Raw genomic sequence first — 121,896 nt, 5'->3', positions numbered from 1 at the left:
TTCCCCCAGACCTCCTAGCTTTCAATGTTTCTGAGCTCTGGAATATGCCCTCTTGAGTCTGCTACTGCTGTCACTTCAGTCGTGTCTGACTCTGTGCGACTCCATAAACAGCAGCCCACCAGGCTCCCCCGTTTCTGAGATTCTCCAGGCAAGAACACTGGAGTGGGTTGCCATTTCCTTCTCCAATGTGTGAAAGTGAAAAGTGAAAGGGAAGTCGCTCAGTCATATCCGACTCTTAGCGACCCCATGGACCGCAGCCTACCAGGCTCCTTCGTTCATAGGATTTTCCAGGCAAGAGTACTGGCGTGGGCTGCCATTGCCTTCTCCGCCTCTTGAGTCTACCTGACCCTATCACAAATCATTCCATGAATGAAACTGCTCTAGTCCCTGAGGTCTCGTGACCACACGGTGTAGTGGAAGGAGCACAGGCCTTGCAGACACACTGAGAAAGGTCCAAATCAAGGCTCTGGTACTTCATTTCTTGAGCCTCAGTTTCTTTATCCTTTAAATAGGAATAATACCATTTCCTTTTTAAGAGTGTTATGAGGATTAAGTATCTAAATACAGTAACTAGAACAGAGTAGATATCCAGTAGATATTCAATGAATTACAGTATTTTATTTTCAATTTGGTTTAGGCAAAAGCAATCAGAAGGAAAATACAGGATTTAAAGTTCAACTACGTTCAAGTTCCTAATCTGTATGACCCTTGGCTAATCACTAGATCTCTTTGAGTCTTACTAGCAGTCTTTTTTTTTCTTTTTTTGGTTGCGCTGGCACAGTATCCAGGATCTCATTTCCCCAACCAGGGAACAAACCCATGCCCCCTTGCAGCAGAAGTGCAGAGTCTTAACCACTGGACTGCCAAGGAAATCTACACTTTTTATTAAAAAGAATGAGGAAAGTCCAACTGTATTGAGATGGAAAGAACTCAGAGACACTAAGTGAAAATAAACCATGGAATATATATAATTATGATTCCATTTTTATTTTTATGTTTAGGGAAAAAAAGAAGTGACCATGTTGTACCCTTGCTTAAAAAAGTGTTCTGTGGTTCCCCAATGCTAACCGAGTGAAGCTCAAGCTCCTTACCCGGCATTTAAGCCCCTTCACTATTTGGACCCTGTCAACCTCTTCAGCCTCATCCATGAGCACTGAGTTCCATCTATGACTAAACTGCCCTTCACCATCTCTTTTTGTCTCTCATATTTTATCAGGAATTAGAATCACCTGGAAATCGTTAAAATATTGACTGTGGGCCCCATACATAGGATTTCTGATTTAAGTTTGAAAAGGGGAGGCAGTTCCCAGAATTTCTAACAAGTTCCTGGGTGATCTGATACAGCTATTCTAAGAACCACACTTTGACAGCTGTCACCTTTACAAAGATATGACTCAACTTCATCACCTGTATAAAGGCTGACCAATCATATCAGTTTGCCCAGGACAGAAAGTCCCATGTAGCAGAAAACCCCTTAATCAAAGGAAAACTGGGATGGTGGTTACTACTCTTCCTGTATAAGAATCTTTCCCAGGTTACACATGGGATACTTACTGCTACTGTCAAGTAGCCCTTCCCTATAGCCAGGCTGATAGGAAGTGCCTGAGAAAGGAATCCCATCACTGTGACTGACTTTTTGCTAGAGCAAGAATATTTAACAAAGTTTCTCAAATTCAGACTCCTCCATATTCTCTTTATTTCCTGCAGAGAACAGGTTGTAGTCCTCCAGTCCTTGTAAACCCTGAACACAATCGGTGTGGAATCACACTATAAGCATCCATTTCCTTGCCCTATGTTGCCGGGCTGAGTTTAAGGGAGAAGTTGGGACAAATGCAGCGAGCACATGTGAGCTTCTTACTCAGTTCAAAGTGTGTCTTGTCATGGAATGACAGCTCCACATGGGCCAAAGCAGCTGACTTTCTATTGTTTCCAAAGGGTACCCAATACAACAAAGGTCACTCATGGTCCTTCCATGGTCCCTGATGATGTTCCTGCTCACTGTTGATCAGAGTCGATCTTTTTCATTGACTGATGGGGTCAGAGGTCTGAGAGCTGATAGCGTCGCACAAGACCATCTCGACAACATGTGTAGATCTGCTTCTCCCATGTGGCTACCTGGAACACAAAGAGTTCACAGCTCAAAGGAAGCCTGGGATTCTTCCACTTCAAAAACATAAGAGTCTTGTCATTGACCCCTACTAGTACAAGGGAGTCTGAGAAGATTTACTGACTCCAAAGACAAGAATTATATCCATACTATATATTTTAAAAATAGCTGACCAGAATCACGGGAGCTCATGGGTACAGAACAGAGAAACTAAGTGGCCAACTGGAGAGAAAACGCACTAGTGCTGTGCATGGTTTAGAGCAGAGGGGTCTGCACAGGGGAGCATATGGCCTATAGAAAAGCCTGGGTAGAAGCGGGTGGGAGAGGATGAGCTGGTTAGATAGCATCACTGATTCTATGGACTTGAGTTTGAGCAAACTCCGGGAGATAGTGGAGAACAGGGGAGCCTGGTATGCTACAATCCATGGGTCCTACAGTCAACGGGGTCAAAAAGAGTCAGACTCGACTTAGGAACTGACAACAACACTGCCTCCTCCAGAAGAGGGCGGTGTCACATTAAACCCTAAAATCGCCTTTGACAGAGCTGAGGAATAGAGAGTTTAGGAATAAAGAAGGGGTGCAGCTAAAATTAAGTTGGTCCCTTACATCTGTTATTAAATTATACTTGGAAGCCTTCAGGGGAGGAGAGAAAAAAAAGGAAGGCCTGGGTATCCACGAACCTCATAAAATTATATGCAAAGAAGTTCTCAATATGTGCCTTTTTTTACTGAGAAGGATTTCATCAAATTCTCAAAGCAGTCTGAGACAAAGGAGATTAAGAACCATTAATTTAATGCAAACAGCATGAATTCTGGAGTTAGCTTTAATCACAGGTGTGCCAATATGTAGCTGCATGACCTAGGGCAGCCTTCTCAACCCCTTTGGTCCCGTTTCTTCATTTATAAAATGAAAATGATGTGTTAATTCACAATATAGAACACTATGCAGGAATTTTATAAAATGAAGTATATCTATAAGCATTTGTCTGGAAAGAGCTCTAAAATGTTAAGTAAAATAACCCAAGTCATGCAGCAATACATAACAGAATGATCCCAATTATGTATAAAGATAAAACTATATTATTTACATAACTACATAAACAAAGGTCTAAGTACAAATTCTCCAAAAACAGTCTTAAAAGATACACAACTATTAATGCTAGTTACTTTAGGAAACAGTGGAACCAAAAGTCTTAAAGCAGACTTTTAAGTCTGCACAGTTATGCACTGTTTGAATTTTTATACATGTGCATAAATTATAAATTTTTTTTAAATATAAGAAAATAATAGGAATAATAATATCTATACCTCAAGCTATGATAACTATTAAATCTGATACGTAAAACAGCTAGAACAATGACTGGTCAACAAACATTATTTCCCCTTTCATTTTTCTTTTTCTTCAGTTCAGTTCAGTTCAGTAGCTCAGTCGTGTCCAACTCTTTGTGACCCCATAGACTGCAGCACACCAGACCTCCCTGTCCATCACCAACTCCCAGAGTTTACTCAAACTCATGTCCATTGAGTTGGTGATGCCATCCAACAATCTCATCCTCTGTCGTCCCCTTCTCCTCCTGCCCTCAATCTTTCCCAGCATCAGGGTCTTTTCAAATGAGTCAGCTCTTCACACCAGGTGGCCAAAGTATTGGAGTTTCAGCTTCAACATCAGTCCTTCCAATGAATATTCAGGACTGATTTCCTTTAGGATGCACTGGTTGGATCTCCTTGCAGTTCAAGGGACTCTCAAGAGTCTTCTCCAACAACACACTCTAATCAAATCAGTCTTGAACTTAAATAATAACAACAACAATAAAAGTAATATTTACAGATTAGAGTTTTCATATGTATTATTTCACTGTTATACTCATTTTACAGATAAACTGACAGACTGAGGAAGTAAAGTGACCTTTTCAGTTTCTAGAGCCAGTAAATGATGAAGACACTCTGACTCAATTATTTCTTTCTGTCCCACTCCTAAGTATGGTATTACCCCTAGTAATCACAAAGTTTCTGGATTCAGTTCCCTCCAAAGCCCTGAGTCCCAGGTGAAAATCACCCAGGCCTGGTTTTTCTCAGGTCTGTACCTTGTACACAGGATCACAGTCAGCCCCAGTGAGCTCAATCACATAGTCTAAGTCTTGCTGGACAATGAAACAGCTTCCATCACCTAAAACACAGGAAGAAAACTTAGATAACTAAACAGGAAGTTGCATGCAAAGTTACCCTCACTATTTTATTTCTGTACATCACTAGCCTAAAGAAAATTGTCTTAAGATCCAGAGTGGCAGACAGGAGTCATGGTGAGCCAGATATGAGGTCCTATAGCGACTCCCTAAAATGCTGGGCTCAAGAGGATTTGAAGGCCATATGCACGCTCAATGGGAAGAGTTGTCTTTGATTAGCAATAACTGCCAAGAACACAGAGCAAGCAACTACAGACTTTTACAAGTATTTGCAAACTTATCCTAGACAATGATTTTTAACAGGGAATTTCGCTATATAAATGTTTTCTTTAAGACAACTATGCTCCCAGGGACTTCCTTGGTGATCCAGTGGTTAAGAATCTGCCTTCCAACGCAAGGGATGTGGGTTCAATCGCTGGTCAGGGAACTAAGCTCCTGAGTGCTGAATGGCATGGTATCCAGAAAAATTAAAAAGAAAAATAAAGAAATAGAAGTTTAAAAACTTATTCATATCTACCACTCAAAGATAAATACTATTCACAGTTTAATGTATTTTTCTAACCTTTTCTGTATAAATTTTTATTTTATACGGTTGAGAGCACATTACATAGAAGAATATCTTTATGCATAAAGTTTTTTCTATATTAATATTATGACTTTGTATAGAACTCTGGAGAAGAATCAAAAGATATTAACCATTTCAAACATTTAAAATTTGAAAAACCACTTTCCAAAATTATATATTTAATCAATTTTATCTGTTAATCAATCTATACTGGAAAATTCTGAAAGAGATGGCAATACCAGACCACCTGACCTGCCTCTTGAGAAACATGTATGCAGGTCAGGAAGCAACAGTTAGAACTGGACATGGAACAACAGACTGGTTCCAAATAGGAAAAGGAGTATGTCAAGGCTGTATATTGTCACCCTGCTTATTTAACTTCTATGCAGAGTACATCATGAGAAACATTGGGCTGGAGGTAGCATAAACCTGAATCAAGATTGCCGGGAGAAATATCAATAACCTCAGATATGCAGATGACACCACCCTTATGGCAGAAAGTGAAGAACTAAAGAGGCTCTCGAAAGTGAAAGAGGAGAGTGAAAAAGTTGGCTTAAAGCTCAACATTCAGAAAACGAAGATCATGGCATCCAGTCCCATCACTTCATGGCAGATAATGGGGAAATAGTGGCTGACTTTATTTTTCTGGGCTCGAAAATCACTGCAGATGGTGATTGCAGCCACGAAATTAAAAGACGCTTACTCCTTGGAAGGAAAGTTATGACCAACCTAGACAGCATATTAAAAAGCAGAGACATTACTTTGCCAACTCCAGTGGTCATGTATGGACGTGAGAGTTGGACTATAAAGAAAGCTGAGCGCCAAAGAATTGATGCTTTTGAACTGTGGTGTTAGAGAAGACTCTTGAGAGTCCCTTGGACTGCAAGGAGATCCAACCAGTCCATCCTAACGGAGATCAGTCCTGGGTGTTCATTGGAAGGACTGATGTTGAAGCTGAAACTCCAATACTTTGGCCACCTGATGTGGAGAGCTGACTCATTTGAAAAGACCCTGATGCTGGGAAAGACAGGGCAGAAGGAGAGAGGGATGACAGAGGATGAGATGGTTGGATGGCATCATCGACTTGATGGACATGGGTCTGGGTGGACTCCGGGAGTTGGTGATGGACAGGGAAACCTGGTGTGCTGTGGTTCATGGGGTTGCAAAGAGTCGGACACGACTGAGTGACTGAACTGAAATGAACTGACTGTACCCAGCAGTATACAGAGGATCTTCTTCTTTCCTACTTTCTCATTATTAAAAATAATCTTTTCCAAAAAAGAATCCTTATATTTTAGAGGTACAGGGAGGTAAGAAAGTGCAATTACTATAGCTCTTCCTCTGCATTCAAGTTTCCACACACAAACCTACTTGATAAGCCCAAGCTTCATTCCCATTCTGTCTAGGAAGCCATCTCTAACCACCCCATATAGTAAACCCTTTCTCCCATCGACCTCTTGTAACACTTACTATTGCTCTGACACTTCCACATACATATTTTTCCCTACACCATAATTCTAATTTTGGTGAGTGTGTGCTCCGCCACTGGATGATGATGATCAGAAACACTTTTTTAGGAGGGCACAGGGCAAGGGTTATGAGCAGGGCTTCCCTGATAGCTCAGTTGGTAAAGAATCTGCCTGCAATGCAGATCTGGATTCCATCCCTGGGTTGGGAAGATCCCCTGTAGAAGGGAATGGTTACCCACTCCAGTATTCTAGCCTAAAGAATTCCATGGGGTGGCAGAGTCAGACACAACTGAGCAACTTTCACTTCACAAGGGCAAGGGTTAGTTACAAGAGTAAGAAGAAACTATCACTTACAGAATATCTACTTTATGTCGAGTACCTATCTCTAAGTAGAGACTTAGAAAAGTGAACTGGTTCACCAAAGATCATAGGATGATTAGATTAAACCATACACAACTGCCATTTTTATATAAACATTAATTAACAAATAAATAAACGAAGACCTATTCACTAGGTCTTCATTGCTGCATGCAGGCTTTCTTGAATTGCAGTGAGTGGGGGCTACTCTTCATTGCAGTGCTCAGGCTTCTCATTGTGGTGGTTTTTCTTGTCATGGAGCACAAGTTCTAGGCATAGGGGCTTCAGTATTTGCAGCATGCAGGCTCAGTAGTTGCGGCGCATGGGCTCAAGAGCACAGGCTCAGAAGCTGGGGTGTACAGGCTTAGCTGCTCTGGAGCATGTGGAATCTTCCCAGATCAGAGATCAAACCTGTGTTTTCCTATCCACTGGGCCACCAAAGACGTCCAACACGACATCTTCTTAAGCAAGTCACCTGCTGATGGACACGGGTTGTTTTTACATCTTGGCTATTACAAATATTGCTGTTATGAACATGGGGGCACTAGAGTGCCCTAGACAAAAAATAGAGTTTTTGTCTTTTCTATATATATACCCAGGAGTGAGTAGGATTGCTGGATCATATGGCAACTCTATTTGCAGTTTTTTTAAGGAACCATCATACTGTTTTCCATGGTGGCTGTACCAATTTAGATTCCCACTAACAGTGTAGGAGGGTTCCATTTTCTAAACACCCTCTTCAGCATTTATTCTTTGTAGACTTTCTGACTGGTGTGAAATGATACTTCATTGTGGGTTTGATTTGCATTTCTCTAATACTGGCATTGCTGAGCATCTTTTCATGTGCCTATGGGCCATCTGTATATCTTCTTTGGAGAAATGTCTATTTAGGTCTTCTGGGCACGGCATATATTACATAATTCTGATCAATGACGTAAGAGATTAGCAAATCTGCTGGGTTGCTCCTGAGGAAATGTTTCTCATTCTTAAAAAGGATAACAATATTCATGTTATGTGAAGATAAGATTTGCTGCAGCTATCCTGCACTGTAACCTTGAGGGAATAAGCCTGAGGACAAAAGCCAGTATGCTAAGGAGGAGAGTGCCAAAAAAACAGAGAAAAGCTGCATTCTTGATTTTATTTCTTCTCTTCTTCTTAAAGCTTTATTTTTTTTAACTCAATACTTTTTTGGATTTTACCAGTCTTTAAACATCCTGGATACAATCCAGGATACCACACTGAGTTAGCTGTCAATTTTTCTTATTTTCTCCACTGAATTTGTTTTCAAATCACTAAATTAATATAATCTGGAGCCACCACCATAAATCTGGATTTCTTGTAAATGAAGTAATACATTTTCTGAGTTATTGAAGCCATTTTCAGTTGAGTCTTCTGCTACTAACAGCCAAAAACATCCTAACTGATACACTGAAGTATTAAGGTAAGATGGTCCCTCCAGGCCTATAGGCCAGTCCTCCTCACTTAAATCATTCCTATGAGGATTCAGTGTCCCTTAATGGACACCTTCTTCTATGCATTTCTCCCAACCCCACTCCCAAACTCCATTCCAAATATTTTGTACTGCTTACACCAAGGTACTCACTCACTTTACCCAGACTGTCTTTGTAAAGCATCAAACACAGTACCTACTGCATGGTAGGTAGGCACCTAATAAAGGACAGATCCCTTCTTTCTGCTCCCTTTCACTCATCTATGACTCTGAACACACTACAGCTTTAGCCATCAATGTGCATTTTTACATTTCCAGTTGGTAAAATAGTCACTGGATTACATGTCGCTTAGTCCATGAAGGAGCTTCCCAGGTCGCTCAGTGGTAAAGAACCTGCTTGCCAATGTAGGAGATGTGGTTCAATCCCTGGATGAGGAAGATCCCCTGGGGAAGGAAATGGCAACTCATTCCAGTATTCTTGCCTGGAAAATCCCAGGACAGAGGAGCCTGGCGGACTACAGTACATGGAGTCGCAAAGAGTTAGACACAACTTAGAGACTAAAACAAGCCAACAAGTCCACAAAGACATGCCTGCAGTACTCCTACCACTCAAGTTAGCTGTTCCCCACATTTCCATACAGTATTCTGCTGCAGTACTTATCAAACTGTATTCAAGCACATGTCCACGTGTCTGTCTGCCTTACTGACTATGAGTTCCTTTAGAGCAGAGACTGTAACTGATTTGTTAACTGAATTCTCAATAATTTGTAATAAGAGCCAGTATATTTATTCTGACAATGTTTATTGAGCACCAGTTACATGGTGGACACTGAACTAAAATGCTGGGGTAACGTGATAAGGCACAGCGCACTCAAGGAGCTTAGATTGGAAGGGGCACAGATAATTACAATTAGGGTGTTAAACGTTATGTGAAAAAGCACAATATGCCAAAGAATCATGGAGGATGATGCCCCTAGCCCTGCCACAGACCAGGAATTAAATCTATGTTTCACTGAATGATATAGAGCCACCTCCCTCAATTGGCCCCTGGACCCACCTTGGCTAGCAATGAATCCGTCTCTGAAACTCAGCAGAGACATAACTGGTGCTCCTGATCTGTGGATGACTTGTACTGGAGTCCTAGGATACAGAATAAATGGAGCGATTTTACTCTTTCCCTTAAATAGCAATACTTGACTATATTCAACCTACAGTACTAACTGCATAACAGCACACTGGACAAATGTGGACAGAGATTAAACATTCATATGGTTTCTTTCCTGGCAGGATCCTTAGATAGTAGATCAAAGTAGTCCATTCAAAACCACCTTGGAGGGAATCTAAACATGTCTCTAAATATCTTAATGAGCTGAATAAACTAAGTAACCACTGATATTTCCAATTTTTAGGGGAAGTCTGACAAGGGTTTAAGATAACGTTAACAATATGTTAATCTCTTTATAGACAGAATTAAGTCATCTGTGATATATTAAAATTGTTAGGACTCTGTAAAATCAAACAGAAAGATAAGAATCAATTTTTATAATTGATGATTTTATAATTTTTATAATTATGAGACTTTATAACAGTGATCAGATTCCCTATCTCTATGGAAGCAAAAACAAGTACAAAAATAAAGTAAACTATGGAAGAAAAGGTATACACTAGTCACTCTTTAACTGAAATTTTTTCACTGCTCTTGGAATAAAGTCCAAACTCCTTGGGATGGTATATAAGTCCTTTCTAAGCAAATTCCAGTTTTCCTGTCTGGCATCACTTCTCATCCCTACTCCACTGGCAGGGTATATACTTGTCCTGTCAAACTCCTCAGAGATACCTTACAGTGCCATACTTCCACATGCCTTCATGCTTGTCTATATGCTATTCTACCTAAGCCAGGTCCTTCTTTTCCTTACTTGGTAACTTTCTGCTAGACAAGATCGATTAAAGCTGCATTTCCTCAGAGCAGTCTCACTTTCTTTTCTCTCCTTCTCGGTGCTTCCTCAAATTCTTGAGATCACTGATCACACTGTGTCTTAATAGTCTTTTACTTGTCCATCTTTATTATTAGACTCCAAATGCCTCAAAGGCAGAGTCTTTATCTTTTATTTCTGTTGTTTGGTGCCCTGAACAAAGCCTAATGCCTACAGGAGCCATTCAATAAGTATCAGTTGAACAGAGGAAGGAAGCAGAAAGTGACAGTAGAAAATGTTAAGTCCTGGGACAAACAGGTTATAGATTCTTTTTGGATATCTGTAAGACCAGGACAAAGCCTATATAAGATAGGTTATGATCACAGCCAAATAAAGAATCAGAGCTGGCTTTCTTGAACTATAAATGATCAATCTCAGCCCAACCCAGATGTAACACCATGAAGAAAATTATTAAGGTCCTTACAATTAAAGGTTTTATATAATTATTGTGAGATGTTAGTTCATTATTTAAGCTTAATTTACAAAGGAATCATGACAGTATGAATCAAATTACCTTTCAATGTGATTCCAGGAATAATAAGAACAATCAGACAATTCACACTGGAAAGCCTTTATAAATGGAAAAATATACCCTTGATTCAACAGCCATCTATATGCCAGATTCAATCACTGTGAAAGCCAATAAAAATTTCCACCCTGCAGAAGACCTGCATCATGCAAATGAATGGTGACTCACCTTGGACTCCTTACATCCAACTGATAAATGTTTCCATCCTGAGTCCCAGCCAATAGCAAGAAGCCAGAGAGAAAAGTGCAGCAGTTGAAGGCATCTGAGCCAATAAAGAGGAAGAGCTGGGAACAAGTAGGAGACAAAGATGCTGTTTAAAGATTCATTTGTTTCCAGGAATAAACAGGCACCAAGAAAAGAAGAATTTCACTATTTTTAGTATAGAATTTATTTCTTCTTCTTTTAAGAACTCCTGATCTAAACTAAGTATTCATCAACAACTGAGGGGAAAGCATTCCCAGGATTTCAGAAACCTGAGGCTGGCTGATAACTTAAGCAGGTTACATAGTATCATAATATCATAGTCTAAGGCAGCAGTTTTCACACTATTTCCCCTCAACACATTGTCTCATGGGATCCTAAACACCAAAAATGTTTTTTTCCCTGTTTTCAGCACAACCTTCCATTGCTAAACACTTGCAATTCACACATTTAAGTTTTGCTTCAAGACACTGGTGACAATCTTTTGAAAACACACTTAATGTGGCAATGTAAGAAATCACAATTTACCCATGTACTTAAGAAAATAAAAAACGATTATATTTTTATTTCTTACTATTAGTTCAAAGAGTAAAGTTTGAATGTTCTAAAAAAAGAAAAAAAGAAACAAAACAAACAAAACCCTCTGACTTCCCTTTAGAAATGAAAGCCAGCATGGAAATTCAGAGTGCAAAGGCAGTATGAGCAAAAACAGTGATGCTCCCAGAATAAACTTTGAAAATGGAAACATCACCAGCACAATAAAGTAATGAGATAAAATGAAAATACAAAGTCTGTAGCCAAAGCAAATCATTAATGTTGTCTGGGTGATGATGACAGCAACTGGAAAGAAATTTAATCAATCTAATCTCAAGGAACTCCAAGTTTAATTAAAAGCATAGCCTGCTTGGCAAAATCCCAGGAAATGAAGGAAGAAAACCCCATTCTTCTATAAGAGACATTCTGGTCTAATTAACTGAGAGCCCTGAATGCATAAGACCTTTACTCAAAAAATCTCCACATTACCTTAGAGGAGGAAGAAAATAGAACCTCATCATTTTACATGTAGCACACTAAGGGCCAGTGGGAAAGTGATTTAATAACGGTCACAAAGCAGTAGGTCATTTAATATTATCACATAACCCCACATATAAGTCCTACTATGACAAGTTTAGTGATGAGGAATCAGGCTCACAGAGGTTAAGTAATGAGTCCAATGTCATAGCCATTAGGAAGAGCTGGGATTTAAATGTTGCCCTTATTCCATACCACATGCTCTCAATTACTATACTGTACTGCCTTTCACACATGCAGCTTCCGCAAAAGGTGAACATACAGAGAAATTAGAAATGTTTTTAAAACAGCTTTCCAAGAATCAGTGTGACCCAGGTTGCCCCAGTGTTCAAAGGTCTTAGAGGAACCACTTGCCGGCTGCCTGCTCTGCAGTCCCAAGCACTGAAGTTTCTTATCTTCTCGGGCCAACAGCAGCATTTTCGACTCTGTTCCAACCTCTCGTTCACCTGCATGACAGATGAGCTATGTCAATAATGGACTAGGATGATTAGCTGGCAGTACTGAGAAAGCATAGCTATTGACAGCTGTTTACTGAATTATTCTGCTAGTCACTCACTTAATAGTTTTAAAAAACATTTATTATGCTCTATATCTTGACATTGGTATTGTTTATATGACTGTACATATTTGTCAAAACTCACAGAACGGTGTGATTTTTAAAAAATGACTTTTACTATATGTAAAATATACCTCAATAAACCCAATTTTAAAATATTATGATTATCAAGTCCTTTGTAATATGGAAAGATACCATACTTGAAACAACGTACAGAGTACAATGCTAAACAAAGCAGGGCCAAACGTATGTAACAATATAAACGGAGGCTGCTGGAGGAGAGGAGGGACACAGGAGAGTAATACAGCTCAGTTTACATTTTTTAAAAAGTAATTTCATTTATTTTTGGCTGTGCTGGTCTTTGTTGCTGCGTGGGCTTCTTCTCTAGTTCTGGCAAGCAGGGCCATCATCTCGTTGCGGTACGCGGGCGTCTCTGTGGTGGCTTGTCTTGCTGTGGAGCACAGGCTCAGTAGCTGTGCATGGGCTTAGTTCCATGGCACATGGGATCTTCCCGGACCAGGGATCAAACCTGTGTCTCCTGCATTGGCAGGTGGATTCTTCACCAGTGAGCCACCTGGGAAGCCCTGGACTTATGCTTTTTTTTTTGGACTTATGCTTTTTAAATGAGCGTGATGATTCCTATGAGAATGGATTACAAAACAGAGCAGGCAACAGGTACCGGCAGACTGAATCAGGATGCTGGCAGGAAGAAGAGAGACCTGGAGGGAGAGGATGAGGTGGAAAAATAAGAAACATTCTGAAGATAGAGATGACAGACTTTGCTGATGCAGGACAAGAGGAAAGGTGGCAGTGGATCTTCAATGAATCTTAGGCTTTGGGCTTTAGCAAGGAGATGGTGGTGTCATTAACTGAGATGGGAAAAAACAGATTTGGGGTTGGAAAGAATCAAATGCTCCATACAATAAGTTCAAGCTGTCTACTAGACATTTAAATAGAGTCTAAAATGTAAGTAAAAGATCTATGCTTTAGATATTTTTTGGAAATCACCAGCTTAAATACAATATTGAAAGTCATGGAAATGATAAGATCACCTAAGAGAGTAACTGCAGGGCTGAGGGCCCTCCAGTATTTAAAGGTCAAAGGAAACATACAAAAGGAGACTAAGAAGCAGTAGCCAATGAGCTCTAAAGAAAAGCAGTGTCGTGCTGTATTACAGAAGCCAAGAAAGAGCAGGGTCCTGAAAAGAAGAGTGTCCTGTGCTGCAATCTACTGAGAATTTGGAAAGATAGCCACAGAGAGGTAACACTGGATTACACAACATGGAGTTGCCGGTGACCTTGACAAGAGTTGCTGCCAGTTAAGTAGCTGGGGCACAAACCCAACTAGGACAGGCTGAAGAATAACTAGGAAGTGAGGAAATAAACAAAACAAGAATACCTTCATTTAAATTACTTTAAACCAACTGATTTTAAAAAACTCAACCTTATTTTAAGTAATATCTGTGAAATCTTAGGTTTGAAGTAAGATGTGTATGTATTAATATATAACTTAAAAATGAGTACTGCCTGAAATGATCTTGTTTACCACTAGCTGCACATGCATCACACTTTGGGGAACAGACTTTTCCTATTAATCCATTATGGCGCTAGTGGTAAAGAACCTGCCTGCCAATGCACGAGACACAGAGACACAGGTTTGATCCCTGGGTCAGGAATCTCCCCTGGAGAAGGAAATGGCAACCCATTCCAGTATTCTTGCCTGGAAAATCCCTTGGCCAGAGGAGCCTGGTGGGCTACAGTTTACAGAGTGGCAAAGAGTTGGACACGACTGAAGCAACTTAGCACACGCACATTCCATGGCTACTCAGTTCCTGTCTCTTGGATTTCCTTTCACAATCCATTAATTCCCAAAGAGGGGCCAGGCTGGTAGTCATAACAGTTTTAGTTCTTGGACCATAGTGCATCTATATGGGAAGTTTAAGAGAATGAGAATACTGTCTATAATGATGGGCAAAATTAACCCAAACATACAGAGGAATACTTAGAGCAGTTTTATTCATAATTGTCCAAACTTGGAAACAACTAAGATATCCTTCAGTATATGAATGGATGAATAAACTGAGGTACATTCAGACAATGGAATACTGTTCAATGCTTAAAATACTGTTCAATGCTTAAAAGAAATGAGCTATCAAGGTACAAAAAGACCCAGAGGAACCTTAAATGCATATTACTAAGTGAAAGAAGCCAATCTGAAAAGGCTACATAGTATATAATTTGAAAATTCTGGAAAAGGCAACACTGTGAAGACAAAAAAAAATATCAGTGGTTGCCAAGGGTTATAGGAGAGAAAGGAACAAACTGGTGGAGCAAAGACAATTTTTCAGATAGTGGAATTTCTGCATGACACTATAATGACAGATACATGACATTGTACATTTGTCCAAACCCACAGAATATACAACATCAAGAGTGAATCCCAATGTCAACCTTGAACTTTGAGTGTTAATGATGTATCAGTATAGGTCTATCAACATGACAAATTTACCACTCCGTGGGGGATGCCAATAATAAGGAAGGGTGTGCCTTTGTGGGGGCAGAGGGTATACTAGAACTCTGTACTTTCTGCTCAATTTTATGTGGACCTAACTGCTCTAGAGAAAGCAATGGCACCCCACTCCAGTACTTTTGCCTGGAGAATCCCATGGACGGAGGAGCCTGGTAGGCTGCAGTCCATGGGGTCGCTGAGAGTCGGACACAACTGAGCGACTTCACTTTCACGTTTCACTTTCATGCATTGGAGAAGGCAATGGCAATCCACTCCAGTGTTCTTGCCTGGAGAATCCCAGGGACGGGGGAGCCTGGTGCGCTACCCTCTATGGGGTCGCACAGTCGGCCACGACTGAAGCGACTTAGCAGCAGCAGCAGCAACTGCTCTAGAGGCAGAGGTACTGGGAGGAAAAACAGTCCTGTTTCCATCAGAAAAGCAAATATGTTATAATCATAGGAAAATAAGAAAAGAACACAAGTTGCCTTATTAGGATCTTTATCATTCTGACTCACCAAAACTATCATTCTACTCACCTATTTCCCCTTATGAAGCTTACACCAACTTTTGGCCCAGCCAAGCATACCTTTAACCAATGGATAATTTTACCTCCGTACTGTTTTTTAATGTGAACTGACTACCTCTACCCCTGCCCTAGGTCTCATTCTCCCATCTTTCCCAGTTCAACTTGAATCCATCCTGCAAGGTTCAAGTCAACTTCTTTTGTGACTCCTTTCTCATCTATACTAACCTAAAATACTCTCTCCTTAAAAAAAACCAAACAAAAACTATTATATTTGCATTCAGTGAATCATTATTTTAGCTAAAACTGCACTGATCTCTGTTTTACAGGCATTAGCCTCAACCGCTAAATTAAACTGTATTTACTCAAATGTAGTAACTATGACATATACTTCCTTCGTAAATTCAAAGCAACACAAACGTAGTAGATATGCAATAAATATTAGTCTTACGATGAAAACAGAAATACCTACAGAGCAGGAGAGGAGGAGGAAGAAAAGGAGAAACTAAGGCAAACACTGAAGGAACCTAAAGAAACAAATTCATATACTGTCATCAACTCACTGGGCATCTGCTCAGGGGAGCCGAGGTTTATCGAGTTGTCAGCAGCACCCACAGCCACTCCATTGATGGAAGAACCACAGTCTGCAAGGACTCCCAGGCAGGCTGAGCGCCCACAATCCCAAAGTCGTGCTGTCCCATCGCGAGAACCAGATACCACATTCTTTCCCCGATCAACAATGGCTGTATCCAGGATACCTGGCGAGAGAAAAAAGAAAAGACCGTAAGAAGGAGTAGACAGTAAAGGAACTAAAGGGCAGAGTACATGCGTGGATCTGCATAAATGACTATTTCTTTACAAATGAGTACTGGATATGTACTACATGCTGGGTACTTTCAACAGAGTCCCTGTTTCCCAGTAGTTCAAAGACTAGCTATGAGAAACAGACATGGAAAAAGGAGCTTTGGATTTAATTTTCAGTGGCATGTTCTAGAACCGTGGTTTTCCAGGGTTTTTTTTGGTTTTGGCTTCAAAACATGTTTTTTAAAAACAAAAGTTAAGATGTCATTTTAGGCAGTTCAGTATGAAAATTACTGTCTTAAAAGCTCCTGCTGCTTCCATTGAGAAGTAACTGAAAGGGTTAGTCTCTCTTCAAAAAAAAAGAATGTGACTTCTCATCTGGCCAGGATCAAATAGCTCCATTCCTCCCAGGTCCTTCCCTTAAAACTGAAAAAACCTGGACATAAGACAACAAGCAAGCTCAGTTGAAAGATGTAAGAAGGCAGTTCACCTAGGGACCCCAGGACTTGAAGAAGAACAGGGAAATGAGTTTCCCTGCATTTCCTTACTGCCTCCCATATATCCTAGACAGGACACTGCTGAAGCCTCTAACATAGAACTGATTTTTTTTTTTAAGGCACAAATTAAAAATAATAGCAAAAAAACAAAAACCAAACAACTCCAAGGAAAGTCTGTTGCTTCTAGGCAGAAGACTGAGAAAAGGGTGGCCTAACAGAATATAAAACATTTTGGCAATATCCATCTTCCTCAAACAGCAAAAGAAAAACTGCTACCTCCCCCGCTTAGAGTTTCACTGGGGCTGAACAGGGAGTGATCTTCTATCCCACCCCTGCAAAGAAGCAGGAGACAGAACTCCAATTTTCCCCACCCAGCGATGCTGAGCAGGTCCAACAGGGTACTGTCAGTGCGGAACTGAGCCTCTACTCTCACCCATGGGGGAAAGAGGTCATCTTTCCTGAGGGAGCAGGAAGTAACACTCCACTATCCCCACCCCTCCCTTGGTGTCAGTCCGCAGGGAACAGATCTTACAGGCCCAAGGGGAGGCAAGGAAGTGGTGTAAAGTTGAGGTGATGCAAGTTGGTGCCCCACTTTCACCAGGAAGGCATCAGCACAGTTAAAGGGAAGCTGAGCTTCTACCTCACCTGTTTGCAAAGAGATAGTGTGAGCCAATGCTCCACTTTTGCCAGAGTAGTGTTATTAGAGGAACCCAGCAGGAAGCTGCGTATATACACCTCCTGGGCCTTGCATCATACCATGACAGGGGACTGCCTGCTAAAAGAGATCAAACAAGATCCAGAGTGTTATAAGATTCAAAATGTCCACAGATTTTATAATTTTCAAAGCCGTTGTTACCTGTTATCTATTTGCTATGATCCCTGGCCTCAGGAGCACATAGCATAAAAAGGTAGAGACAGTCATGGACATAAAGAGCTACAATTCAGGGACACGTGTGGTAACACAGGACTGCGGAGTAGAAAGGGAATCTGACCCTATGGTGATATAGGCAGGGCTGATACTTGCTTTATTAAAACCCATGTAATTATCCTATTATAGGTGCCCAATAAACACTTGCAGGTTGAGTGATTAAGTACCTGACCAAAGGTTACTGAAGTAAACACATGCTCTTTGGCTTGTTCCTATTTTTCTCAAGATGAGACAACTTCAGATATACAAACCTTGACAAAAACTCAACATACGGCACAAGAGATGGATGACCCATGCGGTTAACAAAAGGCCTCAAGTCCTACTGGAAATTTTACTCTGAAAGCCTTTTCCAGAAAAAGATGCATTAAAAAAAAATGCCACAAATTGAAAAAGTAGCCAGTCTGGGGGCTGTTTGAGAAAATATGATTAGAGACAACTCAGGTAGGACCTAAGTCACAGGGTAAGTTTCCAAATATATCCAATTTAAAATAAAAATTAAATACAACCTATGTAGCTGGTTATAGTTGTTGAAAAAATAAAATCCAATCCTCATAATTATATATCAATTGGATAAGGGCCAAATAGATAAGCTTTTAAAAGTAGCCTTTCCCTCAGAAGTAGATTGAAGGAGGCAACATGTCTTATTGCTATTTTACAGTTATTTATAACATATTTTGTCATTGTAAAGTACCTTAACTTTAGAAAATTCACCTTTCCACTCTTTTTCCATAACACAGCATTCTAGCTAGAAAAGGATTTTAAACTTTTTAACAATCATGAAGAATCACCAATAGGAACAAAAGGAAGGGCCTTCAGCTCTTCCCAAGAAATCAAAGATTTATATCCTTATTGGAAAGTTCCAACCATTATTTAAAAATATTGAGTTCCATGGAAGTGATACAAACTTTAAAGAAAAAATAGTTATGAAAAATATGTACCCAAGGAGGATGCTACTGTGGCTAGGGAGCTGTGAATGGTATAACTGTGTACAAATTTCAACTAATACTCAGTAAAGAGGTTGGAGGTTTTCCCTTTTTATGAAAAGTAGAGTGGAAAACTATCACCCCCTCTCTAATAAAATGTCACAACATAGGGGCATCTAGTGTGGGTTTCTTCACTCTTACGTGGGAGGAATAAAAGAAAGAGAAGCCTTATAGGAGCAGGAATCTGTGAGGAATGACTTTAAGAAAAAGCTATAAAAGGAGTAGGAATGCCTTTGTAAGAGGAGTAGCCACACTTAACGACGTAACAGAGCTACCAAGGCTTTAGTTATCAAACCAGTCTTCAACATATAAACCAAGAAGAAAAAAAACTGCATTCAAGAAAAGATTTAGCTGATTGACATATAAACATCCTAGCCAAAGTCTGGGAAATAAGATTAAACTATGCCTGAATAAATAAATAAATGAATAAATAAATAAGAAGAGGTGGCAAGAATACACAGAACTGTACAAAAAAGATCTTCATGACCAAGATAATCACAATGGCATGATCATTCACCTAGAGCCAGACATCCTGGAATGTGAAGTCAAGTGGGTCTTAGAGAGTATCACTACGAACAAAACTAGTGGAGGTAATGGAATTCCAGTTGACCTATTTCAAATTCTGAAAGACGATGCTGTGAAAGTGCTGCACTCAATATGCCCGCAAGTTTGGAAAACTCAGCAGTGGCCACAGGACTGGAAAAGGTCAGTTTTCATTCCAATCTCAAAGAAGGGCAATGCCAAAGAATGCTCAAACTACCGCACAATTGCACTCATCTCACACGCTAGTAAAGTAATGCTCAAAATTCTCCAAGCCAGGCTTCAGCAATATGTGAACCATGAACTTCCAGATGTTCAAGCTGGTTTTAGCAAAGGCAGAGGAACCAGAGATCACATTGCCAACATCCTGTGGATCACTGAAAAAGCAAGAGAGTTCCAGAGAAACATCTATTTCTGCTTTATTGACTCGGCCAAAGCCTTTGACTGTGTGGATCACAACAAACTGTGGAAAATTCTGAAAGAGATGGGAATACCAGACCACCTGACCTGCCTCTTGAGAAACCTATATGCAGGTCAGGAAGCAACAGTTGGAACTGGACATGGAACAACAGACTGGTTCCAAATAGGAAAAGGAGTACGTCAAGGCTGTATATTGTCACCCTGCTTACTTAACTTCTATGCAGAGTACATCATGAGAAACGCCACAAGCAGCACAAGCTGGAATCAAGATTGCCAGGAGAAACATCAATAACTTCAGATATGCAGATGATACCACCCATATGGCAGAAAATGAAGAGGAACTAAAGAGCCTCTTGATGAAAGTGAAAGAGGAGAGCGAAAAAATTGGCTTAAAGCTCAACATTCAGAAAACGAAGATCACGGCATTTGGTCCCATCACCTCATGGGAAATATATGGGGAAACAGTAGAAACAGTGGCTGACTTTATTTTTCTGGGCTTCAAAATCACTGTAGATGGTGATTGCAGTCATGAAATTAAAAGATGCTTATTCCTTGGAAGGAAAGTAATGACCAACCTAGATAGCATATTCAAAAGCAGAGACATTACTTTGCCAGCAAAGGTCCATCTAGTCAAGGCTATGGTTTTTCCAGTGGTCATGTATGGATGTGAGAATTGGACTATAAAGAAAGCTGAGCACCGAAGAATTGGTGCTTTTGAACTATGATGTTGGAGAAGACTCTTGAGAGTCCCTTGGATTGCAAGGAGATCCAACCAGTCCATTCTAAAGGAGATCAGACCTGGGTGTTCTTTGGAAGGACTGATGCTGAAGCTGAAACTCCAATTCTTTGGCCAACTGATGCGAAGAGTTAACTCACTGGAAAAGACTCTGATGCTGGGAGGGATTGGGGGCAGGAGGCGAAGGGAACGACAGAGGATGAGATGGTTGGATGGCACCACTGACTCGATGGACATGAGTCTGAGCGAACTCCGGGAGTTGGTGATGGACAGAGAGGCCTGGCGTTCTGCGATTCATGGGGTCGCACTGAGCAACTGAACTAACTGATCTGAACTGAATAAATATTAGTAAAAAACAGGGCAAATTTCATATTTCTATACAGGTTTCTAACAAGTTTAATCAATTGAGTTCTCAGAAAATGATGAGTCTTCAAGCATCTTCTATTACTTGGAGGCAGCATATCCTATTTCAAAGAAAGTATATTAGAGTTTGAAAAGAATGGCCCAAGTGCTGAAAATGTAACTTGATTTCTGAAATGTAAGTATCTTTCCTACATTTGTAAGCAAAAAACCTCAAACAATCAACTGAAATGGTGCTTCATTTGTTCTCAATATTTTCAAAGATTATGAAAGATCTGGTGCTTACTACAAAAAATTAAAACTATGAATATATATATATCCAAATTCAGCAACCTTAATTAAATGGCCTGGGCAAGTAAAAAACTTCAAACTGATTAAAGCACACTTTAGAGCTACTTAGGAAATTCATACATTACAAACAGAACACTACTTTTAGTTTATTTTTTCATTAGAAAAATTTAGAAACACACAAAAATCTTACCTCTGCTTGTTAATTAAATAATGAATACACTAATCCTTTAATTACATATAAAATATGTATCTAAAAGTATTAGAAAAGACCAATTACATAACAACTAAGATAAAAAATATCTATTTTTCTGTTAGAAATAACAATTTCTGCTTTTCACAGTTGACAAGCATGTTACAACATCACAAGGTTCAACTTGCCTGGCAGAGTTTAAAGTGCAGTGTTACAATTTTAATGAACAACAATAATAATATTCACTGTGCATTTATTTTATACCAGGGATTATGCTAAATCGCTTATATGCACCATCTCTTTTAATACTACTATCCCCATTTTACACATGAGGAAATAAAGACTCAGAAAAGTTAAGCAACTTTAAAAGGCTTCACAGGCTACGATGTGGAAGAATTAAGATTTAAACCAAGATTTGTATGTCTCCAAATCCTAAGCTTAACCACTCTACTATACTGCCTCCCTTACTATCATGTTTCCATATACTAGAAGTAATACAGAGTCAGACATAACTGAAGTGACTTAGCAGCAGCAGAAGTAATAAACAAGCCAGGGACTTAAGCTAACAAAGATTATCCTTTATAGCAGATCTTTATACAAAGCTGCTCTATTAGTGTCCTAGTGATTCTTTGCAGTAAGCATCAGGCAATGTTCAGTCAAGTCTTCCTTTTATATCTTGCTTGCCAAACTTACCTAGGCAATAAAAGACCATGTTCACTTTTGATACTATCTTCTGCTTTTCTTATTTAGTCACCAGTTGTGAAACTACCAAAGATCACAAATGCAGGTAATAATTCTGTTTTTTACATGGTAATCTCAGAACTAGAAAGACTGTAGAAAAGGAGTCACACAGCAATTTGGAAGTCAACTGGGTAAAGACAATGACCCACACATGCTGCTAAATTACTGGAGATTAATCTTGATTTTGGCTCCATACTTTTTAAGAACTGGTGGTGGTGGTTTGTTTAGTTGCTAAGTTGTGTCTGACTCTTTGCTACTCCCTGGACTATAGACTGCCAAGGTCCTCCGTCCATGGGATTCTCCAGGCAAGAATACTGGGGTGGGTTGCTATTTCCTTCTCCAGGGGATCTTTCCAACTCAGGGATCGAACCCGGGTCTCCTGCATTGCAGGCAGATTCTTTACCAACTGAGCTATGAGGGAAGCACTTTTTAAGAATGGGCAAGCCCAAACCAGTCAGCTAAACAGAACTAACTGGAGAGGAGTATTCAAGACCTGACAGACATTAGCCTGGATCTGACTAACTTATGCAATTTCCCCTAAAAGTTTATTTCTGTTCAATCTAAAAAAAAAAAAAACACAAAAAACCAAAAAAAAAAACCTCTCAAGGAAAAAGAGTCAGGGTTGTTATACTCTAGAGAAGCCTCCACCCCAAAACTTTTCTCTTAAAAGAATGGAACAATTATATGAATAAAAGCTTAATTTATCAGTGAACACTCTATATAGTTCACTTTGAGCGACATGCATGGATTCTTAAGGAGAACTGGGAGGCTTAGGATTCATGTGGAGGGCACAGTCCATAACTGCAGTAATCCAAAGGTATTCTGAAGTTGAGCGTGCACTGATGCTGGACATACATCTTGTTAAGTTCAACACGCAGGGCCATGCCTTGTTTCACTGGAAAGCTGCCCCGTGCCTCACATCATCACGGTGGCCAGATCTGAGGTGAATCCCTTAGTGTTCCTCTAGACTCCCCAACTATGCAGGCCACTTTGATGCTTCAGACCTGTCAGTTCTTTGGCGTGAATGTGAGGAAAGCTCTAAATATCCCTCCTATTCCCTCTCTACACCCATGTAATTGAGGCTAAGAAGAAAATTCATTTATTTGCCAAGGTTAACATATGTGTTTGCTAGATGATCTATATGTAATCTGACAAACCATTATAAAGAAAAATATTAAAACTTAAAAAAATCAACACACAAGTTATTTATAATATAGTCAGATACACAAGGCAAAAACGCTAGATTAAATACCATAAGTATAGGGTGATATGTAACAAATTCTCAAATGGGTGGTGAAGACGATGTGTATTATGGTCCCAAAGGAGGGATCAAGGTAAGAAATTACTTGAGGATGTTTTTACAGTTTCAAAAATATCCAAACCCATAAAAATTAGAATGACATATTTATCACTTTTTTTTAAAACATTCCTAATTAAGGATAAAATGTCTAAATTTCTTTTTTCCCAACAAACCAACCAATCATTTAAAGAGGGAAGATGTTCTCACTGTATCTCTACAATCTGATATCAGCAGGTTAGGACCAAGGTCTGACTCGTGTCTGGTGAGGCAGCCATTTGCAACCCAGCTTTAATCTCAACTCAGTGGGCAGACCTCTTTCTTTTTTCCCAGCACACAGAAGATGATCTCCTGTAGTGGCTCTTTTTATCTTATCAATTGTGGAAAATAACTATCTATGTAGGACAGTTAGTTCTAGATAGCAATAACAAAACTGGGTAAGAAAGGAATTTTTAATCCCTGGGGAAATACCACTTCACTTAAATAGCCAGTTATATAAATTATTTCTGTTTTTGTGGATTACTAGATTCTATCTTTTTGGTGCTTCATTTCTGGGGATCTAATTACAGAAGCCTTTAGGAAAAATCACTCTTCATACCTCCTTTGTGACCTTTGAAGGTCACCACACAGCTAGCATCTTCAGCTGACCATATCTTCAGCTGGGCATCCATTCCCCCACTCAGAACCACAAGGCCTGATGGGAAAAACCTGCAACAATTCACATCAAACACATGTCCTTCCAATACTCTCTGGAAAAACAAAAGAGAATTCCATGCTAGTTCTCTTGTCCATCCCTTGATGTCCTCTTACCTCCCATATCCCTGGTCCCTTAAATGATACATCTACATCCTGGATTTTAAGACAAAAGAGATCCAAAGAATCTGTTTAGTTCATCTGTCTACCAGGTAATGTTCTAGGAGCTGTTGGCTCCCTTTCCTGGACTTTGGCTACAGATGTTGTGAATTTGATCTCCAGAGCTCTCGCAACTATCCATAAATCTATTTCTACACATAAGGAGCTAAGGAGGTTTGAGGGCTCTTTTACTTACAATCCTCTGTACAGGTTGAGAGGCTCAGCCATACAGTCAGTTTAACAGCCTATGTACTCTGTCTTAGAAATGTATCACTGAAGGCAGTTCATATCAAGGTACCATCCAGACATTCACTAGCTGGGCTCTCCCACCGTTTCAGCCCCAATTTGTTCTGGCAAATCATCAAACTTGAGCCTGGTTCTCATATTAACAAGTGGAAGAATAAAGACCAATCAAAGTGTAGTGTTCCTACATTTTCAGAATGGGCCACTCTTCTTTCCATGGCCCAGTCTAAGGTTTCTCAGACCACCCTAAAAGTGTATCCAAAGCCTTTACTCTGAGCTCTCCATTGGAAGCCTGCCAGATCTTCATGCTTCCATCAGTGCTAGAAGACACACCAAGGCCTCCTCCGCTGGAAATGTCCAGGCATGTTATCTGTTCAAAAGACAAAACCAGTGTTGTAACCAGTGTTACAAATAATGAAATGCTCTTCTTTCCTTGAAATGTTATAAACCTCTCTCAGTTAACACTCCTCTAAGACTTCTTCAAGCCTGTGCTTCCCAATCCAAAGAACATGTATTTCATATGAAGGCTGAGTTATCATCGCTGATCTGCCAAAAAGGCTAGAGCCAAAACATTTTATTTCTCAAAACAAAAAGATATTCTTGTAGTCATATATAACCTCCTGCAGCTTATATAACTGTAAAGTCCCTTATTCCCGTATCATTTCCATAGTTTCCACCTTTTGCTATGTTACTTTAAAATTAAGATACCTCTCCTGATTCTTAGGAACCCACTTACACAAAAGACAGACTTCCAAGATGCACCAGAAGGATTCAAGGAAAAGCAAAGATGCTTCCATTCACTACTTCACACTGCCTCTGTAAAACCTTAATTGTGTTTGTGTATTTCAGAACAAGTAACAGAAAATTCAAATTGCCAACACCGAATGGATCATCGAAAAAGCAAGAGTTCCAGAGAAACATTTATTTCTGCTTTATTGACTATGCAAAGCCTTTGACTGTGTGGATCACAGGAAACTGAGGAAAATTCTGAAACAGATGGGAATACCAGACCACCTGACCTGCCTCTTGAGAAATCTGTATGCAGGTCAGGAAGCAACAGTTAGAACTGGACATGGAACAACAGACTGGTTCCAAATAGGAAAAGGAGTACGTCAAGGCTGTATATTGTCACCCTGCTTATTTAACTTCTATGCAGAGTACATCATGAGAAACGCTGGGCTGGAAGAAGCACAAGCTGGAATCAAGACTGCTGGGAGAAATATCAATAACCTCAGATATGCAGATGACATCACCCTTATGGCAAAAAGTGAAGAACTAAAGAGCCTCTTGATGAAAGCAAAAGAGGAGAGTGAAAAAGTAGGCTTAAAGCTCAACATTCAGGAAACGAATATCATGGCATCCGGTCCCATCACTTCATGGCAGATAGATGGGGAAAACAGTGGAAATAGTGGCTGGCTTTATTTTTCTGGGCTCCAAAATCACTGCAGATGGTGACTGCAGCCACGAAATTAAAAGACACTTACTCCTTGGAAGGAAAGTTATGACCAACCTAGACAGCGTATTTAAAAGCAGAGACATTACTTTGCCAGCAAAGGTCCGTCTAGTCAAGGCTATGGTTTTTCCAGTGGTCATGTATGGATGTGAGAGTTGGACGGTGAAGAAAGCTAAGCACCGAAGAATTGATGCTTTTGAACTGTGGTGTTAGAGAAGACTCTTGAGAGTCCCTTGGACTGCAAGGAGATCCAACCAGTTCATCCTAAAGAAGATTGGTCCTGGGTGTTCACTGGAAGGACTGATGTTGAAGATGAAACTCCAATACTTCGGCCACCTGATGCAGACAGGTGACTCATTTGAAAAGACCCTGATGCTGGGAAAGATTGAGGGCAGGAGACGAAGGGAACGACAGAGGATGAGATGGTTGGACGGCATCACTGACACAATGGACATGGGTTTGGGTGGACTCCAGAAGTTAGTGATGGACAGGGAGGCCTGGTGTGCTGAAGTTCATGGGGTCGCAAGGAGTCAGACACGACTGAGAGACTGAACTGAACAGAAAATTCTAAGATTCCCTTATGCAATTTCAGTATTAGGAATCATTTCCTGAATAAGCCATGATTAGAATGCCAAGTCTTTTTCATATACATGCATATGTATTATCCCCTTTATATTAAAAAAAACCCAGCTGCAAATATTCCAGAAATTTAAGACTGAGATATATAATTCCAGCCATATTCCCAGCAACTACGATTCTCACATGACCTAAATTATTTTTTAAAAAGTAGGAATTTTGGCTTTAGTTATTCAACTTTCCAGTTTACATTTCTATGCCAATTAAGCCATAATGAATAGGTGTGGCAAAACTAAAGGGATTATATAGGTCAGCTCTAACACTAAGATTTTCTCTTCTTTATTTTGATTCCTCAATAAAAGGACTGTTAACTTAACTGTAGTTCCAATTTAAGGATTATGACAACAATTAACATTTATATCACGATTCATCACTTATAAAACATTTTCAAATACACTGAATCATTTGATCTTCATAATAATCCCATTCTGCCCCTAGCTTCTCATTGGTGGATTCTGCTTTCACACTCATGTCTAGGAGACATTTCTCAGACCTTTCTTCTCCCACCGCTACCACCCTAATCCTTGGCCTGACAATGACTAGCAGTACTGTCAATTTCAACTCTGTTCTGGCTTCCCAACTACATGATGAGCTTTACAAGTGTCAGAACCATGTCCAGCACCACTTTCTTACACAAATCATAGGCTATGTACATAGTAACTATTCAACAAATACCTAATCCCAGTTTGGGAATAAGGATGAAGCACCTCATCAACAGATAAGAAAGTAAAGCCATCTGACCTATATCAAGGAGACCAACTACTGTCCCCATTCACAGGGTCTCAGAAACAAAACACATTTAACACTTTCCTACTCACCCTGAAATCAATTTAATCCCTAAAGTAACACAGCAAAACATCTTTCCTGACTCATGTGGCACCTATCTTTGGCTTTATAAAAGACACCTGAAATTTAACCTGTCCAAACAGAACCCTTATTTTCCCCTGAAAGTGAAAGTCACTCAGTTGTGTCTGACTCTTTGCGACCCCATGGACTATACAGTCCATGGAATTCTCCAAGCCAGAATACTGGAGTGGGTAGCCTTTCCCTTCTCCAGGGGATCTTCCCAACCCTGGGATCGAACCCAGGTTTCCCGCATTGTGGCCAGATTCTTTACCAGCTGAGCTACAAGGGAAGCCCTCTGCTTCCTACCAATACAACTACTTGTCCCCCACTTAGTAAATGACCCCAGAATTTACACAATTCTCAGGCCAAATCTTTAGGATTATCCCAACTCCTCATTTTCTCTCTCTCATATCCAAGTCATTGACAAATCCTATCTGGTCCCACACCCTAGAATATAGGCTCTACACCACCATTCTATTCATTGCTATAGCTCCAGTGCCCAGAAGAGTATCTGGAATACAGTAGGTGATAAGTAAATGGGTGAACCACCTAATAATGAGTTCAAATAAGAGAAAGAGAATAAGAAATAAAATAAAAGAACAATTAATGTGTGTGTGATTTTAAATGACTTATTCCACAAAAGGTAAGCAGTTCTCCGAACACCTGAAGGAGTTCACCACTTCTTCCCCTCGAGGTCTTCAGTTCTATATTTATATATTACAGTGGGTGTCAACAAGGAGCAATTTGTTTCTAGGGGGACATGCTGCTACTGCTAAGTCACTTCAGTCGTGTCCGACTCTGTGTGACCCCATAGACAGCAGCCCACCAGGCTCCCCCGTCCCTGGGATTCTCCAGGCAAGAACACTGGAGTGGGTTGCCATTTCCTTCTCCAGTGCATGAAAGTGAAAGGTGAAAGGGAAGTCGCTCAGTCGTATCCAACTCTTAGCGACCCCATGGACTGCAGCCTACCAGGCTCCTCCATCCATAGGATTTTCCAGGCAAGAGTACTGGAGTGGGGTGCCATTGCCTTCTCCAGGGGGACATGTGGTGATGCATAAACATTTTTAGTTGTCACAACCGGGGGCGCTATCTAATTGACCACTTGTAGGTAGAGGCCAGGGATGCTGCTAAACATCCTACAGGGCACAGAATAGCCTCCTATGAAAAAGAATTATCTAGCTTAAAATGTCAATACTGCCAAGGTTGAGAAACTCTGACATACTGTTTGGTACCCTCTCAGTTAATAAACTCTCCCTGGAGGGGATGGGGATATTGTGTTATCATCTCAGTTATAGATCTTTGAGGCCCTAGTTCCTCGACCTAAAAGGTAATTAAGTCTGAACCATCCATTTCTCCCAAAGTGATAGTACACTAAAAAGTAGATCATAGATCATACCAGCTGTCTCCTTCCTCCAAATTTTTATTAAAGGAGGAAAGAGAATTAACATTTACTGAACAGCTATTTATGCCAAATATGTAACAGATACTATTTTCATATAATCCACTCAAAAATCTTTTAAGCATTAGTAAGAAATCAGATGAGAAACCTGAGGTTTAAGAGGTAGTTAAGTAACTTCCCTAAAGTGACAAAGCAGAGCCAGGATACAAACCTAAGTCAGAGTCTAAAGTTAAACATCTATTCCTTAGTTACAGGAAAAGAACAGACAGATCAATGGAGCAATTATAAATACTAGATATAGATGACAATTCATGTCCCTGAGATAAAGGATGGATTATTTTGTAGTACTGGAACATGCTAATCATTTCAAAAAGAATTGTTACAAACACTGTAAATCAGATATACTTCAATAAAATAATTTTAAAAAATTAAATTAGACCCCTACTTCAAATCAAGTAACAGAAATAAAGTTTGAAATGTAAAAAATACAACATAAAAATTCAAAAATTATCATATTTATAATTGTATTTAACAAACACTATTGTGTTTGCCAGGTTCCAGGCCCAATTATAATTGCTTCAATCCTCACAACAACCCTAAGAGATAAATACTTTTACTCCCACTTTAGCACAGGAAGGTTAAACAACTGGCCTGAGGTCACACAGTTAAAGTGGCAGAACCGAAATTCAAATCCAGGGGATCAAATCCAATGAGCCTGACTCTAGAGTCCCTGCTCTTACCCATTACACTGTGTAATTTAAAGTATGTGTGTGTGTATATATATATATATATTTATATATATATAAAATCACAGACTACCCTAAGCAGGATCCCAAAGGCAGTCATCATAAATTGATAGGTTTTATTATCTAGAAAATTAAATATTTTATATGTCAAGATACTATAAACAAATAACAATAAATGATAAACTAGAAAAAAGCTATCTGCAAAATACATGGCAAAAGATCAATACTCTAAATATAAGAAGAGTTCTTATCAATAAAGAAAAAATTTCACACTTAGAAAAATGGGCAAATGACATGAAGAATGGTCAATAAATATATGAAAAAGTGGTCAATTCATAATTAATCAAAGGAAATGTAAATTAAAATAGCAATGAAACATCATCCCTCAATGGTAAAACTTTAAAAAATTTGAATAGCCAGCATTAGCAGAGAATGTCAAGTCAGACTGGCACAAAAGCGATAAAAGTAAAAAAAAGTCTTTTTAGGCAATTGATAGGGCCCAGTTGTAGGTCAATCAGTCAGAAAATTCAGTACAAGTAGAAAATAATAAAAAAGGATATAAAAATACCCCTATATTTTATTTTAACTCAAATAGTAATCTTTTCATGAGTCCACTAATTACTATAAAGACTTGACTTTCTTGTAAAAAACTATAACCAAATGGTACACAACTTCTAGTTTCTTGAAAGCAAAGCAAATCTTTAGTCACACTTACAAAGCAATCTAAGAGCAAAAATTTATCCAGGGTTTTTTAAAGAAATCTCTCCCCTAATACTGTACTACATTTATTTTGTCCAAACTACCAAAATAGCAGGTTTAAAAAACTCTTCTTGGGACTTCCTGGCAGTCTAGTGATTAGGACTCTACTCCAGGGGGCACAGGTTCAGTCCCCAGTTGAAGAACTAAGATTTTGCACGCTGTGTGATATAGCCAAAAAAAAATCCTCTTCTGTATCAAGTCTCTATAAAGCAATCAAACTGAGTTTCCAAAGACATAGTCACTCTGCCTTTCACACTTATATTTCACTGGCTTAACATATTTAATTAACATAATTTCAAAAACAGTACAACAGACACTGTAACTGACCCTTGGTAAGCATACAACTTAACTGGTAGTGTCAGCATGCAAACCTCAAAGACCTTACAAGCTGCAAATGTGCTGTGAGCATGAATCAGAATGGTTTACAAAGGAAATGCACAGCGACAGTTGACTCAATAAATCAGTTAAGTGGAAGCCAGGTAGAGCGTACCAAAAGCCTTATGATGTACATTCCCTGTGACTCAACAACTCTACTTTTATAAATGTACTCTAGTTTTTTCTTACCTTTGTGAGTAAAGGGTTAGCTATAAGTATATCATCAAAACTATGAAGACAGAAAATTAGAAATAAATGAATGCCCAGTAATATAAGATGAGAAAAATAAATTATAGTAAAGCCATACAGTGGAATACTATGTGACTCTTAAAATAATACACATAAAATAAACAAAGAATGATGTAAATAATAAGAAATAAAAAATAACTTATAAAATAGCATGTACTATATGGTAAAATATTTAAAGAAAAAAGATTGGATCAAGGAAAATAATGATATGGAAAGTATCGTGCTGGCACATATCAAGCAATCAATAAATGTTAGCTATTACAAATATGATTATTATTAATTTTACTTTTAAAAACTGAGCTATAGTTAATAGACAATATTAGAAAGTTACAGGTATACAAAATAGTGATTCACAATATTTTAAAGGTTATATTACACTTACAGTTATAAAATACTGACTATAGTCCCTGTGCTGTACAATATATTCTTGTAGCTTATGTATTTTATACATAATAGTTTGAACCTCTTAATTCCCTACCCCTATCTTGGCCCTCCTCACTTCCCTCCCCCTATTTATATCCATTAGTTTCTAAATCTGCGAGTTTGTTTCCTTTTTGTTATATTCACTAGTTTGTTTTATTTTTCAGATTCCACATCATATAGTATTTGTCTTTTTCTGTTTAACATATTTCACTTAGCATATCCTCCAAGTCCATCCATGTTGTTGTAAGTGGCAAAATCACTGATTATTATTAGTAAGTGCCATATAACAAAAGCTCACGTTATCTTTATATTACAGAAATGAATGATTTTCACTTTCTTTTGTATTTCCTAAATTTTGATCACTAAATATATAATTGTTTCACAATAGGGTAAAAACAGCTATTTTTGAAAATGTATCACACAATAAGAAACAGTAGGCTTTAATATAATCCTTCATTTCTGCTTCCAAAAAGCCTATGGTACTAGAAAGGGCTTTATCACAAAAATCTCTGAAAATTATCCCTCAATATGCTGTTCTTGGAATTTTGAGAAAATGCCTCTTTCTATAGGCAAAGGGAGAGAAATATGAGCAGTAGCAAATTACTCAAACATCAAGTACTATCATCATTATCCAAAAGTAGGTAAGTAGCACTAAAGCATACATAAGAAAATTTCAAAAAAAAAATTTTTTTTCACACAATTCCTCTCTTTAAGATTACCAGTAATTTGAATGTATCGCTGTGAACTATAGTTTTGCCCAGGTATGCGCCCAGGAGTGGGACTGGTGGATTATATGGTAACTCTACATTTCGTTTTCTAAGGAACCTCCACACTGTTTTCCACAGTGGCTATACTAACTTACATTCCCACCAACAGTGTAGGAGGATTCCCTTTAATAATAATAATAATAATAATAAAAATTATCAGTGAGTGGATTTGTACATTTATTCTAAGGACCCAACTACCAGTTTTGCCAAACATATCGCACTTTATCGGCTGTGTTATAAAACAAAGTAAATGAAAACCACATTAATTATTAATATGTTTACAGCACTAGACAAGCAGATAAAACGAAAAACTAACATGTTATTATGTTTTCTCCTCATTTTATCAAAATACTTACACTCTTCGTATGAATTCTGGAAAAAGTAGTATATGGTGCCAGAAACTTTGAAGATACATTTTCCTTTGGACATGAAACATGAATGCTTTTCTAAACAGAGAAGGAAAGATGAAATCCATCAGTAAAGTTACATCAATAGAACTAAATAAAGCTTCTTTAAGAAAACATTAGGATGAAAGAAACTCTTACCTTTTAAGTGTACCCTCCTTCTCTAATCCTCTTTCCCCAACCCATAAAACTATCACTCCCCTATAGATAAGCAGTCCTTTTACTGCAGAGGGTTGCAATGTAATTTGATATTGCTGAGCCATTATGTATTTATGTTGGTTTCAACCGAAGACAAACCAACAATAAGATACAAATGACAAACATGAGAACATTAATTTCCATAAAGAAAATCCAATACCAGTACTCTCAATCAGCAGTGTGGCAAAAAACAGGACCAACAGCATCAGCCCGCAGGCCTAGGGCACAAAAGACTTATCTAAAAGTAAACCTGCTGCCTACAAGAATTTTCAGAAAGAATGTTAGACTACTGGCATGTATAGTTACCAGAGCAAGAAAGTAGGTAAATTCTGGTATGCTCATACAATGTGTAGGCCCTGGTCAGGCTTACAATCCCACCCAGGCTGAAACTGACTATATATGTTCATAGACTGGTCATTACCAAATAGCTGTCTTATGGTATCCCATGTGTTCTGCCTAATCATTACCACATATATTTCAGCTACTGTAGCAAGAAACCACTAGTGACATAGTATTAAATTATACCTAGGACCAGACATTAGATTCAAGTGACATGACTTGCTAAAGGCAGACTGTAACCATTTAAGCATGTTGGTGTGTTTCAAGGCCAAGATATAACAGGTTTGGTAAACACCTCCTCAAGGATTCTTGCAATACAACAATCCCCTACTCTAATCAGCAGAACACTAACACTGTCCCCTAAGTGTGTATCTCCTACATAGAGCTGAGGAGCTGCTCTCACCAAAGGGACCCTATTCTGTTATCCCTTATGCAATAGTACTTAAAAGTTTCTGAAAATTCTTCTGGACAATGAAAATGTCTTCAACAATCAAGACTTTCTAAACTTCTTTATGTACAACAAGCACAGTCTTCACAGTTCATGAGAAAGAATAGTTTCAAAGTTATAATATTCTCATCACTGAAAATCAATATTCTCTTATTACAGATCTTCTATTCCTTTAAAAAGACAATTAGGTTATCTATATGGACCGTCCTTTCTTAGCCAGCATATCTATGCCTGGCTGCCTGCAGGCCTTTTATTAAATGAGTTTTTGCTCTAACCGCATGACAAAGCCCATACAGCTGCAAGAGAGCTGACCTGGATTTGGAATTGTCTCCTGTACCCGAAACTAAAGTGTCAGCTAAACTTTCCTGGCTAAATATTCATACCAAGAAACGACATGAGGAGCTCTAAAAGCTTAGTGTTCCGGCCTCTGGAAGAACTGGGTTTTCTCTCAGAAGACTTTATTTCTTTGGAGTTAATTATATAAAAGATTTCAAGAAATGAGTGGCTTTCTCCTGCTCATCAATCCTGCAAATCACACTTTAATCCATAAACAGACAATGAAGGAAGATAAATGTTGAATTATCTTCCAGCAGTAGAAAATGTTCATGTTGTTAATGAGAAGATTTAAAAGAAAAGCTGTGGGAAGTATCAAAACAGACAAAATTCAGTGTGAAGGGGAAGAGTGAATACTCCACACTAAGATAAAATTAAAAGTCAAAACTTTTATCTTTTGAGGGGTTAGGTTTTTAAGCATAATGACAGATCTGTTTTAACAGGACAATGCAGCAACATCAAATAACAAAGTAACTCATGGTAGTTAGGAAACATGAATGTTCAACCATAAGCACTTACTGTCTGACCCAGCAGGTATTCAGCAATAATTAGCAATGATGTTGGAAGGGCCTGAGTACAAAGGAAGTCAGCACCCAGGCTGTGAATGGATACTGACAAACCACCTGGGGAAAATGTAGGCTTGCCAGGTGGTGTTATACTTGAAGTTAATAGAAATGGGTTTCAATTCTGACACAGTCTAGCCAGCTTTGATTATCAAGGGTTAATTAACCTGAGTCTGTTTGCTTATCTGTAAAATGGAAATTTAAAATGCTAATCCCACAGGATTGTTACAATAAACAATAACTCACTTTTGAAATACCTTAGTTTCTTTTATATGCATTCTCAATCCCCACTAATCAGCCTATGAAGTAGAATACAGTCTCTGTTTTATAGATGAGGAAACTGAGGCTCAGGTAACCAAGTTATTTGTCTAAAATTATATAGTTAGTAAATGTCACAGTAACTAAGACTTGGACTCAGATCTTCTGGCACTTTCTACAATACTGTTTATGAAAAACAAATATAAAAATATATAAAAACACGTAGCTTATTTCGCACAGACGGTAGTAAATGAACATTTGCTAAAAACCTTATGTAAAAAACAAAGTACTCTATTCTTGTCAGTACACCTGAAACATCTTATAACTAAGAAAGCTTAATTACACCAAAGAAAGAAAAAAAAAAAAGGCTGTTTCACCCTTTGGGAATCATCTCATTAGAGCACAATGACTGCAGCCATCAGAATGAAGAAGGAAAGTCAGATCATGAGTTCTGCAACACTTAGATGGCCATCTACTCACCTCAAAGACTGATGAGAAATACAATATATTAAGTACCATAATACAGGCCTTCACCAAGGTGTGGCCAAACACATAATGCTATATTGTACAATATGGGGTACTAGCTACATAAACCTACTGAGCACTTGAAATGTGGCTAATACAAATGAGTGACTGAATTTTTAATCTTAAAGTTTAATTTAAAAACTGATACTTGATCCAATTCTGGAAAACTTTTTAAATATGTTTGGAACTAGTTAGGTACATGAATCATCTGTTTTCAACTGTAAATTTTTGTAAACCTAAATACATATCAAGTATTTCCAATTAAAAAATTAGAGTTTGAATTGAGATGTTCTCTAAGTTAAAATATACAAAGGAGCTCAAACACTCAATAAGAAAAAAAAAGTAAGAAGAAAGAAGTGTAAACTATTTCTAATAATTTTTTATATTAATTACAGGTAGAAATAACATTTTAGATATATTGGGTTAAATGAAATATATTATTAAAACTAATTTCACCTTTTTTTTTTACCTTTTATATGTGGCTACTAGAAAATTTAAAATTACGCATGTGGATACATACTGCTATATATAAAATAGATAAACAAAAGGACCTATTATATAATACAGGGAACTATACTCAATATCTTATAACAACCTATAACGGAAAAGAATCTGAAAAAGAATACATATATAATATCCATATACATAACTGAGTCACTTTGCTATACACCTTAAACACTGTAAATCAATGAGACTTCAATAAAAAAATTACACATGTGGCTCACTAATGAACAGCACTAGTATAAGAGACGTAAGAGAAAGTTTGCATTTAAAACCATGTCTAAGTATAAAAGAAAAACTGCTGACATTCAAAGGCAATAAAAATTATGATTATTATATGAATGGAATGGAGATGACAGTGATACACAGATGAGTATAAATATTAAAAGTAGATATATAAGATACTACCATAGTTTTCGACATGATGCCATCTAGAAGACATAAAAACTTACCTTATTTATTTCATTCACAATAAATCCTTCAGAAGCTGTAACCTCTGGGATGCCATCAGGGCCAATTCCTTGACAAGTTAGGCTGCCATACAGAGTTGGTTTCCCTATACAGACAAAGATGCATGTTTCAAAAAATAAGAAGAATTAAACATCTTTCTCCTTGAAGGCCCAATTCAGGCATCTGTATATATGGGAGGAAATTGGCTCATGAAAGAAAAGTAGGTACTTGTGTTAGTAGTGAAGTGAGTAGAAAGAAAAATAGCCTAGATGAACCTAATTTGGAAGAAATATACTCAAGGGCTAAAAGCCAGGAACAAAGATTTTGAGATATAATATAGTATTTGTAAAGCTACTAGAGTAATCTCAACCTCAGTTTTACTGCCTGTGAAATGGAATTTCCCCAAGATGAAAGATGAAGATCAACATGAACATATGCATTTATCCACAGTACAGAATATTAACACAGACTAAAGAGTTAAGCTTCAATAACTGGGAAGTCTGCTTAAGCAGGACACTGCTTTTGTAGAAATATAGGCTAAATAAAATTCCTGCACATAAATGTTAAAATGTTCTCTTCTATTCTTCTCCTGTAGTGTGTGTGTGTGTGTTGTTCTGTAACAGCCCACAATGTGTGTGTGTGTTGTTCTGTAACAGCCCACTGTGTGTGTGTGTGTGTGTGTGTGTTTCTGTAACAGCCCACAATACGTTGTTTACATTTCTGGCCTCCCCACCAGACTATGGAGTCCTTGAGTTCAGAAAACTAGCAAAGTGCTCAAATTATTCAGTAAATAACTGGTGCATGAAAATTAAATTCTAGGAGTAAGAGGGAAGTAAAAATCATCATGCCGAAGTCATTCATGCAGAGTAGGAGAGCTTCCTAGAGAGGGTGGGACTTGAGAAGGATCTTAAAAGATACAACTAGGCAGAAAATAAGGGAAAGGAAAGGGGAAGGAAATGGCAACCCACTCCAGTATTCTTGCCTGGAAAATCTCACAGAAAGAGAAGCCTGGTGGGCTATAGTTCATGGGGTCACAAAGAGTCGGACATGACTGAGTGAGCACAAGGGAAAGGAAACTCCATGTCAGGGAAGGGCATGTCGAGAATAAAGAACTGTCACACAGGAACAAGGGGAGAGGAGGCATCAATTAATATACTAGTTTAGTCACTGAAAGATATTAATGGAGTAACTCACAATCTAGGGTAGAAGTCTGGACTAGAGAAGATCTAGTGAAGAAGGTGTGGCAGGGAAGTGGCATGAAATGTTAGTTCAGAAAGATGCCACAAAAACAGGGTTGAGTGAACTCTGCGTTTTGTCCCTCTCCATGATTCCCTCCTGGCTTCAAATTATCCTAGGAAGTCTGGCCCTTTTGGTATATTATTTCTACCAATCTCCTGTCAGCACTGTCAATGACCTCTCTACATTTACAAAGCTACTGAAACGATCTGAGTCTCAGATCTTGTCTTGTAACAAAAGTGAGATTAATCTAACCATTCACCTTTCTACATTTCTACATATAGGCTGCTGAGTGCAGATACAGAACAGGACACAGCTGTGCAAACTGGCACCGCTCCAACTTACCACAGTTTTCAAGCTCTGCGTAGTTTTGGAGTCCTTTTGTTCCTTTTGTTCCCAGAGCAGCCAATTCTCACTATACCTAGCCTATCAGCAAAACCTTCTTCCTGCGTAACAGCCAAAAACTGGAAACAATTCAAATGTTCATCAGCTGATGAATGGACAAAAAATGTGATATGTCCCTACAGACTATTACTTGGCCATGAAAACATACGAATGCCACAAAATGGATGAACCTTGAAAATGTTATGTTAAATGAAAGGTGCAAAAGGCCACATATTATGACTCTATTTATAAGAGATAAATAGAGTCATAATATGGCAAATCCACAGAGAAAGTCAATTAGCGGTTGCTAGGAGCTAGGAGGAGGGGAGAAAGTAGAGAGACTGCTAAACAGCATAAGGTTTCTTTTAGAGGTGATGAAAATGTGTAGAATTACTGACAGACACACTACTCTATGAATATACTAGAACCCACTGAACTGTACACTTTAAAAAGATAAACTTTACTGTATGTGAATTATACCTGAAAACAGTTATTATCTTAAAAAAAAAACCAAAATCCTAATAGTCCTTACATGTTATGGTTGACATCTAGCACATAGATAGCATGCATTTTATTTCAACAAAACTGCCATTTCAGGGGAAAACAACAACAACAAAAATCCTCTTCTTTAAGAGCTGACTCTAACTCAAACATCACAAAGAAAATTTAGGCTATAAGAAAATTTCACATTTCTATATCCAGGTCTATGCATGTATCTATTAATACATCTACACTTACCCTCACCTTCTTTCATCTTACTCTTTTAGACTTAATTCAATCTCTTTCTCATCTAAGATACTGATTTTTCAGCTGGTCGTCTTTTCTACCTATAACCTAAGTATTTTTTTCTTTTTTTAAAATATATTTATTTACTTTTAAAGGGCTTCCCTGGTGGCTCAGACTGTCAAGAATCTGCCTACAACGCGGGAGACCTGAGTTCAGTCCCTGGGTCAGGAAGATCCCCTGGAGGAGGGCATGGCAATCCACTCTAGTATTCTTGCCTAGAGAATCCCCATGAACAGAGGAGCCTGGCAGGCTACAGTCCATGGGGTTTTAAAGAGTTAGACACAACTGAGTGACTAAGCACAGCATTTTTAAATGAAACAAAGATGAATATTTTTAATGTATAACCTGTATTTTAATTGCTCTCCAATTAGTTCCCATCTTTAAAAATAAGACAAAAATCCTTGATTCTGAGACCTCCCAGCTACCACCTTTCTTTGACACAGCACCAATTTCCTCCAAAGAAAACTGTTTAAAACTCTGTTTCTCCTAGAATATCTTATTATGGAGAGACGTCAAAGGTCTCTGAAAATGAAAAATAATCAGCAAAACAAAGCTTTCTTACAAATTTAAAAGCAAAAAATTTTAATGTTACCACACTAACTGAAAACAAATGGATGAGAATAATACAGGAATGTCATTGAAAGGAAAAATTTGGAAGACTTGGGAACTAACTATATATGGTAGGGTGAGGTACCAGGTTTTTCACTCTAATGTCTAGAATAGTGTCTAGAACTGAGAAAATCTAGAAAGAAAACCTGTTTGACAACAGAAGCGCTCAGCTTCAGATTTTGGATCTGATCAGCTCAAAACAGCAGCGAGAGTTTTAACCAGAAATGTTTAGCAGGTAACTATTCAATCTCTGCTTGAAAATGAAGAGAGGTCAGAACTAGAGCTGTAGACCCAGGAATCATTATCAGGAAGATCACAGCTGAAGCTACAGAACTGCTTAGAATACAACAGTATATGGCAAAGACACTGATTAAGATGCAGCAGCAATGTCTCCACAAATGTCTGTGGCTCCCAATGGGACACCACTGGGAAGCCCTTCCCCTAGAACGGAGGAGTTGCAGTGGCATCCATACAGCACAGAATGGTCAAGAACATCTGAAGACTGTTGAAGCACATCTCAAGACTACTTGAAGCACTGTTCAAGTAGTCTAGGCCAGGAGAAAGTAGGAAGCTCTTTCCTAGGGGTTGTAAATCCTTTCTCTAAAGGGAAGGCATAGAGATTTAAGGATATTACCTGGGGGGTGACAGCTCAGCCAGGCCTCCCCTTCGTCCTTCCTATGAAGAGAAACAAAAACCTAATTAGACTCACTCAATGTCAAAATGGATGTTATTAATGAAGGGGAGAAAGAACATATAATTTCCAGTTTAGCCACAGCACTTACACAAATCAGTCTAATATGTTATCCAGGCATAGACAAATTTTATTGAAGAAATACTTATGGATTGTGTTTAATGCATAGACCTGTTAGTTAAGTGAAGCTCAAGTACTTCATCATGAAACACTTATTAGCTACACTATCTTGGGCAACTTACTTCTTGATTCTGGACTTGTGTTCTTGCAAAGGTAGGTGGTCCTCAATAAATGCCAGTGTTCTTCCTATTACACATTTGGTGTTGTAGTAATAAAGGTTTATTTTCAGCCCACCTAGTAAGGCATAAGTTTCTTAAACTCAGGAGACTATGTTCCATTCATCTTCACCATTGTTTCCATTTTTAAAACCTATTAGTATAACAGTTGCCATTCATGGCACTGCTGTTGGAGAAGGAAACGGCAACCCACTCCAGTATTCTTGCCTTGGAAATCCCAAGGACAGAAGAGCCTGGCCGGCTGTAGTCCACGGCAGACACGACTTAGCGGCTGAACATCTCGGTACCGCTGTACTCATTCTGGTGCCTGGCAAAATAACTTGCACAGTATATGATACACAATAAATAAACGAATGGTTTGCTGTTCATTCCAATTAAGCTGTTAGCGTCTCAAAGGCAGGAACCACCCTTAAGTTTAGAGTACACATCTGAACTCCGCCGAGCATCTATTTAGGTCAGAGTCTGGACATGGTTGAAGTGTTACACTGTTCCCTGAAAAGACCTGTGAAGTGAAGTGAAGTTAAAGTCGCTCAGTCGTGTCCGACTCTTTGCGACCCCATGGACTACACACAACATGACTAACACACCACTAGGAGAAGGCAATGGCACCCCACTCCAGTACTCTTGCCTGGAAAATCCTATGGACAGAGGAGCCTGGAAGGCTGCAGTCCATGGGGTCGCTGAGGGTCGGACACGACTGAGCGGCTTCCTTTCACTTTTCACATACATGCATTGGAGAAGGAAATGGCAACCCACTCCAGTGTTCTTGCCTGGAGAATCCCAGGGACGGCGGAACCCGGTGGACTGCCGTCTATGGGGTTGCACAGAGTCGGACACGACTGAAGTGACTTAGCAGCAGGGGTCGAGAAGCATGCCAAGACTCCTGGTAATGCAGATTGCTGGGACTTTTGGAAATAGCTGATAAGTAAGTATTTGCTAAATGACCATGACTATTTGGCCAAGAGTCTTCCTGCCTCTCAGTTTTCCTGTCTTTCTCCAACTCATTGATCCTATTCTGCCTCTGCCATCACACGACACATACGTGTTTCCTGGGATACATAACTCTTCTGAGAATGAAAAACAAAGACCATGTGGCTTTGAGACTTCTTCTACGCCCAGGGTTCCCTCAACAATTGATGAGGCAACCCCTATGGACATCCTGGGTCGGGGATGGCGCTCCTTAACGTAAAGGCAACATCCGCTACTCGCCTCCTATGTCCCAGTTCTGGACCCGGATTCACCTGAGAGCCTGGGCCCAGTCGCTCTGAATCCTCAAAGGTACCGCCATCTTGACCCACCTCCACCAGCCCGCCCCTTCCGCTCTCTCCCGGAAGTGGATGCCCCACAGAGCCTACGTCGAGAACGAAGGGCGGGATCTACCCGAAAAGCCGCTAATAGAAATACGTGATGTATTCTCTTTCTCTCCCCGCCCCTTTGCGCGCGCGCTCCTTGCAGGAAGCTGGTTCCTGACCCGAGGTTTACTGGGTAATTCGGTAGAGTTACAACTGCCTGCGAAACCGACGCCGCTGTGCAGCAGCGCGCGTTCGAGTCCTCCTGTCTGCCTGTTCGGTGAGCTTTGTGTGCCGCGATCTTACGCGGTGAAGCCTAGCGGGCACAGCGCGGGCTCGCGAGTGCGCATGCGTCCTCTCCGGAAGGTGGTCGAGGAGGTTTTAAGTAACTTGGCCGCCTGGGTTTTTCTGCTTACCCATCCTTTCAGTGCCTTCTTAGTCCAGGCTGGCCTTCGCGAACCAACTGCCGACCTTCCATCCTGCCCTGGTCTCTGAGCGAGGGTCTTCCACTTTTTACTCATGAAAGACTGAAGCCAGGTTGAGGTGGGGAATTAAGTCCTTTCGTAGCCCATGCACTTGTCCCTTATTAGCATCTTATTCCTTGCGGTAAAGTGAGTTAAATATTACCTTAAGAAGGAAGGAAACTAAGGGATTTCCTGTGTGGTCCAGTCGTTAAGATTGCCCTTCCACTATAGGGGACACCAGTTCGTTTCCTGGTAGGGGAACTAAGATCCCACATGCCAAAAAACTGGGGGAAAAAAAAAAAAGGAATGCACGCTAAGGCTTGCGCATAGTAAAACGAGGTGCCAGTATTTGAATCCGGATTTCTTGGCTTAGAATCCACGGCACTGTTCTTTCCACCATATTGTTTCAAGAGGCTTGCCCTTGCCTTTAAAGAGCTCAGTATATTTAGAAAGAGGAAACATGTATAGTAATAGGAGTTATCATTTATTGAACTCTGGACGTGCCAGGCTCCTTACGTGCATTATCTCATTTAGTTTTCAGTCCTGTGAGATTTGATGTGTGTTTTTCAAGAGAGATTATAAAGTGTAATTTGCTCAAAGTATCCCAGTGAGTCAGTCAGTGACCAAGCTAATTTTCCAATCCAGGTTTGTTTTCGAAGCCCATTTTCTCCCTCCTCCCTTGCCTTCAAAGCAAATGAATTTTGTGTAGGGCCAGTACTCTTGCCTGGAAAATTCCATGGACAGAGGAGCCTTGTAGGCTACAGACTATGGGGTCACAAAGAGTCGGATATGACTGACTTAACTTCACTTAACTTATAGAGTTCTTGGGCTCTCCCAGTGGCTCAAAATGTAAAGAATCTACCTGTAATGCAGGAGATCTGGGTTCAGTCCCTGGGTCAGGAAGATCCTCTGGAGAAGGAAATGGCAACTTGCTCCAGTATTCTTGCCTGGAGAAATCCATGGACAAAGAAGCCTGGCGGGCTACAGTCCATGGAGTATCAAAGAGTCTGGACAGGACTGAGCAATTAACACTTTCACTTTCATAGAGTTCTTAAAACCTTTTTGTGACTTCCCCATTGCCCTCTTGACACCTTAACATGTGGTCTTCCTATGATCAGATACTTTCTCAACTCATCACTTTCATTAATTTTCCTGTTCTCATACTCTATTCTCCAGTCATGTAAAACTTTCAGTTCATCTCATGTCAAATTCTGTCTCAAATCCCCACCCTGCTCTTCCATTGACTAGAAATATTCTTTACATCTCTGGCTCTTCCCTTTTCATCTTTCAAGTCTCAGTCTAGAAATCACTTTCTGCAAGAAAAGAAGGCTTCCCTGCCTGTTTGTCCCCTTGTCTGGCTTTAGGTAGTCTCCACTGTCTTCCCAATTTTAGCTGTTTATAGACACTGTACACAAGTAAACAGCCTTTTAACTTACCTAAATTATAAACTCTATGAAGGCAGGAAGTGTATTTGTCTTGGTCACTCTTGTTTTCTCAACTCTAGCATAGAGCTTGGTACATGATAGATACTCAATGATAATTTGTTAAATGAATCAGAGACCCAGGAAAGGCATTAAGGAGTCTTAGCTTATTTATAGCCTGTCATGGTTAAATTTGTACAAAGGCTGAGTCATTTATCTTCAAACCTCTCTTAAGTTCCTTCTATATGCTACCTTGTGCTGGGTGCTCTGAAGCAGGTGATCGTGGAAAGGCAATGTGGGCAAGTGCACCTCACATTAAGTATTCTCACACTTCACAAACTTAGTTCTTGCCCTGTACCTTGTATGCTCTTTTCTCCACACAACTCTCCATTCTCCCAAATGTCAAACCCTACCCATATATGGTTATTCTCTCAAGTACTAAACTCTGTTCTTCTCTAGCCATAGAATAAGGCTAATTGAAAAAAAGAAGATTGCTTCTCCAATAGGAGAACAGAGATAGCTTCCCCAGAAATGTGACATTTCACCTAATTCCAATTCTATTAGTAGAATCCATTTGAGCTTATTAGTGCTGTGCTGAGCATTCTCACATACTTTATCTCATTCTGTTCAGTTGAGACCATTTTGCAAGCCTGGTGCTGGGGGTACCAGGATGAATCACGCCCAGTATTTGTCCTCAAATAGCTCACAATCTCCAAGGGGAGACATAGGCATAAATAGGCTATAACAGTGCAGTGGTCAGTGTTGTTTATAACAGAGGAACATATATAATCATGTCCCTACTCTAACCTTGCTCCCATTGATATTCTAGAGACTCCAGAAGATGTCAGCTCAAGGTCATGCCTGGTCCCGACAGGTGAAGAAGGAGGATGAAGAAGAGGACCCACTGGACCAGCTCATCTCCCGCTCCGGCTGTGCTCCTTCCCACTATGCAGTGCAGGAGTGCATGGCCCAGCACCAGGACTGGAGGCAGTGCCAGCCACAGGTGCAGGCCTTCCGGGACTGCATGAGTGAACAGCAGGCAAGGCGACGGGAGGAACTGCAGAGGCTGAAAGAGCAAAGCAGCGCCCACCGCTGAGACCCCAGACCAGCTATCCCCAGAGGATGGCCCTGCAGAAACTAACACCCAGACAGATCATGGGAGAAAGAAATCCTGAACAGTGGAAGTTTGTGCCAAGAACTCTAAGACTTGGGGATAGTATTTGGGGCCGGGGCTGAGAGCCAGGCAGCCATGGGTTTGGACATGAGCTATCATATTGAGATCCCACACATCCTCATCCATATTGTGTCAACAATGTTAAATATTGACCAGTATTTGCCATGTAAAATAGTGGGGTTAAGGGATGCTCTCCTATGCTACATCTTGGGTCAGTGTGCCAAGTACTGTGCTGATTACATGGACATTTAATTTTAAAGTAAATTCACAATCTAAAGGTAAACTGGTTTTATGAGACCTCATGTGCCATGCACTGTGTAGGAAACTGATGTAATGCAAATATATCTCCCTTCATATTGCTTTAGTCTGGTTTGAGAGAGAAACAAAACACTGGAACAACTAATTGCTGATAATGATACAAATGACTTTATCTTTCATCAGTTGTTCTGGATGTTTCAGTCAGTCTAATAGAAGGAAGAAGGCAAATGGGAAAACAAATACTAAGTGCCTCTCATATGTCAGACTCTGTTGTATTAACAGATACAGAGTGATTTCAACATGCTCCCAACCAAAGAAATACATAAAGTTGACTTGATGTTTAAAAAGCAATTTAACATAACATACAGATTTTCAGTTTTTGAAAAGTTTTTAGAATCTGTCAACATGGAGCTTATATTCCTACTTTAATGGCAATTTGCTGGAGCTGAATGAATGATTCTTCTTTTAGGTGGATGTGTACTGCAGCTCACAACAGTTGCCATTGCTTTCCATTTTTCTTCCATAGAAGTGCATTACCCATTCTGTTATTTTGCCTCTGACATTTGAGAGTGGGAAGGGAGTTGAGAGGGTGACCATTGCTATAGAACTGGAATGCAAAAGGACATATGCTGTCATCATCATCAGAAACATTTCTTGAGCATATGTATATATATACACATTAGAAGCACAAATCTGAAATAGAATAGGCCCTAAAACTACTTTGAGCCTTTCTGTTGGTATTTGGGAAGGAGAAAAAGAGAAAAGAGGAGAAGTCAAGAGGAATTCAAGTTCGAAGAACCATAAAATCCCGTTTCAAGCAGAAAGAAAGAACTGTGTGTATGTGTGTAAAAGGATGAATGAATCTGTTGGGCCATGTGTGCTGTGCTGTGGTTCATCAGAGGTAGCAGCATGAACTACATCTGTCAGCAAGAGTCTCAGAGAAGGGAGTTAGTTGACACTGTTAAAGACGAAGTAAACATTACATATTTGTAATATATATAGCAGAAAGGATTACAATCTGCAACAAATAAAAAGTACCTAGAGGGATTTCCCTGGTGGTCCAGTGGTTAAGACACCACGATTCCATTGCAGGGGCATGGATTCGATCCCTGGTCAGGGAACTAAGATGCTACATGCCACTTGGGACAGCCAAAACAAAACAAACAAAAAAATGTACCTAGAAATCAGTAAGAAAAAGCAAATAGCCCAACTGAAAAGTGAACAAAGTTAACTATGCCCCCAAAACATAGGAAAATGTAAGTATATTCTACATCACTCATAATCAGAGAAATACAGATTTTAAAAACAAAAGTACAATTAGGTCATCCTGTTGACAAAAATGAAAAGTATTTATAATGACCAATGTTCTTCAGGATGGAGAGAGACACATTCACACTACTGTAGGGATCATAAATTAATAAAGTTTTTTTCAGGGCAATTTGGTGAGATTTACAAATATTTTAAATATTTAAAAGCAATTCCTCTTTTAGGAATCCTCAAACATAAAATGTGTACACTATTATTTTCATTGCAGCATGTGTTTAATAGTGAATAGATGGTCACGGTATGAAGTTGCATCAGTGAGGACTATTTGCTTATACAAACACTACAAAAGAAACATATCTATTTATTAATTTGTATAATTAAAATAGAAATAATAGGTCATGAGGGGCAGGGAATTCTAACAGAAAGAGTAGGAGAATCTCAGCAGGAGGAATGGCTTTCACACCAACTAAGTGGATGGAACAGGTTTGGAAGGATTCCAGTAACAGAGAGCCAACACTGGGAGGGTCACAGAATGTGTTTGGGCAAAGAGGGCTCTATTGACAACCAAGCCTGTTTCCTTAAGTATAATAAATGGGGATAATTCCTATTTAATAGGCACACAATAATTAAATGAATTAAATATGTAAATACCTGGTAATAAAAGTTGTTAGCTTTTACTAAACTATTATAACTAATATATATGGAGCATTTAACCCTGGCTATCTGATTCCAGAGTCTGTGCTCTCAGTCCCTATGATATGCTGCTTTCAATCCTACTTACTAGATTAGGGGTTAGTATAGTTTGGGGCAAACTGCTTAACATCTCAGGATCTGTTTTTCCTTCTGTAAAAATGCAGTTAGCAATACCTTCCTCAAAGGCATCAAAGCTAGTAAGTGTAGATCTTCTCCATAGGGTTGTTGAAAGAATGAGTTAATATTGATAGAGAGCTTAGGGATAGCATCTGGCACATCGGTGGCACCCGCTCCAGTACTCTTGCCTGGAAAATCCTATGGGCGGAGGAGCCCGGTAGGCTGCAGTCCAAGGGGTCACTAAGAGTCAGATACGACTGAGCGACTTCACTTTCACTTTTCACTTTCATGCACTGGAGAAGGAAATGGCAACCCACTCCAGTGTTCTTGCCTGGAGAATCCCAGGGACGGGGGAGCTTGGTGGGCTGCCTTCTATGGGGTCACACAGAGTTGGACACGACTGAAGTGACTTAGCAGTAGCAGCAAACCTTCACTAAATGCTACCTATTATCATCACTATTGTGTGCTAGTCACTGTCCTGAGTTACGTTACCTCATTAATCTTCATAACACTACTAACTCCCCTTTACAGAGGAGGAAGTAAAAGGCAGACTGCAGATCGGACTCCAAGTATGTCTTAAGCCCATGTAATTCTCCACTCTGTGCTCTCACAAGCATCTCATGCCTAGCACAGTGCTTAACACAATAAGTAACCATACTTATATGGAAATACTACTTTGCTTTTTCTTAGTGCTTCATAAAAAGGAAACTAACCAGTGCAAGTTGCCCACAGTTTTCTAGATTAATACGGTGTTTTTAGTCTCTCAGTTCTGCAACCCACAGCCGTGGAGCTGGAGTTTAGGGTGGTCCATGCCTGTCCCTGTACACTCTATACCTACCTCTGCAGAGAGGCTCAGTGCCACAGATGAGCAGAGAGACCTTTTGGCTGGGTGCCACTGTTGGCTAGGCCTAAGGCAGACATGATTTGGCTCTTCCCTGCAAGGTCCTTGGCTGGGGACGTGGCCAGTGCTCAGTACAAAGGTACACTGCGAAGTGTTCTACTAGATGAGTAATCAGATACTCCTCCCACTTTCCTCCCTTAGGTAAAGTTGCCAGACCAAGTCCTGGGCTGCTGACTTTAGAAATCCAAGGAGAACTGGAGGGAGTCCAGGCTGAAACCCTGTACTTTCCCCACTGTTTGGAAGGGTAGGGCTCCCCGCTCTGCTCCAGCAGGGACTTGAAGCAGGCAGAGGAAGCAGGGGGGATTTCTTCCTTTGCTAGCAGTTATCTTCTGAAGAGTTTTCATTCCTCAGAGCCTGGACGTCTTGCAGAACCTTGCTACTCTGTCTCAACGTGAAGCTGGTTCTGTAAATCTGAAATGTCTGAGAATGCAAGTTACTCCAAGGGGAATATAAGACCTAAATGAATCATTTCAAATTCTTCAGGGAGATCAGACGTTTGAAGACAAAAATGGCACAAAGAGATCAAAGTACAGATTGAACAAGTACAAGACACATTGGCTGCTTCTACCTGTAGTGCCTTGTCAGCAATTCTAGTTCCAGACATGCCCAATTCACGCTCAGAGACCTTTCCTCCCCTGAATATACTTTACATCCTAGAACAGTGAGGACTGGGGTCTGTGAGCATTGTTCCAGTGTCTGAATGCCCCAAATATCCAGATTCCATTTCTTTCTTTGCAACTAAAAAACACTCTTTCAGAATCCACAGCTGGCTTGATGGTGGAGGAGTAAGGCATCCTCAGCCAGAAGAAAAGGAGTAACATGAAGCTGAGGAATCCACCGCCTTCATGAGAAAAACTGCCCATTTAACCTGGGCATTCTGTCCTTGAAAGTTACTGATCCACATAAGAATCCATTTCTAAAAATTTCAGCAATGTGTACTGAACCAGGAATCCAGTGACTTAAAGCTATCCCTGTGAGTGACCTTGGACAAGTCTCTTTCCCTACTGGGTCAGTTAACTCATCTGTAAAATGAAAACCAGAACGGATTATCTCAAAGATTATATACTGATAGAGCCAAAACTAGAACCCAGCTACTCTGATTCCTAATCCATTGACCTTTCGTTTCTTCTCTCCTGCCTTCGGCTGCTGCTAAGTCACTTCAGTCGTGTCCAGCTCTGTGCGACCCCATAGACAGCAGCCCACCAGGCTCTGCCGTCCCTGGGATTCCCCAGGCAAGAACACTGGAGTGGGTTGCCATTTCCTTCTCCAATGCATGAAAGTGAAAAGTGAAAGTGAAGTCGCTCAGTCGTGTCCGACTCTCAGCGACCCCATGGACTGCAGCCTTCCAGGCTCCTCTGTCCATGGGATTTTCCAGGCAAGAGTACTGGAGTGGGGTGCCATTGCCTTCTCTGTCTCTCCTGCCTAGCCCTCATGTTTTTGCAGCAGTACTAGACATATTTTAACCCTAACTGGGTCCAAAACTAAAAGTATGCTAAAGGAATGAACTAGTTACATGCAACAACATGAGTAAAAACAGCAAGGTAAGTGAATGAAGTCAGACACAGAAGGGTATATACTCAAAGCTATTTATATATTGTTAGACAAAACTAACCTATGGCAATAGAAATGAGATTGGTGGTTGTTTCTGGGAAGAATGGCTATCAAAGAATGTAGAGGAACTTTCTGGGGGGGTGGAAATGTCTTTAATAGAAGTGTAGGTTTCATAGGTGACAGCATTTTCAAAACTGATCAGATATACACTTAACATCTTCGTTTCACCATATATAAATTATACTTCAATGAGAAAATAATCTTTAAAAAAAGTATAGGGAAGTTTAGATGGGAAGGTAATCTAACATTTACTGAGCACATGCTTGCCCATTTTATACATTATCTCCATCTCAAGTTCCTAAAAGGGATTACCCCCATTTTACACATCAAAAAACAGGTTTGATGAGATTAAAATAACTCACCTGAGGCCTCAAAACTAATAAATGTAGAAATTAAGAACAGCTCAGTTTTGTCTGCCTCTTTTCTTTATAATAGGTTCTTTCAGGAAGGCAGGAGAAGGAATTAATATTTTCAGCCTAGAGCCCAGAGACTTGTATTCCATTTGATTTCACTGCCATGTGTTCCTAGGGAAGTTCACTTCCCTCTAAAGAGTGAAATGAAGCTCATAATTGTTTTGATAACTCTGAGGTTCTAGCAATCAGAGTATCTGTCCCTTTTACCAGGATAAGGCATGATGAGTAATTTTCATCTGTTTCAGGGCAGACTAATCACGAGCAACAAAAGCCCTTTGGCTCTAGTGAGAGGATAAATCACTAACTAGGTCAGTGACACAAGAGCTCCAAGGTGACAACCCAGAAGCCTCCTGTTTAAGAGGGAAGCCTGACTCATCCCTCATGATGTAATGGAAAGAGATGGACTGGGAATCAAGAGATCTGAATCCTGCTCCCAGCTCTGCCAATGAGGTGCCCTGTCACCTTGACTAAAGCACTGCCCTTCCTGGGCCCTATCCTGCACTTGCAGGATAAAAGAGGTTAGGCTGGCTGGTCTCAAGTCCCTAAGCTCTAGTATCTTGTCGATTTGTGAAACCTTGCGTTTTGCTGTCACAAATTATTAATAAGGAAAGGTGAGCAGCTGGAAAATACCACTGAATTCCATGTTCCTAAATGGGGCCCACATGACATTGCCCATTGCCCATGTGATATGGAGGCACTGTGTGTCTGTGTGTATGCTTGTGTGCTAAGTCGCTTCAGTTGTGTCCAACTCTGCGACCCTATGGACTGTAGCCCCCCAGGCTCTTCTGTCCACGGGGGTTCTCCAGGCAAGAATACTGGAGTGGGTTGCCATGCCCTCCAGGGGATCTTCCCAACCCAGGGATCGAACCCTGTCTCTTATGTCTCCTGCATTGGCACACGGGTTCTTTACCACTGGTGCCACCTGGGAAACCCGTCTGTGTGTATACATGTGTTTAATTCACCTTATTTTCAAGTCACTACACATCCTCCAACTTTATACTCATCCATTAGCTGCTGCTCTCTCAACTTCCCTAAAGGAAACTCAGTAATGATTACTTCTCCAACCAAAATATCAGTCTTCACCTGGCAAATTCTGCCCATACTCCCAGTGGGGTTCCCTTCTAAGTCCTGGCCTGCTGAACCTTCAATTTGAATTCAGAAAAGCATTTTAATTGAGGGCACCTGCTATCTTGACAGCCCTCCCCAGTGTTACACCTTGAGAAGAAATCTGAGTTTCCCCTTGTTGCTTTTGGAAACCAAAGAAACCAAAATAACTTCAGAGCTGAAAATTTCTGAAAAATTTCGGGAAAGTACATGCAATACTAAGAATGCTCCAAGCTCTCCCAGACCTCTGTATAGGTTATCCAAGAGAAGTAGGGGGTAACAGAGGGGAGAGGTGTGCCACTCATTAGCCGTGTGACCCTAGGATGTCGATTCAGCCCTCCAAACCCCAGTTTCTTCACCTGTAAAACTGGAAATAATACCATCAACCCCAAGGATAATCTGTATAAAGCATAGAGCATAATTAGAGTTCAATAAATGTGAGATGCACTCACACATTTTCACACATGGTTACTATCTGCATGCACACACATATGAAGTGAAGTCACTCAGTCGTGTCTGACCCTTTGTGACCTCATGGACTATAGCCTACAAGGCTCCTCTGTCCATGGAGTTTTCCAGACAAGAGTACTGGAGTACTTGAGTGGGTTGCCATTTCCTTCTCCAGGGGATCTTCCCAACTCAGGGATCGAACCCGAGTCTCCCGCATTGCAGGCGGACAGTTTACCGTCTGAGCCACCAGGGAAGTCCTTAAGGCTACTGCTGCTGCTGCTGCTAAGTTGCTTTAGTCATGTCCGACTCTGTGCGACCCCATCGACGGCAGCCCACCAGGCTCCCCCATCCCTGGGATTCTCCTGGCAAGAACACTGGAGTGGGTTGCCATTTCCTTCTCCAATGGGTGAAAGTGAAAAGGGAAAGTGAAGTCACTCAGTCGTGTCCGACTCTTCGCAACCCCAGGGACTGCAGCCTTCCAGGCTCCTCCGTCCATGGGATTCTCTGGGCAAGAACACTGGAGTAGGGTGCCATCGCCTTCTCCAGCCCTTAAGGCTAGTGGTTCTCAAAGAGGACCAGCAACTTTGACCAGCAGCAGCAGCACCCTTGCTCAAGATCTAAATCAGAAAATCTGGGAATGGAGTCCAGTAATTCGTGTTCTTAAAAGCCTTGCAGGTGATCCTGATGCGTGCTTAAGTTTAAAAACCAATGACTCAGATCCATGTTTGACAAACTATTTTTATAAAGGGCCATGTAAAAATGTTTTAGCTTAACCGTCTTTGTCACAGCGACTCAACTCTGCCATGGCAACATAAAAGCAGCCACAGACAATATATAAATGAATGAGCAGGGCTCTGTTCCCATAAACCTTTGTCTATGAGGGTTTAAAATAGGGTTTTGGAACTGGATAGAGGTTGCACAACACTGCAAATGTATTAAATACCGTGCAATTATTCACTTTCAAATGGTTAGTTTTGTGACACGTGAATGTTACCTCAATAAACTATTTTTGAAAAGCAAATAGACAGTGGATGGGATTTGGCTCACAGGCTGCAATTTCCTGACACCTGACCAAGATCAACCTTTAATTCTTTGCTTAAACTTATTCCAGGCAACCCTAATTTGCAGTTATGTAACATCTACCTGGATACTTATGACAGGTCACTCACTACCCCACAAGGTAATTTTTTTTTTCACTTATAAGTAGACCCTAATTCTATCTGGAGGGTTTTTTCATATACAAAATCTCCCTCCCTGTGCCTTTTATCCATGGAGAGTTTACTTATGATTGTCTGCCTCATTAAAGGGACTCCATGCCAGGTTGATTTAAAGGATGAGTTCACTCTTAATTGGAGAAATTCTGAAGGGGAACATACTTGTGCGCTAAAGCACCAGGCAAAGAGAAATCCAATCCCTTAGTTAAAGATACTCCACAGGATGGACTGACTTCTCACATACATACACACATCCATCAGCAGCAGCTTTTTATTAGATGGAGGATACCCAGGGTTGGCTCAAAAAAATGTGGTGACAATTGGTAAGCAAGGAGAGGAGACACTCCTGGCAGTGGAGATGGGTACTTATGATGTAGAGGGTCAGGGTCTCCTGCTCAACTCTGGCCACCCAGGAAGCTCTTCCCCTTGCCACTCAATATCACCAGTGCTGAAAGGCATGAAAGGGTCTGCAATGAGCTAGTTCAACTTGGCTAACAGTTCTTCCAGTTCTGGCCGAGCTTTGAACCTTCCCTTGAAGTCTTCTTCAGTGTGCTATGGAGAAGAAAAAGAAAATAAGAGGGAATTACTACAGAGTCACTCAAATATGCCCAGCATCAGAAAAGGATACATCAGCCAGCTCTGCAGAAAATTATTTGGATTCAACTAACTTTTACTGAGTAGCTACTATGTACCAGGGTTTGATCCCTGGCTTGGGAAGATCCCCTGGAGGAGGGCACAGCAATCCACCTCCAGTATTCTTGCCTGGAGAATCCCCATGGACAGAGGAGCCTGGCAGGCTACAGTAACAGTGTTGCAAAAAGTCGGACAGGACTGAAGCAACTTAGCATGCACGCACATACTATGTACCAGACTTATATAAGGTATCAAGGACTCAAATTTGAATTGGACTTCCTCCATGCCTATTTGTGTTCTGATTACTTACACTGTATGTGACCTTAAGTCATATTCTTTCTGCTATACAGCTGCCTCAAGGGAGGGAATTTGAGGGTATAATGGGCAACCCCTAATATCAGGATGCTCTGACAGAGTTCATCTTTCATGGTCTATGAAGTATGATCCCTGATGCATTGGAACAGTCAGACTAATAATCACGATAAAGCAGCCTGCACACCCTTCCTGATTATTATCTGGGTTAAGTTATCCACATGCCTTTTCTGTTTCTAAAGTCAGCCAGTCCAGATTTTCTTTTCTTTTCTTTTCTTTTTCAGATTTTCTTATCCATATTTTGAGCCCATCAGTGGGCCTCTTCTCAAATTAGCACCTACCTCCCTCACTGACAATTTGACTCCTTCAGGAAGATTGCTTTGGATTATTTCCAAGAAAATCTCTGCAAACGTAGCACTCAAACCGCTGATCTGCAAAAGGAAAGAAGATGCTCGAAGAGAGTCACTAAAAGTTAGGTGGTTGGGCAGAAAGGGCAAGGGCTCAAATGTCAGCACCAGTAGAGCCTGAGGGCCTTTGGGTGAAGGATTAACACCCAGAGCTGGTCTTGGAGCTCAGATTTCACAGGATTTCGATTTTTCTTGCTGATCTGCCAAGTTGTCTGATTACTGAGATGGTCATGGCCAATATCGGCTCTTCCCCTCCCCCCCCATATCTGCTCTTGTAGGCAATGAATGTCATAACTGGATTAAGAGGTTAAGTCCAGGATGACTTTCTGAGTCAACTCAAGTTTACCCACATAGATCACCCACTATCTGATTGTCATCAGACCCTGTGCTGAGAATCCAAAGATATATCAGATGTGTTGGAAGAAAGGCATGCAGGGGGCAGGCAGAACTCAGAAGAGAAACATCTACCTAACTTAATCAGGGAGGTTAAAAAAAAGCTTCCAAAAGAGGTAACATCTGGTTGGAGTCTTGAAAAACAAGGGTAAATTGGGAGAATTCAACTGTAGTGTGGAGTTGAGTTTTTTTTTTTAAGGCAGAGGAAATAATATTCAGTAAAATGTGAAGGAATAGCACAGTACTAGAGAATTAAAACTAGTTCCATGTGTGACTGGAACGAATGAAGGTGTGAAGAGGAAAAGCTGGAGAAGAATCATGAAGCCACTTAGGTGCTAATCAAAAGAGTTCAAACTTTATCCCATGGGCCTTGGTGGCAAGTTAGATCTGTCATAAAATGAAGCTCAAATAATTTATTCCTGATAACACTTAAAGAACCAAGATTGTAAGTACTTTAATCATTTAAAAATTTAACCTAAATAGATTTAGGGTGTTACTATCTTAACATCCTGCTGGTTATCTTCCTAATACATTTCTTGAGTGGATCAAAAAGGGTGAAGTCCATGTGTTGGAATATTACTTGGCAGTAAAAAGGAATGAAGTTTTGATATGTGCTACTACTACAACATGGATGAACCCAGAAAACATTATGCTACATGAAAGAAGCTAGATATAAAAGGCCATATATTATATAATTTCATTTGAAGAAGAGTCTAAAAGAGGTAAAACCACAGAAATGGAAAGTAGATTAGTGGTTGCCAGGAGCTAGGGGAATGGGGAAAAAGGACTGACTACTAATGGATACAGAGTTAAAGGGAAGCCACTGAGGGGGGTCCATGTGGGAAAATGACATGATCACATTGACATGAGTGTAAAGCAAAGTGGATGGATCTGAAAGGTTTTTAGGGGTAGAAACCATAGAATCTGGAGAATGAATGGATACCCGAGGACAAAGAAGGGTCAAGCATTAAGCTCAAAGGTGAGGAGGATTATAGGCAAAAAAAAAAAAAAAATCCTCTACAATTAGTCTTGCATACACTGAGTGCAGGGCACCTGTTGAACATCTTGGCGGAGAAACCCAGTAGACAACTGGATATCAGGTTTGAAACTCAACCAAGAAAGAACCAGGAGAGGCAGAGACATTTCAAGTTTCTTCCAGAGTACCTACCTGAACCACTCGCTCGTGGGTGGTAAGAACTGAGTCCAGTAACATTTTGTTGCCTTGGTCCTGAAGCTGCAACACCTCCATGGTTTTGGTGGGCATCGCATAACTGTGGGAAGGAAAAGTCAGCTATTGGGAGGGTTCCTTTAAGCCAGCCACACCACTTCAGTCAGGGTAGTGCCTGAGTGCAGCCACCACTGCATGCAGTAGCTCCTGCAACCTTGGGCTGTCTATCTGCAGCCAGGGGCAAAGTAACCAGATCCTCTTACACCTTCTCCAGAAGCCTTTACACTCCGTGAGGGGATAGACCACGTCTAACACTTTTATGCATCCCTAGTCATGCTTAATAGAACACTCTGAGTAAAGCCTAGTGATTAATAAGTATTTGCTGCTACTAAATAATAGCTAGTTCTAAAAGAATTAAGCTCACCACTAGGTACACTCTGGAGGCTAACCTTGGGTATTTCATCTCTTCTGAAGAAATGAGGCGTGAATCCCAGTCCTGCTCCCGTTGTATTTTTATTTTACTTATTTATTTTTTTTAAATTTGGCCATGCTGTGAGGCATGTGAAATCTTAGTTCTCTGACCAGAGACTAAACCCATGCACCCTGCAGTGGCAGCACAGAGTCTTAACCACTGGACCACCAAGGGAGTCCCCTGCTTCAGTTCTACAGCGGGATTTCTTAATGTCAGCACTATTGACCCTTTAGAACAGATAATTCTTATGGTAGGGGCTGGCCTATGCATCCCTAACCTCTATATCCAGCAAATGCTAGTAGTACCCGCAAAGTGATAACAATCAGAACTATCTCCAGACATTGTTAAACGTCTCCAGGTTGAGAAACATTGTTGTAATCTATGCTCACTATAATCAGCTTCAGTAGATCTATATACCACAATGAAAAGAGTGCTGGACTTGGGGTCACGTCTTAGCCCTGCCACTTATGAGCAATATTTACTTAGGCACGTCCCTTCCCCTTCTTGGACTCAGTTTCTTCATGTATACTGGGGATTACAATCCAGGCTTTTATCAATAGACAATTATGAGAATCAGATATGGTGATGAGATAGAACTGATGACTACACAGAAATATGATATTAGTATTGTGTTCATCTTATCAAAAAGTTCCTCAAACTGAATACTCAAATGGAATACTAATAACAACAGTAGGATTGCTGAATTTTCATGTTACACAAACTTCATGAATTAAGAGAAAGAAGCATGACCCTCTACAGATGAACTGCTAGAAAAAGAAGTCTGGTGTAATGGAAAGTGTTTTGGAAACATGCAAGTCAGTACTGGATTTAAATGTTGGCTCTGCCACTTATTACCTATTTGACCTTGGACAAACTAATTCAGCTCTCTGGGTCTTTGTTTCTTCAGCTATTAAATGAAGATAATAATACCTAGTTCATAGCGTTTTCAGTTCAGTTCAGTTCAGTCACTCAGTCGTGTCCGACTCTTTGTGACCCCATGAAAGGCAGCATGTCAGGCCTCCCTGTCCATCAGCAACTCCCGGAGTTCACTCAAATTCACGTCCATCAAGTCGGTGATACCATCCAGCTATCTCATCCTCTGTCATCCCCTTCTCCTGCCCACAATCCCTCCCAGCATCAGGGTCTTTTCCAGTGAGTCAACTCTTCGCATGAGATGGCCACAGTATTGGAGTTTCAGCTTCAGCATCAGTCCTTCCAATGAACACCCAGGACTGATCTACTTTAGGATGGACTGGTTGGATCTCCTTGCAGTCCAAGGGACTCTCAAGAGTCTTCTCCAACACCACAGTTCAAAAGCATCAATTCTTCGGCACTCAGCTTTCTTCACAGTCCAACTCTCACATCCATACATGACCACTGGAAAAACCATAGCCTTGACTAGACGGACCTTTGTTGGCAAAATAATGTCTCTGCTTTTCAATAGGCTATCTAGGTTGGTCATAACTTTCCTTCCAAGGAATAACCGTCTTTTAATTTCATGGCTGCAATCACTATTTGCAGTGATTTTGGAGCCCAAAAAAATAAAGTCTGACACTGTTTCCATTGTTTCCCCATCTATTTCCCATGAAGTGATGGGACCACATGCCACGATCTTAGTTTTCTGAATGTTGAGCTTTAAGCCTACTTTTTCACTCTCCTCTTTCACTTGCATCAAGAGGCTCTTTAGTTCTTCTTCACTTTCTGCCAGAAGGGTGGTGTCATCTGCATATCTGAGGTTATTGATATTTCTCCCAGCAATCTTGATTCCAGCTTGTGCTTCTTCCAGCCCAGAGTTTCTCATGATATACTCTGCATAGAAGTTAAATAAGCAGGGTGACAATATACAGCCTTGACGTACTCCTTTTCCTATTTGGAACCAGTCTGTTGTTCCATGTCCAGTTCTAACTGTTGCTTCCTGATCTGCATATAGGTTTCTCAAGAGGCAGATCAGGTGGTCTGGTATTCCCATCTCTTTTAGAATTTTCCACAGTTTATTGTGATGCACACAGTCAAAAGCTTTGGCATAATCAATAAAGCAGAAATAGATGTTTTTCTGGAACTCTCTTGCTTTTTCGATGATCCGCAGGATGTTGGCAATTTGATCTCTGGTTCCTCTGCCTTTTCTAAAACCAGCTTGAACATCTGGAAGTTCATGGTTCATGTACTGCTGAAGCCTTGCTTAGAGAATTTTGAGCATTACTTTACTAGCATGTGAGATGAGTGCAATTGTGCAGTAGTTTTAGCATTCTTCAGCATTGTCTTCTTTGAGATTGGAATGAAAACTGACCTTTTCCAGTCCTGTGGCCACTGCTGAGTTTTCCAAACTTGCGGGCATATTGAGTGCAGCACTTTCACAGCATCATCTTTCAGGATTTGAAACAGCTCAACTGGAATTCCATCATCTCCACTAGCTTTGTTTGTAGTGATGCTTTCTAAGGCCCACTTGACTTCACATTCCAGGATGTCTGGCTCTAGATTAGTGATCACATCATCATGACTGTCTGGGTTGTGAAGACCTTTTTTGTACAGTTCTTCTGTGTATTCTTGCCACCTCTTCTTAATATCTTCTACTTCTGTTAGGTCCATACCATTACTGTCCTTATTCGAGCCCATCTTTGCATGAAATGTTCCCTTGGTATCTCTGATTTTCTTGAAGAGATCTCTAGTCTTTCCCATTCTGTTGTTTTCCTCTATTTCTTTGCATTGATCGCTGAGGAAGGCTTTCTTATCTCTCCTTGCTATTCTTTGGAACTCTGGATTCAGATGATTATATCTTTCCTTTTCTTCTTTGCTTTTCGCTTCTCTTTTTTTCACAGCTATTTGTAAGGCCTCTGCCCCAGTTAAATAAGATTATGTAAGTAATTTGCCTGGCATACTATGCCTACAAATGCCAATTCCCTTGCCTTTACAACAGTAAGTAAATGCTAGGTATTGCAAACTTCCAGGTAAAGTCCCCTAAATAACAACCCCTTCCATTTTATAGCACAATCTCTGATCACTTGAAATTTACACTTGGCAATAACTTGTTTATAAAAACAGGGACTTCCCTGGAGGTCTAGTAGTTAGGACTCCACACTTCCATTGCAGGGGACATGGGTTCAAACCCCGGTCAGAGAACTAAGATCCCGCATACTGCATGGCACAGACAAAAATGGGGAGGGGAACACATTCATAAACTTGTTATGGAAAATCAAATAAAGCAATTATGTAAAAGCTTTCAGAAAAGTAAACAGGCTCTAAAATGTTCTTTTTCTTTTTTGACATTCTACAGATAAGACTGAATAAAGTGGGAGTTGTTCATTCCTACCACTGAGCATGCATTTTATTCTTCAACACTTACTTCAGCAAGATTTCATTGATTTGTTTATTTATTCATTCACTTATTCAACAAACATTTACTGAGATCCTGTTCTGTCCTAGGTGGTCTGATGGGCACAATGCAATTTATGCTTTCAAGGAGCTTGCTAAGAATGTTTTGGAGACAAGTAAGTACACAAACATTTGCACTACAGGAAGACAAAGGCAATATAGGTATATATCAAATATTACAGAGACAAGAGGGAGAAAAGGGGGAGAGCCTGGGGAAGGCTTCATAGGTGAGGCAGTGCTTTATCAAGATGTAAAGAATGAACATAGATGTTTGCCTGGAGGGCATTCCAAAAGAAGGCAGTCCACAAAGGCAAGGAGGCATGAGGCCTTCAAGGAGAATCAATAGAAAAATCAGACATAGTTTGATTAAAAAAAAAATACTGGGAACTCTAGTCATTTTAAAGTAGAATAGACCTTTGAGTCACAAGAGTAAAGGTTATTTTTCTTTACTATCTACATATTTCTGTACTTCCCCAGTTTTCTACAATAAACATTATTTGGATGATCAGACAGTGAAAACAGAAGAGAAGAAATGAAGTAGTTGAATTTCAAGAGTCAGCCTAACATGACAAAATAGTGCTGCTTTGGAGGAGTACTGCTGGGATAGGCAATGGCCCCCCACTCCAGTACTCTTGCCTGGAGAATCCCATGGACAGAGGAGCCTGGTGGGCTGCAGTCCATGGGGTCTCGAAGAGTCCGACACGACTGAGTGACTTCACTTTCACTTTTCATTTTCATGCATTGGAGAAGGAAATGGCAACCCGCTCCAGTGTTCTTGCCAGGAGAATCCCAGGGACGGGGGAGCCTGGTGGGCTGCCGTCTATGGGGTCACACAGAGTCGGACACGACTGAAGCGACTTAGCAGCAGCAGCAGCTGGGATAGGACACAAGGGGGCCTGCTCGGATGCTAGGGAACTTAGAACCTATGGACTCTACTCTATATTTTATAACTCCATTTGAAAAATGTAAGTGGATTTTTTTAAAAAAGAAAAGAACAGCCTTACAGAGAATGAGGCTTTTACTTTCTACAGAGAACAGGAGCTGGTCAGGTTCAGGCTTGGAAGCTGCTCCCAGATAAGTAAGATTTCCATCTCTTCAGACAGCTGCTCGGCAAGGGAGACAGGAAAATTAAAGGACCCACAGGAGAGGCTTCTTCCTCTCCTCCTCTGGGTGAGCTGCAGCTGCAGTGATGCAGACCATTTATAGAACAAAAGCTAGCACACAGCTCCCTTGCTCAATTCCATCTCAAGGTCAGAGCCCTATTCCCAACTCCTAAAGGAAAAATGGATCAAGATAAAATGAAAATCAGAAGAAAAGAAGATCATTTTATCTCTGAAAAGCTGGGCAGCAAGAATACCTGATATAATGGTCTGAAAACCTCAATCATTCCAAAGAAGTGAATTGCTAAAAGTGAACATTTCTTTATGCTCTGCACTATTTGGAGCAAACAACAAGGACAGAGGCAAAAAGCAGCACATTGTTCATTCTGTTATACTAGGAATTTATGTTTATGGCTATTGGAACTAAATCCAAGGCAACAAGTATTCATCCAGTGCCCACAATGTGTCAGATACTATGCGAGGTCTTAGCATGACTGCTGATAAAGACAGAAATAGTCCCTGCCTCACAGATCTTAGAGTCTAGTAATAGTCAAGTAATTATGAGGGTAAGGAATTAGCATTATAAAAGGGAAGTTTTTTACTCTTTACTTCTTCTAAATATATAACGTAAAGACCTAACTTAATGAGGTTCTCTGAAGAAGTGACATTCAAAATAAAGCCTAAGAAAAAAAATAGGTGTTGATTAGCTGAAGGGGAAAAAATATTCCAGGCTTTAGAGAGCATATGCAAAGGTCCTGAGGTGGGAAAAGACAAAAAACAAAGTCAGTGCAACTGGAGATAGAAGCAGGAAAGAGAAGTGTGCGTTAAGGCAAGAGAGACAAGCCTACCCAATGGAGCACCTAGCAAGACATGTGAGGAACTTTTATCTTGATCTTAAAGGAATGGGAGGCCATGGAAGAACTTAAGCATGGGAGTGACACGATCATATTTCCATTCTAGAAAGATCATACAAATAGCAGTGTGGAGAACCAGTTAGAGGGAATTAAGAATTTGAAGGAAAAGAAGTGGGTTCAAATCAAGACCTTGCCACTGGTTAGATGTATGACTATAGGCAAGCTTCTATTATACTGCTACTACTACTAATAGCAGCCAACAGTTTCTAAACTTAACTGTAAGCATTTTAAGTATATTAGCTCCTTAATTTTCACTACAGCTTTATTAGATAGGTCCTTTTATAACCTCATTTTACAGATGAGGAAACTAAGACAGAAACAGGTTAAGAAAACTGCCCAATGTCTGTCACAAAGTAAGAATGTAGCAGAACAAGGGAAAAACTGAAGCAGTCTGGCTCCAAAGTCAATGCTTGTACCCACTATGGCAAGGTGCTTATATGAATTCAGTAAAGTAATATACAGAAAAGTATTTGGCAGAGTGGCTGGCTGATAGTAGGTGCTCAACAAATGCTACTGCTTCCTACCTTTATTCAAATGTAGTCAGAGCTTTTCACAGCCAGTTTTAAAAAACAAAATATCTTTAAAAGTTCTCTGAAAATTTAAAACACTACTTCAAGGAGTTGATTCACTGAAGGTATGATAACATTCTGTAAATGGCATTTAATGCTCCTTTGCCACTACAGCTTCTGAGATGCTATCCCTAAACTGTGCCAGTTGAAAAAAACTCATTAATTATTAATAACAATAATATTATTTACAGAGTGTTTACAATATGCTGGTCTCTCTGTTAAGTGCTATCATATATTTTCCTATTTAATTTTCAGAACTCAAAAAAATAGGAAAATTATCATTGCATTATGGAGTCAAAGAAACCAAGGTCAGAATTTCTCAGGTCATCTTGATGATAATGGGTAGAACTAGGATTTCAATGCAGGCAGTTTGATTCTAGAGTTTTCACTCTTAATCATTTGTTACTCAGTATGATCCAAAGACAAGCTGCTGATAAGCAAACTTGTTATCAATTCAAGACAAGATAAGAAGCATGAAACCAACATTAAACACACTTTTATTCAATTAATATTTTGTTTTCAATAGCTTCCAATAGAAAGTCTTTCAATAGCAAGCCTTTCTTGATGAAGGAAGCGTTAATGTACATTTTGGCACAAGCTCATAATAGCTTCACAGAGTGGTACTTTGAGAAACATAGCCCTAAATTACTATGCTACTCTGTCTTCTTGAATTGACATTAAACTTTATCTTCACTTACCACCTTCCACATTATAATTATTTTTATGTGTGTGTACGTGTGTACACACACGTACACACACACACTCTCCTTGAAATCAGGGGCATTTACCTTTGTATCCTCCAGACAAAAGATACAAAGTGCCTACACTACAGAGCAAGAAGTCCAGTGCCTTTTAGTTCACTGAGCACGTGGACCACAGAGCAAAAAGAGGCTCAGCCAGTAGTTTTTGATTAATTAAAAATTCATTCATTAAACTTTAGGAAATGTATACACAACTGGATTGTGCAATCATATTCAATGACCTGTTGTTCTTTCCAGAATGGCTTAATGTCCCCCATGGAACAGTCTTTATGCTAGGTACTAAAGAAATAAAGAACATAGTCCCTATGTAGTCAGTGGGGAAGGAATCTGACACATGAAAAGATCATTACAGCCCAGAGCACTAAGTGACATGATAGAGCTATGTGTCAAATGCTGAAAGAGCAACCAACTCTCCCAGGCATCAGAAAAAAGATAAAGCACATCTTTAGGCCTAAAATAATTGAAGTATTATCAGCTATGAGTGCTTAAGTCACAGCTGATTATCCAGTCTTCTAATGAGCACATTTAGCACAATTATACTGTAAGTAATAAGGGTTTAAAAGTTCAAATTCGATGAAGGTGAAAGAGGAGAGTGAAAAAGCTGGCTTAAAACTCAACATTCAAAAAACTAAGATCATGGCATCCAGTTTCATCACTTCATGGCAATAGATGGGGAAACAATGGAAACAGTCACAAACATTTTCTTGGGCTCCAAAATCACTAGAGACAGTGACTGCAACCATGAAATTAAAAGACACTTGTTCCTTGGAATAAAAGCTATGACAAACCTAGACTATGTATTAAAAAGCAGAGACATTAGTTTGCTTACAAAGATCCGCATAGTCAGTTCAGTTTAGTCGCTCAGTTGTATCCGACTCTTTGCAACCCCATGAACTGCAGCACGCCAGGCCTCCCTGTCCATCACCAACTTCCAGAGTCCATCCAAACCCTTGCCCATTGTGTTGGTGATGCCATCCAACCACCTCATCCTCTGTTGTCCCCTTCTTCTCCTGCCCTCAATCTTTCCCAGCATCAGAGTCTTTTCTAATGAGTCAGTTCTTCTCATCAGGTGCCCAAAGTATTGGCGTTTCAGCTTCAATATCAGTCCTTCCAATGAACACCCAGGACTGATCTACTTTAGGATGGACTGGTTGGATCTCCTTGCAGTCCAAGGGACTCTCAAGAGTCTTCTCCAATACCACAGTTCAAAAGCATCAACTTTTCGGCGCTCAGCTTTCTTTATAGTCCAACTCTCACATCCATACATGACCACTGGAAAAACCATAGCCTTGACTAGATGGACCTTAGTCGCAAAGTAATGTCTCTGCTTTTGAATATGCTATCTAGGTTGGTCATAACTTTCCTTCCAAGGAGTAAGCGTCTGTTCATGTCACGGCTGCAATCACCATCTGTAGTGATTTTGGAGCCCCAAAAAATAAAGTCTGACACTATTTCCACTCTTTCCCCATCTATTTCCCATGAAGTGATGGGACCACATGCCACGATCTTAGTTTTCTGAATGTTGAGCTTTAAGCCTACTTTTTCACTCTCCTCTTTCACTTGCATCAAGAGGCTCTTTAGTTCTTCTTCACTTTCTGCCAGAAGGGTGGTGTCATCTGCATATCTGAGGTTATTGATATTTCTCCCAGCAATCTTGATTCCAGCTTGTGCTTCTTCCAGCCCAGCATTTCTCATGATATACTCTGCATAGAAGTTAAATAAGCAGGGTGACAATATACAGCCTTGACATACTCCTTTTCCTATTTGGAACCAGTCTGTCGCTCCATGTCCAGTTCTAACTGTTGCTTCCTGACCTGCATACAGATTTCTCAAGAGGCAGATCAGGTGGTCTGGTATTCCCATCTCTTTCAGAATTTTCCACAGTTTCTTGTGATCCACACAGTCAAAGGCTTTGGCCGAGTCAATAAAGCAGAAATAGATGTTTTTCTAGAACTCTCTTGCTTTTTCGATGATCTGCAGGATGTTGGCAATTTGATCTCTGGTTCCTCTGCCTTTTCTAAAACCAGCTTGAACATCTGGAAGTTCACAGTTCATGTACTGCTGAAGCCTCGCTTGGAGAATTTTGAGCATTACTTTACTAGCATGTGAGATGAGTGCAATTGTGCAGTAGTTTGAGCATTCTTCAGCATTGTCTTCTTTGAGATTAGAATGAAAACTGACCTTTTCCAGTCCTGTGGCCACTGCTGAGTTTTCCAAACTTGCGGGCATATTGAGTGCAGCACTTTCACAGCATCATCTTTCAGGATTTGAAACAGCTCAACTGGAACTCCATCATCTCCACTAGCTTTGTTTGTAGTGATCCTTCCTAAGGCCCACTTGACTTCACTTTCCAAGATGTCTGGCTCTAGGTGAGTGATCACACCATCGTGATTATCCGGGAGGTGAAGATCTTTTTTGTACAGTTCTTCTGTGTATTCTTGCCACCTCTTCTTAATATCTTCTGCTTCTGTTAGGTCCCTACCATTACTGTCCTTTATTGAGCCCATCTTTGCATGAAATATTCCCTTGGTATCTCTAATTTTCTTAAAGAGATCTCTAGTCTTTCCCATTCTGTTGTTTTTCTTTATTTCTTTGCATTGATCGCTGAGGAAGGCTTTCTTATCTCTCCTTGCTATTCTTTGGAACTCTGCATTCAAATGGGTATATCTTTCCTTTTCTCCTTTGCTTTTTGCTTTCCTTCTTTTCACAGCTATTTGTAAGGCCTCCTCAGACAGCCATTTTGCTTTTTTGCATTTCTTTTTCTTGGGGATGGTCTTGATCCCTGCCTCCTATACAGTGTCACAAACCTCTGTCCATAGTTCTTCAGGCACTATGTCTATCAGATCTAATCCCTTGAATCTATTTATTTTATTTATTTATTTTTATTGAATCTATTTGCTTTATTCATAATTACCAATAAACTAGAAGAATCCAAATGTATACCAACCAGTGAAGGCATAAACCAACTAAGGTTTACCATTTAATGGAATACTATTCAGAATTCTGAATAGGTATTCAGAATTAATGGAGTACTGAATACATATTCAGTATGGAACTCTGAGTATCTATTCAGAATTAATGGAATACAATTCAGAATTCTGAATAGATATTCAGAATAAAAGAATGTCTGCAGAACCCCAGATAAATCTTAAATCCATTATGCTAAGTGAAAGAGGCCAGAAACAAACAGCTACATACTATATGATTCCATTTATATGATATTCTGAAGAACTTAAAACAAACGGGACAGAAAATCAATCAGTGGTTGCCAGGGACTCTAGAGGCAAGACAGAGGAGATTAACTATACCTCAGGCACCAAGAAACTTTTTAAAACTTAATGGAGCTGTTCTGTATTTTGATTGTGGCAAACTATATACATAAAAAGCGTGAATTTTACTACATGTAAATTATTTCTCAAAACAAAAATTATATCTCATTTAACAACAACAAAGTAGAGCATGCTACCCACACCAAGAACATCCCATGCAAAGGCATCTTTCATACCTTTCCTCGACTTTAATGGAGAGATGATTGCAGAGGTTGTGAACATACTGGGCATAACTCTCTGTCAGGGCCATGTCATATGCAATCATGTGAATGTTTAAAGCCCCATATTCATAATCTGTCCCCAAATTAATGGATCTTACTTCCACTTTTCCCTTCTTCTTTTTGGGCTGAACACAAAACAAAAGAGAAAGAAAAGTCAAAGTATTATACAAGAAATTCTAACAATACCATCATGATATATACATGTATATATATAAATCAATCTTTCAATTAAATTTGTTTACCATGTTTCTCTCTGATTACCCTACCCTACAAACTGAACTTTTCCTGGGTAGGAATGGGCAGCCTCCCTTGCCATTCTGGGCTGTAGTATCAATCAATGAAAGGAGAGGAAATCACTGGTGTTATACTAGATAACAGATTCTTGAGGAGTTTCTCTTTTTTTGACTGCCTGTGCAGCTTGTCAGATTTTAGTTCCCTGGTCAGGGATTGAACCTAGGCCCTCTGCAATGAGAGTAGAGTCTTAACCACTGGACCACCAGGGAATTTCCAACAGATTTTTTTTTTTTTAAGAATTCTTTCTCTTTTTAAAAATTTTATTTTTTTATTTCGGCTTCCCTGATAGCTCAGTTGGTAAAGAATCCACCTGCAATTCAGGAGACCCTGGTTCGATTCCTGGGTTGGGAAGATTTGTTGGAGAAGGGATAGGCTACCCACTCTAGTATTCTGGCCTGGAGAACTCCGGGGTCGCAAAGAGTTGGACATGAACCTAGGCCCTTGGCAGTGAGAGCACAGACTCCTAACCACTGGACCACCAGGGAATTCCCAACAGATTCTTTTTTTTTTTTTAAGAACTGTTTCTCTTTTTTTACATTTATTTCTCCTTGGCTGCACTGGGTTTTCAGTGCTGCATGCAGGCTTTCTTTAGTTGCGGTGAGCTACTCTTTAGTTGTGGTGCATGGGCTTCTCAGCGTGGTAGCTTCTCCTGTTGTAAACAACGAGCTCTAGAGTGCAGGCCCAATAGTTGTGGCACAAGGGCTTAGTTACCCCGTGGGATGTGGAATCTTGCAAGACCAGGGATTAAACCCATGTCCCTACACTGGCAGTGGGATTCTTAAATGGACCACCAGGAAAGTCCCAACAGATTCTTAATCTAGAATCCATTGAGGAATTTTAAGGGGTTTGTCAACCCCGAAACTTATATGCAAAATTTTACATATGTGTGTATTTTTCTAAGGAGAAAATCCTTAACTTTCATCAGAATATTAAGGAAATCAATCACAAGAAAGCACAGAATTAGTTCTCTGCCAGCCTTCCTAGCTTTGAAATTCTGCAGTCCAATTATTTAGACAGCCTCTCTTTTAAAAGTTTAGAGGCAGAAAAATTATTTTATTTCTATCCTTGTATTTCCTATAAAGTACTGCTTTACTACAGATCAACCTGTTCAAACTGCTGTAAAAAGTTAAAATGAGGCCTGGAAAAATAGATATGTAACACAACATAGATCAGGATCAAGACAGCTTCTCAACCAGAAATAATTTAACCTAAATGCCCATCAGGAGGGGAATCTATTAAATAAATCATGGCACATTCTTTCAGTAGTACATTATGCAGCTGTAAGAAGAAATAAGGAACTTCTTTATGTAGTGATATAGAAAGATTTTTTTTTGATATAGAAAGATTTTTAAGATAAATGACAAAAGCAGACTATAGAATAATGTGTTCAGAATACTGGCATACATATAAAAAGGGTAAGCGGGGAAGAATAGATGTGTGTATGTTTAAATACTTACATATGTATTTGCTTGCATATTAAAAAATAACTCTGGAAGGATACACAAAAAGACTAATACTATTGGTAACCTATGAGGAAGGGAACTGGACGGTTGGGCAACAGGGTTGGGAAGCAGACTTTTAAACTATTTCTCTTCTATATTTTTTGAATTTTTAATAATATGAATCTTTTATCCATTCAAAGTTAGAATCTTAAAATCTACCTTGTTTTTTAAAATTTTTAAATCAAAATATTTTTTCAATATAATATTCTTGTGATATTAAAAGATGCTTGCTCTTTGGAAGGAAAGCTATGACAAACCTAGACAGCATATTAAAAAGCAGAGACATCTCTTTGCTGACAAATGTCCATACAGTCAAAGCTACGGTTTTTCCAGTAGACATGTACGGATGTGAGAGTTGAACCATAAAGAAGGCTGAGCACCGAAGAATCAGTACTTTCGAACTGTGGTACTGGAAAAGGCTCTTTAAAGTCCCTTGGACTGCAAGGAAATCAAACCAGTCAATTCTAAAGGAAATAAAAACCTGAATATTCATTGGAAGAACTGATGCTGAAGCTGAAGCCCCAATACTTTGGCCACCTGATGCGAAGAGCTGACTCATTAGAAAAGACCCTGATGGTGGGAAAGATTGAAGGCAGGAAGAGAAGACGGCGGCACACGATGCCATGTTTAGATAGCATTACTGACTCAATGGACATGAATTTGAGCAAACTCTGGGAGATAGAGAAGGACAGGGAAGCCTGGCGTGCTGCAGTCCATAGGGTCACAGAGAGTCTGACACAACTTAGCAACTGAACAACATTCATATGAAAATTGCATAAATAAGTACACAGCTCAATGAATTTTCACAAACTGAAAACACTTGTATAAACAGTATCTTGAATAAGAAACAGATCACTACCAGCACCCCAAAAGTATCCTCTCTCCCAAATTGGCAAACCACTATTCTGACTTCCAAAACCAAAGGGTTATTTTGCCTATTTTTTAAATTTGTGAAAATGGAATAATATACTAGGTTCTCTTTTGTGTACAGCTCCTTAAACTGATTATGTTTGCAAGATTCATCATTTTTAGGTGAAACAGTAATTCTTTACTTCCCATTGCCCTAGTAGTTTATTTATATGAATATGCTATAACTTATTTATACTTTTTACTGGAGGTAGAAATTAGAGTTGTTTCAAATTAGAGTTGTTTCCAGTGTGGACCACTATGAACAGTATTGCTACTAATGTTTCTGCATGTATCTTTCAGTGAACATGTGTATGCATTTGTGTTGGGGATATACTCAGAACCTGAAACTACTGAGGTATAGGCAGTGAAGAGGTTCATCTTTAATAGTTCTCTCAAACAGTTTTTTAAAATCGTTTCCAATTTAGACTCCCACCAGAGTACATAAGAGTTCTAAGTGCTTTACATTCTTGCCAGTACTTACAAAACCTAGTATAGTCAGGTTTTCTGGTTTGTTTCTTTTACCCATTCTGGTTGGTATGAAGTGGTAATGCACTGAGACTTTAACTTGCATTTCCTTTAAGTCTACTGATCCTGAACACATTTCCATCATTGCCACCGGCCATTTGGATATTCTCTTTTGTAACCTGTTTATTCAAGTGTTTTGCCCATTTTTTAGATTGGGTTGTCTTTCTTTCTCTTACTGATTTGTAGAGGTTCCTTCTATATTCTAGATATGATCCTTTGTTAAATGTACATGTTACAAATATCCTCTTCCTCCCTGTATCTTTCTTTTTCACTTTTTAATGGTGCCTTTTGAGCAAAAATTCTTGCTTTTTAATGTAGTCCAATTTACTCATTTTTTTCCTTGTATAGTAGTAATGACTTTTGTGTCCTATTTAAGAACTCTTTGCTTAGTTTAAGATCATGAGTATATTTTTGTATGTTACCTTCCAGAAGTTTGATAATTATAATATTTACATTTAGATCTACAAAAATTTTAAATGCTTTTTGTGTACAGTGTGCAGTAGAAGTCAAGTCAGCTTTTGTCACATGACTGTCCAATCCAGTTGATTGGACACCACTGCAATCAGTGTTGTCATATAACGAACGGTCATATGCTAAATGTTCATAGATACTTAGATCTGTTTCTATATTCTTTATTCTGTTCCAGTGGGCTGTTTGTCTATTCTCCAGCTAATAACACACTGTCCTAATTACTGGAGATTTAATGTAAGCCTTGCTATTTGGTAGAAAAAAAAATTTTTTTTAAGAAATAGTGAGGAGGGGCAATCTATTTACATGTCTTAAGTCACCACTATTATTAGCCAGCAGCCTAGCTGTTGCCACAGCAGAGTTGTTTCTGGCTGAGCACCTAGAATGGGTCTCTCATATCGCTGCTCTCCAGGTCAGTCTAAGAGAGCAGGGGACCAACCTGAAGAGGGCAGGGGGAGGACCAAGAAATGGTCCTTTCACAAGGCCAGTAAAACTGATGATAAACCTAGTCTCATAGAGATATTCTGAGAACTGAACAAAACATTGTATATACTTAATTCAATCTGTGGCACATATTTAAACACTCAGTATGCATTAACTTTTATTTTATTTTTTTTTGTTTTCATATTCCTCATATCTAGCACAGGAGCCAACAGAGACAAAATGTGCAATGAATCACTAGTTTAGAATTTTAGAACAAGATGGCATTTAGAGATAACTTTGTCCCAGTTCTTCATCTTTGCAGGGAAAGAATATGAAGCCCATAGAGATTAAATATGTCCCCCAGAGTCACAGAGCCACACAGGACAGATCTAACTGGTTAGGAACTAACCCAGACCTCCTGACTCCCAATGCAGAAATTTTTCCATTGTAGCCTCTGCATTATTAAAGTTCTTAACAGGGTAGTCACCCCAGGGTCCTAGACTTTGCTATGATTGAGAGGCCAACTTCTATCAACCAACCATCAAGCTGCAGGCGTGGTGGTGCAGAGCCCACCATACCTGAGGCCGAAGGCAGCAATTCAGACTTCTCGTCATGACAGCACTGCAGTAGGAGCTGTGAAGAATGTTAAAGTCAGAATGCAATGCGGCTGAAATTTTCCAGCAAAGAAGGGAGGAGCTTCTTTGAAGCCTGCAGAAGGCTTTTCTTAACCAGGGAAAATGCCAGGGCTCTTCAAAGGTGTTGCTTTAGGAGAACAAAAAGAAGGTTGATTCTAGTATCCCTCTTGGCATCTCACTTGCTTTTCCATGTTAACCTAGATCTGTCTGGACCGATCCACACCATCAGGGGCCCATTGTGATATTATATTTCAGTTCTGAGCCAGGGCACAACATAGTCAGCAAGAGTTTGAGTGCATGAAATTTCAGATACCAGTTCCTATCATTTTACCTTCACAATCTTTCTTATCCTATCCTTTCTATTCTTACTGCCTGAGTTCAGACCTTCATGCCATGGGGAGCTATTAAAGATATCTGTGCTAGGGATGTATATGACTAGAGCTGTGTTTTGGGAAGGTTACCCTGCCTGCCTGTGAAGGAGAATTAGGCAGGAAATGAATGGAGGCTAGGAAAAAGGTGGTAGGGAAGATGGACTGCTATCTATCATCAAACTGTATACTGCTGTGACTGACCTGGATTCACTGTGGGATGGCCCAGGGCAGATATCCTTAGATCCCTGAAGGAGTACACTATGATGCCCCAAATGGGTCATGGGATAAATCACTAAACCATTTTTGTACAAAAATATCCATATTACTCCTATTTTACAGACAGAAAACTGAGGTCCTCTGAAGGGTCCTCTGAAAGGATGTTGTATTTGGCCAGGGTTACTGGGAAACTTTGCTGGCAAAGAACAGATAAAGAAAGGAGTCAGATTAGAATCACCGACTGCTACACCTGGAAGGTATCTTAGAGATAAATTAGTTTCTCCTTCCTTTTCCCCCCTAATTTTATATAAGGAGGAAGTCAAGGTCTAGAATGGGGAAATGACTTGCTTAAAGATTACAACAGTAAGGAAATGGAAAAGGCAACCACTTTATGTCTAGCCATAGTTAGAAGCTGAGTCTGTGGCCCAAACCCAAGCTCTCTCCTCTAGTTTCCCCCAAAATTATAATAATATTATCCACCTATCACTATACGCGGCATTCTCCAGGGTGGGAAAGTTGGGAAGAAATTGTATCTTCTTAATCCTCAAATGAAAAGCTGACACGCCTGCAGCATATATACTTCCAGGAATTCTAGTGATGGAAATTTTAAAAATTATACCTGGGATTTAAATGATTTTGGTGATGGTACTCTGAACAGTCCATAATAAGCTGTAAGGTACATAGATATCAAGTGGTTATGTTTATAACTAACATAAACATGCTAATTTGAGTATAGCACACTCAACAAACATATACCAGACAGAAGGCATGGTCCTGATGGGGCTGGCAGCCTGGTACTGCATAAAGAGCACTTGATTAAGATGGAAGCCCAAGAAAATCTGGGGGGCTTCCCTGGGAGTCCAGTGGTTAAGACACCATACTTCCACTGCAGGAGGCATTGGTTTGATCCCTGGTTGGGGAACTAAGATCCTACATGCTGTGTAGCATGGTCAGAAAGAAAGAAAAGAAAATCTTGGCTCAAATACCATCTGCTTAATCACTACATTACACTGAGTAACCTTTCTAGGTATCAATCTCAACACCTAAGGTTTCTGTGAAGCTCAAAATAGTGAATTTTTGTGAAATGGAAATAGTGTGGACATTAGATGGATTCTGACCATCCTTAGTTCAAATATTGGCTCTGGAAATTATTGTTACTTGGGCAAGTCATTTAATCCGTCTTAGATTCCTCAAACAGGACCCTTAATTACCACAGTATATCTGAGGACTAAATGATATCATTTGTAATACTATAAAATGAAATAATGCTTTTAAAAGCCTGGCACATAGTGATGACATGATCTGGTATATAGTAGTTGCTCAATAAATGATATCTTTAAAGAAAGACTAAACAATGTACACAGATAGGACAATATAGGACATTATTATTATTAGTGGACAGAAGCATGCTCCTATTGGTATGCTTCACAGAATGAGGCACTCATTAAACCCCTGTTGATGCAAAGTAATGATTCAACCACTCTAAGGAAAAACACCAAAGAGAAAACACAGTCCCAACTCTAAAGGAGCTTACAGTTGAGAGAGAGACAGATGTTCATAAAAGAACCAACCCTCTCAATTTAATCATAACGAGAAGGCCACCTCCCATGGCAAGTTCAGCACAAGCTACCTTGCTGCACCATGGCAATTAAAACCCAAAAGCAATGACTTCAGGTGGTTGAGCCTGAAAGGACAATGAGCAAGTCAATACTCCTAGGTTTTTTGTATAACATGTAAGAGTATACAGCAGTTACTCAATATAAATGGTATCTTTTTAAAAAGTTGATCGAGACATGTCTACTTCTCAGGTCTCATGTCCCATCATCTTCTACATGCCTCCTCAAGATTCCAGGATTAACACAAACTGCTTAAAGTTTCTCAACTGCATCTCCAGGATCAGTGACTCCCCACTTTTGCCCAGAATGTTTCCCCTTCCTGCAGAGAGTTTGACTCTTCACCCCACACCCTCAATGTGAGGAACTCCTAGTCATTTTCCCCCCAACCAGGGATGGAACCTGTGCTCCTTACAATGGAAATGTAGAGTCTTAACCACTGGACCACCAAGGAAGTCCCTCCTAGTTTAGTCATTTTTTAAGACTCCATTCATGCTCTTTCAGGAAGCCTTCCCTCATTCCTCATGCTGAGGTAGGTACTATGCTTATATGTTCCCATAGCAACCCTCTTTCCCTTAGACACCACTATCACTTAGCACATGTATCCATTTATTCAACAAATATTTTCTGACCACTAGAAATAAGCCAGGGCTTCCCTGGTGGCTCAGATGGTGAAGAATTAGCCTGCAATGTGGGAGACATGGGTTCAATTCCTAGGTTGAAAAGATCCTCTGGAGGAGGGGATGGCAAGCCACTCCAGTATTCTTGCCTGGAGAATCCCCATAGACAGAGAAGCCTGGCAGGCTACAGTCCAACCCATGGGTTCACAAAGAGTCAGACACCACTGAGTGACTAAGCTCAAGTGATAAGCCAGACCAGGGTTAGCAATGGGGATATAATAGTAAATAACACAGCCACAGTTTCTGCTTGTTGAAACTTGCAATCTATTGGAAAAGGCATATATATAACAAGTAATTATAAGAGGATGCATAATTTGAGGGAGGAAAATAGAGTACTATGGGATTGTAAAAAGAAGGACTAATGCTATCAATCAACATCATCATTATTACCACTACTAACTACTCATGGGCTCCATGTTTCAGACACTGTGCTAAGTACTTTAAACTTTCTTTTTTAACTTAATCCTCACAAAACATTTAAATAACATAGCTATTTAAAGGCAAGAAAATTGCAGCTTGGAAAAGTTAAGTAACTTACCCAAGGATATACACTAGTAAGCAAAGAATTGAATCGTTAACTTGGGTCTGCCTAATTCCAAAACATTTCTCCTAATCTCTGCCTTTCCCTTTAAGGACGGTGTGCAGAGCCTGCCAGTTTTCTCAATATTCTCTCTTTTTCCATTAATCATGGAACTGCTGAATTTTTCCTGGGTACATGACCATTCATAATAAAAATTACATTTCTCAACCAATCCTGCAGCTGGGTATGGTTCCATGACTGAGTTCTGGCCAGTGGGATATTAGCTCATGCACATGCTTTCCCCTTCCCCTGCCTACAGGCTGGAATGTGGACATGCAGGCTGAAGTGGGAGCAGCCATCTCAGACTACAAGATGAAAGCAGTAGGATACGTTTGCAAAACAGAAAGCTGGAATATCTACCTATACTTTATATGACAGAAAAACAAACTCTGTCTTATTTAAGCCCCTTGATTAAGTGAATTGCTATTATGACAGCCAAATCATTATCTCAGCAAGAAGGTATTATGTCTCATTCATTTCTCTATTCCTAGAGTCCAGCAACACCCCACTCCAGTACTCTTGCCTGGAAAATCCCATGGACGGAGGAGCCTGGTAGGCTGTGGTCCATGGGGTCGCTAAGAGTCGGACATGACTGAGCAACTTCACTTTCACTTTTCACTTTCATGCGTTGGAGAAGGAAATGGCAACCCACTCCAGTGTTCTTGCCTGGAGAATCCCAGGGACGGGGGAGCCTGGTGGGCTGCCATCTATGGGGTTGCACAGAGTCGGACATGACTGAAGTGACTTAGCAGCAGCAGCAGAGTCCAGCAACATTAAATGCTGAGTTGAACTTAATTAAATTCTGGTTCTAGTTGGATTATTTATTGGCAGAATATATATATTGTCAGAGAGAAATCACTTATCCTCCTCAGTTTCCTTTTCCATCCTGTCTACCTCACAGGATAGTTGGTGAATCGAAAAGCATGGTTTTCAAATTTGTTGGTTACAAAGGGCCTAAAAAAAACCATGTTTCCCTTTGTGAAGCACATGAAATACGCATCAATGTGCTTTCATCATATAAAACAAGAATGACTTAACTAGCAGAAAATATGGTTATATTATATAAATGGAGTTGTCTGCATTTCAAAAAATATGAAACCATATGAGTTTCTCTGTTAACATTTATTTTCATCAAATAAAACTGATGGGAGAAAAACCTGAAATTTAGAAAACTCTATCCATTAGCTTAATATTTTCTAAAATATGGCAGATTGCCATTATTAAACTTGAAGAAGGGTTCCACTCTAGCATCACCAGTGTTCCAAGGGCCTATGGTTTGACAGGCAATGAGATAATGGACGTGAAAGCACTTTGAAAATGGGAAGAGATCATTACTTTTATTCACATCAAATATGAATCTCTAAAACTCTGACACTGTTGTAATTTAACAGAATAGGCAAGGCAGAATGAGAGCCCAGTGGGCTGGAGACCAGGGCGCTCTAATGGCGCAAGCTAAAAGTCAGGTCTTCACAGAAATCACTCTGTACCTGGAAAAGCTCTGGGAAACTCTAAAACAGTTTTTACAGCCCCAGTGTTTCCTGCTACCCCAAGCAACTGGATACTCCTAAATGAGTGTCAGTTCACTTTATGTACTCAGTGCAAGAATACAGATGGTATTTAATAAATGCTTGTTGAGTAATTAGCTTCCAATTAAAATAAATTAATTAATTTTAAAATAAATAAATAAACAAATAAACGTTTGTTGAGCTGAACTCTGTAAGACCTCCACTGGCCCTTTCAGGGAGAACTGCTCCTTTAGCTTAGCTCCACTGATATTTAGTTCATTCCTCTAGTAAAGCATTCCCCACATGTATTTTAGTTACATTTTTGAGCACTATCCTTCCCAGCCACTTTATAGTTTTTGTAAGAAGAGACTGTGCCCCACTCACCACAGCATCATCTGTGCAAAGCGCTGTGCCTGGCACATAGCAGATGCTCAATGCCAGTTGTTCTTTTTAGTGAGTTACAAGAGGCAGACTTGAGGGAAAACATGGATGCCAGTTTAAAACAGCTCTCTGTAAGCCAGTCCTAAAATCCACGTCTAGCCCTACAATCACTAGGCCAGCAAAACCAATCTTTCTGTTTCAAGGAAGCTAGGACTGTCACCATAAAGTGGTTTTGATCTGCTGATTTTTCTGGGAATGATGCCACAGTCTTCTCACAGACTTGTGGCTGTAAGCGCTGATCAATCTATGAGTGCTACAACAAAATAAGTAGGTGTCAGAAATGACAAACACCTCCATTATGTCAAGAGTCAAAACAGTATGAAGTTTCCAAGAGAAAAGACATCTTGATTTCCTAGGGGCCATTCTACAAAGAGCAAGTAAATTGTCTGAGTTCAAAAATCTTACTCTCTTGCCCCAGAGCCTGAAAAATAGAACGTGTAACAGCTAAAACTGACAGCCATTTATGCTGCCTCTATTTCATCCTCGCACATCTTCCTCTTGGCATTGCTTTTATTCTTCGGCTGCTATTACCCTAGGATTGGAGTTTGAACAACAGCTGAGGGCAAGTAAGTGGTCTTGGGAGATATGACCTAGCACTATACAAATGTGAAGGACTGCATTCTTTTTATTTTTATCAAATAAAAATCACTGTAAACAATCTGAAGCTTTTTAAATTTTAACAGAATGATGTAGCTCCCTTGAAGGAATAATGAGATCTACACACTGAGACACAGTGCTACGCCTGGAGATATGCTTTGAAGTATGGTCCCTCACTGCCACAAGTCAAGGTGGGTCTCACATGATGAGAAAAAAAGGAAGGGAAAAAAGGGAAGATATACATGTACAAGGACACAGAGGCATGAGACAGCATGGACGTATGAGAAGATGCACCTGAAGCACAGAGTGAAAAATGGGAAATCACTGAGAAGGAGGCTGGGTCTGCGCCAAGAGACCTGGAATCCCATGACTTGCTATCATCTTCATGCTGCCACCCAAGGGGAAGCTTCGTTTTCACCTCTGCTGTCACTAACTCCTCAGAGAGGCATCAAGGACAGGATGGAGGGATGGGAACGAACCTAGAGTTATAAACCAGGCCATGAGAGATAAAACCAGTATTGAAAAGGAAAGCTGAGTGAAGTAGATGTGCCTTTCCCTTCCCAAAATTCAGGAGTCATAAGACTGAGTGTGGGACCTTTGGAAGGAGGAATGAAGAGATCAGCAGAAAAGGGACAAGAGCTAGCCACTTTGCACATGAGAATTAACTCTTGTCTCAGGGCTATAGAGTTCAAGAGAGTAGAAGAGTCAGCCTGAGTCAGAGAAGAAAAAATGGAAATCTGTCTGTTTATTATTTTTTATAGGTTCTTACTTTAGGGAAAGAAAGGAGGCCAAAGATGCCTTCTAGCTTTTCCAGTCCAATTTACCAAGGGTACAAGAGACAGGGAATTGGGACAGGGCCTCGGGACAGGGCCTCTGAGAGCTAGCAGATGAAAGTCTTCATTGTGCTGTCCCAAGCGTAAAGTAAGGAGTCTCAAGCAGCCTCCACCACTATCCAGCACTATTGTGCTAGCCACCCTGGAGCATGAATAATATCTGGAGAAAAGCCTACAGCCCTAACCAAAGGGAGCATCACTCCTTTCAAGCAAGCAAGGTCAGCTGGAGACAGCTGTTTACAGAGAGTGGGCCGTGTTTGCCAGTTCTGATTTACAAAACCTCGGGGCAGCTCCAATAACCACATTTCGGTTCAGCTCAATCAATGTTTATTGTCCTCTACTTGATGCCAGGCCCTGGGCTGGACACTGAGGACACAGAAGAAACATGAGACAAGGCCTCTACCCTAAGGATGCACATCGTTTAGGTGTAGAAACAGTCGTCAAAACAGGGTTAAAATAGAGCAGCACGTCCTACAACAGAGGAAGCACAAGGAGCCCCTTGTTCATGGTAGGAGAAGTAACCCGGTGCAGGCAGTGGGAGGTTCCTCAAAGAGGGAGATTTGTTTTCCCCCTCCTCATCCTTTATTCCTCAATGGGATTTAAAGGTTCCGGATGTATTAACCAAGAAGGAAAGTCTTGCAAGTAGACAGAACAGCATGTGAGAGGTTTTGAAACAGTATGATGATCCATGAGATGGGAGAGAAGCTGGAGGGAAAGATGGGACAGATGGCATTAGATATATCATTAAGCTTCCTTTTCTAAAAAGCCAAGGAGTGGGTCAGAGCATGGTATACACAGAAAAATTATCTATGAGAGAGGATCCCAAGAAATTTTAAAAAGCAAAAAACTCACACCCAAACAAAACTAATTTTATTTCCTGCTAATTTATGTAAGACTTTTAGAAGGAGGATATCCCAAAATAAAACAACTCCAAGAACTTACTCTAAGGCGTCACAACTCAGAAAGGGTGTAAATCACTCCTTCTTCTGAATTTTAAAAGCACTTTGTATCCTCCTTTTAGCACTTGTCACTTTCTGCTTGGGAGCATAGTTATTTGTGTCTTATCTCTAGTGGTTTATCAGCTCCCTGTGAGCGTGAACCAGGTCTTGCTCTTTCATACTATAAAACTTTATTGCAACTCAGTCTGAATAGGCAAGGTACCCCCAACAGTACCTAGCATGTAATAGATCTTGGAAAAAGATAGCATGATGGAGTTACATGATATCAGAGCTAAAAGACTCATGAAGATATTCTAATTCAGACTTTCTCAAACTTGTGAAGAATCTGACAAAAGCTATGGATTCTCTTCCCAGAAAAACTCATACATAGAAAACATTTTACACACAACTTCATGGCCAGCCATACCCAGAGAGGTATGGTTCGGTTCAGCTCAGTTCAGTTCAGTTCAGTTGCTCAGTCATGTCTGATTCTTTGCGACCCCATGAATCGCAGCACGCCAGGCCTCCCTGTCCATCACCAACTCCCGGAGTTCACTCAAACTCATGTCCATCGAGTCGGGGATGCCATCCAGCCATCTCATCCTCTGTTGTCCCCTACTCCTCCTGCCTTCAATCCCTCCCAGCATCAGAGTCTTTTCCAATGAGTAAACTCTTTGCATGAGGTGGCCAAAGTATTGGAGTTTCAGCTTTAGCATCAGTCCTTCCAATGAATACCCAGGACTGATCTCCTTTAGCATGGACTGGTTGGCTAACTTGCCCCAAATCACAAAGCTAATAAGTAGCAGAACCAAGCCTAGAATACAAGTTTCCTGGTTCCCAATTCAGTACTCTTCTCATTACAAAGGAAAAAATTTAGTAGGATTGTTTCCTGCTGGGAGGGTGCCGGATACAAGCCTCAGGTGTGGCAATGTTTCTCTTAACAAAATTCCTTGATATAAGGATGATGCTCAGAAGAATGTGGGAAGTTTAGTGGCTTCTGAGGTCTAAATTCAGTGGCCCTGGACCTCTCCTAAGGTGAGAAACAATGGGAGATGTGCAGGGTTTCATGGGACCATCAAACTAAGCCAAAGAACCAAAAATGACACTGAAATCTCCCCAAGAACAGTAAAATCTTCCTAACTATACTGTTTGCAGGTCAAAAAGCAACAGTTAGAGTGGAACAATGGACTGGTTCCAAATTGGGAAAAGAGTACATCAAGGCTATATACTGTCACCCTGCTTATTTAACTTACATGCAGAGTACATCATGTGAAATCCGGGCTGGATGAAGCTGGAATCAAGATTTCTGGGAGATATATCAAAAACCTCAGATATGCAGATGACACCACCCTTATGGCAAAAAGTGAAGAGGAATTAAAGAGCGTCTTGATGAAGGTGAAAGAGGAGAGTGAAAAAGCTGTCTTTAAACTTAACATTCAGAAAACTAAGATCACAGCATTCTGTCCCAGCACTTCATGGCAAATAGATGGGGAAACAATGGAAACAGAGACAGACTTTATTTTCTTGGGCTCCAAAATCACTGCAGACGGCACCTGTAATCATGAAATTAAAAGACACTTGCTCCTTGGGAAAAAAGTTATGACAAACCTAGACTATGTATTAAAAAGCAGAGACATTACTTTGCTGACAAAGGTTCATCTAGTCAAAGCTATGGTTTTTCCAGTAGTCATGTATGGATGTGAGAGTTGGACCATAAAGAAGGCTGAGCATGGAAGAGTTGATGCATTTGAACTATGGTGCTAGAGAAGACTCTTGAAAGTCCCTCAGACAGCAAGCAAATCAAACCAGTCAATCCTAAAGGCAATCCACCCTGAATATTCATCGGAAGGACTGATGCTGAAGCTGAAACTCCAATACTTTGGCCACCTGATGAGAAGAACTGACTCATTAGAAAAAGCTGATGCTGGGAAAAATTGAAGGCAGAAGGAGAAGGGGATGACAGAGGACGAGATGGTTGGATGGCATCACCAACTCAATGGGCATGAGTTTGAGCAAGCTCCAGATGGTGAAGGACAGAGAAGTCTGGCGTGCTGCAGTTCATGGGGTCACAAAGAGTCGGACATGACTGAGCAACTGAACAATACTGTTTACAGGAAGTGATAGAATCCTGACTCAAAGACAGACTGACTTTCAAGCCAACATTGTGTCCATCCCACCACAGTCCTCTTCAAATGCACAAAAATCTAACTACCACAGAAGCAATCCTGAAGCTAGAGCCAGAACAATAGACTAAATAATCCTAGAATAACTGCCAGTTATCTGTGATAAGGGATTCAAGAAACACACACATCTTTTAAATCTGCTAACACACAAGCGAAAAGAATCAGTGATTTGGCTGAAAATGTTAATCCACTTCTATATGCCACAAACCATTCATTCAACTAAACTAAATGTATCATTTTCATTGTGAGGTCCATATTGAATGAAACACTAAGACGGTTATTTTCTTTAAGTGTCACAGATAATAAAACCAAATCATTTGCTCTTCCCTGTGATAATCTCGCCTAGGGACAAGGTTGGGAACTGGCAATAACATCCCCACTCTGGATCATACCCAAACTACATAACTGGAGAGAATTGAGGGACGACCCCCTATCCTTTCTGGCTCCAATATAATCCAGCCTATACACATCTGATCTTCTGGGTCTTTGCAAAAGCTATATACTACCTTTTCCTAAAAGACCCCTAGGGACTTCCCTGGCAGTCCAGTGGTTAAGACTGCACTTCCACTGCAGGGGGCACGGGTCCAATCCCTGGTTGAGGAGCTAAGATCCCACGTGCCTCGGCCAAAACGGCCAAAAGAATTCTAAAAATAAATAAAAGACTACTGCCCTCTTTACCTCTTCTGGCTTAACTAGGTGCTTGTATCTTCCAATGCCATGTGTGGGCTTTGACCTGTAGTGCCGACTGGTGGTCAACAAAATGCCACCTGAAAGAGAAAAAATAAGACAAACCTGTTTCAAAATTCCTCAGGGACAGACAGATCATACATGAGGAGACAAATTCTCCACTGCAAGATGGAATATCTGGGGACAGCAAGCCTCTCATCAGTTTAAAGAACCAGAGTTATTTATTGATCCTGAGCTGACATTCAGTTTACCCCTTTTCTCTCTCCTTTTGGCCCCTGGACTACATCTAGTCCCCGCTTTGAGAAATTCTCTCCTATTAGAGCCACTGGTGTAGGGGGACAAAATACATTCTTACAATATACATATTCTCCTTTAATCCCCGTTATTTTAATTTTCATTTACAAATAAAGAAACTGCAGCTCAAAAAGTAGGAATTGGAGAGAATGCCAAAGTAATCAGTGGTGAGGACCCTGTGCTTCCACTGTAGTGGGCATAGGTTTGATCCCAGGTTGGCAAACTAAGATCCTGCATGCCATGCTACAGCCAGAATAAATGAATAATAAATTAAAAATAATAATCAATTAATATAATAAATAATAATAAATATTAATAATATATTTTAAAAAGCAAGAATTGGCTAAGGTCACCCAGCAATTAAAAGGCAGAACTGCAATTTAAACCCAGGTCTATCTCACTAAACAGCCAGTGCTCAGTTGTGTTATAATATCTGAATTTCTAGAATACAAAATCTAGCTAGACTTGATCATTCCCATATCTGATATCAGTTCCTTAATTTTACCTTTCACTGGAACCAGCTCTGTTATGTCTGTGTATCTCTCTTGCTCACTCCCCACCTTCTGGAAAAGTACTGGTCCTAGGTTCTGCCTTCTTTCCTCCTAGCTCCTGTGGTCCTGCCCTCATCTCCCCAAAACCACCACTTTGTGGGGTGCTAAATACAAAATGGTGTGGAAAAGTTTAATGACATCTAGTAAAATACTTCTTAAGTTTCTCTTTTCTAAAATGTGCTTCCAAGTAGTCTGGTCTGTGTCAGGCCAATCAAGAGTCATGGCTTCAACTATGGAGAACAGTATGGAGGCTCCTTTAAAAACTAAAAACAGAGCTACCATATGATCCAGCAATCCGACTCCTGTGCACACATCTGGAGAAAAACATGGTTGAAAGGATACATGGACCCAAATGTTCATTGCAGCACTATTTACAATAGCCAGGACATGGAAGAAGCCTAAATTGTCCATCAAGAGAAGAACGGATAAAGAACATGTGGTACATATGTACAATGGATTACTGAGCCATAAAAAGAATGGAATAATGTCATTTGCAGCAATAGTGGACCAAAGAGATTGTCATACTGAGCGAAAGAAAGTCAGAAAGAGAAAAACAAATATATATCACTTATATGTGGAATCTAAAAAAAAAGTACAAATGAACTTATCTACAAAACAGTAATAGACTTACAGATGTAGAAAAACTTATGGTTACTAGGAGGCAACAGTGAGGAGAGGTAAATTGTCAGACTGGGATTGACATACACACACTACTATATATAATATAGATAACTAATAAGGACTACTATATAGCACAGGGAACTCTACTCAGTATGGGAAAAGAATCTAAAAAGGAGTGGATATATGTACATATATAACTCATTCACTTTGCTGTACATCTGAAACTAACACAACATTGTAAATCAACTATACTCCAATAAAAAGTTAAAAAAAAAAGAGTTATGGCTTCAGAAACTTTCCCTGCATTCATAATCCACAATATTTCATCAAGACAACCCTAGGATATCATGGATCCCTTCCATGATATGCATTAGCCTGCATTTACAATTACACGCCAACAACTGTACAGATATTGGGACAGTTACAAAAATGACTATAATATGCTACTTTTCCTTGAGACACTCAGTATGTACTGGCAAAGGATAATGGGAAGGCAGATAACTACCTTATGGTGTACAAAATACTTTAATGGAGATAAAAGCAAGGAACCTAGATGAAAGAACAACTAACTCTGTCTGGGGCGTGAGGTGGGGGTGAGGGAGGGAAGGAGGGTACTGGGGAAGAGTTCAGAGAAGTAACAGCTGCATTCTTGAAAGCGAAGTAAGAGTTTACCATGCAAGGAAGAAGGAAGTATTTTTGGCAGAGATTTCTAAATAACTGAGGTATCTTTTGGTCATGGTCCCAACAGACCCTCTGAGCCTTCGGGTTCCAGACTCTACAACCAAGGGTACCACCCGAAGAGCTAATATCCAAAACCCCTTGATGGGTACACAATCATGCTCAGACCACAGCTTTGAAAATGAATTCATTTAATACATGACCTTCCAAAAAGTACTGAACTCCCCAAAGCATGTTTACTCATTCAAAAAATATTTATTACTACCCAACAGAGTAGCCAGCAACAATTATACACTCTCAACCATGTGACTTGCACATACCAAGAGTTATGCAGTGTACAAACCACCCAATATCCATGGAAGGCCTGGTTGGTGCTGCCCTAGATGCTGGAGCTCTAACAATGTATAAACACAAAGCCCCTGCAATACAGAACCTATGATCTGTTGGTGAGACTAATATCAACGCTGGGTGAAAAGGGCTCTCTATGATCCGAGCCATATACATGGGATAGGCATTAAGACTGGACTTGTGGTGTCAGGAAACGATTCTTAGAGCAGGAGAGTTTTAAGTAAAACCTGACAGGTGGCTTGGAGTTAGTGAGGCGAGAACACAGTATGGGGAGAGGAAGAGTCAGAGAGAGAATTTCAAGGCAGAGTATGAGGAGAAAGGCGGCAAGAGAAGAGCTTACAGGAACAGGCAAAACTTAGGAACAGCTTAATTATTCAGTACTTATGATATATCAGACACTGTACAAAGAGGTGGAGATATAACAGGGGACATGACCAACAAAACTCTGCTTATGGAGCTTATAGTCTAGTAGGAGGAGAGAATAGTCACACAAAAAATATGAAATTACAAATTGTGAAGAATGATAAAAAGAGCTATGGTAATTCAAACGGTGGATCTATTTTTGACTGAAATATCAGGAAAGGCTTCTCTAAAATAGAATGACCTGTGAACTAAAACTAGATGTCAGAGGAAAATAATAATAGTGGTTATCCCCAGGGAGAAGCGGCTAGAAGGAGAGAGAGATTTACTGCTGACTTTATACTCGTGAATCTTAAATTTTTTTTTTGTATACATGTATTATCTACTCAAAAAAATAAAATAATAAATTGAGACCCAAAAGACAGATATGGAGTTTATTAGGTAAAAGATAGAGTGAATGTTCCAGGCAGAGGGAATAACATGTGCAAAGGCCTCAGTAGGTGACACAGATTGGCATATTCAAGGAACTAAAAAGGCTGTCCATGCGGCTGAAGCAAAGCAAGAGGGACTGCACACACCAGACATTAGGGTGGGGGGTGGAACCCACCACTTTGGGCCTTGTTAAGGGTTTGGATTTCATGCTGAACATCAAAGAAATTATATGCCTAGTGTGTTTTTAAAAGATCACTTTGGTTGTTGTGGGGGGAAGGCGAGTGTGAACGGAACTTCAAGCAAAGATTCAAGTAGTAGCCTTGGCTGAGTTGTTGTTAGTCTTCCTGTATCCATACCCCCATCTCTATTCCATCCTCTAAAGCTGACAAATGAATCCTTCTAAAACACAAACCAAATCATGTTATTTTCTTTCATTAATTCAACCATTTATCCATTGCACACACACAATTTTTAAAAAGGTCTTTGCAGTATTTCAAAATGTTTGATAATTTTCCACTGTCTGAAGTTTGTACTCATTAGGCAAGCTTTTAAGAGCCTTAATTTTGTAATTTAGTTCCAACCACTTCATGTCCTCACTCTCCATCCTCCAGGCCTTTAATACTTTGCTTCTCAGCCACAGAGCTACACTTGGCATTCTGTATAAACCATGAAGCTCTCCTGCCTCTGTGCTGTGCCAGGCTGTCCCCTCGTGCCAGGACTCCACCTCTCTGGTGATATCCTTCATCGCCTCCAAGGCCAGGTTAAATGTCATCGTCTCTGTGCTTCCCTAAACATACAAACGTCATCAAGAGTTTACTTTATGGTTACAGCTCTCCCATGCCTCCATTGTATAGTAAAATATTTGGTGTAAATTAAAAAACAACAACAACCCAGGTGCTAGTCACCATCTTTAAGTACACAGAAACTCAATCACCCACCACTGGCTTTAAATAACAGAACCAAAAGTGATCTTGAGATGATGACACTCCTTAGGTGAACACGCCACAAATGCTTGCCTCAGCTTCTCATCTACTGCAACTCCTTGGCAAGAAGGCATTTGCAAGTTCAGTTTGGGGCAATTCCTATAATTAGAGCAGCTGGTTAATTAAGAAGTTAGTTCAAACTACTGATAAATTAACCATTTTCTCTCTTAAATGAACGGTTTTGGTCAAATTACCAATGGTTAAACTGCTTAATTAGCCAGTTGTTTTAATTATAAAATGTACAAGTTTGAAAGCCTCTGATTTCCACTAAGTTCAACTGAATTTTTTCCCCCTGCTTGGGTCATTAAGCTGGTTTCCTGCTGTCATATCAACACTGCAGCCTCCTGAGAGAAAAGGCAACTCTTTTCACTGAAGAAGACACAAAACCCCAGGACTTCAAAAGGAGGCTTTGAAAATCTTTCAATTGGTACAATTATAGATGTAATCATGTATTGAGTTTTCCCGCAACATGTCCCTTCCCTTTATATATGCCAGCGTCAACTGTCCTTCAATGTCCTTGTTTACTAAACTGGGAACTAAACTCATCAATCCAGGATGAGGATAAACAACTTCTTTTTAATTATTTCTCCTTCGAGATTGGAACAAGCATTTAGAGCAGGGCTATGCAGGAGAGAAAGAGGGGAAAACTGGGGTAACCCCAGCCAAGAATCTAATTACAGGATATTTTTTCCATTCAATAGACCACAAGTCCCTGAAGGGCAGATACAACCCCCAGCACCTGGCAAATAGTGTGTGTTCAGTCAGTGTTGGGGTGCTTTTGTTTGCTTGTTTTGAAATTCTAGAGATATGTTAACAAGGCAATCTGCAATGATTTGACTCTGGCAGCTACCCACTTTTTTCAAAATCTCTTTTCAAACTTCTTTCAGTTTTTCTAATTACACTGAACTACTTGGACTTGAATGTACCATGCTTTGCTGACTCCAGCTTTTTGCTCATGCTATAATAAGAGGAGTCTGAGTTCCCTTCATTTAACCTCCTTATATATTTACCTCTCCATGTACATTTAAATCAGTAAAAAAAAAAAAAAAAAAAGATGGTCACTACAATCAGGCTTTTCCCTTAGAGAGAGCAGCTGGGATGGTAGCCAGGACCCACAAGGTATGATGGGTAAAGGGACACTGCTTCCTCCTCATTTTTTCTGAACACCTTATAATTCAATTTTAAAATATCTGACTTTATAGAAATGTCAAAGACCCATAAAAAATGCCAACAAAGCTGTGTCCTTTCAAAGAGAATTACCTTGGCATGCAAGGTAAGTTACCCTGGACCTGGGAGCCTTCTAGGCACTGAGATTCCACAATTGAAACGGGCAAAGGAAAAGATCAATGGCCTTGAAAATAATGTTTGTAAATGTTTGAAAATATGTTCAACCAACTAGTAATCAAAGACATGCAAATTACAAATAAAAGGGATGGCATTTTAAAACTTATTAATATCAGTAAATGCAAAAGAACAACACCCAATATTGATAAGTATATAAACAGGGATTCTAAAATACAAAAAAAAAACCCTACAAAATGGTGCAATCTTTCTGAAGAGCAATTTGGTAATACACATCAATAGCTGTAAAAACATGCATTTTCAAAGACTTCCCTGGCAGTCTAGTGGTTAAGACTCCAAGCTTCCAATGCAAGAGGCTCAGATTGGATCTTTGGTTGTGGGGGAATTAAGATTCCAAGCGCAACCAAAAAAAAAACACCAAACCTAAAAATGTGCACTTCCTTTAGCCCACCAATTAGACTTTTAGAAATATATATCCTATGTAAATAATCACACAAGGGCACAAATACTAATGTGCAAGCATGTTTATCATAGAACTGTTTACATTTCAAAATTTTGGAGACAACTTAAAATTTCTCCAAATAGAAAGCTAACTAAACTGCTATTGTCCATCTTTCTTTTCAAAAGGATCTTTTTTTCAATTGGACTTTTTTCAATAGCATTTAACATGCCCCCATTTGATCTAGCTTAAAAATCAAGAATAAAACAAAAAGTTACCTCAGGATTAGGTAGTTATCAGATACTAAAATACATTACAAAACTATAGTAACCAATAGTATTAAAACAACTTGGTACTGCTATCAAATATACAGATAGATCTATGAAACAACACAAAGTTAAAATACAGTAGGTTCTACATCTATATGAAAACTTAGTATATGATAAGGTAACATCCTCAAATGTATGGGGAAAATGTTGGATGTTTCAATAAATGTTAAAATAACTGGCGGCCCATTTGCAGGGGAGAAAACTGCATCCACACCCATTTATAATTCCAGATGGACCACATGTTAAAAAAAAACAAAAACAGAAGATAAATGAAGGATTTTAAAAAATAATCTTGAGGAAGGGAGTAGAGATCTTTCTAAGCATGAAACAAAATCTAGAAATCAAAGATTAATGAACTGAGCTACACAAAAATTTTAAACTTCAATTCAGCAAAAAGGAAAAAAACAAAAGTCAAGGAATAAATGACTAGAAATAACACAAAGCATTTATGATAGGAAAATGCTTATTTCCTTTCTATATGAAAACTATATAAAAGTTCTTACAAATAAATGAAAAAGCATGCAATTCAAAAGAAAAATGGGCAAAAAATATAAACAGGCAGTTCACAAGAAAAGAAAAAATGGCCAAAAAAAAAGAGAAAAGATGACAAACTTTCTTAAGAAATGCAAATTAAAATCAGACATAATTTTCACCAGCAAAAAAGTAAGATGTTTTGTAAAACCCAGTTTGGGGCAAGAAAATAGAAATGTAAATTAATACAACTTCTCTGAAGGGCAATCTGACAATACTTACCAAAATTTTCAACTCACAACTCATTGACTCAGCAATTTCAATTCCAGGAATTTATCTTACAAATGTACAGGAACAACTTTATAAAGATGTATAAAAATGGTTGCTGTGGCATTTTTGAAATAACAAAACCTGAAAACAACCTAAGTATCCAGCATTAAGATATAGTAATATACATATATAACATATATGTTCATATACCACAAAACCTTCCTGAAAAATATACAAGAAACTGCCATCAATGCATACCACTGAGGAGTAAGACCTGGAAACAGGAGTAAAACCTGGAAACAAAAGCTTTCATTATATACCCTTTAGTACAATTTCTATTTATTGTTAACATCTGCATGCTTTTATAATTTTCAACAGTTGATAATTTTAATTTATTTTAAAAACCTTCCTCAGAATACACATCAGTTCAAAATGAACTTATTATCTGGTTATGGGATAAGGGATGAGTCCAACACTAGGGGACAAAAAGGTCTTGAACATAATCCTTATTTTTTAATATACAAGAAAAAATAAAACAATGAAAGTCTAACAAAATGTGCAGTGCTTAGTCACTTAGTCATATCTGACTCTGCGACCCCATAGACTGTAGCCTGCCAGGCTCCTCTGTCCATGGGGATTCTCCAGGCAAGAACACTGGAGTGGGTTGCCATGCCCTATTCCAAGGGATCTTCCCAACCTAGAGATCGAACCCAGGTCTCCAGCATTGAAGCCAGATTCTTTATCATCTGAGCCACCAGGGAAGCCCACAAACAAAATGTGAATAACTGCTAAATCTGCGCTCACTGACATATTATCTTTTCACTTTTCTATAATTTTTTATATCTTTCAGAATTAAGTGTCATTAAGAGAAACATAACCATTAAAAATACTCTTTCCAGACCTCCCTTTTGGGCAGTGAATAAGAATTCACCCGTGGATCCAGGAGACATGGGTTCTATCCCTGGTCTGGGATAGATTCCACACACTGTGGAGCAACTAAGCCCCCGCAATATAGCTACTCAGCCCCACTCTAGAGCCCTCAAGCCGCAACTACTAATCCCGCAGGCTGCAACTACTAAAGCCCAAGCACCTAGAGCCTGTACTCCACAACAAGGAAGTCACTGCAACGAGAAGCCTGTGCACAACAAAGAGTAGCCTCTACTTGCTGAAACATGAGAAAGCCCACACAAAGCAACAAAGACCCAGCGCAGCCAGAAATAAACAAACAAATATATATAAAATGATTATTTTTTCATCTTTCCTTAACCCCACATCCCTCTCCAGCTCCTGCCAGTTCTCTCTCCTTCCATTCAAAAACAAACTTCTTAAATATATTGTCTGTAACAGCTTTCTCTAACTCCTGAATTCCCATTCACTTGTCGATGCAGTTGATTTTCACAACTGACCTCACCACACCTACACAGATAATACTCTCCCTACGGTCACTTCTATGTCGTTAAAACCAAGGGATATTAATTAGTCTATATCTTTTGCAAGCCCCTCTCAGCAGCACACAGATGAAACTGGTTAACCACCCTCTCCTTCTTAAAGCACTATCATTTTGGTTGCCATGATACTATACCATCATGGTTTTCTCCTACCATGCTGGCCTCCCTTTTCAAGCTCATTAGCCATCTCTTTCACCCTCTACCCAATTGTTTAATGTTGGAGTTCCTCAGGGCCTGATCCTTGGGCCTCTTCTCTACTTGTGTTCCCTGGATAGTCTAATTCATTCTCAAGAAATATCAACAGTATGATGACTTTCAAATTCAGTTTCAACGCAGGCCTATATTTTGAGCTCAAGATCAGTGTCTCCAGTGGACTACTTAGCATATTTTCCTCATAAGCACTCCAACTTAACATATTCAAACACCAGACTCAGATTCTTACCCTACAAATTGTTTCATTTAAGGCAGTATATTCAAAACAAGTATGTAGAATATTTATTTATTATAGTGGAAACATATTCACCATAGATTAAGTGGAGGAAAAAAGCAGATTATGAAGCATTATATATAATTTGTTCCCATTACTGCAAGACAAAAAAATACATATATACACACAGAGATAGAGACAGAAAGAGAAAGAGAAAAGGCTAGAAAAAGATATACCTAGGCTAGAAAAGATATACCTATGTTAAGCAATAATTTCTGGAGGATAGGCTAGGATTACAAGTGATTTTTATTTTCTTCATTTCCTTCAGTTTCTTTGTGTGTGTGTGTGTGTAGTATTTATTTTCCATATTCTCTAAAATGCATGCTTTTCACTTTTATGATCAGATTTTCTTAGCTCTTTTTTCCTTCCTGATAGGATGTAATATAAAATTCAGAGCATCAATTATTAAGTTTTCTTGCTAAAACTATTTAATTTAAATCTAGTGAGAATTTTAGATCTAACTTCCAGTTTGCAGGAAGGGGACAGAAGAACATGTCATAAAATACCACAAGAAAATAATCAGACAAATTAAAAAGCAAGGGCATTCTATAAGTCAGTCTAGCCTAATCAAAAAGCATCTGCGGCCGAAATAAAATAGTGAAAGAACTGTTCTATATTAAAGGTGACATTATAGCAAAATGCAAAGCATGACCCTTCTTTGGGCTCTTGGTTATAAACAATCTCATAAAAGACTTTTGGGGGACACTCAAGGAAGTAGATAGAGTATTAGATGGCACTGAGGCATTATTATTAATTTTCTTCAAGGAGATAATGCTATTGTGGTTCTCTAATAGAATGGTAAGAATATCCTTGTTTCTAGAAATGCATGCTTAAGTATTAGGAATGAAACATCATAACATCTGATCAAGAAAGCTGAACCTGACAAAATGTTAACTACAGTTGAATTTAAGTGATGGCTCTAGAAGTGTTCATTATATTATTCTTGGAAAAAATAAGAAAATAAGAAAAAAATATTTCTTACAACACTGTAAGTTTTCTAATGGCAAGGACCATATCATCTTAATTTTGTACCCCCAGCACCTAAAACGCAGCCTAGTCCAATAAATATCTGCTGAGAGAATGAATAAATAAAAAGAAGCACATATTTTGAGAGGTTGGGCTTTAGGTCTGGTGGAAGTGGTGATTCTCTACACATTGCTGCCATTGTCCAAAATAATTAAGAGATGTAAAACTTAGGTCATGCATGGCACATAATAAGCACTCAGTAAATGTTAGTTCCATTCCTTACTCCCATTCTTTTATTTCTGATACTTTTTTTTTTTGGCCACACCATGTGGCTTGTAGGATCTAATAAAGTTCCCCAACTAGGTATCAAAACCATGCTCCCTACAGTCGAAGTGAAGATTCCTAACCACTGGACCACCAGGGGATTCCCTGTTTCTGATACTCTTTAGTCATATAACAGATGTCATTATCTAATGGCTGCTTTGAAATCTGTCACATAATAAAGTAAAAATGGCAAGTAATAGGATTAAAACATTGAAATTCATTGAGTTAACCAGATTGAATGGATTTATTTTGGATAAAATCGTGTAGAAAAAGCCTTAGCCTGGTAGATAATGGACATGAAAGACAGGTCTGGAAGAGTAGCAATAATAATAATAACAATAGTTAACATTTTTGAGCACTTTATATGTTTCACCTCACTGAATGTTCAAATAATTCACTGTAGTTTGTACTATAAATTCCCCTCATTTTTTAAAGTGAGAAGACCAAGTCATAGAGAGGTAGTTAAAGGTCACAGAACAGTATGTGTGAGAGCTGTAATCTAAACCTGCTACAGAACTCTTGCTCTTAACTCACAATTTATGTTCTTGCCCACTGATCAATTCGATGCGAGGGGTAGGACTTGGTCCCAGCCAATCTTCCAGAAGATATATTTGGCAACTTTTCAGACAAAATTATACTAGTGCTAGAGGGTCACTTAAATCAACTAGACCACATCAGGAAATAATTGCTTACCTGCAGAACAGATGGGATTCTCTCCTGAAGTTCTGAACCTAAAAAGAGGGAGAAAGCATGTTCAGTACAGTTAGATATGCACATTTTATTTGCACAGCTACCAAAACTTGTATGTTCCTCATTATAGATATGTCAACACCACTTTTCCTTATTCTATCCTTCTCTTCTTTCCATAAATATTATTAAGTACTTACTATGGGGCAGACAATGTGTTAGGTCCTGAAGATGCAAAAGTAAGTAAAATATCTCTATCTATGGTCTAGTTGGAAGAGAGATGTGTAAACAGGTATGAGCTACAATATAGTCCTGGTACAGAGCAAAAACACATACAAGATTTAGTGGAATACATAGGAAAGTGTGATGATTTCTACCAGGGGATGAAACTACTGGAGCTGAGTTTTTAAAAACAAAGAACTATTCTCAATTGTTTAGCCTTACAGAAAAAGCATTCTAGGCAGAGATATGAAAGCAGTATATCTGGAAACACCAAGCAGGTGGGCGTGAGTGGCATTTCAGCAGCAGGGAAGGGGGCAGGGCAAAAGAGGCAACCAGGGACCAGGTTACACCAGGTTATGAAGACCTCATAACCTGCGGCGAGGAGTTTGGTCTTTGCTCTGCGAAGGCAGTGGGAAGCTCCTGGTAGAGTTTAATCACAAAAGTGATGTGATCAGGTTTGTTTTGGAAAGTTAACTCTGGTGAGGAATGAATGGGAAGAAGTGAAACTGAGACAAGAGAAACTACCAGTAAAGTGGTTCTTACAATAGCCTTGTGTTATCAGAACATATTTCAAAAGTAAGGCTGATGGGATTTGTCCAGGAATTAGATGTAGAGTAAGAGAAACAACAGTATCAAGCATGACTCCAAAGATTCTGTCCTCTGCAACTAGATAATTGGAGTTGTCATTTACCGAGAATGGGGAAGGAGTAAGTTGGCAGGGGAGTTAATACTTGAGATGCTTAAGAAACATGTAAGGGGAGATGATGAAAGAAGAATACTGTGTGAACATTCTAGTGGGATGCAAATATTAGCTATATTTAATTACTGTTATTAATATCCTTACCTCAAGAGGGAAAAGGCTTGCTTAAAAATGGTGTTATTCTTCAGATACAGCACCTATAGCAAAACAGCCACATTAGACAAACCATAAGCATTCACAGACCTCCAAGTACCTCTTCACCAAGAGGCTAGAAACCCACAGCACACAAACCAAAACAAAACCCAAGTCTCTTGTCTAGCAAAGAAGCTTCTCTACAGTTAATACTAAACATGCAGGCAAATCAAGGCCATGTTCTTTCCTATTTCACCCACCACAGAAAATGCTGGAAAAATAGAAGCCCCCCTTTTGGGGGCTGCTTTTTTTTAATTCACCCTATTTCCCCTTTCTAATTTGATTTATATTTTCTAATATCAACAACCATTATGCATATGTCAAGCACAGGCACCATGCAAGGGACTTTGAATTCTAATTCTCAAAACACTGCAAGGCAATTCTACAGGTGAAGCAACTAAGGCCCACAAAAGTTATATTCCAGGAAATTACAGCTAACTAGTGGCTAAAACGACTGCTTTACTCCAAAGACTATGTCTCTATTACAGAATACTGTCTCTTTTAATAGTAACAACAATAATAACAACTATACCAACATGAACAAAATAATTATAATGAAAGGAGGTAGTTGCAGTGGCAGCCTCCCTTCCCAATCTTACCCCTAATAACCCAGTTATTTCTATCTCACTCTGCCCTGCTGGCACTCACTCAAAAGATCACTGGTACAGCTTTACTAAGGTAGTCCTTAACATAGAGGAGGTCTTTTTATAAAGGAACTAGATAGTAAGCAATAAATGGCCTTAAGGTTCCACAACATAAAGAGAAAATCCTGTCCACTATGATAACAGTTTCAATTCCTTCAACATGTATGTGTTAAGTCCATTATGTGTAAAACCCTTCAGAAACAAAGGAAAGTCTGAGAAACTGTCATAGACAAGAAGAGTCTAAGCAGACATGACTAAATGTAATATACTAGGTAGGATTCTAGAACAGAAAAAGGACCCTAGATTTTTTTTTAATGAAAGAAATATTAGTGAAACATGGACTTGATAATAATATATCAATATCAGTTCATTAATTATAAAAAGTATACCATACAAATATAATAGGGAAAATCGGATATGGAGTATATCCAGTATTGTCGTTGCAACTTTTCTGTAATTCTAAAACTATTCTAAAGTTTTGTTTTGCTTTTTTGGCTGTGAGGCATGGCACGTGGGATCTTAGTTTCCCCACCAGGGATCGAACCCCTGCCCCCTGCAGTGGAAGCACAGAATCCTAACCACTGGACCACCAGCAAAGTCCTCTAAAGTTTATTTTTTATTTTTTTAAATTTCATTTATTTATTTATTTTTATTTTAATTTTTACTTTATTTTACTTTACAATACTGTATTGGTTTTGCCATACATTGACATGAATCCACCACGGGTGTACATGAGTTCCCAAACATGAACCCCCCTCCCATAAAGTTTATTTTTTAAAAGCCTAATAGGTGCCAACTATTGTGGCACTATGAAAGGGACTAGAAGAACAAAATGTAACAATATGAATGACCTTGGAACCATTATGCTAAATAAAAGAAGACAGTCACAAAGGGCCAGTATTGTATGACTCCATTTATATGAAATATCCAGAATAGCAAATCTATAGAAAAAGAAAGACTAGTGGTTGCCTTGGTTTGGAGGGTCTGGGAAGCTGGGGATGACAATTAAGGGATATGGGACATCTTTGGGACTTCTTTCTGGGGTGATAAAAACATTCTAAAATTGCTAGTAGTGACGGTTACACAATCCTGAATATATTAAAAGTCATTGAATCGTACACTTTAAATGGGCAAATTGTATGGCATATGACATATCTCAATAAAGCCTTTTTAAAAATGTAAGCACGACTGCCGTTTTATAGGAGTTTGAATGGCTGGAGATATGAACATACATTTGTATTAAACAGCTAAGTAATACCACAGCATCATATGATTAAGTCAAAATAGGTGGCACAAACAACTGATACCTTTAGCAGGAAATCTGGGTGTTAATGGCAAGGAGTTCTCTAGCTTTGGAGATGTTACAGATATTACTGAGAATCTGCCCAAAGTCATGAACCTTCTCCCCAGACATATATAGACACAAATATACAAAAGGCTGCATACTGAGCACAGAGAATTATATTCAAAATCTTCTAATAACCTATAATGGAAAAGAATCTGAAAAAGAATACGTATATATTAATATGCGTCTATAACCGAGTCACTTTGCTATACACCTGAAACATACTATAAACCTACTATACTGTAAACCTACTATACTTCAATTTTTAAAAATTCAGGAAAAAAAATCCAAGATGTAGAACCAAATAAAGTGAGGGAGGAAAAAAAGTTTACATACTACTTCAAGAGATTCACTGAAACTCTTAATATCCCCCACAAACCACTATGCTAAAACAAGAGATCCTCAAAGGCAAGAGTCATGTCATCTTCCTCTCAGGCACACCATTGCTTTAATAAATAAATAAATGATTAGGAAGGAGTGAATGACTGCTAATCATTGCTACCATTGATTACTACCCACATCTATTTTGTTGAGCACCTACTATGTGTCTAAATCATAATTTCACTACCAGATAAGTATTATTATCCCATTTTACAGTTGGGGAAACTGAGATTAAGTATGATTAAGTAACTTTAATTGTAACAAAGTCAGACAGCTACTATCAGAACTAGCATAGGATATTAGGTTTCTGACTCCAAAGCCTGTAATTTTCCCCTATTCTACACCCTCTCTCCCATAAATGAAGGTGTTAGTGCTTAGGAAATCAGGAGGGAAATGTTCAAATTTAGGAAAGGGCTCCCAGAGAATGTGAGGTCATGAAATTGGGATATGAATAGACAGAAGGAAGGACAAAGTATATAGACAATCCTAAAAACTATAATTAAACCAGATACTAAAAGACTCTGTAAACATGTGTACAATATTCTTAACCTAATGTTGGCCAGCAAAAAAGAGCAGTCACAGGGGCTCCAGCTGGCTCCCCTACCACTGGCCACCATACCTTGGTCAGTAATTTTCCCCTCTCTGGAGTTAGAGCCAATGACTCTAAGGTCCCTCCAGGGCCAAGATCTATCAACCACAACAAACAGAACAGAAATCAGAGTGAACAGAAAGTACTCTTAAATGGGTCACTTCATACAGAAGAGGTATTGGATGGGAAGAAAGAGTTAGGTAAGACTGATCTTTCCTCACTTTAAATGTTCAGATTTCTGAGTCTCCATAACTGCTATGAATTTAATTATCTAAAAGCCAACCCTTTTTAAGGGTGGACAACTGTCTGGAAGACAACCAAATTATGGCATGAACTCTTCCTTTCAGCTCTGGGAAATGTGCTTCCTCTTCCCTACAATGCTCAGCATTATTTACCAGGACAAAAGTAATCTATTCTGGGACTGTATCCACAAATATTCTCTCTCCCCAGACAGCAAAGAAGAGCAGCTCCAGCTCTGGAGCAAATGGAAGAGGAGGCCAGTGACTCTAGTGAATGAATGAATGAGGACATAAATGCCCCAGCAGGTTACAAAAACACTTGTCCCATAAGCTTGGGAGTCAGGAACTGGGAAAGGACTACACAGCGACTTAAGAACCAGTCATGGGGCAAAAGCTATAGTGTGTGAGTAGCTTCAGACACCAGAGTCCTGGGGTGGGTGGTGACAGTAGTGGGTAAGGGTCCCATGAGGCAAGCACCTGAGAGCTGTTCTATGAGTATTAACAGAATATATCTGTATACTAACAAATATTACTTAAAATAGCATTGTTACTATCACAGAGTAACCTTTGTTCTAAGCACTTTGCTCAATTTTTCATCAATCCTCTACTACAGGAATTGAAATAATTGCCTCTTTTTATAGAGGAAAAATATAATTTATATAATGATGTCCTTTTCATTATAGGGGATGGGAATGCAAAAGTAGGAAGTCAAGAAACACCTGGAGTAACAGGCAAATTTGGCCTTGGAGTACAGAAGGAAGCAGGGGAAAGGCTAATAGAGTTTGGCCAAGAGAATGCACAGGTCATAATAAACACCCTCTTCCAACAACACAAGAGAACACTCTACACATGGACATCACCAGATGGTCAACACTGAAATCAGACTGATTATATTCTTTGCAGCCAAAGATGGAGAGGCTCTACAAAGTCAGCAAAAACAAGGCTGGGAGCTGACTGTGGTTCAGATCATGAACTCCTTATCACCAAATTCAGACTTAAACTGAAGAAAGTAGGGAAAACCACTAGGCCATTCAGGTATGACCTAAATCAAATCCCTTATGATTACACAGTGGTAGTGAGAAATAGATTTAAGGGACTAGATCTGATAGAGTGCCTGATGAACTACGGACAGAGGTTCATGACATTGTACAGGAGACAGGAATCAAGACCATCCCCGTGGAAAAGAAATGCAAAAAAGCAAAATGGCTGTCTGGGGAGGCCTTACAAATAGCTGTGAAAAGAAGAGAAGCAAAAAGCAAAGGAAAAAAGGAAACATATAAGCATCTGAATGCAGAGTTCCAAAGAATAGCAAGGAGAGATAAGAAAGCCTTCCTCAGCAATCAATGCAAAGAAATAGAGGAAAACAATAAGAATGGGAAAGACAAGCAATCTCTTCAAGAAAATTAGAGATACGAACGGAACATTTCATGCAAAGATGGGAACAATAAAAGACAGAAATGGTATGGACCTAACAGAAGTAGAAGATATTAAGAAGAGGTGGCAAAAATACACAGAACTATATAAAAAAATCTTCATGACCCAGATAATCACAATGGTGTAATCACTCACCTAGAGCTAGACATCCTGGAATGTGAAGTCAAATGGGCCTTAGGAAGCATCACTGCGAACAAAGCTAATGGAGGTAATGGAATTTCAGTTGAGCTATTTCAAATCCTAAAAGATGATGCCATGAAAGTGCTGCACTCAATATGCCAGCAAATTTGGAAAACTCAGCAGTGGCCACAGGACTGGAAAAGGTAAGTGGTCATTCCAGTGCCAAAGAAAGGCAATGCCTAAGAATGCTCAAACTTCCGCACAATTGCACTCATCTCACACACTAGTAAAGAAATGCTCAAGTCTCCAAGCCAGGCTTCAACAATACGTGAACCATGAACTTACAGATGTTCAAGCTGGTTTTAGAAAAGGCAGACAAACCTAAGATCAAACTGCCAACATCCCTTGGGTCATCAAAAAAGCAACAGAGTTCCAGAAAAACATCTACTTCTGCTTTATTGATTATGCCAAAGCCTTTGACTGTGCGGATCACAATAAACTGTGGAAAATTCTAAAAGAGATGGGAATACCAGACCACCTGACCTGCCTCTTGAGAAATCTGTATGCAGGTCAGGAAGCAACAGTTAGAACTGGACATGGAACAACAGACTGGTTCCAAATAGGAAAAGGAGTACGTCAAGGCTGTATATTGTCACCCTGCTTATTTCACTTATATGCAGAGTACATCATGAGAAATGCTGGGCTGGAGGAAGCACAGGCTGGAATCAAGATTGCCCAGAGAAATATCAATGACCTGAGAAATGCAGATGACACCACCCTTATGGCAGAAAGTGAAGAGGAACTAAAGAGCCTCTTGTTGAAAGTGAAAGAGGAGAGTAAAAAAGTTGGTTTTAAAGCTCAACATTCAGAAAACTAAGATCATGGCATCTGGTCCCATCACTTCATGGGAAATATATGGGAAAACAGTGGAAACAGTGACAGACTTTATTTCTTGGGGCTCCAAAATCACTGCAGATGATGATTGCAGCCATGAAATTAAAAGACGCTTACTCCTTGGAAGGAAAGTTATGACCAACCTAGACAGCTATTAAAAAGCAGAGACATTACTTTGCCAACAAAGGTCCATCTAGTCAAGGCTATGGTTTTTCCAGTGGTCATGTATGGATGTGAGAGTTGGACTGTGAAGAAAGCTGAGCACTGAAGAATTGATGCTTTTGAACTGTGGTGTTGGAGAAGACTCTTGAAAGTCCCTTGGACTGCAAGGAGATCCAACCAGTCCATTCTGAAGGAGATCAGCCCTCAGATTTCTTTGGAAAGAATGATGCTAAAGCTGAAACTCCGGTACTTTGCCCACCTCATGCAAAGAGTTGACTCATTGGAAAAGACTCTGATGCTGGGAGGGATTGGGGGCAGGAGAAGAAGGAGGAGAAGGGGACGACAGAGGATGAATTGGTTGGATGGCATCACTGACTCATGCACATGAGTTTGAGTGAACTCCGGGAGTTGATGATGGACAGGGAGGCCTGGTGTGCTGCAGTTCATGGGGTCACAAAGAGTTGGACATGACTGAGCGACTGAACTGAACTGGAATGATAGAGGAAAAAAACAAAAGCTTTTAAGTTGCCAGAGTTTTAGGTTTGCTAAGACATGCCAAGAATTCAAACCAAGTCTAACTCCAAAGTCCATGTTTTTCATTCTGGGGTGTGTGTGTGTGTGTTTGTATACATGCGTGCTCAGCTGCTCAGTGGTGTCTGACTCTTTGCAACCCCATGGACTATAGCTCACCAGGCTCCTCTGTCTATGGGATTTTCCAGGCTAAAATATTGGAGCAGGTTGCTATTTCCTACTCCAGGGATCTTTCTGACCCAGGAACTGAACTCATGTCTCTTGTGTTTCCTGCACTGGCAGGAAGATTCTTCACCACTGCACCACCAGGGAAGCCCATTCTGCCATACTATCTCTCAAAAATACAATAGCAACTAACAGCAGCAAAATTCATATAATAATAATAGCCTAAACAGTTCTACCATTTTTTGAGTACTTGCTATATGCCAAACATGATTTCCATTAACCCTCGCAACCATTCTATGAAGCAGGTATTTATACCCCCATTTTACTGTGAGGAAACCAAAGCTCAGAAAGATGAATTAACATACCTGATGCACATACCTAGTAAGTGATGTTTGAACTGACCTTTTCCTAAGTTCTTTCAAAATTGCTTTTGTTTGTAGTTTTTCCTTTGGCCATTCTTCTGAATATGTATAATATGGTGACTATCAAAGCCTGTCTTTGCCCTGAGTTGTTATAGCAGTTAGAAACACAAATTAGAGATTCACACAGACCTGGGTTTGAATATCAGCTCCTCTGTGTTACTAGCTGTATGATCTTTGGCAAGTCTCTTAAAAAATATTTGGCATCACATACTATATGATTTCATTTATATGAAAAGAGCCAACTCGTTGGAAAAGACCCTTGATGATGGAAAAGATTGAAGGCAAAGGAAGAAAGGGATGGCAGAGGATAAGATAGCTATGATATGATCATAGGATATGATCACTGACTCAGTGGATATGAATCTGAGCAAACTCCGGGAGACAGGGGAGGACAGAGGCTGGCCTGCTACAGTCCATGAGACTGCAAAGAGTCAAACTTGACTTAGTGATGAACAATATCAGCAACTTTAGGCCAAGTATACTGTAGGTTGGGTACCTACAGACATGAAGAAAATACAATTGCCCACCCACAATCTTTCTAATGAGGAAAGCAGATGTGCAAATTACTTATTATATTGCAATGAGAGATCAGTATAATGGGCTGCACAGGTCACAAAGAAATGAAGGACTGACAGCTGGGAAGATCAAGGAAGGTTCTCATTCCTCATTTCACAGATGAAGGAAACCAAGATTATTATCAAATTAGGGAGATGTAAAATACTCAGAAAAGGAAAGGCAGTGGGGTTTTAGGAAGGATAGAAAATCTAGGCTCCAATCTCAATACTACCACAAAAGAGACTATTGACCTATAAGCAAAGCATTCATTCATACAGGCATTTGGTAAAGCATTTGAGAACTATTATGTATCAGGTATTGTACCAGTAGTTTCCATCTCTTTATTTGTTGTGCCGGCCAAGATTATCTCACAGTGAGATTAAATGAAATTATGAAAATGAAAGCAGTTCATTAGCTACAGAATGATGTTAACATTCCTATTTGTATAGTTCTTCACACAAAATACTCTTACTGACATTTTTTCTATAATTTTTATAATTCCATATGATAGGCATTATCACTTGCATTTTACATATAAGAAACTGAAGCAGAGAGGCCAAATTACCTGCCTAAGGCCACACAGCTAGCAAGAAGTAGAACACAGCTCTGATGCAAACCCCATAAATGTAAAGTATCAACTAACACTTCAGACAGACAAATACAAGACTGCATATGATTAGGTGCCAAAAGGTAATACCAGCTAAGAGTTCAAAAAATAAACAAGCACTTTGGCTAGAATGGTCTGAAAGGTTTTAAGGAAAAGAGATCTGAGCTGCACTTTGAAAATGGAGCATTTGGAGCTGATGAAAAAGTAAGGGCATTCTGAGAAAGCTCCTGGAGATCAAAGATTAGGAATTCAGTATTGGGTAAATAAAGAAGACACTACCTGGTCAAAAGCGACAGGTCAGAATAGAATAGGGAAATCAGTAACAAAGGAATCTGGAAGGGAAGAGTGGCATCGGACTCAGAGGGGCCCTATATACTCTTACATCTTAAGGTGATAGCCTATGACAGATTTCCATGGGTTCTTCAGGAGTATGTGTGTTGTGTGCTGTGCTTAGTCGCTCAGTCGTGTCCAACTTTCTGTTACACCATGGACTGCAGCCCGCCAGACTCCTCTGTCCATGGGGGTAGAATGGCTAAAAACAGTACACCTAGAACAATGAACCCTCCCTTTCAGCAGCATTCCTCAGATTCAAAGCTTTTAGAGTAGGAGCTTGGAGTCACCAATCTGACCGTCTTTAACACATTTAGAAACTTTCCAGTTTTTTTTTTTTCTTCCTATAATCCCTTTCACCAGATCTAGTCAAATTCTCACAATCTGGCTAAAGTGAACAACTGGGAGTTATTTCGTTAAGAATAAAGTGAGGTTTGGGATCTCAAGGAAACAAAGCTAGAGACATTCAGGGGCTCCCCCAAAGTAAGGACTAGTAGATCCGTGAGCGACAATGATCATGTTGATGTATATGTATCATGGAGGTATAGTCTCCAAATTAATTCCTCAAATAAAATTTTAACATAAATTGCTAGAAAACAAAGTCATTATTCTAAACAGTATGATACAACTGAAAAAGCACAATTTTAATCTGTTAAGAGGGCAAAGGAATGCTTTATGGTGGTTCATAACGGTTTTACTGCAGTCACGTAACTAAGGCTTTGTAAGTCAAAACGTTCTTTTTATTATTACGCTTCCCTATCGCCAAGTAGCCTCACATCCCAATCTGTTCAACGAGTCAAAACGGTATTCTTAGAAAAAAATCTGGAAGTTGATGACTTAAAGCAAAAATAAAATGACCTGCTGAAGGTCATAGATACTATCTGGACGTATACGGGTGATACCCATTGCAGATCTCTCTTTCCAGGCCAATGTGCGGCGAGGGTAGCACGGTGGGGGCGTGGCGCGCGGGTTACCGCAGCCAAATCCTCCCCGGAACAGAGGAGAAAGCGCAACCCTTTGACAGGGCGCCGCACGTGCTGCCGGGAAGAGCTTGTTCTTGCCCAAGTCTCTTACCCGGATGTCGGCAGCCGCGTTATAGCCCCGCCGCCCCTTCCCAGCTCCGCTCTTCTCACCACCTCTCCCGTGCCCAGCTTGGATGGACTGCATTACCTTTCCTAGTGCTCCGTTCATCCTTGCTGGCAGCGTGGCCCGTACTTTTGCCAGATGAAGACGGGCTCAACAAGCCGCGACCCTAGGGTGTCTGAAAACACTGACGGAACGGCCTCGATCCAGTCCGGCAACAATATCCGACCGAGACTCACTCAACTCCTGTAGCACCTTGGTTCCGGCAGCTTCTGAGACTCAAGGTCTAGAAATACTCTGTCTCCGTTCTCCTTACAGCTCAAATGTCACTTTCACTACTACTTCTCCAGGCAGAAATAACTGCCGTCTCTGTTTTGCCCCCAATAATTTGCAGACAATTCGGCTATTTGATCTGCCATACTATATATTATCGGTTTCCCTGAAACCTGATAGCTCAGTTGGTAAAGAATCCGCCTGCAATGCAGGAGAACCCGGTTCGATTCCTGGGTCGGAAAGATCCGCTGGAAAAGGGAAAGGCTACCCACTCCGTATTCTTGGGCTTCCCTTGCGGCTCAGCTGTGCGGGAGACCTGGTTTCGATCCCTGGGTTGGGAAGATCCCCTGGAGAAGGGAACGGCTACCCACTCCAGGATTCTGGTCTGGAGGATTCCATGGACTGTATAGTCCGTGAGGTCTCAAAAAAGTCGGTCACGACTGATCGACTTTCACTTCACTCACTATATATTAACTATTTGTTAATTTCTCTTTCCCGTGTTTAATTGCGAAAGTTCTCACACTAGGTAACACGAGAGGTAAAGAATCTGCCTGCCGTTGCAGGAGGCGCAAGAGATGCGGTTCTATAACTGGGTGGGGAAGATCCCCTGGAGAAGGGAATGGCAACCCATTCTAGTATTCTTGCCCGGAAAATCCTATGGACAGAGGAGCCTGGCAGGCTACAGTCCTTGGGGCTGCGGAGAGTCGGACACGACTGAACAACTAAGCCGCAGCAGGGACTGAAATCCGCCTGATTAATTCATGGGTCTAGCACAGGACATGGAAATCTGACTTCCAACCTCTATTTAAAAGCTGAATGACCCTCTTCCTGACATTCAGTTGCCTCATAATAATTGATAATAGCTATTTTTTAGTGCGTGACCACTGTGTGCAGCGCATTATGTTCAGAGCATCAATTTATTCCTTATAACAAGCCTATTAGTGAGATATTATCACTGGATTTTACATATAAGGATTTTACCAAAAGGTTAAAAAGGCTTGTCTAGGGCCAACCAACCGAGGCAGGAACTGAGTTTCAAACTGTCTCCTTTATGCATAGTGTTTTCCCTCTGACAGACACCTTCTCACGAGATAATAATGTCACAGCACACACTCATTTACTTATTTACATACATCAACCATTTACTTAGTATGACTTTGTGCCAATCCATTGCTTGAACATTGGGAAAACAGAGATGAGTATTATACAATCCCTGCCCTCAAGTGAGAGCTTCCCAGGGGGCGCAGTGGTAAAGAATCTGACTGCTAATGCAGGAGGTGCAAGAGGACGCGGGTTCGATACCTGGGTGGGGAAGATGCTATAGAGTAGGAAATGGCAACCCACTCCAGTATTCTTGCCTGGAAAATTCCATGGACAGAGGAGCCTGGAAGACTACAGTCCACAGTGTCACAAAGAGTAGGATGCGACCGAGTATCCTCCTCTTGTAGAGATTAGTGAGCTTCCTTGGTGGCTCAGTGGTAAAGAACCCACCTGCCAAAGTAGGAGAGGCAGCTTCAGTCCTTAAGTGGCTGATAGAGGATTGCATCAAACTAAAAGTTTTCTGTGCTGCAAACAAAACAACAGAGTGAAGAGACAACCTACAGAATGGGAGAAAATGTTTCCAAATAATACATCTGATAAGGAGTTAATATCTAAAGTATATATATATATATATGGAACTCAACTTGATAGCAAGAAACCTGGTTTGAAATTTGACAAAGGATCTGAAGAGACATTTCTCAGAAGATGTACAAATGGTCAATAGATATATGAAAAGAGGCTCAACATCACTAATCATCAGCAAAATGCAAATTATAACCACAAGGAGATACCTCACACCTGAGTGAATGGCTATTATCAAAGAGATAAAAAAAAAAATAAGCATTGGTGAGCATGTTGAGAAAAGGGAATCCTTGCACGTTGATGGTGGAAACGTAAATTGTTATAGCCATTATAGAAAACAGTAAAAACAGTATATGTATAATGGAATATTACAACAGTGTTTAAAAAGAAGGAAATCCTGTCATTTATGATATGGGTGAAACTGAAGGACATTATGCTGAACGAAATAAGCCAGGCACAGAAAGACAAATACTCCATGATCTCACTTATGTGGAAAGTAGAACAATCAAATTTGTAGAAACAGAGTATAGAATGGTGGTTACCAGGGTTGGGGTAGTGGAGATGAAGAGGAGAGATGAGGAGATGTTAGTCAAAGGGTACAAATTTCCGGTTATGTAGGATGAATAAATCTAGAGATCTAATGTACAGCATGATGACTATAGTTGTTAACACTGTATTGAATACTGGAAATGTGCTAGGAGTATTTCAGGTGCGCTCATCACAAAAAAAGCTATGTGAGGAGGTGATATATTAACTAGCTTGACTGTAGTAATCAATTCACTAGGTATACATACGTTATATTTTATAATTTTTAAGTGGCTTGTAGAGATTAGTGAGCTTCCCTGGTGACTCAGTGGTAAAGAACCCACCTGCCAAAGTAGGAGAGGCATCTTCAGCCCTTGGGTCGGGAAGATCCCTGGAGAAGGAAATGGCAACCCACTCCAGTATTCTTGCCTTGAAAATTCTATGGACAGAGAAGCCTGGCGGGCTACAGTCTATGGGGTCGCAAAAGTGTCAGACAAGACTTAGCAACTCAACAACAACATAGAGATTAGTAGGGAGGCCAAGTTGTAAACAGACAATTATAAAGCAATGAGGAATTCCACTTACAGAGATGTACACATAAACCCTGTATATGAAGGGAGTGCATGGTCACAAAGTCAACATCAAGTGAAATAACCAATATGCAGTCATTTTTATTGTTGCTGTTATTATTACTTTGCTTCTGTTTTTGTTATTATTTGTCTTGTTCTTAGCAAGTAAAAGATGTAAAAACTGGTAAATATGAATGGGTGTTCAGTAAGTCAGAGTTTGCTTTGTTGTCAGAAACCCTGCCAAGGTACCTTATCCTATTACAAAGGGCTATTGTAGGTAGTTCTCAGCAGCATGTGGTATCTTCCCTGACCAGGAATCAAACCAGCATTCCTTACATTACAAGGCGGATTCTTAACCACTGGAACACTAGGGAACCCCAGAAATGAGCTTTCAAATAGGGAACAAAACACTTCAAGTTCTTAGTTTGTATAAGGTCAGATCTCTTCAGGTATGTTTATTTGATTCTCCCAATAACCCTGAGAAGCTGGGCATCATTATACCCATTACATAGATGAGGAACAGAGGTATGAAGAAGTTACCTAATTAGCATAAGTCACACTATGAGTGATGGGCTGGCTGATTTCATCACCTGGACTCCTTCTACTCCATAGAACTGCAACTGCAGGTTTCCAAAAGGGCAGTCTCAGCTGGGGGAGTCCTGTGATTGCTTCCCTCTTAAAATCCCCCTTTCCCTCTCCTCCAAACCACTCAGTGTTGCCATCAGGGTGATGTTTTTAAACAAAATGTGACCATATCAATCCTCTGCCCAAGGACGTTTTATACTTCCCACACACTTCCTATAGCAGTGTTATCCAACAGAACTTCCTGCAAATATATTCGTGTACTATATCTGCTCTGTCCAAAACGGTAACTACCAAACACTTGTGGCAATTAAGCCCTTCAAATGTGATTAGTGCAACCTGGAAAATGCCATGGATGGAGGAGCCTGGTGGGCTGCCGTACATGGGGTCGCTAAGAGTAGGACACGACTGAGAGACTTCACTTTTCACTTTCATGCATTGGAGAAGGAAATGGCAACTCACTCCAGTGTTCTTGCGTGGAGGATCCCAGGGACGGGGGAGCCTGGTGGGCTGCCATCTATGGGGTCTCACAGAGTCGGACACTACTGAAGTGACTTAGCAGCAGCAGCAGCAGGAGTTGGATTTTAATTTAATTTTAATTAAAATGTAAATAGCAACATATGGCTAGTAGCTCCCCGGAGTAGTCTATAGGATCAGGTCTCAGTTCAATTCAGTCACTTGGTCCCATCCAACTCTGAGACCACATGGACTGCAGCACACCAAGCTTCCCTGTCCATCACCAATTCCCGGAGTTTACTCAAACTCATGTCCATTGAGTCGCTGATGCCATCCAACCATCTCATCCTGTGTCATCCCCTTCTCCTCTCACTTTCAATCTTTCCCAGCATCAGAGTCTTTTCAAATGAGTAGGTTCTTAGCATCATGCGGCCAAAGTATTGGAGTTTCAGCTTCAGCATCAGTCCTTCCAATGAATATACAGTACTGATTTCCTTTAAGATGGACTGGTTGGGTCTTCTTGCAGTCCAAGGGACTCTCAAGAATCTTTTCCAACACCACAGTTCAAAAGCATCAATTCTTCAGCTGTCAGCTTTCTTTATAGTGCAACTCTCACATCCATACATGACTAGTGGAAAAACCATAGCTTTGACTAGAAGGACCTTTGTCGGCAAAGTAATGTCTCTGCTTTTGAATATGCTGTCTAGGTTGATCATAGCTTTTCTTCCAAGGAGCAAGTGTCTTTTAATTTCATGGCTGCAGTCACCATCTGCAGTGATTTTGGAGCCCCTAAAAATAAAGTCTCTCACTGTTTCCGTTGTTTCCCCATCTATTTGACACGAAGTGATGGGACCAGATGACATGATCTTTGTTTTCTGAATGTTGAGTTTTAAGCCAGCTTTTTCACTCTCCACTTTCACTTTCATCAAGAGGCTCTTTAGTTCTTCTTCGCTTTCTGCCATAAGGGTGGTGTCATCTGTGTATCTGAGGTTGTTGATATTTTCTTCTGACAATCTTGATTCCCGATGGTGCTTCCTCCGGCCCAGCATTTCGCATGATGTACTCTGCATATAAGTTAAATAAGCAGGAATGACAATATACAGCCTTGACTACTCCTTTCCCAATTTGGAACCAGTCTGTTTTTTCATGTCCAGTTCTAACTGTTGCTTCTTGACCTGCATACATATTTTTCCGGAGGCAGGTCAGGGGGTCTGGTAATCCCATCTCTTGGAGAATTTTCTACAGTTTGCTGTGATCCACACAGTCAAAGGCTTTGGCATAGTCAATAAAGCAGAAGTAGACATTTTTGGAACTCTCTTGCTTTTTTGACGATCTAACAGATGTTGGCAATTTGATCTCTGGTTCCTCTGCCTTTTCTAAATCCAGCTTGAACATCTGGAACTTGATGGTTCACGTACTGTTGAAGCTTGGCTTGGAGAATTTTGAGCATTACTTTATGAGTGTGTGAAATGAATACAACTGTGTGGTAGTTTGAACCTTCTTTGGCATTGCCTTTCTTTGGGATTGGAATGAAAACTGACCTTTTCCAGTCCTGTGCCGCTGCTGAGTTTTCCAAATTTGCTGGCATATTGAGTGCAGCACTTTCATAGCATCATCTTTCAGAATTTGAAATAGCTCAACTGGAATTCCATCACCTCCACTAGCTTTGTTCATAGTGATGCTTCCTAAGGCCCACTTAACTTCACATTCCGGGATGTCTGGCTCTAGGTGAGTGATCACACCATTGTGATTATCTGGGTCATGAAGATTTTTTTGTACAGTTCTTTTGTGTATTTTTGCCACCTCTTCTTAATATCTTCTGCTTCTCTTAGGTCCATACTGCCCTTTATTGTGCCCACCTTTGCATGAAATGTGTCCTTGGTATCTCTATTTTTTTTAAGAGATCTCTAGTCTTTCCCATTCTATTGTTTTCCTCTATTTCTTCGCATTGATCACTGAAGAAGGCTTTGTTATCTCTCCTTGCTATTCTTTGGAATTCTGCTTTCAAACGGGTTTATCTTTCCATTTCTCCTTTGCCTTTAGCTTCTCTTCTTTTCTCAGCTATTTGTAAGGCCTCCTCAGACAACCATTTTGCCTTTTGGCATTTCTTTTCCTTGGGGATGGTCTTGATCCCTGCCTCCTGTACAATGTCACGAACTTCCATCCATAGTTCTTCAGGGACTCTATCAGATCTGATCCCTTGAATCTATTTGTCACTATCACTGTATAATCATAAGGGATTTGATTTAGGTCATACCTGAATGGTCTAGTGGTTTTCCCTACTTTCTTCAATATAAGTCTGAATTTGGCAATAAGGAGTTCGTGATTAGCCACAGTCTGCTCCTGGTTTTGTCTTTGCTGACTATATGGTGCTTCTCCATCTTTGGCTGCAAAGGATATAATTAATCTGAATTTGGTATTGACCATCTGGTGATGTCCAGGTGTAGAGTCTTCTCTTGTGTTGTTGGATCCAGATCAGGTTCAAACTCCAGAGTATAAGAATATAACATGCCAAGTCCTTCACTCTCTAGAACTTGCCTATCTATCTAGCCTCATTTCTCACACCTTTCAACACAAATATTACTCCCAAATCAATAAATTCCTACAATTCCTCAATCACGATATACTCTCTCACACCTACTTGCCTTTGTATCTGCAATTTCCTCTGCTAAAATGACCTTTCTTTACTCATCCTCCTGGAAAATATCTACTCATCTTTCAAGACAGAAGATGAATGTTACCTTTCCTATTTAGCTTCTAGCATTCATTTCACTGGAATGAAATGAATTATACTCTACTTGTCCAGCCTATTTTTCATGACCTCCACACAAGGGTATTGTAACTATTTATTCATTTGTATATCTTTCCCACTAGATTGTAAGCATTTTTAAAGGAGTATTTTTTCCACCTCAAAGATTAGCACAGATATTGTTTATTGGTTTGTACTTTCCAACCCATCTACGTGAACATTATGTAGTTTTATCACAGATAAGATGATAAGTATGTTTTCTCACTTTGTACGTGACAAAACTGAAGGGAAGAAGATAGGTAGCTTGCCTAAGCTTAAACAGTTTGTACATGACAAGGTTGCCAGAAGAAGTATCAACAACCATAGAAATGGAGATGATACCACTCTAATGGCAGAAAGTGAAGAAGAACTAAAGAGCCTCTTCATGAGGGTTAAAGAGGAGAGTGAAAGCTGGCTTAAAACTCAACATTCAAACAAAACATTAGTTTTAGCTTAAAACTAAGATCATGGCATCCGGTCCCATCACTTCATGGCAAATAGATTGGGGGGGGAAAGTGGAAGCAGTGACAGATTTTATTTTGGGGGGCTCCAAAATCACTCCGGATGGTGATTGCAGCCATAAAAATGCTTGCTCCTTGCAAGAAAAGCTATGACAAACCTAGACAACATATTAAAAAGCAAAGACATCACTTTGCCAACAAAGGTCCATGTAGTCAAAGCTATGATTCTTCTAGTAATCATCTATAAATGTGAGAGGTGGACCAGAAAGAAGGCCAAGCGCCAATGTTTTCAAACTGTGGGGCTGGAGAAGAGTGTTGAGAGTCTCTTGGAGAGGAAGATCAAACCAGTCAATCCTAAAGGAAATCAACCCTGAATATTCATTGGAAGGACTGATGCTGAAGCTGAAACTCCAATACTTTGGCCACCTGATTTGAAGAGCCAGCTATTTGGAAAAGAACCTGATGCTGGGAAAGATAGAAGGCAAAAGGAGAAGGGAGTGGCAGAGGATGAGATGGACAAGAATTTGAGCAGACTCCAGGAAATAGTGAAGGACAGGAAGCCTGGAACTCTACACTTCATGGGGTCACACAGAGTCTAACATGACTACGGAACTGAACAACAGCAACAAAAACAAGTGACAAAAACAGGATAATGACAATAGATTTTTTTTTTTTTTTGCTGTGAAACTCCCTTTTATGGTCAAGAGCAAAAGCAAACTAGAAGCTCTGAGATCTTCTCACTGCCAATCCCAAATCTCAAACCAACACTTGGAGACTTGGCATTTACACGACAAATTAATTTGGCCAGAAGCAACTTAACTGAGGAACTAATACTGATCTTCCCAAATAAGAATGGAGGCTAAATGCTCTGAAAGACCAACTTCTGCTTCAGCTTTGTAAATATTTCCTCCCCCTCAAGACAGATGTCTCCTAGTCTTTGTCAACTTAATATTATAGAACATGTGTACGCCCGTGGCGGATTCATGTTGATGTATGGCAAAACCAATACAATATTGTAAAGTAATTAGCCTCCAACTAAAATAAATAAATTTAAACTTTAAAAATAAATAAATAATTAATTAAAAAATTTAAAAATATTATACTTAGTCCTGTGTAGCATATCCATAATGAAGCTCCTAAAATGTTGAATGAAATAATGAATGAGTGAGTATTTAAAGGTTCCTCAGTGGTTCTTATGGATTTAGATTTTTCTCCAGATCTTGCACCACACATACACACACATACACACACACACACACACACACACACACACACACACAGCATGGAGAAACTTTTGCCTTTCTGGCTTTATTTTTACAGGCCAGCTGTCTTTAGAAGCTTTTTAAAATACTTCTCCATCCTTCAGCACAACCACATCAGAGAAAGCTTTAGGGAATAAGAGAGGATAAAAGGAGGCCCTTTAGAAGAAAATGTTTGATCTCAGGTTAAACTCCCTTTAAAATAATAATTCTATGGACCTATTATGAAAAGTTTCCCAAAAATGTCAAATAGCTCTAATTTTTAACTTACATGAAAAGATATGCATTAAGCTACCTCCAACTGAAACTATTTTAGTTTCAGTAGGACTCTTCTGCTTCTATTTTTTGGTATGATTTTGGTACAAAGAAAATCATACTTGAAAGGGGAAAAAATAAAAGGCCAGAAGTGGAAGAGAACTGGCTACCTAAAAAAAGCCAGAAAGAAATGGTGCTGACTCTCCTGCCTATAATTTACCTGGAGTTTTCTGCTTGTGCAGGGCTGGGCTGGGCCGAGTGAATGGGAATTACCTAATCCTGAAGAGAGGGAGAAAGGATGATGAAACAGGCTGCAAGAGGAAAGCTCAGGTGGTTAGTAGGATCTTAGAAGTCCAGAAAAAGGAGAGAGAGGGTGCAAAGAACTTCTCACCAAGCAGCTAGATGTGCAACTCAGTTGAGAATCTCTCTTGAAGCCTGGATCCTATGTTCAGGTTGGTCCAACCCAGCCTCCAGCCCAGGGGTACTAGGAGAGTTCCTGCCGCACACAGCTCTTCTGGATACCTGAGAGGCCATCTTTTCCCACCTCCTCCCATCCCTTTCAGGTTGAGCTGCACAAAACCACTTCTTTAATTCACTCCATTACTCGATATAAGAAAACTCTTTTTTTTCACTTTCAAATATTTTAAACAGACATAAAATTACACTTGAATAAACAGAATTGAAACAAAACATAGGTTGAAAGAAAAACACTACAAAAACTGCACTTTGTTCACTGAAATTGTACATATAGGTGATTAATATAAACAATTGCTAATATACCCTTAATTTTCTATCATTTCATGGTCACAAGTAAACAAAAGGTTGGTAATGAAGTAGAAATTTTCTATATTAAATACTGTAATAATATTTAACATTTACAAGCCAGAGGCACATTCATCATGTTAAAAACTTTAAATATTGAAAAACTCTTCTTTTGGGCTAGGAAGCATCCTTTGTACTGCTGCTGCCCAGGCCCCAGATGTCACATGTGTACTGAAAAATAGAAAAACTGTAATTTCACTCTAGCAAACTGCTCACAGATTCAAGTGTAATTCTCCTCTCCAGCAACTTGGGATCAGAGACACAAGTGCAGATTTTATAAAATCGTGATGTGAAGGCTCATTTTTAAATAAATTCCTCAGAAAATACTAATACTTCCTTGACCTACTGAGATAGGAGCTTCTAACCTTCATCTCCAATTATCTTGTCCCTGACTTTATTTGAATGCCTCCTCCTCTTTGCCTCCACATCTACCTTCCAAGATCCACCTGTACTGTCTCTCATGTGAACTAGTGTGCTGGCTTCTTACAGCCTTCAGTCTCATCCCCATTCCAGTTTATTTCCAAAAGCTGTGTTCCTGAAGTACATGTCATGGAGATCATAATTTTAAAAACAACATTAGGGGAATTCCCTGGCGGTCCAGTGCCATGCTTCCACTCAGGGGGCACTAAAGAGTCTGGTTGGGGAACTAAAGATTCTGCATGCCTTGCAAAACAGCCAGGAAAAAGAAAAAAAACAGAAAGAAAAAAAATTTTTTTTTTAACCCCAAACTTCAATCGCCATTTGTAGCCCTCCAGTTTAACAACACACTCTTTTCCTTGGAATTAATAATTCTCATGATCTATTGCCAATTTGCCATTCCAACCACTCCTATTTACATACTCATTGCTTCTATTACACTGAAATTCTGATCTACTTCTTTTTCTAGACCTCTCTTTTGGAATTCACCATTTGTATTATAGTTGAAAATTGACCACTAGATAATCCTCTTTGATTTGAGAATCCCTGTCTGATTCAGCATTGTGTTTCTCTCAGCATCTTTATTGCATGTACATATTGAAGGCACCAGAAAATATCTGTGGACAAACACTGGGCCTGCAGAAGAATACTAACATCTTTGCCCCCAGGTTTTCTAATCGAAACGTGTGTGTGTGCTTAGTCGCTCAGTCATGTCTGATTCTTTGCAAGCCCATGGACTGTAGCCTGCCAGGCTCTTTGTCCATGGGGATTCTCCAGGCAAGAATACTGGAGTGTGTTGCTATGCCCTCCTCCAAGGGATCTTCCCAACCTAGGGATCAAACCCAGATATCCCGCATTGCAGGTGGATTCTTTACCATCTGAGCCACCAGGGAAGCCTAATCAAAACATAAATAGTTCTAATAATATGCTACTCTTATTTGGGTCCCTGAGAGCCTTTTCTTAAAAGGGTGGGGAGGACACACTTACTGGAAAACATTTGGATAGAAAATCGAAAGCATATAAAGAAAATCATTACTAGCCAAAGACAGCCAGTATGTTAACATTTCATTATATTTCTTTTTTATCCATGTATTTTGAAAATAGTTTTGACTTAGTCTGCATCCAGTTTTAGAAGTAGTTTTATTTCCGTTTATTAAAAAACTCATTGCAAATATCATATTGTAGCTGCATAATATTCTATTACAAAGATATATCATTGGATCCTAAATTGTCTACTTTCAATATTATAAATCGTACTAAATTTTCATGTTAAAATTACTTCCTTGAGACTTCCCCTGGTGTTCCAATGGCTAAGACTCTGAGCTCTCAACACAAGGGGCCCAGGTTGGATCCCTGGTCAGGGAACTAGATCCCACATGCTTCAACCAAGAGTTCGCATGCCGCAGTGAAAATATCCTGCATGCTGCTAAGAAAATCAAAGATCCAGTGTGCCACAACTAAGACCCCCACATAGCCAAATAAATATATAGATTTTTTTCTTACATTAAAAGAGTTACTTCTTTATGATAGTTATCATGAGAAGCAGAATTACTTCTAGATAGATTCATTTTGAAGTTTTTGGTATATTTTGTCAAATTGCCATCACTTTATTTTTTTGTATTTCATCTTTTTACCACATTCATGAAGCACTGAATGTTAATATATTTGAAAATTTTCTCAAAGCTCGTTAAGTAAAAAAATCTCATATCAAAAATCCTCACAAATTTGACAGTTTGTAAATTGCATAGTTTTCATTTTCTATTGATAGTATGGCTGAAACTTTCCCTATGCTTGGTTATGCAATTTTATTTCCTTTGTGAATTGCTGGCTACCAATTTATCCTTTGGAGTCTTAATACTCTTATTTCTGCCAAGTTCAGCCTTTTATACATACTCTTATCATGTTTTAGGAAGCAGCTGATAGTCAGGGAAAGAAAACCACACTGAGCTTCAAGAAATCTGGTTTCAAGCCCCAGCACTACCATTCCATGACCCAGAGGAAGTTACTGTTCTCTAGACCTCAATATTCAAAACTATACAAGAAGGGTGATACACTAGGAGCTGTAAGATCAAGGGGAAGGCCAAGTGGCTACTGTCCAAAACTCCTGCCTTCTTCTTCAACTAGAACAACTGAAGAGCCTAAGTTACTCCATCTTGTAAAAGAGCTGCATTTTGCAAAGGTACCAGGCAAACAGACTTAGACTTTGGATATTGCTTAAACTTGCCCCACTGTGCACAAGCCAATCAGCCCTTAGGTTAAACCTCCTGACTTTAAGTTCAAGAATTTGTGATTTACCTTGGAAGTAATGATTTACTTTTGTGATTTACCTTCAAAGTAATGAGTTACATTTGTGATTTACCTTCGAAGTAATGAGTTACATTTGTGATTTACCTTGGAAGTAATGATTTACTGTCGAAGTAAAAAAAAACCAATTAGAAATCCACACACAACCCTATAGAAGAGGGTAAGCAATCAGTAGTCCTTCAGACTGAACACCCCCTTGGTTACCCTTTCACCTGAATATTCCCTATACAAGCAGTGTAACCCAAAACTCGGGGCTCCTCTCCTTAGCTGCTGCATCGGTAATGGTGGGAGCCCCAGCTCGAGCTTGGTAATAAAAACTCTCTTGCTTTTGCATCAGATACCGGCTCCCTGGTGGTCATTGGGAGATTTCGCGACTTGGGCATAACACAACTCTCTTTTAATCTATTATATAGTGAAGTGAAAGTCACTTAGTCATGTCCAACTCTTTGCAACCCCATGGACTACACAGTCCATGGAATTCTCCAGGACAGAATACTGGAGTGGGTAGCCTTTCCCTTCTCTAAGGGATCTTCCCAACTTAGGGATTGAACCCAGGCCCTCAATTACATATAATTCCTAAGGCCCTTTCATCTCTAATGGTCTTGGATTCCATTATTCTGCCATAAATAGGCAATGTGTTGTTTTTTTTCATTTCATAGATGAGCAAACTAAACCCAAATGGACAGATTATTCTTCAAGTTTGGCTAAGAGGAAGCCAGACCTTCCAACTCTGTTGTGGAATCCAGAACCACTCCTTCTCCCTGCATTCCAACTCTCCCTGAAACTGAGCTGCTCAGCATTTCAGGGTTTCTCCAACACGTGACTCCTTACCATGAAATGCTCAACAAATCTCTACCCTAAATCACTTTAAGTAACTCTGTCCCTTACAAGCCAAGGAAGCAAATTCTTCAAAGCAAAACAGAAATCACCCCTTGCTGATAATGCTGTCATGACATAGGAAGTGGGCACTGACCTCCGGAAGGACTCCCCTACATGCACAGCCATATAGGCCTAGGGGAGTCACTATGTCACCTTACTTTTGCCACATCTCCTCCTCCAATTTTTCTGGATTATGATTCTTAAAAACTTTCAAAACTTTATTTAAAAAAGTGTTTATGCCATCTAATAATAACAATGCAGTGCCTTCTTTTTTCTATTAATAAAACATCTTCACAGACATTCTTTCAACTATCCTTCTATATACAATCTTCCTTATACACAATTAATAAGGAAGACTTATCTTCATCACAAGATGAGGAAATTAAGACTCAAAGAGGAGACTTCCCTTGTGATCCAGTGGCTAAGACTCCCTGCTCCCAGTGCAGGGGGCCCAGGTTCAGTCCTTGTTCAGGGAACGAGATCCTACATGCCTCAATGTAGATCAAAGATCCTGCGTGCTACAACTAAGATCTGGTACAGCCAATTAAATAAATATTAAAAAAAATAAGACTCAGAGAATTGAAGTGACTTGCTCAATATTACACAGCTAGAAAGTGGACTCAGGTTTTAATCTCCTAGCCCAATGATCTTCTCATCCAACCTCCACTACTCAACATTATGTGTGTGCTCAGTCATTCAGCTGTTCTGACTCTTTACGATGACCCCTTGGACTGTAGCCCACTGTCTATGGGTTTTTCCAGGCAAGAATACTGGAGTAGGTTGCCATTTCTTGCTCCAGAGGATATACCCAACCCAGGGAATTCCCAATGTGGAATTCCCAATCTGGGTCTTTTTTGTTTCCTTTACCGTTTCTTTTTCGTTTTCTTTACCACCATGCCACCATCACTATATCGTTTGATAATTGTTACTTGGAGACTCACATTCAGGCCAGTTTATCTTTATTACAGGATCCCTGAGCAGTCAGTCTCTCTACTCCTATGGAAGGTCTCATGGAAGGGATCAAAACTTATTTCTCGCCTATCAAATAAGTGAATAAAATCATGAAAAACTCCCCCTTCTTATCCTGCTTATCTGCCTAATTAGAAACTGCAGTGTGAGACAGATACCTAGACAAGCTTATAGGTAGGAAGAAGTTGGGGCTACACCACCTGATATTTCTTGACCAGGCTGTGAAGAGTTGTTAGACCCATTTTAACACAGGAGAAACACTGAGTATATCTAGTAAGAGGTGTCATTGTTTTTTTTTTTTTTTTGAGGGGTTGGAGGGTATTTTGGCCGCATCCTAAGGCATACACAACATTTTGGACCAGGGATCCAACCAGAGGCCCCTGCATTGGAAGCTCTGAGTCCAAATCACTGACCCATCAAGGAAATTCAGAGGTGACATTTTAAATGTAAAGGACCTGATTTTTGAGAAGACTCTGATTGTTAGATATTCACCATTTGGTGAAGTTTGGATTTGTTTCTTCAGAGATCCTTACACCCCAAGATACTATGATTCTGAGTTTCTCAAGATTGTAACACTCTACAATCCTAAGACTATAAAGTCTCTGAAGGCTCTACAATTTTGTAACTCTTATGGAAGAACTTTCCAAAGGAAAATCAATTTGTGGACTAGCCAGTTCTTAGCTATCTCTCCTTCTCTACCTGCCCCACCTCCAATCTGCTTTTCACTTAGTCTCAGGTGTTTATTGTGGTCCAGTGGTTAAGAATCTGCTTTCCAATCCAAGAGAAGCAGGTTAGGACACGGTTAGAGCCTGCCTTCCTTGCCATTCAACCTGGCAAACAGGCCACAACGAAGACCTAAGGCAGCCAAATAAATAAACATTTAAAAGCCTATTGGTGGAATACAAAAATTATGGCACATTCATCCACAGAGTACTTTATACTATGTATTCAATTAAAATAGTAAAAGAAATATTTACTTTGTAACAAACGATACATAACTTTATACTGCATTGCCCTGATTGGGTACACAGAAGAAAATAAAATGAAGAACGACAAAAATCAATCATGATTATTTCTGGTCGGTGGACTTTTAATTATTCTTTTCCCAAGTTCCCAGTTTTCTAAATTATGTATATGTTTTCACAATCAGAAAAAAAACCTTTTAAGTTCAAATATGTTAGGCCACACCTGGAGCCGCCAATTTATTGTCGGGATATAGAGATGAGTCACCTCAAAGGCGAAGGAGGGGCCAGCGGGGCAAGAACAAGGGCTGGCTTTGAAGGGGAGGGACAAGCACTGGATAGGGTGGGGACTGATCAGCTAAATTTGAGTCCAACCCGGAAGCGCTGACGGTGGCACCCTACCGGGCAAAATCCAGCGGCAAAGCATGGGAATAACGTGGCAGCCGCAAAACGCCAGCTGGGCTGGCCTCGCCCGAGTGGTCCCGGAAGGCCTTCTGGCCCACGCCCTTGGCGAGCGCCCGCCCTTTGCTTCTCCTCATTGGTCCACTGAAACTTATTTGGCTTCTAGAGCCCGCCCCCCTGGGCCTACGAAAGGTGGTGCGTCCCTCCTCCACTTCCGACAGGAGTAGCCATACTGAGTGTGGCGGGACGTGGACGCGGGTGTGGTGCGCTCTTTGGCTTCTGGCCCTTCCTGTGTTTTTCTGTAGTCTCGGGTTATCAGGACCCAGAAGAAAGGGTAGTTTGCCCAGTTGGTAGCGGGGCGTTCGTGTAATGTGCAGAGGTCTCCTGCCCTGCCTCCAGTTCCCGGGAGTCCAGTGGGACATTTAGTTTTCCAGAGGTGATGTCATCGCAAAACCTTTCCAAGGTCCTAATGCCCCGTGGTTAGGGTCTCAGAACCTTAGATCATTAGAGACAGGGTGACCGAAGAGTTTATTGTTCGAACTGCGACAGCTTTGAATGCCTAAGTGGATACTTAATAATTAGCATTGACACAACAGTCATAAATGTAAACTATTTGGGAATTTAGACCACCCTACTCCAGATCATCAAATCCTAGGCCCGGTTCTTTTGTTTGTGGTGTGTGTGTGTGTGTGTGTGTGTGTGTAAATTATGAAACAGACACTTCCATTTTAACTTTTTTTTTTCATTTTTATTTTCTAATTTTAGTATAGTTGATTTACAATGTTACATTGGTTTCAGGTTTATAACATACTAATTCTATATTTTTATAGCTTTTACTCCATTTAAAGTTATATCAACTGTACATTACATATTTGTGTCATTTATTTTATAGCTACTACTTCATGCATTTTAATGCCCTTAACCTATCTTGCCCGTTCCCCACCCTGCTTCACAGTGGTAACCACTAGTTTGTTCTCCGTATCTGTGAGTGTGTTTCTGTTTTGTTATATATATATATTTGTTTATATATATTTTTGTTATATTCATTTGTTTGTTTTTTAGACTCCATGTATAAGTGAGAACATACAGGCTTTGTCTGTGATTTATTCATGTAACATAATACCCTCCAGCTCCAGCCGTGGTGTCGCAAATTCTTTTAAACCATTTTAAGTAGTATTATGGAGAAGTATGGAGAAGGCAGTGGCACCCCACTCCAGTACTCTTGCCTGGAAAATCCCTTGGATGGAGGAGCCTGGTGGGCTGCAGTCCATGGAATCGCTTATGGAATCGCTAAGAGTCGGACACGACTGAGCGACTTCACTTTCACTTTTCACTTTTATGCATTGGAGAAGAAAATGGCAACCCACTCCAGTATTCTTGCCTGGAGAATCCCAGGGACGGGGGAGCCTGGTGGGCTGCCATCTATGTGGTCAGACAGGGTCAGACATGACTGAAACGACTTAGCAGCAGCAGCATGGAGAAGTATTATAGAGAAGGCAATGGCAACCCACTCCAGTGGGCAACCCACTCTTGCCTGGAGAGTCTCATGGACAGAGGAGCCTGGTGGGCTACAGACCATGGTGTCGCTACGAGTTGGACAGGACTGAGCAACTTCACTTTCACTTTTCACTTTCATTCATTGGAGAAGGAAATGGCAACCTACTCCAGTATTCTTGCCTGGAGAATCCCAGGGACGGTGGAGCCTGGTGTGTTGCCGTCTATGGGATCGCACAGAGTCGGACACGACTGACACTACTTAGCAGCAGCAGCAGCAACTAGTATTCGTTACATTCACAGTATAGTGCAACTATCACCATTTCCAAAAAATTTTTATCACCTCAAGCAGAAACTCTACCCATTAGGCAATAACTCCCCGCGCCCTCAGCTCCAACTGAACTAGTCCCTGACAGTCTCTTTGAATTTGCCTGTACTAGATATTTCACATAAGTGGAATCATGCAATGTTTGTCCTTTCAGGTCTGACTTATTTCCTCAGCGTATCTTCACCCATAGTGTAGCATCTATGAGTACTTCATTCCATATAATGAAATAATAACCTTACATTGGTTCTTTGTTCTTGTTATTGAGTCATTAAGTTGTGTTCCACTCTTTCGTAGTGGTGGACTTGCAGCCCACCAGCCTCCTCTGTCCACGGGATTTCCCAGGCAAGAATACTGGAGTAGGTTGCTGTTTCCTTCTCCAGGGGATCTTCCTGACGCAGAAGCTGAACCTATGTCTCCTGTGTTGGCAGGCAGATTCTTTACCATTGAGCGGCTAGGGGAGCCCTCCATTGGTTATACCACCATTTGTTTATCCATTTATTAGCTAGCTGATGGACACTTCAGTTGTTTCTACCTTTTGGCTATTGTGAATAATGTTGCTATGAACACTTCCATATGCATTTTTTGTTTGACTCCATGTTTTCAATTATTTTGAGTATATACTTCGGTGTGCGATTGCTGGTTATATGGTAATTCTATGTTTTAACCTTTTGAGAAGCTGTCCTACTGTTTTCCACAGCAACTGTACCATTTTAAATTTCCATCAACAATGGATAAGGATTCTAATTTCTCCACATCCTCACCAACACTTGTTATTTTCCAATTTGTGTTTTTACTTTTTATATTCATCTTGCAGGTATGAAATAGTAGTTCACTGTAATTTTGGTTTGCACTTCCCTAATGACAAATGATATTGAACATCTTTTCATATGCTTACTGGTCATTTGTGTGTCTTCTCTGGACAAATTTCTATTCAAGTCCTTTGCCCATTATTTTTGAACTGTTGAGTTGTTGGAGTTCTTTATATATTCTGACTATTGCTCCTTATCAGCTATAGGATTAGCAAATATTTTCTCCCATTCTGTGAATTGTCTTTTCCCTCTCTTGATACATTTGTTGGTACATAAAAGTTTTTAATTTTGGTAAAGTCCAATTTATCTATTTTGTTGTTGCCTATGCTCTTGGTATCATACTCAAGAAATCTTTGCCAAATCTAAGGTCATGTGGCCCATCTCATTTTAGATATGAGGAAATTGAAGACTACATGGGGAAAAGCCTAAGGGCTCAATGTTGCCATCAATTAATGACAGTTGGGACTAAAATCCAGAGTTCCATTCAAAACCATCAATTTTTAAAAATGCTTAAAAATTATTGAGGGGAATTTTACCTTCAATAATAAAACAGTAATAGAGTAGAACGTTCAGAAAAACTTTGCTCATAGAATAAACAGAGAAATTGTATGTATAGTTCAAATTATTGTGACAGTAGACAACTCTGA

At 39.8% G+C, this 121,896-nt stretch overlaps 3 protein-coding genes across 4 annotated transcripts; 1 reads left to right on the top strand and 2 right to left on the bottom strand.

Annotated features, from left to right (window-relative positions):
* Window positions 1-654: 654 nt before the first annotated feature.
* PAAF1 (proteasomal ATPase associated factor 1) lies at window positions 655-41,347 on the bottom strand. Its single transcript, XM_068988497.1, has 12 exons — window positions 41,286-41,347; window positions 39,692-39,732; window positions 36,045-36,148; window positions 32,380-32,469; window positions 24,642-24,740; window positions 23,874-24,024; window positions 16,055-16,249; window positions 12,259-12,350; window positions 10,801-10,916; window positions 9,188-9,270; window positions 4,191-4,273; window positions 655-2,115 (listed from the first exon to the last, which is right to left on the bottom strand). Exons 1-12 carry the CDS (start codon window positions 41,330-41,332, stop codon window positions 2,038-2,040), a joined length of 1,179 nt encoding a protein of 392 aa, XP_068844598.1. The 5' UTR covers window positions 41,333-41,347; the 3' UTR covers window positions 655-2,037.
* A 149-nt stretch (window positions 41,348-41,496) lies between these two features.
* On the top strand, window positions 41,497-44,646 carry COA4 (cytochrome c oxidase assembly factor 4 homolog). Its single transcript, XM_068989262.1, has 2 exons — window positions 41,497-41,613; window positions 44,048-44,646. Exon 2 carries the CDS (start codon window positions 44,060-44,062, stop codon window positions 44,312-44,314), a length of 255 nt encoding a protein of 84 aa, XP_068845363.1. The 5' UTR covers window positions 41,497-41,613; window positions 44,048-44,059; the 3' UTR covers window positions 44,315-44,646.
* Window positions 44,647-52,712: 8,066 nt separating this feature from the next.
* Window positions 52,713-103,274, bottom strand: MRPL48 (mitochondrial ribosomal protein L48). 2 transcript variants are annotated; one of them, XM_068989026.1, is made up of 8 exons: window positions 103,160-103,274; window positions 93,524-93,576; window positions 92,464-92,501; window positions 81,459-81,547; window positions 66,023-66,192; window positions 55,333-55,435; window positions 53,706-53,795; window positions 52,713-52,971 (listed from the first exon to the last, which is right to left on the bottom strand). In XM_068989026.1, exons 1-8 carry the CDS (start codon window positions 103,178-103,180, stop codon window positions 52,897-52,899), a joined length of 639 nt encoding a protein of 212 aa, XP_068845127.1. In that variant the 5' UTR covers window positions 103,181-103,274; the 3' UTR covers window positions 52,713-52,896. The 2 variants fall into 2 exon arrangements, with proteins under 2 accessions (XP_068845127.1, XP_068845129.1); XM_068989028.1 differs by lacking the exon at window positions 53,706-53,795.
* Window positions 103,275-121,896: the final 18,622 nt, after the last annotated feature.

The sequence above is a fragment of the Capricornis sumatraensis genome, chromosome 16 (genome assembly GCF_032405125.1).
Source record: "Capricornis sumatraensis isolate serow.1 chromosome 16, serow.2, whole genome shotgun sequence".
In the NCBI taxonomy this organism is placed as follows: domain Eukaryota; kingdom Metazoa; phylum Chordata; class Mammalia; order Artiodactyla; family Bovidae; genus Capricornis; species Capricornis sumatraensis.
This window is presented reverse-complemented; position numbering and strand designations above follow the sequence as displayed.

Excerpts from the sequence above, each read along its gene's own strand:
- COA4 (XM_068989262.1), top strand. The coding sequence starts at position 44,060 with ATGTCAGCTCAAGGTCATGCCTGGTCCCGACAGGTGAAGAAGGAGGAT.
- MRPL48 (XM_068989026.1), bottom strand. The coding sequence starts at position 103,180 with ATGAACGGAGCACTAGGAAAG. Across the intron at positions 55,436-66,022 it reads TCCATTAAAGTCGAGGAAAG|TTATGCGATGCCCACCAAAA; the intron begins GTATGAAAGATG and ends TCCTTCCCACAG. Across the intron at positions 53,796-55,332 it reads CCCACGAGCGAGTGGTTCAG|ATCAGCGGTTTGAGTGCTAC; the intron begins GTAGGTACTCTG and ends TTCCTTTTGCAG.
- PAAF1 (XM_068988497.1), bottom strand. The coding sequence starts at position 41,332 with ATGGCGGTACCTTTGAGGATTCAGAGCGACTGGGCCCAGGCTCTCAG. Across the intron at positions 32,470-36,044 it reads TTGTGAATGAAATAAATAAG|AAAAGCATTCATGTTTCATG; the intron begins GTAAGTTTTTAT and ends TTCTCTGTTTAG. Across the intron at positions 24,741-32,379 it reads CCAGAATTCATACGAAGAGT|ATAACATGCCTGGACATTTC; the intron begins GTAAGTATTTTG and ends TCTTTTGAACAG.